At 35.7% G+C, this 122,503-nt stretch overlaps 1 protein-coding gene across 2 annotated transcripts; it reads left to right on the top strand.

Moving 5' to 3' along the window:
* Positions 1 to 10,595: 10,595 nt before the first annotated feature.
* On the top strand, positions 10,596 to 107,755 carry LOC138321810 (E3 ubiquitin-protein ligase UBR4-like). Of its 2 annotated transcripts, none has more exons than XM_069265792.1 (114): positions 10,596 to 10,740; positions 11,539 to 11,636; positions 12,230 to 12,333; positions 13,046 to 13,175; positions 14,657 to 15,035; positions 16,315 to 16,558; positions 17,086 to 17,145; positions 17,661 to 17,960; positions 18,497 to 18,637; positions 19,053 to 19,179; positions 20,071 to 20,258; positions 20,640 to 20,725; positions 21,623 to 21,705; positions 22,596 to 22,681; positions 23,305 to 23,545; positions 24,094 to 24,217; positions 25,024 to 25,126; positions 25,512 to 25,656; positions 25,873 to 25,949; positions 26,517 to 26,639; positions 27,202 to 27,384; positions 30,051 to 30,164; positions 30,678 to 30,815; positions 31,573 to 31,664; positions 32,315 to 32,543; positions 32,851 to 32,932; positions 33,510 to 33,588; positions 33,910 to 34,000; positions 34,329 to 34,557; positions 35,840 to 35,935; positions 36,751 to 36,845; positions 37,181 to 37,260; positions 38,163 to 38,357; positions 38,770 to 38,836; positions 39,419 to 39,495; positions 39,897 to 39,945; positions 40,457 to 40,522; positions 40,921 to 40,991; positions 41,555 to 41,702; positions 42,202 to 42,435; positions 43,013 to 43,183; positions 43,757 to 44,008; positions 44,578 to 44,667; positions 45,479 to 45,571; positions 46,111 to 46,170; positions 46,658 to 46,882; positions 47,092 to 47,176; positions 48,136 to 48,196; positions 48,453 to 48,630; positions 49,132 to 49,179; positions 49,479 to 49,638; positions 50,045 to 50,115; positions 50,544 to 50,633; positions 51,268 to 51,399; positions 52,902 to 52,989; positions 53,367 to 53,577; positions 55,078 to 55,141; positions 55,803 to 55,937; positions 56,440 to 56,611; positions 57,223 to 57,408; positions 57,847 to 57,968; positions 58,573 to 58,827; positions 59,163 to 59,336; positions 60,040 to 60,096; positions 60,819 to 60,972; positions 61,540 to 61,693; positions 62,158 to 62,362; positions 62,708 to 62,821; positions 66,413 to 66,538; positions 66,825 to 66,992; positions 67,374 to 67,451; positions 67,857 to 67,904; positions 68,666 to 68,836; positions 69,286 to 69,364; positions 69,889 to 70,086; positions 70,605 to 70,776; positions 71,203 to 71,350; positions 71,804 to 71,889; positions 72,140 to 72,227; positions 72,662 to 72,790; positions 73,292 to 73,356; positions 73,678 to 73,917; positions 74,311 to 74,449; positions 74,955 to 75,080; positions 75,519 to 75,665; positions 76,257 to 76,411; positions 76,639 to 76,750; positions 77,232 to 77,414; positions 77,732 to 77,816; positions 80,567 to 80,712; positions 80,973 to 81,114; positions 81,400 to 81,667; positions 82,502 to 82,643; positions 83,276 to 83,531; positions 84,318 to 84,439; positions 85,321 to 85,474; positions 86,182 to 86,309; positions 86,461 to 86,548; positions 87,202 to 87,283; positions 91,026 to 91,179; positions 91,369 to 91,488; positions 92,051 to 92,241; positions 92,520 to 92,592; positions 92,852 to 92,961; positions 93,329 to 93,557; positions 94,052 to 94,141; positions 94,391 to 94,513; positions 94,760 to 95,019; positions 95,410 to 95,604; positions 96,167 to 96,251; positions 96,688 to 96,827; positions 97,375 to 97,468; positions 103,142 to 103,301; positions 104,971 to 107,755. In XM_069265792.1, the coding sequence occupies exons 1-114, from the start codon at positions 10,625 to 10,627 to the stop codon at positions 105,033 to 105,035; spliced, it is 15,537 nt and encodes a 5,178-aa protein (XP_069121893.1). In that variant the 5' UTR covers positions 10,596 to 10,624; the 3' UTR covers positions 105,036 to 107,755. The 2 variants fall into 2 exon arrangements, with proteins under 2 accessions (XP_069121893.1, XP_069121892.1); XM_069265791.1 differs by having other exon boundaries at positions 36,751 to 36,857.
* Positions 107,756 to 122,503: the final 14,748 nt, after the last annotated feature.

Genomic DNA, 122,503 nt, shown 5'->3' with positions numbered 1-122,503 from the left:
ATTTTTCGGGTCGATCCGAAATCCAAGATGGCCGCCACAGCCGCCATCTTGAAAACACATTTTGAACTTCTTCTCAAGTTCTACTGGTGCGATTTGGCTGAAACTTGCATGAAATGATCCTGACATGGTCCAAACAAAGTGTTGTTATTTTTCGGGTTGATCCGAAATCCAAGATGGCCGCCACAGCCGCCATCTTGAAAACACATTTTGAACTTCTTCTCAAGTTCTACCAGTGCGATTTGGCTGAAAATTGCATGAAATGATCCTGACATGGTCCTGACAAAGTGTTGTTATTTTTCGGGTCGATCCGAAATCCAAGATGGCCGCCACAACCGCCATCTTGAAAACACATTTTGAACTTCTTCTCAAGTTCTACTGGTGCGATTTGACTGAAACTTGCATGAAATGATCCTGACATGATCCTGACAAAGTGTTGTTATTTTTCGGGTCGATCCGAAATCCAAGATGGCCGCCACAGCCGCCATCTTGAAAACACATTTTGAACTTCTTCTCAAGTTCTACTTGTGCAATTTGGCTGAAACTTGCATGAAATGATCCTGACATGGTACCGACAAAGTGTTGTTATTTTTCGGGTCGATACGAAATCCAAGATGGCCACCACAGCCGCCATCTTGAAAACACATTTTGAACTTCTTCTCAAGTTCTACCGGTGCGATTTGACTGAAACTTGCATGAAATGATCCTGACATGGCCCCGACAAAGTGTTGTTATTTTTCGGGTCGATCCGAAATCAAAGATGGCCGCCACAGCCGCCATCTTGAAAACACATTTTGAACTTCTTCTCAAGTTCTACTGGTGCGATTTGGCTGAAACTTGCATGAAATGATCCTGACATGGTCCAAACAAAGTGTTGTTATTTTTCGGGTTGATCCGAAATCCAAGATGGCCACCACAGCCGCCATCTTGAAAACACATTTTGAACTTCTTCTCAAGTTCTACTGGTGCGATTTGGCTGAAAATTGCATGAAATGATCCTGACATGGTCCTGACAAAGTGTTGTTATTTTTCGGGTTGATCCGAAATCCAAGATGGCCGCCACAGCCGCCATCTTGAAAACACATTTTGAACTTCTTCTCAAGTTCTACCAGTGCGATTTGGCTGAAAATTGCATGAAATGATCCTGACATGGTCCCGACAAAGTGTTGTTATTTTTCGGGTCGATCCGAAATCCAAGATGGCCACCACAGCCGCCATCTTGAAAAACACATTTTGAACTTCTTCTCAAGTTCTACCGGTGCGATTTGACTGAAACTTGCATGAAATGATCCTGACATGGCCCCGACAAAGTGTTGTTATTTTCGGGTCGATCCGAAATCCAAGATGGCCGCCACAGCCGCCATCTTGAAAACACATTTTGAACTTCTTCTCAAGTTCTACTGGTGCGATTTGGCTGAAACTTGCATGAAATGATCCTGACATGGTCCAAACAAAGTGTTGTTATTTTTCGGGTTGATCCGAAATCCAAGATGGCCACCACAGCCGCCATCTTGAAAACACATTTTGAACTTCTTCTCAAGTTCTACCAGTGCGATTTGGCTGAAAATTGCATGAAATGATCCTGACATGGTCCTGACAAAGTGTTGTTATTTTTCGGGTCGATCCGAAATCCAAGATGGCCGCCACAGCCGCCATCTTGAAAACACATTTTGAACTTCTTCTCAAGTTCTACTGGTGCGATTTGACTGAAACTTGCATGAAATGATCCTGACCATGGTCCCGACAAAGTGTTGTTATTTTTCGGGTCGATCCGAAATCCAAGATGGCCGCCACAGCCGCCATCTTGAAAACACATTTTGAACTTCTTCTCAAGTTCTACTGGTGCAATTTGGCTGAAACTTGCATGAAATGATCCTGACATGGTACCGACAAAGTGTTGTTATTTTTCGGGTCGATACGAAATCCAAGATGGCCACCACAGCCGCCATCTTGAAAACACATTTTGAACTTCTTCTCAAGTTCTACCGGTGCGATTTGACTGAAACTTGCATGAAATGATCCTGACATGGCCCCGACAAAGTGTTGTTATTTTTCGGGTCGATCCGAAATCCAAGATGGCCGCAACAGCCGCCATCTTGAAAACACAATTTGAACTTCTTCTCAAGTTCTACTGGTGCGATTTGGCTGAAACTTGCATGAAATGATCCTGACATGGTCCCGCCAAAGTGTTGTTATTTTTCGGGTCGATCCGAAATCCAAGATGGCCGCCATAGCCGCCATCTTGAAAACACATTTTGAACTTCTTCTCAAGTTCTACCAGTGCGATTTGGCTGAAACTTGCATGAAATGATCCTGACATGGTCCTGACAAAGTGTTGTTATTTTTCGGGTCGATCCGAAATCCAAGATGGCCGCCACAGCCGCCATCTTGAAAACACATTTTGAACTTCTTCTCAAGTTCTACCAGTGCGATTTGACTGAAACTTGCATGAAATGATCCTGACATGGTCCTGACAAAGTGTTGTTATTTTTTAGGTTGATCCAAAATCCAAGATGGCCGCCACAGCCGCCATCTTGAAAACACATTTTGAACTTCTTCTCAAGTTCTACCGGTGCGATTTGACTGAAACTTGCATGAAATGATCCTGACATGGTCCAAACAAAGTGTTGTTATTTTTCGGGTTGATCCGAAATCCAAGATGGCCGCCACAGCCGCCATCTTGAAAACACATTTTGAACTTCTTCTCAAGTTCTACCGGTGTGATTTGACTGAAACTTGCATGAAATGATCCTGGCATGGTCCCGCCAAAGTGTTGTTATTTTTCGGGTCGATCCGAAATCCAAGATGGCCACCACAGCCGCCATCTTGAAAACACATTTTGAACTTCTTCTCAAGTTCTACCGGTGCGATTTGACTGAAACTTGCATGAAATGATCCAAACATGGTCCTGACAAAGTGTTGTTATTTTTTAGGTTGATACGAAACCCAAGATGGCCGCCACAGCCGCCATCTTGAAAACACATTTTGAACTTCTTCTCAAGTTCTACCGGTGCGATTTGACTGAAACTTGCATGAAATGATCCTGACATGGTCCTGACAAAGTGTTGTTATTTTTTAGGTTGATCCGAAACCCAAGATGGCCGCCACAGCCGCCATCTTGAAAACACATTTTGAACTTCTTCTCAAGTTCTACCGGTGCGATTTGACTGAAGCTTGCATGAAATGATCCTGATATGGTCCTTACAAAGTGTTGTTATTTTTCGGGTTGATCCGAAATCCAAGATGGCAGCCACAGCCGCCATCTTGAAAACATATTTCGAACTTCTTCTCAAGTTCTTCCGGTGCGATTTGGCTGAAACTTGCATGAAATGATCCTGACATGGGCCCGACAAAGTATTGTTACATTTCTGGTTGATCACAAATTGAAGATGGCTACCATGACACTATATCTAATTAATTTCCTATATGCTAAGGCCCTTGGGCCTCTTGTTTGAAATAAAATTTGTTGAAAGAAATTGAAAATGATCCTGACATGGTCCTGACAAAGTGACACCATATATAATTAATGTTACTATTGCCAAGGTAGTCAGATGACCGTTAAGGCCCTTTGGGCCTCTTGTTTCATATATATATTCCCATTACATTTAACCAAATACACGTAATAATACATAGTTATTCAAGAATATTTATATGTTTCAGCATGTAGATTTCTATGAGAAGTTACATTTATTTAAATGTACAGCAAGTCATTAATAAATTTCGAACCAACGATACTGGAATATTGAAATACGTTAATAATATATATATGTACAAAAAACGAAATGGTTTTGGTAAATACATCACGTTGAAGGGAGAGAACTCTGTTTTAAGTATTACACATATAGCTAGATGATACCTTTTAAAAGCGCTATTTCAAAGAAAGCACTAGATATAATAAACTACATGTTGTTATATTGGATGCGCTTATCAATTACAAATGTTGCGCATTTGTGAAAAATAAATATATCTGATAATAATAATTGATATGGGAAATCGGCTTCATAACAATTAATACGGCCGTTAATTCAACTTCTGTAGCGAATATGTGATACTGAACTTGCATGTCGCCTAATTATGCCAATGACGTATATGAGACTTTAACTTATAAATCCTTGATTCAACTAATGGAAATTTAATTTTTATATAAGGCATATCATTTTTTTCTCAGATGAAGACCCGTTTGTCATCAACTTTGGATTACATCGTTTGACTGTAAGTGGCTATATCATCTCTGTGTCCACCACCTCCATATTCCCCAAACTTCATCCTCGCCCGCCTCCAGGGAGAAGACGATCCACGTCCTAGTGCCTTGTTGTAGTGGCGCTAGCACCACTACACAGTGGTGGCAACAGAATAATTGTTATTCAACTGGCCAGGAGCCATATGATTGTTTGTGCGATTTATCTCCCCTTATACGCGATAAAATGGATAGAAGATCTAGAGGTAAGTAGCAGGTTAGAAAGTAAAACGCTTTTCGTTTGTAATTCCTCTCTTAGTAATCACTTTGCATGGTATAATATATCCTAGCTGTATGTAATGGGTATATGTGTATGACTAGTCTGGATTACAAACGCACAGATAACACGTAATTAGATTATTTCCATACAACCAAGTCTGTTTTTGTTATACACAAAAACAAACGCCTATAATATATAACCAAATATGCTAATCAGCATACTTTAAGTTTATATTCCACGTTACTGTTATCGTTTATATTCAAGGAAAGAACGCTTAATTGGCAAAATCAAACCATTTTAATTATGGAACTATATCACTGTGACATAGCGATGTGAATGCGTATCTAAATTGAAACATAAAAGAACTTTCCAAATACTTTAGCTCCTACAAAAAGACCAGTCGAATAGGGAATCTACACATATTTCTAAAACACTATTTATAATATAGGAATAAAATAGCCTTACATCACCACTTCGTTACACATTGAAATAATCAACTAAAGAGTAATATTTATGTAAAATAGTTGATATTTTAACATTTAGGTTTCGATGACCAGAATGTTAACATTGTCTTCTGATACACATATCAATGCATATTGATCTTAACAATATTATCAAATTGTTTTCTTGATATGATTACAAAAAAAAAATATTTCAGCAATCTATCGTTCGAGCACTATGAATATAAGGAAAAGCAATATATGTTTTAAAAAGATATTGTGAGTTAGTTCGTATAATTTATTATGCAATGTAGGCTTGTGACATGTACAAACTGTAGGTGAAATTATCCTGAAAAAGAGCAGGTTTTGGGACACTTTCTAACTCGACTCCGGCTTCACCATAAATAACTCAGTCTCAGTTGAATGGAATGTTTTGCAAAAATTTTAAAATATGTCATTTTCTTTAGAAAAACATATGGTGAAAGTAATTGTGGTCGGGTTCCACTTACTGTACGGTGGACTTCGCCACTTTTCACAACGTTAATGAAAAATGAGTTATCAAATCCTAAAAATAACCGAACTATTTATCATATTTAAGAAACTGAACCTATTCTATTGTAAAGGGGGAAATGGTGAAATGTATGAAACCATCGGAAAGAATTGATAAATTGTTTTTATAACGAGTACGACTTCTTCTCTGAAACTAAGCATGGGATAGCACTCATAATGCAATAGTAGTATCCTTATAGGGCGGATTTTCAAAATTATACAAATGATGGGGCTGACCAACGGGGCATGAGGCGCGGGGTCAAAAGGGGTCGATTTGGCTATTTCCATATAAACAACTTCTTTTCTGAAACTAAGCATAGGATAGCACTCATATTGCAATGGTGGCATCCTTATAAAGCGGGAATAAAAATTGTATAAATGATGGGGCTGACTCCCCGGGGGCCTGAGGCGCGGGGTCAAAAGGGGTCAATTTGGCTATTTCCATATAAACTTATAGACTGGGGATTCAAAATCAACAAATGACGTGGATGATCCCCCGGGTCCCTGAGGGGTGGAGTTAAAAGGGGCAAACTTGTTTTGCTGTTTTTCATATGAACGACTTCTTCTCTGAAACTAAACATGGGGTAGCACACATAATGTAATATTAGCATCCTTATAGGGATTAAAAACTATGCAAATGATGGGGCTGACCCCCGGGGGCCTGAGGCGCGGGGTCAAAAGGGGTCATTTTGGGTATTTCCATATAAACGACTTCTTCTCTGAAACTAAACTTAACATATGTTTAAAAAACAATTAATACGGCCGTTAATTCAACTTCTGCAGCGAATATGTGATACAAATATGTCGCTTGATTAATCCAATGGAAATTTAATTTCTTATTTTATTTTTTCTTCAGATGAAGACCCGTTTGTCCACCACTTTGGATTACATCGTTTGACTGTAAGTGGCCATCCATCTGTGTCCACACCTCCATATTCCCCAAAATTCATCCTCGCCCGCCTCCGGGGAGTAGCAATCGACCCCCGTCCTGGGTCCTTGTCCAGTTTTCAATGGTGGCAGCTACTGGAGGAAAATCCGGAGTTATTCCGGAGGCTGTTTAAGGGCATTCCTATACAGGAAGGCATGGAGTGTCCGCACCGGATTACGTCAAACTGAACTGGAGGTAGATCGTGAAAAAAATATATATCATTATACGGGAAGACATTGAAATTCGTTTATTTGTTTAAAAAACAAAATACAGTGGGACATTGAAATTCATGTATTTTTTTAAGAAACAGGATACGAAGGAACATTGAAATTCGTGTATTTGTAAGAAAAATCAAGATACGATGGAACATTGTAATTCGTGTATTTGTTTGAAAAAAAAAATAAATATGACTTTCATCTCCGGTGATTTATTTCTATATTTGTGGATGAAGCTTCTCCTGGAACTTTCCTTCCTTGCTTCTTTGACACTCTAGATATTGAGGACCATACATGGAATGGTTATAAACTGACAAACAAGCTATTGTTATTTTATATTATGTGTGCGTGTTATCATAATTCAGTCTATCGATTCTATTGTGATTTTATAACATTGTTATACACAGAACTTAAACGTCATTTCGTGCTTACAAATATATACAATCAATGTATGTGCGTGTATTTATAGTTGACTATTACATTCCAACTGCAGAACTACCGGCTTTTGACTCTATAAAGATATTTTCTATATATATATATATATATACCGTATAGGTTTTAGTTTTACTATGTAATGTGAATGTGTAGAGAGAAATGGCCCTAGGCATAAAAATTGTACCAGCTGCCCCAATTGAATGATCGTAAAAGGCGACTAAATTTAGGATCCTGACTGTTAATAAGACGTAAATTAAATCAAACAAAGTAGTGAGAAAAATAAAAAATAAATATCTTTACAATCATTTGTTTGTTTGTTTGTTTGATTAATTAACGTCCTATTAACAGCTATGGTCATGTAAGGACGGCCTCCCATGTATGCGTAGTGTTGCGTGTATGTTGTGCGAGGTGCGTGTTTCGGGAGACTGCGGTATATTCATGTTGTGTCTTCTTGTATAGTGAAACTCCTGCCCTTTTTTATAGTGCTATATCACTGGAGCATGCCGCCGAAGACACCAAGCAACACACCCCACCCGGTCACATTATACTGACAACGGGCGAACCAGTCGTCCCACTCCCTTTTTGCTGAGCGCTAAGCAGGAGCAGAAACTACCACTTTTATAGACTTTGGTGTGTCTCTGCCAGGGGACAGAACCCAGAGCCTACCTCACAGGGGCGAACGCTCAACTAAAGGCCAAAAGTGAGGCGGTGCCAAGGGAGGCGTTAGGAAGGATAAAGTCAGTTAGGAAGAATAGAAAAGATAAGATCCTAAATTTAGTCGCCTTTTACGATCATGCAATAGGGGCAGCAGGTACAATTCTAACGCCCTACCTGCAGGGCTGCTTTACTATCAAAAACCTGTGGTAGAACGATAGAATTAAAAAGAACTAATACTGTTACATTGTTTAATCTTTTATATTAGTTGTTTAATTTTATAAATAAATAATTGTTTATAAATTATGTATTAGATGTTTTGCTTTCGATACATGCATACTTCATGCTTCATTTCATGGTTTTGGGTTTATTCTAATGGGGTGGGGGATAGTGGTGGGTTGATAGAGGCGGGAAAATGACATCTAATAAATGGCCTTGATGATGTTAGATCCTATATAGAACGGAGCAAGAAGACTCTTTCATATATAGATATGAGGGATAGGGATATTGTACCCGAGGTTACGATCGAAATATAGTTATACCATTGGGCTTTACAACATTTTGAGTTCTCGAGGGTAGAAAAAAAAGAGTCTCACCTTCATTTCAGCCAGGCACCGTTAGAGGTCGCGTTCTGGCATTGCAAAATACCAACCAAATTATTGATGCTAGAATCTTGGAATATGTAAAGTTTAAGGGACAAAAATGGGAAAATGGTTTATTGTCATGCTTGCATATTAATCGGTCTCAAATATCATACTTAGATTTATATTTATAAAGCCGTATACTTGAAAGTAGCCTAGTTATAGCCAAGAAAAACACTGTCTATAAACAAGAGGTCCCTGAAGGAGTTTCTAAGGATATTAAACGAATTATGTTAATTTCATACAAGATGTTCATCCTCGATACTCCAGGGTTCCCCTGGACTACATCATTATGTTCATTTCATACAAGATATTCATCCTCGATACTCCAGGGGTTATTATCACTGACTTTATATATCAGCCAATCGCAGAAGATAATTAAAGATTACAAAGAGAGCGACGCTCAACTTCAAAGCCACGCAGTCAACCACAGTGTACCGTTATTTAATTATTTTGAACCACATTCCCTGTGTCTTCTGTTGCCTTCAGTTTTGCAATGATATAGTCCATGTATGGATACTATATTATAGTATACCGCTAGAGTATCGAGGATGAGGAGATTGTATGAATCGAATCTTTATTTTTGCGAGCCTCGGCGAAAATATATATTTTTCCCCTTATTCGTATACAAAAATCGAAAGACCACTTCTTTGTATCCCTCAATTCTGTATGCTCTCTCATAAAGCAGCAAGCTCTCTTTACTCAAAATGAATAATCAAGAATAAACAACGCAACAAGGATTTTTGGCAGAAAACTGGCTCACCTTTTATGAAAGCGGCCGAAAATATTTATTTTTACTTAACCCAAATTATTTATCAAAAAGAATTTTGAGTGAAGGTGCGGCCTAAAGAGCGCGAAGGTGCGGCCTAAAGAGCGTCATCACCATAAGATAACAACAACAATTAACACTCTGATAATAATAATTGCAGATGGTACATATGTTTACATAACATATTGAGCAAGGAAGGACAATAATGTAAAAAAGATACTAAGAAACACAAATTCATATGGCTATCAGTAGAACATTATGTATTGGCACATAACATAATGAGCAAGGATGGACAATAATGCAAAAAAGATACTTTAAAGTTGGCACACATTCAACTGGCTAACAGTAGAACATATTTTATTGGTACATAACATATTGAGCAACAGGGAAGTGGATTAGGGTGGGAAATTCCAAAATTTCTTGTCTTACAGAATGGCGTCTTACAATTTTTTCTGTCAGCGAAGAATGACATATGCGCATGTGCGTTACGTATATGACGATCACATGATAAAAACTGACCAATCAAAGAACAAAAACATAAAGCCTAAAGCGGGAAATACGAATTGTGAAAAAAGTCGTCTATTGCATAGACTTTTTATTTTTCCCCTTATTCGTATACAAAAATCGAAAGACCACTTCTTTGTATCCCTCAATTCTGTATGCTCTCTCATAAAGCAGCAAGCTCTGTTTACTCATATATATATAACAAAAAAAGATATACTTCGAAACGACTTTCATAAAATCACTTTTGAAATATACACACATTTAAGATACTTTTTATCACACGACTACAACAACCTACATTTCAAAGAACTTCAACACCGTAATATGCACGATGAACGAAAAATACAGACATGTTTCAGATAGAAAGTGTAAGTAAAACGTCCTCTCAACTTCGCTAGCCATGATCAGTTGATACTGAAACTACCCTTGGCTAGCGAAGTTGATGTTATCTTGCACGGAGTGGGAATATAAAGGTATGTTTGTTTTAATGAAAACACATTAGCTAACCTTGTTCAACGATTTAAAAAGTAAATATGTAACAGCCTAAATGTACAAGTTGGTTTTCTTGATTTTTATCGAATTCTCGCGAATTCAAAAAAAGTTCCAACATTTCAAATCTATACAGTAGGCATATTTTGTTATTATAAAAAAACACATGATTATCATTTGTTTTTAATGTAAAAAGAAGGAGAAGTAAACTATAATTAAGTTTACTCTATTTATCTAAACTTGTTTCCGCCTCCATAGCAATCATCTACTAGTATGGATGGTGGTAAAGGGGCAGTAACTCATACCCGGTATAATAATTGCGGGCATATACTTTGTTGATCACCGGTTCCGTCAGTGCATCATGTGCGTTTCGATAAGATGATTTCAATTTGTTTGAGAATTAAATTTTCTTGTCAATGAAATCCATACTTTAACGAATTATAAGACTTATAATTTATCAAATGATAAATCTTATCCTGCGTATTTCCTCATGTCGGAACCATTATGGGGGGACATATTTGTGGTTAAACCGGAAGTTACAGAAAAATGGCTGCGAGTCCAGGGATGAAATGGTCAGTAAGCGTAAAACCGCTGCTGACCGCATCCTACTCGTCGTTCAACAAAGATGACCTGCCTGGATTTGCAAAAGCTTTAAGTAAAAGGTTCGAACATGTTTTTATTTATATAACTCGCCTTGTTTGGCATAAATGTTCATAGATACGCTAAGTGCCCTTTGATTTGGTTGTCGATTTTGTAAGGGATAAATTTAGATTCGCTTCATCACTTCCACGAAAATTTTTTGGAACTTTCGTTTTGTTTAAAACATTTTTGTCATTTCTCCTGATCGTATTTGTATTGTTACCGCTCAAGATTATAACTCAATATTATAACTGAGAAAGATGTTAAATTTTATCAAGTCAAGGAGAAATCTAGCTATCTACTGTTGTAGCGGAAAAGATATCACTGACTGTCAGAAGGTGATATCATTTCCGCTACAAAAGTAGTTAGGAGAAGTCATGATTTGGCTATTACAATACTGTATTATTAGTTTAACACAAATATATAATACAATGTTAAAAGAAATGAAATCTGTATGTAGTATAATGTTAGACAGCTGGTATATTTCTTTAAAAGTATCACTATATGTATCTGTATCATTTTGTTGATACCTGTATGGTATTGTACGTACCATATTTTTTACGTTATCCGCCCTATTAAGCATGCTGGTTATTAGGGCCAACCTATTAAGTATGCTGGTTATTAGGGCCATGATATAGAAATATGGAACTCCTCCATGATGCAAAATTCAGAAGATACATGTGAAAATTACATATGATACCAAGAAGTCATTTAAAAGTTGTCCGTGGAAGGGAAGGGGGCACATTTTTTTAAAGTCATACAGACATATCTAGTATTTAATTTATTTATATTAATACTGTTATAATATGTTGTATTTGTAGTGAAAAAGACATTCTTGAACATGAAGCTCAGCATGAAAAGTTCTACTCAGCATTTGTGGCTTTAGCTTCACACTACATGAGTGCAAGCGCACGATCAGGTATATGATTCCATTCTATATATAATAGATTTATCATGATACGTTAATATCACAATAATTTCTTACAATACAATTTTAATATCACAATAAGCGCCCAGGGCGTTTAAAAAATTGAAAAGGTGCTAATAAGACAAAATTATTAGAAATCTATAAAGTTTTGTGTATCTTTGGTCTTTATTTATGCCTGGGCACATTGGAATGAAGGCCTCATAAATGGGGAGGGGCGCTTATAGGGACATGGGTGCTTAATGGGTCGAATACGGTAATAGAAATAGCTTCAGTTTTGACTTAAGTCAGTGCATTTTGTTTCGAGAAATCTGGGTCAGAATACCACTCCATCCTGAAGAACTGTTGTATAAGTAACACAGTCTACTCATAATTACTGTTGAATCTGGTTTCATAAAATATCCTGATTTTAAATTTCAAGTAGACGGTAGGTCAGCTGGTACAATAGTACATTGTGCAAGTGTAATTCAGTGAAACATTCCACATGTCTTGATTTGTAGTTATTGTCAATTAGCAATTTGTATTTGATGAATGTACATGTCCTCATCCAAATGTTATTGCTATAAGTTTTTGGACTCTGTTTGCAGTTCCCTCAGCCCACCTGTCAACTGTATCAAGTGCGTGTCGTGTATTGCTGAAGTTCTTACTGACAAAATTACAGACCTACCATGAGGAATGCTGTATCACGCAGGTATTCAGCTAGACACACTGCTCATTTTTAGCCTTCATCATTACTTTTTTAGGGACCTTTAATTTCAGCTTCCCTTGAGCCCTACTTGTGCCATTCTCATTTTTGGGACACATCAGAAGACAACCTGGCTGACCGCTGGCAGTCATTTCTCTCTATGTCTCATAGAAACTAGTTCTTGGTTGTCCAGGTTCTGTATTTTAACACTGATTGAAAGTAAAGCCAATTTGAGTTTCATGCCTGGTTTCCCTCATTATCAAATTACAATACAAAAAAAGAAAAGAAGAGAAAAACAGATATATGATCTATCTTTCATTTCTTCTCATTATCATTTGTTTCAATAGAAAAAGGAAAGAAGAGAAAAACATATATTTATATGAATAATTCCATGGCAGGTGCTAAGATTCTTTAATTTCTTGTATGATATTGAAATGACCATGTCTTTGTAGTTGTTATTCGGTATTTGCATATAACAGAGTTATCTGTCCTTGCAGGTAGGTATTGATTGTGACGTCATGTGTTTGCGAGCATAACCTCATACTTTTCTGGGAAAAAAAGATGTAAATTTCGCTCACAAATAATAAAGTCATAATCAATATCTACCCGCAAGGGAGATAACTGCAAAATATGCTAAGACAGAATAATCAATGATAAGTTAACCCTGTACATCTGTTCTGAGTGATTAATGCCTAAATTGTTGATTCTGTTTTGTCAGAAACACCTGATGATGTTGATCAAGGCCCTGTGTACAGGAAGCAGTGGCCTAAACAAGGCAGATGTAACGTCGTACGTCGCCGTCCTCCGACAGGCCCAGGCTCCGCCAGCCGTACGGGAAACAGACACAGGTAAGATGCACAGATTGTTTAACTTTTTTTTTCTCAAGAAGAGACAGACACAGGTAAGGGATATATACACAGATTCTTTAACTTTTTTTTCTAGAAGAGACAGACACAGGTAAGGATATATACACAGATTCTTTAACTTTTTTTCTAGAGAGACAGACACAGTAGAACAAGATTCCTTTTTTTTAGAGAAGAGACAGACACAGGTAAGGGATATATACACAGATTCTTTAACTTTTTTTTCTAGAAGAGACAGACACAGGTAAGGGATATATACACAGATTCTTTAACTTTTTTTTTCTAGAAGAGACAGACACAGGTAAGGGATATATACACAGATTCTTTAACTTTTTTTTCTAGAAGAGACAGACACAGGTAAGGGATATATACACAGATTCTTTAACTTTTTTTTTCTAGAAGAGACAGACACAGGTAAGGGATATATACACAGATTCTTTAACTTTTTTTTTCTAGAAGAGACAGACACAGGTTAGAGATATAAACACAGATTCTTTAATTATTTTTTCAATTAGATTTTACAATACCATAAGCATACATGACTTAAAATCTTTATTAAAGCTTTCTAAACTGACATTAATTGTTGTGCTAAGTCACATTTTCAATATACCAGGTAATGTTGATTTAAAGCAATTACTGGATTAAGCTTTTGTATTCATCATTGTTCTACTTTGTTTGAATTATTTTTGCCAGAAGCATATTTACAACATGTATATATAGGATACACAGGTGCAATCTTGGACATACTACGATACGTGTATACTTTCAGATACGCATGTATAAACTATCATCATTTGTTCTTATTTTGGATTGACAAGCACCCCTCAACTATGGGAGTGAGTCCATACATATGATATATCTTCTTCACATGTCTTATAAATTTGGTATCACTAATGCTTGTTAAACACACATGTTAACATGTTATATATGTCATGTACAAAATGAAGTTTAAAAAAAACGAAGATGAGATCGAGATTAGGTCTGTATTGAAACTGTATTCAAGGATTTTGTTTTAGTCAATTGTAACAAATCTATACTCCTTGTATTGGCATTGGATATTGTGATGTAAAATTTGTTTGACTTTCGTGTCTAGTAGTGTCTGTTTGTTGAAACTTCTACGGACAGCGTTTCGATAAAGAATGTGATGTGAGTTATAGGTACTGTTCCAATCTGATGACTTTTTATTTAGTGGTCAGGTGGTTAAGATGTTTCTAATATTAATGTGTGTACATAATCCATATCAGAAAAAGACCTCTACATTTTCCAGAGTTATGCCCCTTTGTTACAAATTGATTAAAACTGCTCCTAAACTACTGGAGTGATTTCAATGAAACTTGATGGCAAAAATTCTTGTACAGTGAAGGTGACCTCTAGTTCCTTGTCAACAGTTCTAAGTTGTATTCACAGTACTATAGACTCCACACTGCCTGGTATAATGAATACCCTCCATCTGTTTGTTTTTGCAGATTCAGTTGAAGTGCAACCAAAAGAAATTGCCCGTTCAAGACTAGACACAGGAAGTGACATATTTGACCAGCTGACCTCCGTGTTTGAGGAGGTAAGCATTGCCAGTCCACAGAAAACGGAGCCAGTGGTCGAGCCTGTGGTCAACGACGATGACACGCCCCATAATCGCCACAGTCGCGAGACAGAAGACTTAAAAGCTGCGTTTGGAAAGAGGAACTTAGCTCACCTTCTGCAGCTGGATGGAGCTGATATATTAGTGAACGTCTGCTCCAGTCTGACATTCCTGGGGCGGTACTCTCAGCGATACAAAGAGGCCGTGGCCGGCTCATCATTCATCATGCCTAATACCCTGGTGGATGCACTAACATCCAGGACAAGGTAACACAAACAAGTTGTGATAACACACTTGAAAGTCATGACTTCATTATTAGCTTACCTGGTCCGAAGGACCGAGGTGAGCTTATGGGATACCGCAGCGTCCGTCGTCTGGCGTCCGTCGTCCGGCGTCCGTCAACAATCGACTTCTTCTCCATAACCGCTGGTCGGATTTCAACAAAATTTGACTGGTAGCATCCTTATGGGCTACTAACGGAAAATTGTACAAATGATGGGGCTGATCCCCCGGGGGCCTGAGGGGCAGGGCCAAAAGGGGTCAATTTGGCTATTTCCATATAAACGACTTCTTCTCTGAAACCAAGCATGGGATAGCACCCATAATGCAATGGTAACATCCTTATAGGGTGGGGATTTAAAATTGTACAAATGATGGGGCTGACCCCCGGGGGGCCTGAGGGGCGGGGTCAAAAGGGGTCAATTTGGCTATTTCCATATAAACGACTTCGTCTCTGAAACCAAGCATGGGATAGCACCCATAATGCAATGGTAGCATCCTTATAGGGTGGGGATTCAAAATTGTACAAATGATGGGGCTGACCTCCCGGGGGCCTGAGGGGCTACTACATGTACTTTCATATAAATTACTTTGTCTCTGAACCTATGTATTGGATAGCATATTTGTATGGTATTAATAGCATCATTGTATGGTTGTGATTCAAAATTAAACTTTGGGAGTCAATTTTGCTTATTTTTCTAATTGTCAGAGTCTTGTGGTAATTACTAACAAAAAACCAGGTGAGCGATACAGGCCCTCTGGGCCTCTTGTTTCCCATTTCAAAATCGATATAAAATGCTGAAAGATAAGAAAAATTTTGTATGGACTGTGAAGATATTTTAAACCAAATATTTTTCATGGCTACTATATTTCCCAATTTCGGTTTTAAAACATTTTTCGCTGAGATTTGCAGATTTGAAATTGAATGGAAATACCTTTGAATCTAATTGTGCAAGAATTGTGGAAGATATGAATTCGCAGAGATTTACATTAGCAAATTTACTTTGATCACAAAATTTGTGAAAATAAATGGCATGAGAAAGAAAGTTTGTTTACAGTAAATAAGTCCTATGTCCCTCTGATAAGAATAGCGATTTTATATTTGTATATGTACAGCATTGAAGCTCTTATAAGGCTTTGCCTAAATTCATAATATTCGTTATCAGCCTATAAGTGCCAATTGATTTGCTAGTAATGACCTTTATATTTACTTTCGATATATTGTTTTGGTCACTTGGGTCAGAGAACATTTGTATCTTGTTTCAGTTACCAGTGTTTGCTGAGTGATATCTCAGTCGTCTGGCGAGCCTTCAGTTTACCTATACTGGAGCCGCTGTCACCGAAACGGATGGAGAAAATTGTTAACATCACCATGAGCTGTCTGTATGCCTCTCTATCTGTTGCCATGGCAAACAACGTTGTGGCCCTAACCAGTACCACTCCAGCAAAGTCCACCTCCAGTAAAGATGAGGAAATTGACAATTATGGATCAACTGTAATTCAGAGAAGTGTAAGCTTTCATTTAAGTTTTATTAAGTTTAACCTATTCACCCCTGAAATTTCATAGTGAACTATCCCATTCTTTGACTCAGAAGAGTCCAAATGTGTCTTCAGGGGGATAGACTTGACATTGTCAATTGCCAACTAGGGTACTGCTGTCATCCAAAGAAGTGTAAGATTTGTGAAGTTCAATGCCCCAAAACATCAGATTTTAATTCAGAGAAAAATAGTTTTAAGGATTAAGCAGACATTATTAATTGACTGACTTATACTTCATAATCTTTGCATATAAGGTTTGTGACTGGCAATTACATTCCCTTTTTGCCAACAGAAATTATTGTGTATTACTTAAAGGTTTGCATATCCATGCAACATTCATTTAGCAAAAAGTCATTCCTTAATGATAATGGAAAATATTCTCAGATATTTCTTGTTTCTCAATTTGGTATACAGATATATCTTTTCTAGTATTCTGTAGACTTAAGAATTGAAGTTCTATGAATAGGAATGTAAGGAATTTTTACATTATAATTTTAGCTGGAGATATTTAACACAGTGTCTGCTGTTATGAGAACATCCACAAGAGCAGGAGGAAATGTGAGTAAGACATTAAAACCAGAAAAAAATCTTCCTAGTAGAGTCTAAACTTGTCTAAAAAGACCACTCAAAGGACACATAAAAATGGTCTTCATAGCCAATGATCTCAAATTTGGCTAATTGTAGTGCCAAAAAAGTAGTCTTATTAGGCAGGTGGTCGCTATGACAGGTTTTACTTCTGTCTATCTTCGGCATGAGGTTTGACCTTTAGTGGGGAGAATAATGTAGATCTACACACTTCATTCCCCTTTTTGTGTAGCTCTATGAATAATGATCAGTATATAGATTATAATCAGCTAAACAAAAAAAAAAAAAACGTGTATCTGCCATCATTGTGAAAACACTCGAACAATAAAAATGTTATTGAACCTTTAATAGGTTTCAGACTTGATTAGTCAAGTCCTCGGAAGAATAAAAAAAAAGCCTAAATTGTAGAAATGCTAATTGAACCTTAATTAGACAAATCCCGAACTAATCATGAATACAAAACAAAATATGTATGTATATGATTGTAGAAAGCCCAGAACTTAAACCTGATGGCAGCTTGGCTGCTACTGAAGGGCCTGCAGAACATTGTAGCCCTCACCCCTTCCGCTGTTCTGGAAAGGAAAGAGCCAAATAAACCAAAGACCTCCACACAGTCCTCTGATAGTTCTGCTAAACCAAAGGAAACACAGTCCTTCAGTCGGAGTAGCATCTGGAAAAGTTCCTTCCATGGATTCGGAGCTTTATCTGTAGCTCTGGCTTCCAAAGCTGAGCGCCTGGTCCAGGAGCTGTTGGACGATTTACAAGTGGAGGGCGTGGTACAAGAACATGTAAGTTCTGATCAGGCCCCGATTTCTCGAAACAAACTTAAGTCAAAAACTGACTTAAGTCAATTGTATTCACATAGGTTACATAAGGAGAAAAACTTAAGTTTTGACTTAAGTCTGTACTTTTGTTTTGAGAAATCGAGCCAGGACTTCTCTGGTCAAAGGTTCACAGAGGTCAAAGTTGAGGTAAAGGGTTGGATAGGGCAAAGTTGAACTAATGCAGTAGTATGCACTGATGGATTGGAGTATGAAATACATTCAACATGACGTGTGATGCTAATCCTCTCATTTGTTTGATAATTTATGTTTGAGGTGTTAAATCACTTTACTGTTTTATGAGTAGAATTCTTCTTTGGGGTTCTCAGAGGTCAACAGAGGTCAATATTTTAAAAAAAAAACAACAGAATTTCCTTATCATTATTTTTCATGTAAATTCAGTTACTATTTTGTTGCAATATTAATGTTTCTTAGCATTGTTTATATGATATTTTTATTTTATTAAGAATATATTTCCATCAAATTGTGTTTATGTTGTATAGGAGACAACACCTCCACCAGAGCAAGGCCTTGACTTTACCATCATGACATACCAGACTGCATGGAAACGGGTCAAAATGCTGCTGAGTGCGATTAACCTGACAGACCTTATGCTGAACCTATTGGAAAATGCCTTCAGAAAGGTACAGTCATGTCACTTGAATGCTTTTAGTGATGAGAAACACATGGAAATTGTTAAAGATGCTCCACCGCCGACAGAGCATAAATGATACTCATCATTTGAACAATAATTGGTGTTAAGTCATATTTATATATGTCTTATTAACACAAAAAATGATATGAAATAATTTGTTTTGCTTTTTGTGCATACACAATTAGTACTTCAATCAATATATGACATAGTGCCACAGAATTTATCAGGATGTGAAATTATTTTTAATATTTTAATCTTGAAATAAAATTAGAAGCTCAAACTTTTCTATGGTGGTTATGATGTAAAGTAAGTAACTTTTGTTTTAAAGCTTTTTCCACTGTATATATGAATTGGCCTCCATTGGTTTGTGCAGTATGATTTACATTTATGTCGACCATTTGTAGGCCTCACTCCTTCGTAGACTGAAGCAGGGAAATGAATCATCTGAAACAAGCAGTAGCAGTGCTTCAGATTCCAACACTTTCTATGAAGATGACTTTAGCTGTTCTGAAGAAAGCAGCGATGATGATGGTAAGTCAGACATTCTCGTAATCCAAGTATTTTCGCGAAAGTTTTTCTCCACGAAATCATATCTACAACATTTATTTTGATATGAATTTCAATTCAATTTTAAATTTGTGAATACTGATATTCGCAAACTTGTTTTGAAATGGATATTGTAAAAATTTGTAGATTTACAGTACTTTATTAAAAAAATATTTGATTTCGTTAAATTTAAGGAGGGGCGACATTTTGTCCAGACTGTATTCTTCAGTGTTAACTCAAAGTGGACAGGGATGCGATAACACTTCAGTTACTTTGAATATCTAGTGAAATTTTTAGTCAGACAGTATTTGAAAGTAAATTCTGAATACTCTTAGACTGGGTCTATATCAATAAAATTATAGATTGCATATAACAAACAAGAGTTTTTAATATCAAAGATTTTTTAATATATAGAAGAAAATAATATAATTAATGATTTTGCTGACTATCATTTATTTGATTTCTTAGTCCAAATGTATTATAAAAATCAAAATCACTAGAGAGTTATGAATGTAAGTGATAGGTGAAGAATTTTGGCTAATAATGGAATAATCGATAACTATTTTTACTGGGATCTACCAAAAGACAAATGGAAATATGAATAACTATTGAATGGAAATATGATTGAATATTAAAATTGGAAATATGATAGAATATTAAAATTGGAAATATGATGGAATATTAAAATTGGAAATAGGATAGAATATTAAAATTGGAAATATGATAGAATATTAATAATGGAAATAGAATTTAATAATGGATATAGAATATTAATAATGGAAATATTATAGAATATTAACAATGGAAATATGATAGAATATTAATAATGGAAATATGAAAGTATTACATGTCATGATTTCCTATAAATGCATTTAGATGACGATTCAGAAAACATCCTTGGGGGCCTGTTTGAGGAACCAGCCCCACCCACAGAAACAGTTGAGCCATCCGCTCCACCCCCAGTTCCCGCCCGTGTCGATGTGCCTAGTGAAGGAAAACGTTCCCGCAAAATCAGCAGTGGGGACAGTCCCAACTTTGTCCCAGATAAACGCGAGCCAGAAGGGGTAAGTTCCAACTTTGTTCCTTATAAACACGAACCAGAACGCGAACCAGAAGGGTTAAGTCCCAACTTTGTTCTTTATAAAGAGAAATTAGAATGGGTAAGATATGAAACTTTGCCTCCTACTTAAATCTTCAAAAATATTTTTCCATTCAATATCTATCAAGAAATTGTTCTTGATTCTAGACATTTAATTTTAATGACCCCATTTTACTTAGATGATTGTTTGGATATAATCTCAAATAACTGGGAAAGGAAGGACATTTGCATTACTTCAAAATATACTCTCGATTACTCTCTGGATAACTAGTTTTTATGTTGTCAATTGACTTTAAACTTTTAAAATTTTTGAATTTTTTCTGACCCTGATGTTCCTTTTTTTCAGTTTGCTCAGCTGGGTGCCGACATCCTGAACTTCTTAACTCAGTCATTCCTCAACTCTACAGACCCAGAAATACAGCTGATATTCAGGTCAACACCATTTACTGATAATTTTTTTTATTTTTTTTATTTAACTGACAACTTTACTAATGATGATATTCTGTCTATACGTTTAGGTTCAAAGATGAGTGTTATTTGGGTATATTTTCGTTTTCTTGATAGAGTGGGACATTTTACTTTGGCTTTCCTTCAAAAGTTGGTACAGCCATTCAATGACTAGCTATTTTGAATCTGTAATGAGACCTGAAATACTTAAAAACTTAATCAAGTACTCCACATACTATATTCTACTAGCAGTAACCCCCTCCCTTTACCATATTCTACCAGCAATAAGCCACCCACACCCTACACCCCACCCGAGAAATAAATATTTGTATTTGAAGTAGAAAAGTCTTATCACCGAATTTAGGCCTTAGTGTTTTCATACCTCAATATTTACATTGCCATTTTAGTCCCACTATGTAACCTTACCAAGCGTAGTTAGCATTCATCAGCTTATGAATTGCCATCCACTTATTATGACGTCACAAATGTCATGCCAGCAATTGCGGAAAATAGCTGTTCAAATGGCTGTTCTGTCCTTGACGTTAAAGAATTGTTAATTCATTATAGATGCAAAATCTCTTGAGATTTCATCATAAAATTGTTATCAAATGTAAATATAAGCTTTGAATGTCTGGCGAGCTGAATATAATTTGCTACTGTCCAGTTGGCATTCAAATTTGCTCTGAATGCCAACTGAAGATCTTCATTGCTTAAAAAAAAAAAATTCTGGCAAACTGAAATGAAGAAGTGGCACTATATATTGGAAGTAGTTCATTGTGATGTTTATTCATTGTTAAGACAGTTTAAAATAAAAGTTCTGCTTTTGAATTTAATTTAATTGAAATTTTAATTTTAATTTCACTACTCCACACTATGTTTTAGATCTTCTCTCACCGAGGACCATATGGGAAGTCTGGCCACACTTATACGTGAACTTGACCGGGAGTGTATTAAATACGCATCTGGTAAGTCGAGAGAGATGGAGGAATATTGTCCTTGATTTCAAGGGGTTACGATCAATTAACGATCTCCACACCCCTGGAATATGTTATAGCAAAATTGAAGACTCTGTATGCAATATCGGATGAGCAGGCATTTTGGTCCTTTTAAAAGTAATCAAATGACGGTACATTGTATAGCTTTGGAGTTGAACTTTGCTCTCTGTAAATCTTCAAAGGAAGCTTATGTAGGCCTGTTTTTATCTTGCCTCTTGAAGAGAGAGGGGGAGCTCATGAAATCATTCTGGCGTTGACGTTAGAAATGACCTAATTAAGGTTTTGGTACATGATGTGAAATGCTGTTATCTAAGAACTGATATGGATTTCTGCATAGATATTGTTTTTGGTATAGACAAATATTTGAAGGATACAAATGTTGAATTTTGAGAATTTCAAGGAGCCAGTTTATAATTTACCTTTCCTTTAGTTTACAACTGACATTGATTTTGCCTTGATATAGGGGCTTAATGATTACATATTGTTATAGACATGGAGAGTCATTTTAGTGATAATTATAGAATTTTCAGAATTTCGACAGGCCCAATGGACAAAAATGTGCTCCCTTGAGTCGGCTCTGATCTAACTCTGTGTAGGCTTGCCGAAGGTAAACTTTGTCGTTCTCAGACAGCTCTTGCATTCTCCTGAACTGCCTTCAAATTATAGACAGGTTTGACTGTATCAAATAAATTCTAGATGACCCTGCTTCCTGCCTGTTGAAATTGTCTCTTTTAGAATATAGTTTGCTCTACAATTTGAATCCTCTGAGTATCCAGGCGACAGGCGAGGGACTATTCACTCCCTATTTGAAGTGACGAAGAAGTTTGCTCTGTAAAAAATTCAATTTGTGTGTGTTTCAGACAAAGTCTTCGATGGATTGTCGAAGTCGCTGGCCAAATTTAATCACAGTCTCATCTCCAAGGGATGTTTGACGGAGACCCTTGAGGTATGTATAGTCTATGCAATAATCAAATAATCAGTCAACAATCAGCACATAAGATGGAAACAAAATTCTTGAAAATCTGAACCAAACCAAACCAGGTTTCAGGAGCATGAAACAGACTTATGTCCAAACTTAACTTAATTTTAGACTTAGCCAATCAAAGATGACGTTACAAAAAGTTTCATCTTTTATGATTGGCTAAGTTAAATCTAAGATTCTTTCATGATCCTGGAGCCTGATCTTTTTTTGCATGTATAAAATTCTGGAGAAGAAAAGAATGAAAAGTTTGGGCTGAGACTAAGAAAGTTATATCCATGAAAATAGTTAGCATGAAGTTTCTATCATGTAGTATATAGTGTACAGTATTATAACATGAAATATTCTTTGGATAAATTTTTCCTGGTTTGCACATAAATCATTTCTCGTGTAGAAATATTTCTGCTTTACATATTATGGTATAGTGATTTCAGCAATATACAAAATAGATTTTTTTGCGTTTATTTTCATGCTTTGAAAATATGAAAGTTTATAATACATGAATATTTTCAGTCATAAATTATCTGGTATATAGAACTATCGGTTGAAAGCCATACGGTAATGATAACATTGAACCATTTTACTTTTAGAATGTCCTACTGAGTCAGCTAGGTATAAACCCTAGTGCTGTGGAGCCATGGCCGATGACAGTACATACCCGCACTCTGGCCATCCTAGCCGAAGTCATTCTCCTCAAACAGCAGCGCGAACGTGAGGCCAAGCTCATGAAAAGTCAAAGTGAGGCTGCCGTTATCAGTATTTGGGTGAACTTCATCACAACTCTGAAGAGTAATATTATTTGGCTCGATCCACAGGTAGACTCATGTGATGGTAAGTTATCCACAGGTGTCATTATACTGATACTATACTGATATGGAAATTAGAAGGGGAATACTTACTCATATCTTGTTCCTATACTGATATGGAAAAATTAGAAGGGGGATATTTACTCATATCTTATTACATTCTATTTCATACGGAGATGGTGGTTAGGGATATTGGTCAATATTGAATATGTAAATAACGTTGTTAGCAAGGTAGTTTATCTCTTTTATGACCTCATGATAACGTCAGGTTTTCGCACCATTTTCAGATTTTATCTTCATAGCAGTATGAAGAGAAAAAGAATGTGCAAATCAGAAAGTCAAATTTAGTATGAAAACAAATCAAAATTGATTATAATCAAATCAAACTGAAAATTATTCCATCTCTGCATATCAAAAGTTTTTAAGCACCCTGTGCACTAATTATTGTGGATATGGTACATATTGTAGCTGTATATTAAAGCTAATGTATCATGATTTTGTTTTAGATATCAACGTGGAACATATATTGTAGCTGTATATAAAGCTAATGTATCATGTATGATTTTGTTTTAGATATCAACGTAGAACATCTACAGTTGCTGATCTTCCTGTTCCACAGTCTGCCTCTGATGAAGAAGAAGTCCCTCCTGTTACAGATGGCCCAGAATTTGATCGCTATCAACGAGATGGATCTGGTGTATGTACCATGTGGTTTCCTGATATCATCAGCCAAAGAAAAAAATAGATAGATATAGTTGTGTCATGTACACTCTGATTTCATCATAACATTCAGCCAAAGAAAAACAAATGTGCTTATCAATATTTCAAGGTTTATATTTCAGAATGAAGTTTTTCTTTTAAGATAAGTGATAACAACGCTTTGGAGAAAAAAAACCACTTCAAAATTCTGTAATTGAATATTAATGTTTAGCTTTATAGGAATTAAGATGCAACATGCAAAAAGTTGAACTTTGTTCATTTGAACTTGTTTAACTTAATTGCCCTGTTTAACTTTTTTTTTCTTTTTTTTTTTTTACAATGAGATATTTATTAACTATTTATCAAATATGATAACTCAGTGACTGCATACAACATATTGTCATTTTCATGTCATACCATTTCATGTCTAACCACATTTTCATGTCAATTATATTCGCGATTTAAATTTCAATGGCTATGCTGTACCTCTGCTGAGTCTGCTCAGAACAATTTTGCAGATTTTAATCATGAAATATGTCAAATTGAATGGCATGTGAAACTTAGTTGGTGTACATACAGTACTTTGATTACTCCTGGTTTAATCTTGGTCACACTTACTTCTAGTTACAACGTTTGACTGTATAGACTTTGTAGAATTTTGTATGAATGATGAAAGTTTGTATTTAAATTTTGTAGAATTTTGTATGAATGATGAAAGTTTGTATTTGAATCAGACTATTTTATAGCCTGAGCATGTCTAGAAGCTGTTACAGTAATTATCATGACGTTGGGTATAATTAACAGTAAACAGGAGACGACGGTGCCTCTACCCCTGACTCGACTACTACTGGTGTTTGAGTACCTGTTACATTACTTCTATGACCCTCCAACTGAGCTCATGGAACAGGTAAGTCTTTGTACAGAATACTGAGGGAAGTAAGGTTATAACGAGGTCACACAATATTCTGAGAGTTAGCTTTCAGCAAATTTTGACATTCAGATGTTTATGAGCACATGCATACCTAACCACCAAGCATCTTTCTAACAATCAAAAGTGACATTGGTTTGGATTTACAGTCCGGACATTAAAATACATGTCTGAATAATGTCTTTTCACAACATTAAACTGAATATTATTTTTCTTTCAAATACCTTTATTGTGGAAATGGCGATTTGCAGTGTAAGACTGCAATTTATGTGGCCACTTAGATCTATTGGAAGAGTTAATGGTTTTGATAGATTTGGCTAGTGTGTGGGTAATCTTTAGTTTTATGATTTTGATACACTTCAAGGTGAGATGGAACCTGTTTGCGGTGCATGCCCAAGCAGCTTCCTCCGAGGAGGATGGCCTTGCCTGTAGACAGACAGAATTCTTCTCCTGTAGGGAGGTGGAAGAGAATTATCGAAGGAATCTCACAGCTCAGGAAATATCTGATGGTAAGTCTAATTTCCAATGATAGTTATTTCCAAGATAGTGATTTAATAGTGTCACCTATCTTGTCAAATTTTAACTGCTTATATGATGCAATAATATATTGCTGCTTGAAAATTTCTGGAGTTTTCTTTGATAAGTGAACCACTCTCACGGTAATTTTGCAAATAAGATCCAATGAATTTGGTTGGTGTTTAAAAAAGTTCTTATTCTTTTCACAGGCATACAAAGACCGAGATTCTACAATCTAGGGCCAATCAATGTCAACTCCCAGGAGACCCCCAAGGTGGATGGACTGGTTAGTAACTAATGATGGAAAATTAACTTATAGCCAGTTCTTTTACTGGGATTACATGTTCACGAATTCGTAGGACATTGCTATCATCGTGAAAATTTGATCCACCAAAATACTGAGAAATGACTGAATTATTTAAAACCTGATAACCAGATTGTGGTAATTTATAACTGCTAAGATTTAGTTTCCTTGATTTTAGTTTAATTGCATATGAATTTCCTTGTAAAGAGATAAAATCATGAAATTTCTTATCTGCGTAAATACCAAATTATACAGTATCACATTAATCACTATGTGGTTGTACCATCCTGTTATGTAAAAAATATTGTGCATGGAAAAAAGAAGACAAAACATGTATTAGAACCTGAAGTTTGTAGTGTGAAGTGAGGAGTCACATTTAAATTCCTCTTATTTGGATATGGAAATTTGCTGTGTGTTGTAGATGCGTTGGCATATCCATAGTCACGCAGTTTTAAAATAATACTATGTTGATGAAATTTCATTCTTTAGTTAAAGATTGTGAAAAGCTGAAAATGTTAGAAATGTTACTATATACGATTTTGTTTGTAGGCGTGCAGTTTCCTGCTATCCAGTGCGGACGTGGTCAACTATAACCAACTGTACAATGCCTGTATCTCACTATTGATGGTTGGCTCAAAGTGTGACAAAGTCAAGGGGAAGCTTTCCATACTGGTCTGTATTGTTGATGATAGTTATCTAAAGAAAATTAGTTATTAAAAATTCAATTTTAGAAGGAATGTTTTAATTCTCCTCCCTATATGTATTGTGACTTTATGTTCTCTCAAACCTTTCTGTAACTGAAACATTCATTTCAAAATCAGCCATTAAGCATAGGTTCTGACCCACCATCCATTAAAGATTAATACACAAAGAATGCTGTAATTAAAAATAATTGTATCATACCCTTGAAAGTATTATGAAATTGTTGCATATTACCAGAATTTTGTTTTTTTAAAATCTACTATTTAACCAACTTTCTTTGGCAAGCAATTTACTTGAGCAAATAACGCAATCAAAATAATTTAAAAAAAAGGAAATCTTCACTAATTGACATCTACATCATTAAGATTGATATAAATTTCCATTCAAGTTTTAAATCAATGAATGTTAATCTTCCCTAACTCATTTTGAAATAAAAATTGTGAAATGTAATAGCTGCAAAAGAAATTTGGTTTATAGTGAATGGACACAAAATAGGCAACAATAGATTTGTTTACTGTAATCCTGTTTACAGGATGCGTCAGCACTACACTATCACTTCCTAGTCAGCTGGAGGCTACTAGCCTGTCTGCCCCCCTCCATACAGTATCTCCGCATGCTCGAGAGCGGCGAGCTCGACATGTCCAACGGTCATATTCTACACACCCTACGATGGGTTTCAAGGCTTGGGCACAAGGTCTTCAGCGGTTGGATGAAGGTAGCTAATACAGTTTTATCTTACTTTTCATTTGCTTATAAACTGTTAGCATGTTATCGTCTCATTGCATGAAGGTTTATTGAACAATTATTTTGTAACATCACTTTTGAATGGCTAAAACATTGGCGTTAAAGTTTATTTTCCATTTTTCCATATATATATTTAAAAAAAATGCAGGGATTGTGTTATGAAGAGATTAAAAGATATTACTGGGGTTAATTCTATGTATATAACATAGTCAATCTTTTGTGTAAAGAAGATGAAAGGGAAGCCATTAGCCATTTTTGTGGTGTTTAATTGTTTAAAAGAGATTTCATTGTTTTCATAAAAAAAAGTTTAAATTTAGACAAAATGTTTATTTTTCTGAGGCCATAAAGATCTAAAGACTAAGGATGACCTATTGTCATCATGCACCGTCCGTCGTCGTGCGCCGTCCGCCGTCCGCCGTCCGCCGTCCGCCGTCCGTAAACTTTTCATTCAAACGACTTCTTCTCAATAACCGGAAGGCCCAGGGTACTCATATTTGGCCTGTAGGTTGCTGGGATGGAGGGCTACCAAGTTTGTTCAAATAAATGACCTTGACCTTCATTCAAGGTCACAGGGGTCAAATAGGCTAAAATCCTTTAAAAAAAACTTCTTGTGAATAACTAAGAGGCCTAGAGACCTGATATTAGGCCTGTGACATGCTGGGATGAAGGGCTGCCAAGTTTGTTCAAATAAATGACCTTGACCTTCATTCAAGGTCACGGGGGTCAAATAGGCTAAAATCTTTAAACGACTTCTTTTCAAGAACCAGAAGGCCCAGGGTACTGATATTGGGCCTGTAGGATGCTGGGATGAAGGGCTACCAAGTTTGTTCAAATAAATGACCTTGACCTTCATTCAAGGTCACAGGGGTCAAATAGGCTAAAATCCTTTAAAAAAAACTTCTTGTGAATAACTAAGAGGCCTAGAGACCTGATATTAGGCCTGTGACATGCTGGGATGAAGGGCTGCCAAGTTTGTTCAAATAAATGACCTTGACCTTCATTCAAGGTCACGGGGGTCAAATAGGCTAAAATCTTTAAACGACTTCTTCTCAAGAACCAGAAGGCCCAGGGTACTGATATTGGGCCTGTGACATGCTGGGATGAAGGGCTACCAAGTTTGTTCAAATGAATGACCTTGACCTTCATTCAAGGTCACAGGGGTCAAATAGGCTAAAATCCTTTAAAAAAAACTTCTTGTGAATAACTAAGAGGCCTAGAGACCTGATATTAGGCCTGTGACATGCTGGGATGAAGGGCTGCCAAGTTTGTTCAAATAAATGACCTTGACCTTCATTCAAGGTCACGGGGGTCAAATAGGCTAAAATCTTTAAACGACTTCTTCTCAAGAACCAGAAGGCCCAGGGTACTGATATTGGGCCTGTGACATGCTGGGATGAAGGGCTACCAAGTTTGTTCAAATAAATGACCTTGACCTTCATTCAAGGTCACAGGGGTCAAATAGGCTAAAAATCCTTTAAAAAACTTCTTGTGAATAACTAAGAGGCCTGGAGACCTGATATTAGGCCTGTGGCATGCTGGGATGAAGGGCTACCAAGTTTGTTCAAATAGATGACCTTGACCTTCATTCAAGGTCACGAGGGTCAAATAGGCTAAAATCTTTAAACGACTTCTTCTCAAGAACCAGAAGGCCCAGGGTACTGATATTAGGCCTGTGACATGCTGGGATGAATGGCTACCAAGTTTGTTCAAATAAATGACCTTGACCTTCATTCAAGGTCACAGGGGTCAAATAGGCTAAAATCCTTTAAAAAACTTCTTGTGAATAACTAAGAGGCCTGGAGACCTGATATTAGGCCTGTGGCATGCTGGGATGAAGGGCTACCAAGTTTGTTCAAATAGATGACCTTGACCTTCATTCAAGGTCACGAGGGTCAAATAGGCTAAAATCTTTAAACGACTTCTTTTCAAGAACCAGAAGGCCCAGGGTACTGATATTGGGCCTGTGACATGCTGGGATGAAGGGCTACCAAGTTTGTTCAAATAAATGACCTTGACCTTCATTCAAGGTCACAGGGGTCAAATAGGCTAAAATCCTTTAAAAAACTTCTTGTGAATAACTAAGAGGCCTGGAGACCTGATATTAGGCCTGTGGCATGCTGGGATGAAGGGCTACCAAGTTTGTTCAAATAGATGACCTTGACCTTCATTCAAGGTCACGAGGGTCAAATAGGCTAAATCTTTAAACGACTTCTTTTCAAGAACCAGAAGGCCCAGGGTACTGATATTGGGCCTGTGACATGCTGGGATGAATGGCTACCAAGTTTGTTCAAATGAATGACCTTGATCTTCATTCAAGGTACCGGGGTCAAATAGGCTAAAGTCTTTAAATGACTTCTTCTCAAGAACCAGAAGGCCCAGGGTACTGATATTGGGCATGTAGCATGCTGGGATGAAGGGCTACCAAGTTTGTTCAAATGAATTACCTTGACCTTCAATCAAGGTCACGGGTCAAATAGGCTAAAATCTTTAAACGACTATGTTGTATTGTACTAATAGTCAGATGACCGTTAAGGCCCATGGGCCTCTTGTTATTTTTCTGAGGCCATAAAGATCTAAAGACTAATATTTTGTAGAAGTGAGTTTTGAGTAATAGTGTATCTGGTCTATATATTACAGGATTACCTAGTGAAGCAGGGACTGACCACTCAACAGTCCGAGGCTCTACTGACCAGTGCTAACAAAGTCGCCAACAATGTGAATTATGATATCCGGCTGGCGATGAACTTCAACGTGAGTCACCTTACATATAACTGCTTGTTGAATGATTCAAAGTCATATCTGTAATGCAACTCTCGTAAAAATCAAAAGAAAACTGGCCCAGAGTTGATCGGCCTTTAAGACGTACCTTGGAACCTAAACTCAAACTTGAAGTCCATGTTCAATTTGATGTGGTTTGTAACTCTTTAAACTCCTATAGCTTGTAGATCATGTCATCAGGGGAGATTTTATATAGGCTGATGATAGGGGTCACAGGACGAGGCAGGTTGGTTAAGATGTCCCGAAATATTACCTCAAACTCTCCACATCTGGGGCATGAGTTTGAATCCCATGTGGGACAGTTGCCAGGTACTGCAATGACCACTGGTCATTAGTTTTTCTTCGGGTACTCTGGCTTTCCTCCACCATCTAAACCTAGCATGTCCTGAAATGGTCCTGGTTGTTAATAGGATGTTAAGCTAATCAAACCAAAATACTGATGATACTGGTTAGAGATATACTGATGATAATTTTTCTGTGTGACAGGTGAACGCAATGCTACTGATCAACCAGAAGGAGATAATCGGACCCACTGACCTACCAGGCTTGACCGCCGTGATGTTGCTGGACGCAGTCATAGCAAAGATACAAGTGTCGCTAGAGGAAACCTTCACTAAGGCGATGGTATGTCTTTACTATAGAAATAGAATCAATGCAGTAACTGTAGAATGATCTCAAGTTGTTCAATTTTTGTGGAAGATAATTGATTTATGACAAAATATGTTGTACATCCTTCATCAAAATGTGATAATGATTTTCTTAACCTGATGGCAGTGTTCGCAATAATTGAAGAAATTTTAATCTCAATTTTTAATTTTTTATTTACCCTACAGTTGTAATACATTCAGTTGCACACATTTTTCAGAAATAATGAATACAGGATTTGTGTCTCAGTAAATTGATGTTACTATAACAATTTTAATGCATACAATGTCATACTGTAAACAAATTTTCTTTCGCAACTACTAAATTTCGTGATTTCAATTTCAAAACAATTCTGCGAAAATTAACTTAAGCAGATTAAAAAATCGAATTTTCGCGAATTCGCTTGAATCATAAAATTCGCGAAAGTAAATTGAACATGAACAAAGTAGGTTAATAGTAATTAACAATAAATACTGTATAGCTGGTTATGTTCGGGGGAATTTTATTTTTGCATTTTAATGAAACATTACTATAATCACGAAAATTTGATCTGCAAAATATTAAGAAATGATTGAGTCATATAGGCATTGATAGCCAGATTGTGAAAATTTGAAATCGCAGAAATTTAATGTGATTGTTTTGATATGATCGTTTTTTGGTAAAATTGCGAATTTTTTTTTCCGATATTAATAACCTTCTATATGGTACATTGTAAGATTTGTTTACCCTCTTCCAGGGAGATATTGACCCCCGTAAGGCTATGGAGGTTGCACTGGACCTGATCCCGGCCACACTGTTACAACTGGAGACCTATAGTGTGTATGTCAGGTCAGTACTCTACTTACACATTGTATGATTTAAATTCAATTAGCGTATTAGACCCAATTAACACCGATGTCCCCATAAACCCCCTCCCCCTTTTGAGGACTCAATTTCAATTGCTTAAGCATAATAAAGACCAAAACTGTATAGGTTGGCAATAATTTCATTTTTCATTTTCTATATTTTAAATGCCTTGGGCACTTATTGGGTGGAATACAATAAGCATTATAATATTACAGTGGCATATATGAAAGCCTAGTATTGATCCTTATTTCGAAGGAAACTACTGTAACAGTACCACAGAAACCCCACCAGATGGAACAGATGACTTCATAAAGGCTCACCATATTAGGGTCATCTGACAAATCATGCTTCATCTGTCGTCGTCCTCTGTCAGTCAATTTTTCACATTTTAAACTTTTCAAGTTCCACCAGTGGGAGCTAAAGCTTGCTTGATATAATCCTTTGCCAAAAGATGTCAAAAATATTTTCAAACTATGTTTTGCCTCAGAAGTAGATTAGCTATTTTCCATTGGGTCCAAATACAGCAAAAATATATGTTCATGTCTGATTTGTGAGTCTGCATGGTGGTATAAATGATAAACCAGTCAGCTGTATGTAAAATGTCCTCATTGTTATGTTTTTTCCTTTTCCAGGTCCTGTATCCTACACCAGCTGAAGCTAGACGAGGACAGCGAAATGGTGCTGACTCCATGTCAACTGAAAGCATATGGCACGGTTATGAGTCTAGGATCGAGCTCTCCTTCCAAAGTTTCCCCCCTGGGCGCCGAGATCATGGGTACACTGCCACGTCCAATCTCACTAGCCATTGACGTGAAGTGGTCATCAAGCACTCATAACGAGTTTCCTAGTACAGGGGCCTGGGTAGGGAATTTCATGTATTCTCACAACATATTAATGTGTACTTAGGGAACATTCATATGTCAAGTGATTATAAATAATTTGTTTGTTAAGATAATCGACCTTATAAACCTGTAGAATTTGTTCAAAGAAAATTTCAGACAAAAATGAATTTATAAATTTTTTGGCACAAAGTATTCTACCAAAATGTCAAATAGACAAGATTTTTTAACAACAATCTGTCATAGGGACAATGAAACTGAAACGTGTCTCTTGGTAATGTGTACACTCACTACAAAGATTTGACTCATGAAAAAATGTCTTTTTTCAGAAAAGTGACTTTTCCAATGACATATTGCCAGCCGAGAGCTACATTGACTCTATACTAACAGCTCACACTGGCACGCTATCTAGTAAGTAACTTGTTATATATTTTAAAAGTACATGTACTGCAAACTAGTAATACTTGTTATATATTTTAAAAGTACATGTACTGCAAACCAACAGAATTTTCGTGTCAGTATGGTTCACGTTTTCATGCCCAACAGCATTTTCACAGTGATTTACTTTCGCGATATAGAAATAAAACACTTTATTTTACTTGAAGTTAAATCTTTTTGGTGGTGATTTATAAATGCGAATTTTAGTCACGTGAGAAATGCACCAAATAAAATGTTTGCAAAAATATGTTATTTTACAGTATCAGTCTTTGTGTTAAGACTTATATTGATCACGAAATTCCATAAGACAAAAAACTGCACTTTTACAGAAATCTATATCTGATGAAAGTTAGCAGAGGTTTTGTTCTGTCATTTTCAATTTCTGGCATCACATCATACTAGTCCATATCAGGATGTCACAGTGGTCCTTTTCCTTTAGTGACATATATACTTAGAAATAATAAAACAAGTTAATTGATCATTGGATCAAATATTTGACTGATGATGGGATCAAATATTATCACAATGATAAAAAATTTATCTGTTCTAGTGGAGCCAGTATTCAGCATCAACGCCTCCCTGAAGCATGTCCTCATGGCGTTGGTCAAGTTTGCCTCTGATCTAGTAGTGTAAGTATTACTGGTAGTGAATAGATCCTTATCACTAATTCCTTGAAGATGAGACCTCGGTTCTGTCAGTATTGTTACTGTTGGAGAAGTTTGAGAATTTATGAAGTTATTGTTTTCATGTCCCTCTCATGAAATGTCCGCTGTGTCCATTAACAGACACTGTTAGTTTACATTACAGATAATGAAATTTAAAAATATACATTGAGGTTATTTAAGAATCAACCATTGAAAGTTTTAAAGACTTCATGACCCGCCTATATGAATTATGATGCCTTGTGTGATTGTCAGTAATATTCTAGTCATGTTGTAATTTTTGTACAGATGGTGCCCAGACACGACCAGTAGTAAGGAGATGGTTCGAGTCATGTTCCCCTTCACCCTTGACGCATCAACAGCCTATCTGTCAGACGTGGTAAGTATCTACTTTAAAGTTATCATATCTCAATGCTGTAGTTTTAAGATTCCAAAATAATGACGTTACAAAATTCACATCAAAAGATGATGTCACAATCACTAGATGGTGGGACTAATCGACAGGAAATTAGGATCTTGAAACCCAGAAATTACTTAGATCACTGACCTGAACTTCAGAGATGACGTTAGACTCCGCTGGCATGTTTAGCAGATTATTTCTTGAAAAAATAATACTAAAATGTACAACAAAGCAATCTGACATATTCTATACTTGTGTTCTGATAATGTACATATTGACATTCGTATTTCCTTTTTCCGTTACGAAGGTTTCCCAGGCCCTGGAGAGGTTCCTCGGACCAGTAGATGGCGACGAGTTCATGGAGAAGATATTCCATTACGTTTTCTCAGTGTGCCATGATCTGTGTGTGAACTTGTCCGAGCCGGAAACGGGCCTGGAAGAGAAGGTCTTCCTGGATTGTCTTAAGTTCATGGAGAACCACCTAGAGAAGGAACCTGAACGCAAGGCCTTCTACAAATTCTACACTGAATCAGCTGGTAAATACTGAAAACATAATAATTTTAGTGAAGGTTTTGTAAAAGGGTATTTCCGGTATTGAACCATCCAATTACGCCAATTTATATCTTTGCTAATAAATCATCGTTTACTTTTTTAAGAATTTGCACTAAAATTGACTGCTCTGATATAAGCATGTTACTGTACTGACAAATTTAGGCATCAACATAATCAGTTAGAAATAATACACATGTCGTCTAAGATATTGATGAGTTCATTGAATTTTATGAACAGTTTATAATACACATGTCGTCTAAGATATTGATGAATTCATTGAATTTTATGAACAGTTTATAATGCACATGTCGTCTAAGATATTGATGAATTCATTGAATTTTATGAACAGTTTATAATGCACATGTCGTCTAAGATATTGATGAATTCATTGAATTTTATGAACAGTTTATAATGCACATGTCGTCTAAGATATTGATGAATTCATTGAATTTTATGAACAGTTTATAATGCACATGTCGTCTAAGATATTGATGAATTCATTGAATTTTATGAACAGTTTATAATGCACATGTCGTCTAAGATATTGATGAATTCATTGAATTTTATGAACAGTTTATAATGCACATGTCGTCTAAGATATTGATGAATTCATTGAATTTTATGAACAGTTTATAATGCACATGTCGTCTAAGATATTGATGAATTCATTGAATTTTATGAACAGTTTATAATGCACATGTCGTCTAAGATATTGATGAATTCATTGAATTTTATGAACAGTTTGTAATGCACATGTCGTCTGAGATATTGATGAATTCATTGAATTTTATGAACAGTTTGTAATGCACATGTCGTCTGAGATATTGATGAATTCATTGAATTTTATGAACAGTTTATAATGCACATGTCGTCTAAGATATTGATGAATTCATTGAATTTTATGAACAGTTTATAATGCACATGTCGTCTAAGATATTGATGAATTCATTGAATTTTATGAATAGTTTATAATACACATGTTGTCTAAGATATTGATGAATTCATTGAATTTTATGAACAGTTTGCTGTTTAGTGTCTTTGGTGACATGCTTCAGTGAGATAGCGCTATAAAAAGGGCGAGAGTCGTACTATTACAAGGTTACACTATACAAAATTATATACCACAGCCTCCCAAAACATATACAGATGTTAACACACACAACACATAGCGTACAGAGGATGACTAGCTGTTAATCGTATGTTTAGCCCAACCAACCAACCAATTAGTTTAGGAGTTCTAAGTTTTAACTTTTTATTTTTCTACAGATTTAACCCAGTTGGTGTTATCTGCAGCCAAGAAAAATCTGACGTCTCAATACTCCACTAGGATTCTACGGCTACTGAGCAAGATGTTTCAGCTGGGTAAGATATTTCATACTCCTATGATAAGTAAGTAGTGTGTTAACAATATCCTTTTATTTGATCAAAAAGTATTATAAGTATACTTTAATTTTACCCTGGGAAGAGGTGGGATACTGGAGGAATTTTTCAACAAAATTTGGTGAAAATAATTCTTAGAAATTAGGGACTTGTTTCACCAAGCTGATAGGGAAGAAATTTCATTCATTTGAATTCATTTCATTTTTACATTCAAACTATTTATTTTATGTCCTTGGGAAATAGAAAACATCATTCCATGAATTTCCTTTCCTTGTTTTACACCTTAGTGTACTTATGCAGCCTGATCATTTGTCTGAATAGATGACAGTGTACACATTGTACTTGTCATCGAAACTTCACACCAAAACTTCTATTGGTTGTCACAATGTGTATCAAATATTTAAGGATTAGCGTATCTTTCTAATGGTTCTATCGAAGGATAACACTAGTACAGCGTTGCTGACACATGTAAACATTGCGACGTCATCGGTATGTGAACAACTGTACATTGTAAAACATTGTATATTTATCCTACGCACCAAAGAGAGACGGTGGTAACATTAACAAAGTAATTTTTCTACATTTGTATGTACAAGCCAACATGTAAATATGTGTTCAAACCTATTTTGATAGGCCTACATGTTCCTCGACCGTATGATCGGTACTGTAAAACACTAACAGTTTCTGATGGGGATCATCATAATTTCATTTGAAACAGCATTTCAGTATATATCTCTGTGGAAATTAGATAAACAAAAATGCATATTTGATGGGTACTTTTGATTACTGTTTTCCAGCTGACAAAAGTGGTGACAAGAGCTATGAGGTTCTCTGTGGTTCACTGTCAAGTCTGGCACAAATGGACCTGTCCAAGATGATACTACCCTCCGAGGTAGAGTTCATGGTATTCCTATTTTGTTGTAGAAACTTTCTCATACAGTATCAGAATATTCTCAGGATAGAATTCATGGTACTGTATGTATAAGTCAACTGTCTTTTGCATCTACTAAATTCTCCAATTTCAGTTTCATGTCAAGTTTGCGGAGATTAATTTTCGTGGATTTCAGAACAGAGTTGAAACATTTTTCGAAATTGTTAAATGAAGTTAATAATTAACTTTTTCTGTTCATATGTGATATTTGTAATTTCTGGAAAAACCTATTTTTGCTGCTGGAAAAACCTATTTTTGCTGCATGGAGATATTAAGTAGCTATTTGTTTGTTGTAGGATCAGGAAGATGAAAATACCCTGAGAGAAAACAGGATGTTGCTGAGGACCGTGACTATGTACCTGGTCAAGCCTAACAGGTAAATATACAAAATCCTTTGGGAATTTGATGTAAGTTAACGTGGAAGTACTGTGAAAATCTAGTTGGGAGAAAAAAATGCTTTGAAAGATGTTCAAATTAGGTGGATATACTCTGAAAATCTAGTAGGGACTTTGGTACAATTTTATAAATCAAAAGACTTCTAGACAGAAAATGGTGTCATCTTAAGAGTTACAATAGGTGCCTATTCCGTAGTTTCACATTACAGAGTTATCTGCCCTTGTGGGTATTGATTGTGACGTCATGTGTGTTTGCGAGTGTAACGTCATGGGTTTCGGTGAAAACGACGTGAATTGCGCTCATAAAATAATGACGTAACAATCGAATACCTACCCGCAAGGGAGCTAACTCTGTAATATGCAAAGACGGAATTACTGCTAGAGGAGCAAAGTAAAACAAATGAAAAAGGCTATTTATACCTTTCTGTTTATGTTTTTGAGCCAGTTTTATATCTCTTATCTACTAAGCAAGGTATAAACAATTTTAAGTTACAGTCAAATATCATTTGCTTTCATATATTTATGGCAGTCTCTTCAAAGAAAAAATGTACAGTTACACTACAGATTGTGTAATTGACGTCCTGTGAGAGGTAACATAGATACTGTTAATGATTGTTATGTTAGCTTTATGGAAAAATGATATTTACATGCATCTGTACGCATAAATTTTTGCCAAGCAATTCACCGCAGCAGTGCTCTACTAGCATACTTAGGGACCATTTCGTAACTGGTTAGAAAGTATAGTAAGCAGGGTATGTATATTCGTTCTAGTCAGGACTAAGAAAGCACTCTGAATTATACAAGATCTTCAAGTAAGACAATATGCTTCTGACCGACTCCTAGGTATACCTTTTAACAATGAATATTTTGTTTCTGTTGATAGCCTGGTCAGTGAGAAGGTGCCCTTGTCCATCCTCTCTTCTCTCATCCCCCTCGGCGAGATGCTGCTGACCGGCTCCGATAGGGAGATGGCCGGGTTCCCAGAGCTAATGATGGTCATGCATACTCTGGCCGGTGCCGGTCAAGGTAGTGGACACAGCATGTTGTTTCAAGCTGCAACGGGATGGCTTGATCAATGGTAGGTTTATTTTTAGAAATCTTTACAGTTGTGATTCAAATGTCTGAATCTCACATTTAGAAAAAGATCAGCTAAAGACAAAAAGGAAAAATATGTTGTTAAAATGAAAAGAAAAAACAACCCATGCTTTTTTTCAGTAAATTAAAAAGTATTTTCAGAGCTAAAAACCAAATCCTTTTTGACAAATTAAAAAGTATTTCTGGAATTCAGTCGACATACAAACAAAATGGAGGAAAAAAGTAAGGTTTAGGTTTACTTTTAAACTTTGGTTAATAGAATTATGTTAATTTTTAATCAGGACAGGCTATATAGATTCTGGTACATTAACAATTTGTTAAAAAAACAACCTGTTTTAGTGTTTACATTCAATTTGGTGTCTTTTCACTGATTCTATCATTTGTTTCAATTTCAGTACTGTCCTCCTGAACAAAAAGGAAATCTTAGAGAAGATGACTTCAGAGAATGGCAACACCAGTAAGGTAAGACAAAATTGATGGTTATATATTGTTACTCCAACTTTTGAGTTAAGTTTGAGTTTATTTTCTGTTTCCTCTAAATGGCTCATGAAAATATATCAATTCTAATAGTAAAGAAGGACAAAAAAGTGAAGGGAAAAAATTACTCTTATACAATTTAGGTTTTACTACTTCCTAAAAGAGCTTGGATATTTGTCAAATAAAAAAGGGTGCTAAATTTTATTGTTATTCTGTATAGCGCTTTAAATTCACCGAGTCCATATTTCGCAGCTTTGTTAATGGAACATATTCACAACGGTTTAATTTGGTGGTACACTGATGATTCCAGTAATTGCAATATTCTTCATTTAAATTTTAAAGAACAGGTGTCAAATGTTATTAATATTTTCTTTGCAATTAATTTTGAAAACTGTAAACAAATTCCTGATAATGGTACGATAATGTAGCAATTATTTCGCTTGGTTTTGAATTCACAGATTTCTTTAAAACCATGAATATAGCAAAAATAAATCATTTGCAAAAGTATTTGTGTGTGTATAAATTTATTGTATGACTTACCTAGTATATTGTACATTGTATTTACAGCCTATTCTAGATACGTTGTGTTGTCTTTTGTCCTACGTTGGAGAAATCCTTGGGGCTCTAAAGAGAAGTTCAGAGAAGTATTTATTAATTTATTATCTTTATTTATTTAAATTTATTATTTTTAACATAATTTTATCATTTTTAAGAATCCTGAGAAAAGAAAATTAAAGTAAATTGGAAATTATACTAAGAAAAGTATCATTAAATCTCACCACAGAAATAAGCACAGAATACATTTTATCACATGACTAAAAATGTTTGCGATGAGAAAATTAAATTTTAACAGTGAAAGAGAGATGGACAAAGAGAGAAAGGAATATGATAAATTGTTTGGTATAAAATTTTAAACCCTTCTTATTATAAAGCCCTTGGAAAGAGCTTAATAACAATGTGTTGCATTAATGTTGAATTTGTTAATATCTGAATTAGAAACTGGCCATGTAAAAGTATTCATTCTTGTAAATCTTTGTTTTTCCAGAAGTGGCGTACTCTCACCTCCAATGGATACTGAGGTCAATGTACCACAGGTAAGATTTCTTCTACTTGTTTATGTTTTCCTCATTTGTAAAAAAAAAAAAAAACAAACGCTGTCCTATTCCTATTTTGGAAAATTATATTACATGCATTTATTAAGAATTGGAAAGTTTGAGTTTCTTATTTTACTGCTGAATAAAAGTATTTTAAATCATTGATTGCCTCAAAGATGTCCTATATGGATTGACATACTAATTGTGTAGACAACTAAAGCAAAACAAATGATTTCATATGTATTTTTTGTGTTAATTAGGCTCACATATATACATGATTAACATTAATCATTGGCCAAATAATAAATGTTTTTGTGCTCTGTTGGCCATGGAGCATCGTAAAGACTTCATTTTTGTTTTGTCAAGTAATCTGAAAAAATCAATTATAAGCGGAATCAGAGTTTCGAAACCAAAATGTTTTCCTACCGAAATGAAATTAAAAAAGGATAGTGACATCAATGCTTAAGAGTTAAGCTTTTACCATGTTTCACACGATGTTAACTTTTTACAGGAGGGTGACATGGATTGGATGGAAGAACTAACACAGGAGGAAGAAGATTCTGGTGGAGAGGACTCGGTAAGTTAGGGACAAAGATTGAACTCGATATGTAAAAAATACAAATATTTTGTCAACAAATTAACGTAATGATTGCATACTGTAAACCAACTTTTTTTCATGTGCGATTTATTTATGTGAATTATGCAATCAAGGTAAATTCATTAATTGATATCTTCCACTATTCTTAAATTCAAAAATATTTCCATCCAATTTTAGTCCGCAAAACCTAATTTCTGTGGAAATATTTTTAATGGAAATCTTGAAATTTACATGCTGCGAAAGAAAGTTGATGTACGGTATAAGATTTATCAGTTGATAAAAATCAATTTGAAGCAGGATATACTTTTGTTAATTTTTGTGGGGGTTAGGAGACTTTCTGTGGGGACTGACTGACATGCTTGTTCTTTTCTGTTTAGGATGAAGAGTCTCTCAACAACAAGCTTTGTACCTTCACTGTAACACAGAAGGAATTCATGAACCAGCATTGGTGAGTTCTCTTTGTAATAGAGGATAAAAATCACGAGATACATGTGTTTGTTAAATAATTATAACCCGCGGCCAACTCACACACACCCATCCCCCTCCACAACAAATTGGGGGTAGGAGTATATTGGATTCTGGTTATCCTTTTTTCGTCTGTGGGCAAAACGATCAACAGACTACTCCTCCTTAACTACTGCAGGGATTTCAATGAAACTTAGTGCCTATAATCTTTTATGATAGACAGTGTAGATGTTTCTTAGATTGGATATACTGATTGAAAGACAGAGACTATCAAAGTCCTCTCCAAAGAATTTCTGACATTAAAACATTTGTTACTGTATAGTCCGTAATATTACGGGGGTCAATATTTTTGCAATATCGTGAGACACTGGTGTGGTCATCAAAATTTGATATAAGTATGAAATATTGATGATATTATACTGTAATGGTATATAGCCATATCACCAAATTGTAATTCATTAAAATTTAGAAATCATGAGAAAAAAAAAAAAAAATTGTCTGTTATGTTGTGTTGTAAAAAAAAACAAAAAACTTCTGACGTTGTAGGTACCACTGTCACACCTGTAAGATGGTAGATGGAGTAGGTGTATGTACAGTCTGTGCTAAAGTCTGTCATAAAGAGCATGACCTGACCTACGCTAAGTTTGGATCATTCTTCTGTGACTGCGGCGCTAAGGAAGACGGATCCTGTAAGGTAGGTTGTTAGTACGATGAACACCTGTCGTCATGTTAATTTATTACACCTCAATTAGTCAGATAACATTAAAATCATTAAGTACTTGCATAAAATTTCTTGGATTTGTTCGTAAAACTGAATGGGTCCAACTTTATCCCAAATTTTATATGGTATGGTTAACTAGACCGACTGAAATACTCTGGTTTTAGATTGCTTCTCTTAAAAATTATTAATCCAATTTTAACCAAGACATTATCAGTATTTAACATATTACCCTTGCGGAGCAGGATTTGTCCCTGGGTGTAGAATTAAGGGGCTGGTGAGTCAGGCTGATTTGTTTTTGTTTATAGATTGTTAAAAAACCTATTAGTCTGATATTCACCAAACATGGTTTACTTGCATTTACAGGAAATCATAAAGATCCGAATTCATCCATGTTTTGATAATTTATAATCTTTAAATTTATTGATATTACAATCATTGCACATACTGATATTCTTGTCTGTTATTTGTCCAGTCTCTGGTCAAGCGTTCAGCCCAGAGTGGACTGGATAGTTTGGATAACCTAGCCGGAGCTTCCCCCTTCTCCATGGAAACCATGCTTCCTAGCAGTCTGAGGCGACGTATGTCCTCACCTAGTCCACTGGAGAAACAGACAGATGTAAACAAAATGGCTGAACAAGTTAACAAAGCCCGAGAGGCTCTCAGCCGTCAAGTTGAGGGAAGCAGGGAGGCCCTCCTACTGTATATGGTGAGTGTTTTAGTCCCTTCTACTGTGTATGGTATCTGAGGCCCTTCCAATGTATATTGTATATATGTGAGGCCATCCTGCTGTATATGATAGTAGTCCTTCTGCTGTATATGGTATATGATGCCTTTCCAATGTATATTGTATATATGCCCATCCTGCTGTATAATATAAGTGTTTTAGTCCCTTCTTGTGAGATGGTGTATCTGAGGCCCTTCCAATGTATGTGGTATACATATGAGAGGCCCTCCTACTGTACATGGTAGTAATTTAGTCCCTTCTGCCGTATATGGTATATCTGAGGCCCTTCCAATGTATATGATGACCATTTGAGGTAAGTCTTTTAGTCCCTGGTGTATATTACTTACTTAATAAAGCCTGAGTGTGGAGAAGAACAAAAAATACACATTCCTATCACAGGTTGCTCGACCAGGAATCATATATATGTTTCTCTGCCGTGAAAACTGATGGCTCTACCGACTGATCCGAAATCAGATATGCTGACTGAGATTGTTACAGAGAAAAACTGGTAGTTTATAGTAGAGCTTTCCCTTACAACCAAGTCTATTGTTTTTACCAGGAATCGTCGAACACCGTGAAGACAATCCTGAACATGCTACAGACGATCCTTCCCACACTGACAGAAAGCTACCAGAAAGTGTCTCCCATGGGCAGTACACAGAGGGCTCAGAATGCACTCTACGAACTTCACACACAACCCAAAACTACGGAGACCACCGAACAGTTAATGGTAGGTACTCTGTAGAATTTGTACTAGTTAAAAAAGATTACTGTACAACAGTTAATGTTCGGTATTAAAAGACCATGAATCTAGACTTTACATATATATTTTGGAAGTTGCAATATATTACTGTTCAAACAGGCATGATATTACAAATGTTTGTGCAACAGCCTTCTTAAGTATATACAAAATTAGGAACTGCTTATTGTGTGGGATGCTGCATGATATATATGTTTTGAACCACATAGCGAATATATATAATTTACATTAATGATTATGCAATGGTGAATCTGTAAACGATACCTATCTTGGAGATCCCATTCATATTTATACAGTAATAAGGATATAAAATTAATAAAAAAAATATTTATATTTACCTACAAAACAATATACCATGAAACAGTAGAAATTTGGAGAGATGATATTCTATAAGAGTGCACAATTCATCTATTTCTCAATATTCTATGGTTCAAAATTCCCGCGACCATGAAAATGTCTTGTGAAATTGCGAACATATCAGCTGGATGAAAATAACTGTCTACTGAATTTTGTTTTAATGCAAACCGAACATCATATTTACAGACGGTTACCCTAGGATCCCAGGAAGGAGCGTTCGAGAATGTACGTATGAACTACAGCGGTGACCAGGGACAACAGATACGCCAGCTCATCTCGGCACACATGCTACGTCGTGTGGCGATGTGTGTGCTGGCCTCCCCTCACGGCAAGCGACAACACCTGGCCGTTAGTCATGAGAAAGGAAAAATCACAATCCTACAACTGTCCGCTCTACTGAAACAGGCAGACTCGAGTAAGAAGAAGCTGACACTCACGGTATGTTGAACTTTATGTAGTTCATTTCTAAATTCCCGGTTGTGATACAGGTGGTACACAATAATATTCCAACTGGTATTAAAAACTTCCATTAATTTCAAAGCAAAATTAAAATACTTAAAGGCAAATACTTATATGATTTTGGATAAAACATTGCAGTAATAACACTTGCCTTTGTTTTATATTAGGTGATTCTGATAAATTTGAAATACAGTATAACCCCTGTAACTCAAACTGGCATTTCTCAAATACCTTTCCTATTGTTGAATTGATGGCATGGTCCCAACATTGCCTTTGTATATTTTATGTAATAAAAACCTGGATAGCTCAAACCACCATTTATTGAATACCTGTTATTCCTTAAACAGAAATATATTCTCTTTCCTTCAAATTAATTTATAGTATTTAAACAACCAATTCATGGAACAGTTCAAGTGAAAGAGATTAATTTAAAGAATTTTCTCAGTTTTTGGATATATGGAATGGCATGATATAAATCTGCAGTGTAGTTACAGTGATACCCAAACGAATGTTATTTGATATGATAATTTAATATCTCTATATTACAGAGACTGGCCTCAGCACCGATCCCCTTCACTGTCCTCTCCATCACAGGTAACCCCTGTAATGAAGATTTCCTGGCTGTCTGTGGACTCAAGGTAACTACTACTGTATTCGGCTCTATAAGTGCCCTGTGTGCTTCAAAAAATGAAAAAAGGCACTGAATAGAAACGAATGTAGACGAGTCATTCATAAAGTTATTGTACAAAGTGAGCCATAAATCATTTTGCAAAAGAAATCAAGTAAAGGAACTTAAGTTTTCATATTTTCAGTCTGCATTTGAATCAATGTAAATGAAATTGAGGCCTCAATATAACGGGAGGGGCACTTATAGGCATAGAGGTGCTTAGTGAGAATACGATATGTCAGGATTTAGAATAACAATGCTAGAGAGAGCAGCAGGTGTAACCAAAGGGCCATGGTGGCCAAGTGGTTAAATGTCCCTCTGGCTCTTGAGTTTGAATCCCATGTAGGGCAGTTGCCAGACAATGACTGTTGGTCAATGGTTTTCTCCTGGTAGTCCAGTTTTTCTCCACCCTATAAACCTGGAACATCCTTAAATGACCTTAGACTGTTAATAGGATGTAAAATCAATCAAACCTAACCAAATGAAATAATCAAAGGACCTTGGACTACTTTAAATGTTACATTAAATTTTTTTCTAAATTTCTGTAGTACTTCTTATGAAACAATACAACAATAAGTACTGTTATAACAAACTTCTGGGGACAAACCAAATTACTTCATTATAAGCATATTTTGTTATACACATATTACAAATCTCTTACAAGAACTTTAACTGGGAATTGAAACAACCAGGTTTATAATTTTGAATTTAGTGTAATCGTGTTCAGTACATGATCTCTTTTTTTACATGTTTTACTGTATGATGGATTGTTGACTTTGTAGGACTGTCACGTACTGACCTTCAACAGTTCTGGGTCAGTAGCCGACCACCTTGTGTTACACCCGACACTTCCCACGGGCAACTTCATCATCAAGGTAAAGTCATATATTAACTATTGGTCATTTTCAATAATCTATTAACTATTGATAATTTCATCATAAAAGCTTGAATAAAGGCGATAAAAAATATCAATGTAAGTTTTAAGCAAATTTCGCCATTTATGTACCAGTGCCACTACTGTTAACATCCTTTTATTAGCATGCTATTTACTTTTGGGAATTTTGTATTCTTTGCGAAAATTTGCGAAAGCTAATCTCCGAGAATTATTATCAATATGACTTAGTATGACAGTATTAAATGAAAGTAGAACTATATGTACGTAGTCTGTTCTGCGAAAGTTAATCTCCATGAACTTGTATTGAAAAGGAATTTACGAAATTTAAAAGCCGCAAATAAAAGTTGGTTAACAGTATACCAGCTATGTAAACTTTGTCGCAAAATGAACAAACAGTGGTAAAAACTATAGGTGAAAGTGAAAAACTGAAAACTATGATAGTATTATGCTATTTTGACAGCACTGTTTGAATGATTTATTTGTAGGCGATACTTAACTGTACAAATTCATTACTTGTAGGTGGTGTGGTTACCAGGGACACAGACTGAGCTGGCTATTGTCACTGCAGACTTTGTCAAGGTAATGGCAGTTAGGATTCAAAACCCTTCAATAAACTTCATCAAGTTACATTATGTAATGATTCGGGCCCAATGATCTGTTACTGTTTTTGAACAAAATGTTTTAAAGATATCATATGACCTTGAACTGTAAATGTTTCCTTGACCTTTATTATTAATTCTTAGATTTGTAATTTTGGATCTTGAAATACATGATGTAGAACAGATGATTTAATTTGAGTTATGACCTTGACTTGTAAATGTCATGGATTTACGACCTTGAACTATGAATATCTCTTGACTTTGTCTTTGGCCTTGAACCGTAATTATTTCAGATTTTGACCTTCTCTTGTAAATGATTTAATTTATCAACTTTTATGTGTTCTAGCTTTATTTCCTTACCTTGTGAATATTTTAGATTTCAATCCTTGACCTTGGTCTTATCAGATTTATGTCATGTAACTGTTTCTTGTCTTTGACTGACTAACCTTGACCTTAAACCTTTTCAGATTTATGACCTTGGAAGTGATGCCCTCAGTCCACAGTATTTCTTCCTCTTACCAAGTGGTAAGATTCGTGATGCGACATTCGTCTTCTTTGAGGAAGGCTGTCAGATCGTCCTGATGTCGTCCACAGGCTATATCTACACCCAACAGATGGAGGACAGTAGTAGTGCTAAACACGGCCCCTTCTACATCACTAATGTACTGGAAATCCAGCATCCGGACCTCAAGGTACACATATATCTTATATAATGGTACACAATAGGGAAAATTATACGTTATTATAAATTCTATTAACTTGCCCGTTTCATAATGACTTGGCATTGTATTTGATACCTATTTATTTAATTTGATCTTTGAATCCAGATTCACAATTATAGAAAGCTGAAACATTGTGTCATTTGTTTCTTTTCATCAGTGATGACCTGTTTATTTTACAGGAGAGTAACGGTCAGATAGCAGGTGGAGGTGTGTCAGTCTACTACTCCCACCCACTACAGCTTCTCTTCTTCAGCTACACCCAAGGTACGTAGGGTCAATATGTAGGTCATACAGGGTCAATATATAGGTCATACAGGGTCAATATATAGGTCATTACATCCAAGATAACTAGGGTCAATATGTAGATCATACAGGGTCAATATGTAGGTCATACAGGGCCAATATATAGGTCATTACACTCAAGGTAACTAGGGTCAATATAAAGGTCATAAAGGGTCGATATATATAGGTCATACAGGGTCAATATATAGGTCATACAGGGTCAATATATAGGTCATTACAACCAAGGTAACTAGGGTCAATATAAAGGTCATATAGGGTCAATATATAGCTCATACAGGGTCAATATATAGGTCAAACAGGGTCAATATATAGGTCATTACATCCAAGGTAACTAGGCTCAATATAAAGGTCATACAGGGTCAATATATAGGTCAAACAGGGTCAATATGTAGGTCATGTAGTGCCAATATATAGGTCATTACATCCTATGTAACTAGGGTCAATATATATGTCATACAGGGTTAATATGAAGGTCATACAGGGTCAAATATAGGTCATACAGGGTCAATATATAGTTTATTACATCCAATTTAACTAGGGTCAATATATATGTCATACAGGGTCAATATTTAGGTCATACAGGGTCAATATATAGGTCATTATATCCAAGGTAACTGGTCAATATAAAGGTCATTATACCTAAGGTAACTTAGGTCAATATATATGTCTTACAGGGTCAATATATAGGTCATACAGGACTAACACATGGATGGTTAGCCAGTTACACCCAGGGTGGTTAGGGAATATATTGGTCATTAGCTACACATCTGCAGCTGATCTAATTCAGCTATACACCCAAATTAGGGCCAACTAGGTATTATATTTTTAAAAATAATACTAGATAAAGAATTTTCAAACAATTACTACTGACTCATCATTATTATCATTTAGTATGTAATTCATCATTTTTTTCTCTGTAGGGAAGAGTTTTGCTACCTATATAACTGAGGATCCTCTTCTGTTCCCTATTGCCCTTAAAAGGTAAGTACTTGTAGCTTGTGTCATTAACCATCAGAGATTTGATATACCACTGCCATGCATAGAGTGAACTAATTCATATTCATTATAATACACTAGAAACCATATGGAGGGCAGTTTGTATATTTATCTTGAGTGGTTGGATTCTCCTCAGACAAGGCACAAATGGTCTAAAATTTAAAATCATGCTACCTATACCATTTAGTTAAGTTGCATATCATTTAAGCTATATATACAAATTAGAAATTGCTATTTGCAGCAATGGTGGTGGAAAGGGAAGCAGCAACGGTCAGCCCTTGGTCCAGTGGTCCGAGATTCCTGGACACACGGGACTCCTGTACTGTATGACGCAGACTTCTAACAACCCTGTGGTCCTCATGATCAAACCAGACATCATACAGGCACAGGAGATCAAGGTCGTCCCCGCTAAGGCCAAGGTCAGTAATGTTATGAACCGATATAATCATCAAGATTTCACTTAAAAATTGGAGCATTGTACTTAAGGGATCCTTATATAATGATAAACTCAGTAATTTAGCTTTGTAAAATTTGCTTGTTGTCAATTATTCCATCCAAGTGTTATCGATACTAGGAACTGTACAGAAGGTTCACTGCAAAACTAGTCAAAAAAAGACAAAAATGCTTCAGGACGTGTAAACCCTTTTTTTTTTTTTTTCGCAGCGATTAAATTTCTCAATTTTTTATTACAAAACCAATTTGGCAAGATAAACTTTCGCAAGTTTATCAATAGATTAAAATACCTTCAAATTTGCCTAAGGTATATGTTTATTTGCGGAGGTAAACGTTCACATATTTAATATGATTGGGTAAACTGAAAATTCCACACGAAAGAAAGTCAGTTTATTGGTAGATTAGATAAGTTGGTTTATTGTAGATTATATTATCCAATGTTTTTTCCACGATTCTCTCTTTTTCAGATCCAAGATGTGGTAGCCATCAGGCATTCTGCATCCAATTCAGATCAGGTGAGTTTAGTTACTGAATCACTTAATGTATAGATAGCACTTAACACAACTGTACCATATCTGTAACTATACATATCAATTATCTTCTATTATCAGATCATGCTGTAACACGCTTTAAAGGATTTGTGGTGTCCAAATTCCGTAGTGCGCCAATCCTTCTAAATGCAATATTCACAGATCGATAGAGTTTAAATGGTGTTAATGTTTCGATGGTAATCTTGAGAGCTGTACTATTTTGGATAGGGTTCACATTAAAACCTCGTCAGTGGTACAATAATGTAATGGTGTCTGTGTTACAGCAACAACGTACCACGATGATCCTGTTGTGTGAGGATGGCTCCCTAAGGATCTACATGGCTAATGTAGACAGTACCAGTTTCTGGCTGTCCCCTTATCTTCAGCCCCAGTCACCCATCGCCGTACTCAAACCGGCCAAGAAAAGGAAGAGCAGCAGGACAGGTATATAACATATGCATTAGTAAATAATGTTAATAACTATCTCAATACTCCATGGGTTACTATCACTGATGTTATATCGACCTCAGTACTCTAGGGGTTACTATCACTGTCGTCTTATCCAAACCAAGACAGGTATAGAACATGTGCATTTATGAATAATGTTAATAACAATCTCGAAACTCCAGGGGTTACTATCACTGCCATTATATCGACCTTGGTACTCCAGGGGTTACTATCACTGCCATTATATCGATCTTGGTACTCCAGCGGTTACTATCACTGCTGTCTTATCCAACCCTGGACTTTGTCATAGTGAAATGAAGTAATTTCATAGCAAGAAATGGTTCTAATTCTATCTATGTTCATGATATTGATTATTTAGTAGTGTTTTTGTCTCATGTTACAGGAAGACCCGTTGGTTCTGTTTCCTTCCCCATAGACTTCTTCGAGCACTGCCAACAAACCACTGACATAGAGGTATATTACCTTAATAATTTCTCATAATATAAAAAACTTTGGAAACATGAGAAGAAAAGTTGTAGTATGTAAGAGGAAAATGATGGAAACATTAAAAGTCGTGAATGGATCATTTGCAACATTTATGATAAAAAAGTGATGAAAGTCACACAAATTTCAAAATTTGGGAGAAAAAACAGAGTAGTAATATAGACGTATAGCTTCATAATCTTTCAAATTATTGAAAATTTTGGAACCATAGGAAAAACAGTTTCGGCATGTATGGGGTAAATGATAGAAGTGTAATTGAACGTCATTATATAGATTGATTATCTGAAAAAGATGACAGAAAAAAGGGTACAAAATTTCTGTGAAAAGCCGTGTGATTAGTTAATATTCAGTGTAAACTTTTATGGATGTTTATGATGTGTGTATTATTTTCCTTACAGTTCGGAGGCAATGATCTCCTACAGGTGTATAACACCCAGCAGGTAAAACACCGACTCAACACCACTGGCATGTATGTGGCTAGCACCAAGGTAAGTCACCATTAGCAGTAATAACTGGCTAACTAACTCATTCACCCCTGAAATTTCATAATGAGCTGTTCCACCTTTAGTTCTAGAAAAGTTCAAATATGTCTTCAAGGGCGAATGAGTTCAGCTCCCACCAGGAGGTAGGGGGAAGAGGAAACATATAGTGTTACTCTTATCCATCATGTCATGAAACAAGGGCATTAAATGGTGAAGATTTGGTAGTTTTTTCTGCATTTGCATATTACAGAGTTGTTACGTCATGTTTGTGTTAGCGTAACATCACCATTTTCAGCGAAAACAACATTATTTTTACTCACAAAATGATGATGTCACCTACACATACGCATAATTTACTGTATCCTGAATATGATTATTCAGTAAAACCTGTCTATAGCGACACCTAAGGTACCAAGAAAAAAGTTGTCTTTATAGCCAAGTAGTCTTTATACACAGGTCAAATTGTGTTGAAATTGATCATTTGTGGACTCTTGAGAAAGTGGTCTTATGAAGCAGGTGGTCTTTATACAGAGGTAGTCACTAAGTCTGATTGTACTGTATCTGTAATAGATAGCCATGTTATCAAATCTCTTGTTTTCACCATTCTTATTAAAGAGGTTGAAATTGACATCTTTTCCAGCCGGGTGGATTTAACATTGAGATAAATAATACCAATGCGGCCAATGTAATGGTGGGCTGTCGTGTCCTGGCTGGTAGTCAGAATGTACAGAGGGCGCCCTCATATCTGGAGGTGTTTGGTAGAACAACACAGGTATAGTCTTAGATGAAACCTTTCATCACTTAAAATTCTAAGTTTTATAATGCTTTTGGTAACACTTCTCATAATTCAAAAATTTCGCAAATGATTGTATAACTCATATTTACATCTTAAATATAAATATACTTAAAAGTTCATTTTTTAAATTGATGTCAAATGTATATACAGTTTTGAAGAATTCTGTGATAAATATAGTATTCGGACTAACTTTTTAAAATACCAAAGCTTGAAAAATGACATTCAACATTTTGTTAGAAACAATAATCAAAATTACGACACAGAAAAGAATGTAATATTACCCAATATACCTATAAATCTCAAAGTCATTCTAAATTCTAAAAAAGGAGCTCAATACATATACAATATTTTAATTCAAAACCAAGTTAAACCTACAGCTCAAAATAAATGGAATCAAACTTTTAATATAAATGAAGAAGATTGGGAAAAGATTTATAAACACCCTTTTAACACATGTACAAGTTCAAAACTTCAGTGGCTACAATATAGAATAAATCATAGAATCCTGACTACTAAGACATTTTTACTAAGAATAGGTAAAGCGGATAATAACATATGTATATTTTGTAAAACTTCTCCCGAAACCATAACACACATACTATGGGACTGTGATAAAACATCAAATCTGATAGAACAACTGAGAATAGCAATTATTACAAAAAATCTAGGACTTAGATTCAGTAAACAAGAATTTATATTTGGCAAGAAAGTTAACAATAAACATTCATTAGACAACTTAATCTTACTTTTAACCAAACAATATATTTATAACTGTAAATGTCTTGAAGCAGATCTTTGCCTAATTGGTTTAAAAAACCACATCAAATTTGAACTAAAAGCTCATAAAATTTTAATAACCAATAGTAACATAAAAAATAAACAACAGGTCTTAACAGAAATACAACTTTGGCTCCAATTTTGAATTTTAAAACATTAAAAACATACACAAAAACCAATAAAAACTTGTAAAATAAATATTTGACCTAGGTTTGACAGAGGTACCTTGTATGTATGTGTGTTCTGCATCTCTCTGATACTTAACAATGTATATTACCTTAAAATATCAATGTTTGAGAACTTATCCTCTATAAATTATCAGTGAGTTTGTTAGTGTAAATGTGTTGTCCATTGATCGATGATTGATGTATATTATGAGTATATATGACTACTTTTGTATTAACTTAATTAATTCCAACATACATCGTTCATATATGTTGTATTGTATTTGTATGTACAAAACTTTTGAAAATGAATAAAAGATAAATTTAAAAAAAAAATGTATATACAGCATAAGTACATATTCATTTACTAATTTATTGAATTAAAAGTATTTTTCTTTAAAACTAACTTAAAGTTATAAAAGATAGCTTACTTTAAATTGGATAAGTTTGAAATGAGTTTCTTTTTAGTATAGATTTGATCTGTTGTTATCTGCAATACTTTGTCACATAGTAATCTTATTTTGTTTTTTATTTCAGGTGAACCTGACAAACAGATACCGCTGGTTTGACCTTCCCTTCACCAGGGAAGAATCCCTAATGGCTGACAAGAAGTTTACTCTGTTTGGTAAGTAAAATATCAAATCAGCATGTGTGATTCGAGAAAGACTATCTCTGATAAAGGCAGGCCGTATTTGATGGTGTCCATCGTAAATTAACTTAATATACCGTAAACTGCTGTTTTTTTGTGGGTCAACTAAAAACCTCTAAAAACAAGAAAATTAAGTTTAAGAGGTTTTAAATTTTTACAATCTAGATTTAAAGGGATATAGGAATCCGCTATTTTCGCAATATTTTTGGGATTAATTCTATTACGATTATAGCAATGCAATAGAAATCGTGGAAATATTATTCCCACAAAAATAATCTGCTATTTATATATATATATATATATATATAACGTAAAGGACGTTGACTGACAAAATTCCTTTGTTTGTTGTTTAGTGGGAGCAAGTTCTGATTCGGCAGGAGTGACCATGGTTGACTCCATCAAAGTGTTCGTGAAGACCAAAGAGGCCTTTGGTTGGCCGGAGGAAGTGGACGAATTTCCAGAATCCCAAGCAGTGGTCAAGCCTGCTACATCCGCCTCGACCATGACCAATAATGACAGTGACTCGGTGCCCTCTGCACCATTACCTCTGACCTCTGCTGATAGGTATAGTGATATGTCCTTCAAAAGCCAACATCTTACCAAATACAGTCAAACCTCGATGTATCGAAGTTCAAGGGACCGTCAGAAAAACTTCGAAACATCGAGACTTCGAATTATTCGTGGTTGAAATTAGACCGATGTTTTTTTTTACCATGACCAACTGTGGTAGTTGTGTACATGTCGTCTCTGTTCCGTAAACTTTATAATCATTGTATTTACCACAAGCAAAACAAAATAAAAACGAAGTATGCAATTAATCACATGTATTGCTATCGTTAGCAATACATACGTATATTATAAACAAGACTTACGTGTACTAGGCCTAACCCATGTACAAGTGTTCGTTTGGTGACTATTTAAGCGATGGTTGATATTACGGAATGAATATAAAAACGAAAACACGTTGTAAAAACGAAACTAAAAAGGAGGAACCGAAAGCGCTACACCACCTACAAAATACTTCGATTTAGAATGATCGATTTGCTCCAGTATTTATGCCAAAGTTGTGCAATGTAACAGTTTTGAGTATGAGTTACTAATAATGTGGCTCGCTGTTTACCATTCTGTAAAATTCTACAAACCGCTACCAATGGCGGCGGCGAACATCAAAAACGACTAACTGTATCTTTGCCGTACTAATGATTTAATAACGCAGCTTGTAAAAACAAAGCACCGGGTATCGGTCTGATTAGTGATATTAACTATCTTGATGATATTAAGCAAGCAACACAAGCTGTCATAATCCCTATTATCCGGCGAAGGGCCGTCGCGAGACAGCTAGGTGTGACAGCATGCCGCGGGGTATCGGCGAACACCTGATCTGTACAGGTAAATTTTTATTCGAATCATCGAGTGTCAGTTACCTATGATTCTATAACAAATGGTCCATGAAAAAAGTTCGATTCATCGAGAACTTCGATTCATAAAACTTCGATTCATACATGGGTTAGTTAGTAATGTTATATAGTGAAGAAATTCGGGACCAGACAAAAAGTTCGATACAAGCGAGAAATTCGATTCATAAAACTTCGATTCATACATGGGTTAGTTAGTAATGTTATATATTGAAGAAATTCGGGACCAGACAAAAAGTTCGATACAGCGAGAAATTTGATTCATCGGAGTTCGAATCATCGAGGTTTGACTGTGTTATACTGTAATGTGCTTTAAAATTTCTTTCACAAGGAATTTATCTTTCACAATATTTGTGGTTTGTTTCAAAGCACAAATTCAAAACTCAAAAATGATAATTGATAATACCCGGTAAGCATTTATTATTTTTGAAAAAAATGGTTTTGACCCTAAAAAAAGTTCAGGATTCAAAAATGCGAAATTTAGACTCCAGTAAATCAAAGCACTTTAATTTACAGTACCATCAAAATTCTGAAATATTTGTAACCAATTTTTTAACCTATCCATCCCCAATGTTGGAAAAATATTTCAAGAGCATAAATTCAGTTACCACTATGAATTGTGTTTAAAATCTGTTGTTTATATTTTCAGATTGTTAGGGAGTGCCTTGGAAGTTCTGGATGGAGCATTTGCTTCGTCACTGTGTGAAGAAAAGGTAGGGGCAATATGTACAATATTTACTCTTAACTATTTCTATAATTTGATTGATAAGTTATTTCCGTGAAAATTTCTCTGTCTTAAAGAAGCAAAGATATTATTGGATTTTTAGATGAAGGAGACTTTTAAAATCAATGAGACCAATGATCCTTGGTAATCATAGTTTTTGGGCATCCTTGAAGCTCCAGGGGTTACTATCACTGATGTAATATTCACCCCAGGACTATCTCATAGTAAAACTTGAGGCAGTTCAGGAGAAAACAACGGACCAATCACAGGCACCCACAGACTTTCTTTGAAGAATATAGAAAGAGCGATGCCCAGCTTCAAAGCTATGCAGTCCATAGTGTACCGTTATTTGATTCTTTTGCCTCCAGTTTTACTATGAGATAGTCCAGGGGTGGACATAACATCCGTAATAGTAACCCCTGGAGTATCAAGGATGGTATTTGGGTTGACATGTTTTAGTCAGGGCTGAATGGTTAAAGGTCTTGACACATTACTACTAGTTCTTCACCTCTGGGTATTGAGTTGAAATCTAGGTGTTGCCAGGTACTGGCTGTTGGTCAGACTAGACCAGTCCATTATGAAATTACAGGGGTGAATAAGATAAAGATACTAAGATTAGTCTGACTATAAATGCTGGTTCTCTCCTCCAGGATCCCCTACATCAGTTGACCCTGGATATAGCCACCAGTCTGCTGACCCTGCCAACACCCAACAGTGTACAACAACACACCAAATCTCTGCTGGCCTCTCTGTTCCCCAACAGATTGTCCTACTACAACCACAAGGTAGGTATAGAATTATGATAAAATTGTCTATTATTATGTAAGAATTGTCTAGTATTATGTTATAATTGTCTATTATTATGTTTGTATTTATCTATTATAAATGAAAAAATTGTCTATCAATATGATGAAATTGTCAATTATTATGTTAAAATTGTTTATTAAAATGGGGGAATTGTCCATTATTAATGATGAAATTGTCTATTATTATGTCAAAATTGTTTATTATAACGGGGAAATTGTCTAATATTATAAGGATATTGTCTATTATAATGGTGAATTGTCCATTATTAATGATGAAATTGTCTATTATAATGGGGATATTGTCAATTGTTATGTTAAAATTGTCTATTACAATGGGGAAATTGTCTATTATTATTAGGAAATTGTCTATTATTATGATTATTATATGATAACTATATACATGATTCTGAGTCTAATATTTTCTGGAGTTTAATGTCAATATTTTATCATCAAACTAATTGGTATTTACTTTTGATTTAAGGATCAGGCCGAGCTTGTACATGTGATGACGGTGCTATCGCGCGAGGAATGCGACATGGACGTTGAGGCGTACCAGCGACTGTTGGTCACTGCCAGGTCAGTGGCTGTAGCCAGACCACATAATCTGGTCAAGTTTGCTGAGAAGAGCTCCATGACGGCCAACACTGAGGAAGGTTAGTTTAAACTGCATCAGAATCTTAGGTCAAAGGCATGAATAATTAGGTCAAGGTCATTCAGGGGCGGGACAACGATAGCTTAAGTTACATCAATATCTGAGGTTCAGGCAAGTATTAATTAGGTCAAGGTAATTCAGGGGTAGGTAGTGATAGCTTAGTCTAAATCAGTATCTGAGGTCATGGCATGAATTAATGAGGTCAAGGTCAAGCAGCGGCAGGCATTAATATAGATAAATTAGGTTACATCAGTATCTGATGTTCAGGGATAAATGAATTAGGTCAAGGTCATTAAGGGCAAGGTCAGAGATATTGCCAGTCTGAGGTCAAGGCATGAACTAATGAGGCCAAGGCTATTCAGGTCAAATATAGAATATAGTTCAGACTGCATTTTAGTCAAATATCAGCAAATAGATTTTCCTAGTAATAAGAATATTACGTTAACATCATTGTTTATATAGAAAATCTTTTTAAAAACTTATTTCTTGTCTTCCCTGGCAAAAGTGTTAGAAATTGTTTTGAGATATATTACATATTCTGAGGAATAATGAAATCCACGGATTGTATATAATTCAGACGTATGTTCTTATATATGTTGTTCATTTTTGCAGTATTGGAAGTGACTGACTTAGAGCAGGAGGAAGGAGAGGAGAAGTCAGGTGGTCAGTCTGCGTCCAGTCTGTCTCAACTGGACAGTAAGGAGACCGGTCACTTTGTGACACACTTGATGGAGGCCTTCTGGAAACTACACAGTCTGAAGCCGCCCAATGTAATGTTGGCCCCGGTGTGTCTGCCAGGTAAACTGAATATAAGTCCCTTGACATCATGGGAAATGAAGGGCCATGTTGTTTCCCATGTCTGTCGTATCCTGTCCACCTTGTCCTGTCATGTCCCATTTCGTCCCATCCCTGTCCCTATCCCATTTGCTCCTGTTCAGACTTTGAGGCAAAGGTATTTATGACCCAGACATTTCTTGTCTATTGAATTGAAGTGATTCACAAAATATTTATTGTGATCTGCTTGATCCACAAGCTTCTTTTAAATTCTGATTTTCCCTTTTTTGTCCCAACTTATTAAATTAAGAAGTCATATATGTATATTATGCTGTCTAATATGATAACTTTTTGGATAACAATGCGATTTAATATTGAAATGATTTGGATGTTTTTGAATTGGTCTTGCACCAATCTGTCAATATTGATGAGGTTCTAATATAAGTGTTTGTATATGCACAGGTCTCAGTCATGTTGATGCGACGGTAGGAGCCATAGTAGAAATCATCCACGCCTTCACAGTATGCGAGTTTGATAACATCGCTCTGGCCACCAAGATGTACGTCCGTCTGCTTCTCTGTCAGGTAAGTTCAAACAAAACTCATTAAAATGTTAAGCTGCATAATGGTATTGGGTATAAGGTGGCCATGTGTTTTAACTCTTTCACCCCTGAAAGTTTAAAATGAACTCTTCTAGCTTTTGAATCAGAAGAGTTAAAATGTGTCTTTAGCGGTGAATGAGTTCATGTGATTACATTTCCGACTTAACCACCAAATCTAGGCCCTCCATCTCTGGATTTCTAGTTCTAATCCCACATGGAGCAGTGCCTGGTACTTACCCCGTAGGTCGGTGGTTTTTCTCTGGGTTTCCCCCAGCTTCTTTACCTTCTAAACCAAGCCATCCTTAGATGACCTTGACTGTTAATAGGATGTTAAACAAAAATAAACAAATCAAACAAGTATAAGTTTCATTATGTAGTTGTGAACTTTTGTTATTTCTTTTTTCAAGACATTATCTTCTTTTGCTGTCTGTTATTTATCATTTGTCTATATATACATGTTGTATCTTATATTTGTCAGTGATATTATGACAATAGGTAAGCAGATCATCATTAAACTTTACCTCAAAACTGATAGCAAATATCCATTTTGAGTTTTAATAATTCTGGAAATTCCAATACACCCACAGGACCAGACCGTGAGCTTTGCCTGTAAGCAGGCCATGATACGATGTCTTCGTCCCCGACACCGACGTCGCCGCGTTTGTATCCCGTCCCCTCCTAGATGTAGCTCACCGGGAGGAGGAGACGACGACGATGACGATGATGAAGACGATGATGATGACAAGGGAGATAAATCTGCCCAGCCAGCTCAGCCTCCGATTCAGGAGGTGGTACCAGAACAACAGGAGCAAGAGGAGGGAGATGAACACTTCGAAGTTGTGGTGAGTCTCTCAACCATAACATATTACTTCTCTGTTTAATGTGATAACAGTTTTGAAAATTGTTCCATTCAAAATCAATTCTGTTAAGGCATATCAGAAAACTAGCATTAATCCTTGACAGAATCTAAGCTGAAAGTTTTATCATTTTGTATTGCCTAACAAGAAAACGTCAAGAAAAAAAAAGTTTAGCACAAATAGCAACCTTTTGCATTATCAGTGTTTTGTATGACTTAATTATCTATTTTGGATAAAGCTAGCCACCGATATTTTCCTACAAATTGATTCCTAATATAATGAACCTATATTACTGATATTTCGTCGTGATTGTTTCCCAGGAGAACAATGAACCTATGGTTATGGAGCCTGGAGAGCAGGGACACGGGGGACCTATCCCATTGGAAGCGCTGTTTGCAGGCGGTGTTAACTTCCCTCCGATGGTTGACATCCCTCCTGATGCCGACGATGAGACCATGGTAGAGCTGGCTATTGCTCTCAGCCTCCAGGATCAGGTTGGTTCTACACAACTGTCTTCACCCCTGAAGACACATTTTAACTCTTCTGATTCAAAGGCTAGAACAGTTCATTATGAATTTTCAGGGATGAATGAATTGAAACAATATTTCAGTGTTTGTGAATACAGTATCTCAAACTCATATTACTTGAAGATCCAATTTATTTCAAAGTATTATTTTTAATCCAGAGCAAAGTTTTCACTTCATTTTAACTCATTCACCCCTGAAAATTCATAATGAACTGTTCCAAACGTTGAATTAGATGAATTCAAATGTGTCTACAGGGGTGAATGTGTTAAGTACCCCAATCAAGAATATTCTGTAAAGATTTATGATGATCATGCAGACTTTTGAGTTTAACGGTTTTTACTTTATTTATAAAATTGTCGGAATCGCAGGGGTATCAGTTGTTCCCCTACATGCACTTGCAGGCATACACATTTGATGTCAGTGCATGAACAATGCAAAGTGTTATGTCATATATAGTGTCAGAGGAATTTCATTGATAATTGTCAATTTCTTTAAAAATTATATTTTTACGATTATGGAAATTCAAGTCTTGATTTTTATGAAGGAAAAGAAAAGATTCATTCTTGAGTTGTAAAGGGTTGATATTAAAGAAATTCATTATTTGGCCATGTTATTTTAAATATGTTAGAAACCAATTCTTGTGAGTTAACTTTTGGTTTGTTTGTTACAGCCTGGCCACAGCGGTGGACTTGGACTACAAGGCCTAGGTATAAACAGATCACAACAGGTAAGTCTTCACACTTCATCCCAGCTAACTGAAAATATCCAAGATAATTACTGTAAAACAACTGATTTTTGCATGCGATTAATTAAGATGCTCCACCGCTGACAAATGGTATTTTTCACTATATAAAACAAGAAATACTTACTTTACACCATTACCACCATTGAAAAGTTTGAGCTTCTGATTTTACTTCAAGTTAAAAGTATGAAAAATAATTAATTGCATCCGGGAAAATATCCGTGGCATTATATCCTATATGGAATGATCACTGATTGACTTATTTTATATTATTATCTGTGATAATTAGACATATATGTATATATATACGATTAACACCAATTATTGTTCAAATGATGAATATCATTTATGCTCTGTCAGCGGTGGAGCATCTTTAAATTTCCCATATTTTGCAAATAATTAAAAATCACAAGTTTAGGTGACAGCTGGGGATCCATCAATTCTTAAAGTTTAAAAATTTGCTATAAGGTTAAGTCCATCTTAAATTTCCAACATCAAATTTTCATCATCAAATTTCCAAGATAGTTAGTGTAAAACAACTGTTTTTGCATGCGATTATTGAATTTCACATATTTTGCAAATAATTAAAAATCACAAATTTAGTTGACAGCTGTGGATCCATCAATTCTTAAAGTTTGAAAATTTGCTATAAGGTTAGTCCATCTTAAATTTCCAACATCAAATTTAAGTGTTTATATGTATTTTAGAGTGCCATGTCCTTAGAAGAGGGCCCATTATCAGACACGACAGCTTCGGCCCCTGGTAGTGACGATGAGATCGGTAGTAATGCAGCTACAGATGGGTCCACTCTCCGGACATCTCCAGCGGAACATGCAGGCAGTGGTGGCTCCGAAAGTGGAGGTAAGTTTTTCCAGTAATTCCAGAAAACGATACTGTCAAACCTGTCTATAAAGACATCTAGGGATAGAGGAAAAAGGTCTTTATAGCCAAGAGGTCTTTATACACAGGTTGATTGTGTTGAGGTGGTCGTATTAAGCTTGTGGTTGTTATATAGAGTTGGTCGCTAAGGCAGGATTGACTGTGTTGTATAAATTGAGAATTGTATAAGATTTGACTTTTCAACAAACATCTTAGGTCTGCACATCCAAATGCCATTCAAAATTGTTGAGGAAACCAGATACGTTGAATGAGAAAAACAAAAGAAGACGAAAAGTCTTTATATCCCGTGATGAAATTGGAGGAGAAAGCAGCCCCACCTCACTTTATCATTTGGAGGTGGGGTTATTTATATAAATGTCTTACAAACAAGTTTTTGTTATTTTCTGCACTTGTTCACGATGAATTTACCATCATGATTAAACTCTTGTTTGTTATTTACCGTGTACGGTCTGTTTTAGTAGGGTTGACATGCTATGAAATGTTTGGTTTATACAACCGAGTTAATTTTACCCTATCTTGATATTTTAGCCAGTGGACGTAGTAGCGCCTATGGAGAGAGAGACAGAGAGAGCACCATGTTTAGTGCCAGAAGTGAGACGAGCAGTGTGGGCATGCACAGCGGCTCACTTCCTCAGGAAACGGAGGGGTCAGAAATGGACGCCGACTACGATACCAGCGTCAGGTAGGTACCAGTTAATTCAATTAAAACAAAACAAAATCAGTAAGAAAAAGTCTACGTAAAATATATTTGGATAGTTGGATTGTGGTCATTACAAAGAAAAGTTACTAGGTACTGACCACTGGTTGGTTTTTCTCCAGGCACTCTGGCTTTCATCAATTTCCTAAATCTGGCATGTGAAAATATGATATAGAGACTTAACATCAATACCTAAGAGATATAGCGAAACTTTGTTTTCACAGTGTTTAACTTCGTGTTTTCATGACGAAAGATTTTTTCGTTTTTGCTATGATTTAATGTTTGTGATTTACAGTTTGAAAGCCCTGTAATTGCCCTTGTAGTTAAAATGTTTTCTTTGCGGTTTCAGTTCTTGTCGCTCCTGAAATAAAAATTTTTAGTTTTTAATTACTTAAAAATTTTAAATGTGCTTGATATAAGCTGTTTATTCGTTAAATATATGTTAATAGGTTACACAATCTGCGCCTAATCCAACTGGAGCGACTTCTACAATACATACCCGAAGTACGAGAAGTGGGCGGGGTCAGGGCCATACCCTTCATGCAGGTCCTCCTTATGTTGACCTCTGACCTAGATAGTGATGACGAGAAGGATAAGGCGGCGCTGGACAGCGTACTGACCGCTCTTATCAAGGAACTGGACCTCTCTGGACAGGTACGGAATATCATTATTACTAAAAGGGCAAGGAGTGGTTATTTATATATTGTAAGTTTGAGGGATAGTTTCTCACATACAAAGGCTGGCAAATATTTGCATGGGCCAAAAATGTGAAATTATTATTTATCTATTAAAGTACCAGGGATTGTAATTTGGCTTAATATGTATGGCTCACAGACATCTTTAGAACAATTTTCTAAGTGAGGGAAGATTTTTCTTAAATTACAATAATGTGAATTAAGAAATATTTTTTTGATGAAAGTTTTATAGCATTACAATATAACTAATGAGAACTAATGATATTACAGACAGACATTCTTTATCATGATCTGTGTGTTTCAGGGTCTGGAGAATGTGGCATGTAGGAGTAAAAAGTATGAGGTCAAGTTGGTGTTGCTAAGACTACTGAGTGTGTTGTTGTCCAGAACCAAGGCTGGAACTAAACCTTCCTCTGAGGTAAGTCTGTTGAAGACAACGCTTGTCCAGAAAATCATATGCCGTATGTAATAATTTCTTAATCTGCGTTTGTAGCGTAAGAACTTACTTACTTGAGAGTAATCACAAATGTAATACATAATAAGTAATATCTAAAGTGTTAGGGAATCACAAATGTAATAATAAGTAATATCTAAAGTGTTGGGGAATCACAAATGTAATAATAAGTAATATCTAAAGTGTTGGGGAATCACAAATGTAATAATAAGTAATATCTAAAGTAATGGGGAATCACAAATGTAATAATAAGTAATATCTAAAGTAATGGGGAATCACAAATGTAATAATAATAAGTAATATGAATCACAAATGTAATAATAAGTAATATCTAAAGTGTTGATGAATCACAAATGTAATAATAAGTAATATCTGAAGTGTTGGGGAATCACAAATGTAATAATAAGTAATATCTAAAGTAATGGGGTCACAAATGTAATCACACAATGTAATAATAAGTAATATCTAAAGTAATGGGGAATCACAAATGTAAATAAGTATATCTAAGTAAGGAATCACAATGTAAAAAAGTAATCTAAAGTGTTGGGGAATCACAAATGTAATAATAAGTAATATCTAAAGTAATGGGGAATCACAAATGTAATAATAAGTAATATCTAAAGTGTTGGGGAATCACAAATGTAATAATAAGTAATATCTAAAGTAATGGGGAATCACAAATGTAATAATAAGTAATATCTAAAGTAATGGGGAATCACAAATGTAATAATAAGTAATATCTAAAGTGTTAGGGGAATCACAAATGTAATAATAAGTAATATCTAAAGTAATGGGGAATCACAAATGTAATAATAAGTAATATCTAAAGTGTTGGGGAATCACAAATGTAATAATAAGTAATATCTAAAGTAATGGGGAATCACAAATGTAATAATAAGTAATATCTAAAGTGTTGGGGAATCACAAATGTAATAATAAGTAATATCTAAAGTGTTGGGGAATCACAAATGTAATAATAAGTAATATCTAAAGTGTTGGGGAATCACAAATGTAATAATAAGTAATATCTAAAGTGTGGGGGAATCACAAATGTAATAATAAGTAATATCTAATGTTGGGGAATCACAAATGTAATAATAAGTAATATCTAAAGTGTTGGGAATCACAAATGTAATAATAAGTAATATCTAAAGTGTTGGGGAATCACAAATGTAATAATAAGTAATATCTAAAGTGTTGGGGAATCACAAATGTAATAATAAGTAATATCTAAAGTGTTGGGGAATCACAAATGTAATAATAAGTAATATCTAAAGTAATGGGGAATCACAAATGTAATAATAAGTAATATCTAAAGTGTTGGGGAATCACAAATGTAATAATAAGTAATATCTAAAGTAATGGGGAATCACAAATGTAATAATAAGTAATATCTAAAGTGTTGGGGAATCACAAATGTAATAATAAGTAATATCTAAAGTGTTGGGGAATCACAAATGTAATAATAAGTAATATCTAAAGTGTTGGGGAATCACAAATGTAATAATAAGTAATATCTAAAGTGTTGGGGAATCACAAATGTAATAATAAGTAATATCTAAAGTGTTGGGGAATCACAAATGTAATAATAAGTAATATCTAAAGTGTTGGGGAATCACAAATGTAATAATAAGTAATATCTAAAGTGTTGGGGAATCACAAATGTAATAATAAGTAATATCTAAAGTGTTGGGGAATCACAAATGTAATAATAAGTAATATCTAAAGTGTTGGGGAATCACAAAATGTAATAATAAGTAATATCTAAAGTAATGGGGAATCACAAATGTAATAATAAGTAATATCTAAAGTGTTGGGGAATCACAAATGTAATAATAAGTAATATCTAAAGTGTTGGGGAATCACAAATGTAATAATAAGTAATATCTAAAGTGTTGGGGAATCACAAATGTAATAATAAGTAATATCTAAAGTAATGGGGAATCACAAATGTAATAATAAGTAATATCTAAAGTAATGGGGAATCACAAATGTAATAATAAGTAATATCTAAAGTGTTGGGGAATCACAAATGTAATAATAAGTAATATCTAAAGTAATGGGGAATCACAAATGTAATAATAAGTAATATCTAAAGTAATGGGGAATCACAAATGTAATAATAAGTAATATCTAAAGTAATGGGGAATCACAAATGTAATAATAAGTAATATCTAAAGTAATGGGGAATCACAAATGTAATAATAAGTAATATCTAAAGTAATGGGGAATCACAAATGTAATAATAAGTAATATCTAAAGTGTTGGGGAATCACAAATGTAATAATAAGTAATATCTAAAGTGTTGGGGAATCACAAATGTAATAATAAGTAATATCTAAAGTGTTGGGGAATCACAAATGTAATAATAAGTAATATCTAAAAGTGTAATGGGGAATCACAAATGTAATAATAAGTAATATCTAAAGTAATGGGGAATCACAAATGTAATAATAAGTAATATCTAAAGTAATGGGGAATCACAAATGTAATAATAAGTAATATCTAAAGTGTTAGGGAATCACAAATGTAATAATAAGTAATATCTAAAGTGTTGGGGAATCACAAATGTAATAATAAGTAATATCTAAAGTGTTGGGGAATCACAAATGTAATAATAAGTAATATCTAAAGTGTTGGGGAATCACAAATGTAATAATAAGTAATATCTAAAGTGTTGGGGAATCACAAATGTAATAATAAGTAATATCTAAAGTGTTGGGGAATCACAAATGTAATAATAAGTAATATCTAAAGTGTTGGGGGAATCACAAATGTAATAATAAGTAATATCTAAAGTGTTGGGGAATCACAAATGTAATAATAAGTAATATCTAAAGTAATTGGGGGGAATCACAAATGTAATAATAAGTAATATCTAAAGTAATGGGGGAATCACAAATGTAATAATAAGTAATATCTAAAGTAATGGGGAATCACAAATGTAATAATAAGTAATATCTAAAGTAATGGGGAATCACAAATGTAATAATAAGTAATATCTAAAGTGTTGGGGAATCACAAATGTAATAATAAGTAATATCTAAAGTAATGGGGAATCACAAATGTAATAATAAGTAATATCTAAAGTGTTGGGGAATCACAAATGTAATAATAAGTAATATCTAAAGTGTTGGGGAATCACAAATGTAATAATAAGTAATATCTAAAGTGTTGGGGAATCACAAATGTAATAATAAGTAATATCTAAAGTAATGGGGAATCACAAATGTAATAATAAGTAATATCTAAAGTAATGGGGAATCACAAATGTAATAATAAGTAATATCTGAAGTAATGGGGATGTTGTACTACTCGGTATGTTGTAGATATGACTTTGCTGTAAGCATGTTTATAATATAAATTTTGTATATATAAACTATAACCTTTCTTGAGATTAAAACATTACAGCATATCACGCATGTCTTCACTTTCAATACACAGCAACTTTTCTTCATGTGAATTTTGCATAGAATTTTCTCTAATGAATTTGACGTGAAGAAATATTGCCTTTGTATCATTATGGTAATTAATTGAGTTGTTTTATATTTCCAGTCATCCTCGTCCTCCTTCATCAGTAACACATCGGCCTCGGCTCTGATTTCCAGTGATGGGATTACATACTGTCTCAAGATCCTGTGTAGCTTACTGCCCTACTGGAAACAGTTCTCCACTCAGGAGGTAGGTACAACTTATAGGTAATAATTATAATTATACCCTCACAACGAAATAAAGGAGGGGGGTTATACTGGATTTGGGTCGTTTGTCTGTCTGTCTGTAGACACAACAAACAAACAACTCCTCCTCCTAAAGTACTGGAGGGATTTCAAAGAAATAATACTTACACATTGTAGATCTATATATTGATGGGGCTAAGTTTCCTTATTCTGGTTATAACCAAGCTTAGGACACCAAAAGATCATGTCCATTTCAGTATGTTGTATTTATGGCTGTATCTCATTTGTAGGAGGACGGTAGTGCTGTGACAGGACAGTTACTGAAGCCACACCCCACACACCCACCCCCAGATATGTCGCCCTTCTTCTTACGTCAGTATGTCAAAGGCCACGCGAGTGACGTGTTTGAGGACTACCCACAACTTCTCACAGAGATGGTTCTCCGACTCCCATATCAGGTAATATTACAGAGTTACCGCCCTTTGAGACTGGTGTTCATTGTGACGTCATTATTTTCTTATCAATTTCTTTAAAAAAAGATCTAATGTTCTTCCCGCTAGGGCAGATAACTCTGTAATTTGCAAATAGAAAATATATAATACTGGAATAGCTGTTATAGATAAGCTATAGGTGAGCAAAAAGGTCAAGGGTCATTGAGTAATGTTGATAAGAAGCATTCTGAAATAATTTTGTTAATTTTCTATAACTATTCACCATGATGATGTATCGAATGTGTTAAAATCTAAACTGAGGAGGGGGTTACCACATGTGGTTGCTAATGTTCTTTTATTCTCTTTGAAATTGTCATCAATATACATTGTCAATGATCTTTTCCACAGTTGAAGAAGATTTCCGACAGTGTTGCCAATGTGCCAGCTGCCAGCTTTGACTACGTCTGGAACACCACTCTAGCTGAGGTTTGTTATCATCGTTCATCAGAATGTTTGATTTACCTGTATGAGCAGCTTATCAATTTTGTCTTGCTTTCATGGCCAGTATATACTAGGTTTTGGAAATTAATGAGGTTATTTTGTGTAATATGTTGATTTAAAGAAACCAATATGGGATGTGGGTAAAGTACAATTTACAATTGATTAGTCCTAACTTCCGGTGATTATGACCTCTTATTTTGACATGATTTTTGTAACATCACAATCACCAGAAGGCTTCACCCATGTCATTTTGGTGTCTCAAAACCTCCATATTGATTTGTTTGAAGACTAGCTGACTAATGTTGGTATTCTCACATTATTTTTGGAAAGTGAAAATCGTTCTCTGTTTTAGCCTATGAATACCACATCAGGATTTTATTTCTTTTGTAGTACATGATGACACAGCAGACACCCTTCGTCAAAAGACAAGTGCGCAAAGTAAGTCAAGTGCTATGTACTTGAACACTGATTATATACCAAAAGAATGTTTTATAAACTAGCTGGTACATATTTAATTTTAAATTCTATGATGTCGTTTAAAATATCATATTCTAACTTAAGATTGTATAGCTTAATGCATAATTCTCAAACATTCTTTAAATACCAAAAAAAAAAAAAAAAAAAAAAATGATTTTCAAATAGTATTAAATTGATGTAAATAGGGAATCTTACATGAGTAGCTACCAGTATATTTATCACATAACTTTTATTTATAGAAATATAAGCAAAACTTTAGATTTCATCTCTTTATAAAACAGTAGAAATCCGACTTGGATGTGACGTTTCCGTCTACTGAGACAATCATACAACGTCATGTATAGATTATGACGTCAAAACTACCTGTGACGTCACAATAGTGTTATTTGACATGTGTCTTACGATATTTCTGACGTGACCATATGACATTGCTAGACAGTCTAGTTATGTGATAAAAGGTTTTCCCTTCCCATCTATAAAGATTTCCATAAATGTTTCAAACTTCATATTCCTTATGTCTGTTTGATTGTGTTTGATGTCTTTTCTTTGAAATTGAAAGCAAGGGAAGCCTACAGTGTTTCCTTTGTCCATCTAGGGGACATTTATGTCTTACAGATATTGCTAATTAAACAAACGATAAAAAGTATCTAAGACCCATTCTTAATGATTACTCAGATAGAGAGTGTTATTTTACATTACTGATATATGGTTCATCGTTACAGTTACTGCTGTTTATCTGTGGGACAAAAGATAAGTACCGCCAGTTGAGGGATCTGTACGCCGTCGAGTCCCACCTTCATACAGTAATGGACCAGTGTAGGGAAGGAGGACTCACCGTGAACGACAGTACACCCACTCCAATTATACTGTCATACGACACTCTACTTAACATTGTAAGGACATGATGACACTCTTCTCGAAAGTTAACATTGTCATCTAAACACTTGAGAATAATTGGTAAAACCCACATGGATTCTTGCATTCTTATACCTATAATGAAAATTTTAGCAAATTTAAATTTTTAATGACGCTACGTATCATAATCATTATCATCTCAATGTTGTAAGAAAATAGTTGGTGCAACACTTTCCTTTACCTAGTATGAAATCAAATATAATTGAATTTAAGGTTATAGTTTTTAATCATATAGTTGCTAATATTCGCTGGTGCTTTAATGACACTTTAAAAGACTACAAATATACTTCTCAAAAATAAACCCCCGTAAGGAAGTTCTAAACAGTAAATCACGAAAATTTACACCCACAAAATGTAAAAAACTATACAGTAATATAAAGATTGGATGATAATTTTTCCAATGTAACTGTGACGTGTATGTCGGTAGGTGGAGCATCTGAAGATCTGTGCTGAGATTGCCAGTGAACGCCCGGTCAATTGGCAGTTGTATTGTAAAGACAATCAAGGTATGTGACAATATTAACATATATATATATCAATGTTTTTCTGAGCAAAATTACAAAAAATCAGAAAATACTCGGGGGGGGGGGGGGGGCAGGCTTATTGCTGGACATGGTTTTAGGGTTTAATTAGTTTAACATCGTATTAAAAGCCAGGGTCATGTAAGTGCCAGGTTTGTTTGAGGAGAGCCGGAGTACCTGGAGAAAAACTACCAACCAGCATTCAGTACATGGCAAGTCCCCCACATGGGATTCAAACTCCCGCTTCAGAGATGCTTGTGGTAATATGTTGAGACATGTTTACCACTCATCTAGCGCGACCCTATGCTGGACGTGACCCTAGTTCAAAAAGACTTCATGAAAATGGAAAGGGACATATTCCTGGTAAAAATACAATAGAGAAATAGCAAACATATCCAATAACAATTTTATCACAACAGTATACTTTTTATATCTAAGCTAAGTTTACAATGGTGTTGGTCTATTCTGTACAAATTTTCTACCATTAAGTTCTGTTGATTGTGTTACAGGAGTGTTGGCATTCCTAGTAAGGGCCAGTATTGTATTAGACGAGGGAGTGGCCCCGACTGTCCTCCAGCTGCTACAGTGTGCCCTGTGTGGGTCAAAGGGCCCTGGCACAGGTCACACAGGGTCAGGGGGTGGGGCTGCCACCAGCTCACCGGCCAAACACAAGAAAGACAAGGACAAAGACAAAGATAAAAACGAGGGTAGGTGTTCAAACGCCAAACACAAAGATGAGGAAAAGTGTACAGCAAGCAATACATCAGAGTCTCAGATTTTCGGGGAATATGACAACAATAGGGAAAACACAAATTGAATATTTTCGCATTAAAGACATCTAGATAGAAAATAGTCACCTCTTTAGAAAGTGTATTCTAGATTCGGGCAATAAGTTATTTCGTATGTATTTCCAGTACTTACACTTACATACGTTGCTATTTCCAGAGACTAATTATTACTTATTACTGTTTACCCTGTAAAAGAACAAAATACACCATACCCAGATGTGAAAATCATTCTTATAACCCTGACTTGTAATAATGGGCATAGTTTTAACCAACATTAATTCTGTCCTGTCCTATCTGAACATGTCCTGTCATGTCCCACCTTGTCACATCTCATCCTGTCTTATTTTGATATATGGAGTCTGGGGAATTCTTGTTTCACTGATATTTCTAGTTGATGAAATGGTAATTGATAGAAACTTTATTTTCTATTTGTCCAGATTCAGATGATGGTCAGCGCCATGATGAAGCATTGTGTGTCAACCTGGTACAGTTGTTGAACCGTGTCTTGGATAAAGACCTGATGGTTCGCTTTCTCCGTACTTTCCTCCTCGAGTCGAACGCCACGAGCATACGCTGGCAAGCTCACAGTCTCCTCTACAACATCTACAAGTAAGTCCACAATCCTTTTGTTAAAGTTTTATAAAGAAATGTGATATATCGTGTAGCAATTTATTTTCACAGTTCAAAATTTTAGCAACTTTATCTTCAAACGAGAAAATTTAATTTCAGTGGTTCTAAATTTTCGGGATCTTGTTTTATGCCTGAGGGTATCTATGATTCAAGCATTTGTTAATAGTTAGCATATAGAATTTTTGAGAGCATAGAAATGTCCCGCGAAATTGCAAAAATTTTACCCAGCGAAAATAATCGACTATGCAGTGTAACACATGCACAGAAGAGGTGGAGGGTTACTATTTGAATGACGACTCCTTAACCACTGAACCGCTATGATCATCATTATTTGATATGTTTTTGTATTAGGAATTCAAGGTTTTCAATAAATATAAAAAAATGATGAATATGTGTTTGTTCCAGGAACTCGAGCCTGTCCGAGCAGGAACATCTCCTGGAACTGATGTGGGGACTTTGGAAGGAGCTTCCGCTGTACGGACGGAAAGCTGCTCAGTTTGTGGACCTCCTCGGATACTTTGTACTCAAGACACCACAAACATCAGAGAAAAAGGTATTCCACAGGAAAAAGACTGGAATACTTAGGGTTCCAAAAAAATTAGGGAGAAGATCAATCTAAAAGGGATATACAATGTCCTTTAGCTTTCTTTATGCAATTCAATTCAGTGATCAAATATCAATTGTAATTTGTAATGATGTTGCAGGGGTTTCTATTATTGTCAAGAGTGATATTAATTGACTTCATCATTCTAACTAGATCAGTTCCTTGCCGAATCCATGCCTAGTAAATAAAATACTAAATGTTCCAGGGGAGATAACCCACTCTTACAACTAATAAATATTTATTTTTGAATATTGATGGTCAAACTAATTTGCTGCCGATTGTCTTTATAAAGAATGTATTCATTTATGACATCATTTCCATAGTTTTTGCAGAAATTTATAAAATTAAAAAAGATCAAGACATTTTCCATGATTTATGCATTAATATTATGTTTACTTTCAGACCAAGCAATATCTAGAGAAGGCTATCTCAGTGCTGAAGGAGGAGAACCAGATACTATCAAACCACCCTAACGCCCAGATCTACAAGTGAGTATTGACAAAAATCTCTTCAAGACATATGATATTTATGTGGGGGCTATTTAGCAGACATCTGTAATAGTTCCCATTAATACTTGTACCAATGGAATCAACATTCTGGACAAAAATTTCTCTCTAACAACGAAAAAATTTTTTTGCTAGTTTTTGGTTCAAATCGCAAAAATTTTTAATTGCAAAAATAACTGACTCTATGAATAAGTTATGCATAGATAATTACTGATATGTGGTTTTTGTACAGTATGCTACAGGGACTGGTAGACTTTGACGGTTACTATCTGGAGAGTGACCCTTGTCTTGTGTGTAACAACCCCGAGGAGGAATCCACGGTAAGGATCGACCATTCTAGATTTACCCTGATTTATAGTCTTCATTGACTGTACACAAGATACGCGAAGCAGAGCATGTTACTTGTAAATAGTACATTTGGAGATATCATAATATTGAATACTGTGTAAAATCTTTCTCTCATGCGATAAAAATAAATAATCATGAAAACTAATATCCACAAGTACAAAGCACAAAAATTATATTAAGTTGACTTGAAACACTTTTTTAATATGAAAATTACGTAAGGGTGTAAGTTCTGCTAATTATGCTAAGGACACTTGATCACGAAAATTTTCAATGCAAGTACTATTTTGTGAATGTATATGAACTATGCTGCTAAAATTCTGAAGGTATATCTCGCAAAATCTTATGCTAGAGAATGATATTGACGACATGTAAGAATTCAAATCTAATTGCTTGTGGATTTTTTCAGAACCTGAAGCTATCTGCCATTAAAGTAGATTCAAAGTTCACCACCACCACACAGATTGTGAAACTGGTCGGAAGTCATACCATCTCCAAGATATCTCTCCGCATTAGTGACCTTAAACGCACCAAGATGGTAAGCTCTGTTTGGAAAACGTTATCGTCCATGATACCGATATAGCTGATAAACATTTGATAAGCAATGCAGGATCTTTTCTAGGAGTTGACAAATATTTTTAGAATATTTCTCTACATACAACAAAAAAAAAGAAAATTTTGCTAAAAATGCCTTTAAATTTGTAATAGGACATAAGTAATATTACTAGGTCAATAATTAAGGTGAAGCAAACTCTAAGGTTGTTTCACAGTCTAGAAACTCATTATAAAAGAAGTACAGTAAAACCTGCCTTAACAGCTACCTCTATATAAAGACCACCTGCTTAATAAGACCACTATTCTGGTGTCCTAAATGACTGATTTTAACACAATTCAACCAGTGTATAAAGACCACCTGGCTATAAAAAGACCAGTTTTTCTCTGTCTACTGAGCCATCTTTCTAGACAGATGTCCATTGTGTGGTCTTTATAGACAAGTTTGAGCGTATTCTGATTGTGATGATTTGTCTACTTGCCACAGGTACGCGTGCTGAACATCTACTACAACAACCGGACAGTACAGGCTGTGGTGGAGCTTAAAAACAAGTGAGTATAACAAAATTAATACACTTACTTTAATAATAAATAAACATAAACAAAATTTTGTGTCTGGAATTTGGCGAATTTTAAGTCTTGTAGAATCATTAAAATATTGTATAGCTGATAACTATTTGGGGAAAGTATATTTACAATTTTGCGGAATATAGTAGTTTTTAAGTCCTAATTGTTAAGTCTGGTATTCATATAATGGAATTTTTCTTATGCATGGACATTTTTTTATATCCAAAACTCAAAATTTTTTTATCTGCAAAAATGACAGTATTAATAAACTTTACTTTTACAAACTTTTTTGTTGTTATTTTACAGACCAGGACTTTGGCACAAGGCGAGGAAGGTGACATTGTCCGCGGGGCAGACTGATGTCAAGGTGGACTTCCCAATCCCAATAGTGGCCTGTAACCTGATGATAGAGTACGCCGACTTCTACGACAACCTACAGGCCACGGCCGAGACACTCCAGTGTCCACGCTGTAGCGCCTCCGTACCTGCCAACCCAGGCGTGTGTGGTAACTGTGGAGAGAACGTTTTCCAGTGTCATAAGTGCAGGTACTAATGATGAGAACAGTACAAAATCTGAAAATTTCACATGTTTGGATTAATTATGATTTAGTTTTTAATAAGTAAGGGGTTATATAGTTTTAACCATGTTCATTTTGCCGTGTCCGCTTTGATATGTGGAGACGGGCATTTTTGTCTTGTAGACATGTAAGTCATGTCTTTCCAATTACACAATATCAAGACATCTTTTATAAAACTGCTGTATAAGATGCCAATATCTACATAATCATAATAAAATATAAAAAAAATGTTAAAGAGTTATCCTTCTATGAAATTTTAAATAGCTTTTGTGAAATTCTTTCTTATTTTTGTGAAATCTTACTCCTGCAAAATCTGACTTACGTGAAAGTTTGACTTACTTCTGTGTTTGAATGTTACCAGGGCGATTAATTACGATGAGAAGGATCCGTTCCTGTGTAACGCCTGTGGCTTCTGTAAATATGCCAAATTTGACTTCACCCTGACAGCCAAAACATGCTGTGCTGTCGACCCCATAGAGAATGAAGAGGACCGTAAAAAGGTAGGGGTAATAAATGTTTGTTATAGCAGATATGAAGGATGTGATTCCTCCTCTTTTTAGAGAATTCCCTCTGATTGTTTCTGTCAGAGAAGCAAATCATGTCAGATGTTGTCTAACATCATAAAATGACCTATTTAAACATCAGGGGAAGGGTTTCCTTTCATTTGTCGAGACATTTCCTCGATTTGCTGATAGGATCAATCACATCCCTGGACAATATCACGAAAGAAAATAATCTTAAGAAAGTATAACATCCAAATTATATTGTGTCAAACTCTGACTTTGACAGTTTTGTGCAAAGAATGTAAAACTTTCTTTTTATGTGTCAGTATTGATTTTGAAAAAAAGTCAAATATTTTCTTTGATCTCAAAGACTTTGCTTAAATTGTTAGGGTATTTCTTTGGCTGTTGATCGTTAAAAATGTTTCTCTATCCTGGGAATGAAATGGAGAAGGGATCATTTTGTCTGTTTCTAATACACTAATTTCTGATTTCTCTCCTCTAGACTATCTCCACCATCAACAGTCTGTTAGAGAAGGCGGACAGGATCTACAAACAGTTACAACACCATCGTCCACTGTTGGAGCAGCTTTTAGTCCAGGTCACGGAGCACAGCTCAGAGAAACTGCCGGTATGACACTCCGAGTTTAGTTATCACTTGAACTCTGTGTTTTTTTTAAAAAAACTGTCATTATTAATAATACTTATATTTTCATTTAAATAATAAAGAAGGAAAGTAAATTTTAAATAATTTAAAAAAAATATGCTTGAAATTGTTAAGGAAAAAAAAAAGTTCAAATTCATTAGTAGGATCTGTAAATTTCTTATCTTCTCATCTTCATCTTTAGCATTTGGCTTTAATATTTAAGTATCAGTTATTTTCTACCATAAAAATTCCCTTAAAGAGAATTTAAAGGTTTGGTTTTGATATGATATCAAAGAACTATTAGGCCAAGCCTAGGCCTAATGAAGAACAGTTAAAAATCATATCAAGGGTACCAAAATCAGTGGCCAATAGATAAAAATGTGTGTTTGTGGAATGAAACCAAAGTTAATGTTTCCCTGACAGGATGAGACTGTTACCGTAGGAGGAGGAGGAGGTGGAGCCGGGGCGGCCATTACCAACAGTAATGTCAACAAATCTATACAGCAACTCGCCATCAAGTACTGTAGCGAATGTAAATCTTCCTTCGATGATCTGAGCAAGACTATTCAGGTAATTCTCAAAATATGGTCAAATTTTATTATCAAACTTTATAAATCCCACTTTAACCTAATAAGACACTCGGTTCTTACCTGTGAAAATGTATAAGATGTACTTTATGCTTTATCAAAAGTGTGTAGAAAAAAAGCAGTCTACAGTATAGATCGAGTTTTCAATTCGCATCATCCATACTTTGCAATTTTTATAACAGAATATATTCACGGGGTTTTAATTTAGCGGTACATCGATTCCTCTATATGCAATATTAGCTCTTTTGCATAACAGTTATATTTCACTATCCTGATATTTTGAATTTAATAGCAAATTTCAGAAAAATTGTGAATATAGCAAAAATGAAGCCCCTGCAAAATTTACGTGCTTTACAGTATTTGAGAGTAATAATTGATTCTTGCATTATTAGTTTGTGTGCGAGAATTACATTTTGTTGCACTCATAAACATATGATGTATTACAATCAATACTTACTCACATTAGCAGAATTTGCATTCTATAATCAATATGTAATAATTAAGAAAGATATTAGCAAACTCTACTACATAGTAATTGAAAAGCATCTGACGGTGTTTTTTTTATAATTAACAGAAAGTGTTGGCCTGTCGTAAAGAATTGGTTGAATACGACTGTCAGCAGAGAGAGGCAGTGGCCGCAGCTAGTCGTGCCTCCCCACTGTCATCTCCCCGCGACATGGCAGACAAGGTCAAGGAGGTTGCCTGTAAACCCAAGGCCACCAAAAACATGTAAGTTAAACCCGAGACCACCAAAAATATGTAAGTTGCACACAATCACCCAGCAATGGTAAATTGTTCAAGGTAGTTTGTCAATTTACATCCACTAAAAGGAATAAAATCCTTATCCTAATTTTCATGTTAACGAAATCATTCAGTGAAGCACATGTTGATTAAGGAATAAAGTATGTTTTCTAAGTTTTTGATCAACTGAATTTATCAAATTTAATTATTTTCAGTGGACGTCCCAGTAACTGTTACGGCTGTGCCAGCTCTGCTGTTGAACATTGTATCACACTACTTAGGGCCCTGGTCACCAATACTAACCTTCGTCAGATCCTCTGTAGTCAGGTAAGCCCTCGACCCTAAGGTCAGGTAGGCTCTCCAATAATCTTTAGTCAGATTCAAAGCTCAGGTAATTTCACAAGGGTCATCTAACTTCTTAAGTCAAAGGTCATGTAACTTTGTAACTAAAAGGTCATGTAATTCAAAGGTCATATAACTTTGTAAATCAGAGGTCATATAATTCAAAGGTCATGCAAGGTCTTAAATCAAAGGTCTTTTTACTCAATGGTCTTGTAACTTTGTAACTCTATGGACATGAAACTTTGTAACTCAAAGGACATGTAAATTGTAACTTCGTAACTCAAAGGACATGTAACTTGTAACTTTGTAACTCAAAGGACATGCAGGTCCTTCATTCAAAGGTCATTGAAGCTTTCAGGTAAATTTTGTAAGAAAATCTGTTTTCAGGCAAGGTCTCACAAAAATTAAAAGAAAAATGAATGTGTTGTGTAATTTGTATTACAGTGTATGATTTGATGTTTTGTAGGGGATGATCAAAGAGTTGATTGACTTTAACTTAAGACACGGAACTCTTCATGTGAGGACGGAAGTCCGTCAGCTTCTCTGCCTCCTGACCAAGGACAGTCGGCGAGGTACAGAGGAGATGAATAACCTCATCATGACTCGCATCGCGGCCGCCCTCAAGGGTCATTTCTCAAATCCTGACCTGGTAAGTTCCATATAGAATAAACTTGCATCGCGGCCGCCCTCAAGAGTCAATACATGAAATAAATTGATTTTGATATTATTTTTTTGAGAAAGTTAAAAGTTATGTCATCAGTTTGTGATATTCTTTTACAAATAATTTTAAAATCTATACCTACAAAGATGTATAGATGCAGAGAAAGCTTAGCTTAGAGAAATGATCAACTTGATCTCCAATATTTTGCTTGTAAAGCATTGATTTCCTTTGTGTTTAAATAGTCTTGCAAGGAAAATCATCAGCATGTAATGTAAAATATTTGATAGCTGATATTTGTGTTGTAGGGATCCTCTGTGAGACATGAGATCCTCCTATTAGCTCGGTCACTTCAGGAACAGGATAGCTGTTGGGAACAGAGGGTCCGCTGTGGTAAGTAGATAAATGTGTAGGCTTATTGATATCACTTATAAAAAAAAAAAAAAAAAACGGAAAATTATTTACCTGATATTTAAGAATCTTAAACTTTAGGTTAATAAGTTTGAACAATCTAATGTTAGATTATTAAGGCAGCAGACCTTTACCTTGTAGTAATGAGCTACATTAATTTTATCATTTTAGTAATAAGACTATTTTAATGGACTTTCATCGTTTTAGTAATGAGACTATTTTAATGGACTTTCATCATTTTAGTAATGAGACTATTTTAATGGACTTTCATCATTTTAGTAATGAGACTATTTTAATGGACTTTCATCATTTTAGTCATAAGACTATTTTAATGGACTTTCATCATTTTAGTCATAAGACTATTTTAATGGACTTTCATCATTTTAGTAATGAGACTATTTTAATGGACTTTCATCGTTTTAGTAATGAGACTATTTTAATGGACTTTCATCGTTTTAGTAATGAGACTATTTTAATGGACTTTCATCGTTTTAGTAATGAGACTATTTTAATGGACTTTCATCGTTTTAGTAATGAGATTATTTTAATGGACTTTCATCGTTTTAGTAATGAGACTATTTTAATGGACTTTCATCATTTTAGTAATGAGATTATTTTAATAGACTTTCATCATTTTAGAAATGAGACTATTTTAATGGACTTTCATCGTTTTAGTAATGAGACTATTTTAATGGACTTTCATTATTTTAGTAATGAGACTATTTTAATGGACTTTCATCGTTTTAGTAATGAGACTATTTTAATGGACTTTCATTATTTTAGTAATGAGACTATTTTAATGGACTTTCATCATTTTAGTAATGAGACTATTTTAATATTCCTTCATTATTTTAGTAATAAGACTATTTTTATTGACTTTCATTATTTTTAGTAATGAGACTATTTTAATGGACTTTCATTATTTTAGTCATAAGACCATTTTAATGGACTTTCATCATTTTAGTAATGAGACTATTTTAATGGACTTTCATTATTTTAGTCATAAGACTATTTTAATGAACTTTCATCATTTTAGTAATAAGACTATTTTAATGGACTTTCATCGTTTTAGTAATGAGACTATTTTAATGGACTTTCATCATTTTAGTAATGAGACTATTTTTAATGGACTTTCATTATTTTAGTAATGATACTATTTTAATGGACTTTCATCATTTTAGTCATAAGACTATTTTAATGGACTTCCATCATTTTAGTAATGAGCCTATTTTAATAGACTTTCAATATTTTAGAAATGAACTATTTTAATGGACTTTCATCATTTTAGTAATGAGACTATTTTAATGGACTTTCATCATTGGACTTTTTAATGGACTTTCCTTCATTTTAGTGAGACTATTTTAATGGACTTCATATTTTAAATGGAGCTTTTATGACTATTTTAGAATGAGACTTTTATGACTTATTTTTAGTAATGAGACTATTTTAATGGACTTTCATTATTTTAGTCATAAGACCATTTTAATGGACTTTCATCATTTTAGTAATGAGACTATTTTAATGGACTTTCATTATTTTAGTCATAAGACTATTTTAATGGACTTTCATCATTTTAGTAATAAGACTATTTTAATGGACTTTCATCATTTTAGTAATGAGACTATTTTAATGGACTTTCATTATTTTAGAAATGAGACTATTTTAATGGACTTTCATCATTTTAGTAATGAGACTATTTTAATGGACTTCCATCATTTTAGTCTTAAGACTATTTTAATGGACTTTCATTATTTTAGAAATGAGACTATTTTAATGGACTTTCATCATTTTAGTAATGAGACTATTTTAATGGACTTCCATCATTTTAGTCTTAAGACTATTTTAATGGACTTTCATTATTTTAGAAATGAGACTATTTTAATGGACTTTCATCGATTTTAGTAATAAGACTATTTTAATGGACTTTCATCATTTTAGTAATAAGACTATTTTAATGGACTTTCATTATTTTAGTAATGAGACTATTTTAATGGACTTTCATCTTTTAGTATGGACTATTTTAATGACTTTCATCTATTTTAGTAATATGAGAGACTATTTTAATGGACTTTCATCATTTTAGTATGACTATTTATGGACTTCTATTTTAGTATAAGACTATTTTAATGGACTTTCATATTTTAGTAATGAGACTATTTTAATGGACTTCCATCATTTTAGTCATAAGACTATTTTAATGGACTTTCATATTTTAGAATGAGACATGGACTTTCATTTTTAGTAATGAGACTATTTTAATGGACTTCATCATTTTAGTCATTTTTTAATGTTCATCATTTTAAGAGACTATTTTAATGGACTTTCATTATTTTAGAAATGAGACTATTTTAATGGACTTTCATTATTTTAGTAAATGAGACTATTTTAATGGACTTTCATCATTTTAGTAATGAGACTATTTTAATGGACTTTCATCATTTTAGTAATGAGACTATTTTAATGGACTTTCATCATTTTAGTAATGAGACTATTTTAATGGACTTTCATCATTTTAGTAATAAGACTATTTTAATGGACTTTCATCATTTTAGTAATAAGACTATTTTAATGGACTTTCATCATTTTAGTAATGAGACTATTTTAATGGACTTTCATCGTTTTAGTAGTGAGACTATTTTAATGGACTTTCATCATTTTAGTAATGAGACTATTTTAATGGACTTTCATCATTTTAGTAATAAGACTATTTTGATTGACTTTTATCATTCTAGTAATGAGACTGTTTCTGATGGGGATGCAGCTGAAACAGCCTGTAATCATGGACAGTATTACTCTGCCGTGTCTCCGAATCCTACAACATCTCATAGAGCCGTTTAGAGCCACTGTAAACGCCACTGTAACCATGGTAAATGAGAAGGTAATTGAAACTTATGCTTAACCAAACAACTTTCCAAGTATTCTATATGTGATAGCAAGTCCTTACATGACCTGGCTGTTAATAGGACGTAAATTTAATAAAACATAATAACATGGAATTACAGCATGCTTACAAGACTCCCAATTTTGCTTTTTATGCCTTCAAATTCCTAATTCAAAAAGCCATTAAGAATAGGCCCTCAAACCTTCAAACAATGTCCCTCTGGATTTGCTTTTGAGAAGTTTTACTCTGTTTTACAGGATAACAGAGGGGCGGAGGTACAAACAGCGTCATCGAGTGTCGCACAGCTACCTCCCGAACTCCATGTCAACAGTAAAGCATGGCTGGCTGGAGACCCGCGGAACTCTTTCCAGACATGGCGTAAACGTCTTCCCAAGAAAGGTATGTTCGCTTTGATTTACCTGTAAATGTACATGAATAGGCACCTTCTTTGTAAACTTTTTACAGACCATCAAGTAGATTATTTTGTCACTAATTTATTCTACATCATAGCAGACACAATTTTTTCAGCTGAATTTTAGAATACAAAAAAAAAAATGAGGTCATAAATTGCCTTGAATCGTTTAAAAATATATAACTGTTGGAGAATTTAGCCATTTTCATTGAAAATTCAACTTTTTTCTCGATTAAATAATGTTATGTCCAATACTGCCATGCATTTTCCAGTGTCCATTGAATCTGGAGATAAACCAAAGGAGAAGCTAAACAGGAAGGAGGTACGAGCACGCTATCTAATGGAGAAGTATGCCACTCGGTGGCGCCAAAAGATGTGGAAGACGCCTGCTGTCCCGCTGAAGTTGACACAGACAACATGGCTGAGACAGGCTATGTTCTCTCCATCGTCCAGATCAGCCCGACAGACAGCTTGTAGCATCGTGGAATCCATAGCTCAAATTCCAACTCGAAAGAAAGAGATCATCGACATGCTGACTCTGTAAGTCTATTTACTTAAACCTCGGATAAAGAAAACTTGGTTGAAACAAATTTCCGTGTATTAAGAAATATAAACTACTAATCATTGATTGCAGGCCTATATAATATTCATGATATTACTATCTGGTAATATAACAGTACTGCAAATGTTTTATGTGACAATTTTGTAAAGAAATTGTGCTCCAAAGATTCACTGTACGTGTTATAGACTTTAGTAATGTGTACCATCATCCTGATATGAACCTGTTGAGAAAGTGAAGGCAGATAATAGCTTAACATATATGTATACATGCATATGTATTAGTTATAGAAAATATATTTCTTTGAAAGATTAAAGATGCTCCACCGCCGACAGAGCATAAATGATGTTAATCATTTGAACAATAATTGGTGTTTAATCGTGTATATATATGCCTAATTAACACAAAAAGTAATACAAAATAATTTATTTCGCCTTTGGTGCATGCGCAATCAGTACTTCATTCCATATAGGATATAGTGTCACAGATTTTTTTCGGGATGCAATTAATTATTTTTCATATATTTAACTTTAAGTAAAATTAGAAGCTCAGACTTTTCAATGGTGGTAAAGGTGTAAATTAATTAACTTTTATAACTGAAGAAAAATACTAAATCGTCTGCTCCTGTTTTTTATAGTGAAAAAATACCATTTGTCAGCGGTGGAGCATCTTTAACAAAATGGAAAATAAAAGTAATTCATATATTGAGTTCAGCTTTAGCCTCAATAGGAGTGTGACACATCTAAGCATTTATTGATAAAATACCTAGGTTGTTCACTTAATTTTTATAGCCAAACCTTCATATCATCTTTCAGTTGCCTGGATGATATTGGACAGAGTGGCGAGAATGCTACCAATTTCCTGGTGCTCTATAAACGCCTTATATCTCAGAGCTCGTGGAAGTTTTATCTCGCATCAAAGGGTCTGCTATTCCATATAGGCGAACTCATCACCAAGGCAAGTTCTGGTCACTGTTAGTGTAACATGGTCATGTTTTTATCTCTCTGAGGAAATTTTTTTGTCTTTATGAAATATTGTATGCACCAATAATCTAATGTAAAAGTGGAAATGTACGCTAATTATGCGAAAGTCGCTTGATTGCGAAAATTCCTTCCCGAGCGTAATATTTTATACATGTATGAACTTTAATGTTAGAAGTCTAAAAGTAATATCTATCATGAAAATAGCAACACTGCAAAAGTGGTTTTATGCAAAAGGTCTTTATACAGAGGTAATCTCTAAGGCAGGTTGTAGTTACATAATTTATGTATGTAATGTAAGATAATTTTTGTATTGATAGTAATGGTTTTACTATGAAACATTTAAGTTTAAATATAAAGTATCATATTCTACTCCTCGCAAATATTGTTCGTTTTAAGCTGCTACATAAAATCATGTTTTTTGCCATATTAGTCCAACTTTGTTAACATATATTAGATATCAAACATCATCAATTTCCATGTTCCATGAAAGTTGAAAGAATTCTCCCTCATGTAGCTAGATGAAGTATTGTTATGTAAGAGGGTATTAATTTGATAATAGACTGTACATATTTACTCAGTGTACTAAATTCCACCATATCCATGCAGGAGGTAGAACAGCTCCAGCATTTAGAAGAGACGACCTTGACCTCTGACCTCGCCCAAGGATTTGCCCTGAAGGCCTTGATAGAGTTACTGGCCTTGTTTGTGGAGGAGGAAGTGATCAAACTGTTGTATAAGAACAGATTAGTGGGGTACGTTCTAAACGGCTACCTGTCGCTACGGAAACTGGTCGTACAGAGGACGAAGCTCATCGATGATACGCAGGATAAACTGCTCGAGCTACTTGAGGAGCTCACTACAGGTAAGGCTCACTCGGTGTGAATTATGAATAGAATCTTAAGTTCACTATTGTGGTCTTTGTATTGGATAGGAAGCCCATTATGATGTCTTTATATAATTAATAATATGATGTCAGGAAACAGTGACATTACGTCGTCAGGGTCCAGGTTTTCAAAGGGTGCATGGTTCGATTAATCACTTGATAATGAAATTTTTCATTTTTTTCTTTTGTCCCGTCGTCGTGTGTCGTCTCCGTCGTATTTAAACAATTTACATTTTTTCAAACTTCTTCTCCACCAAAACTGTTGCAAAACTTTTTATTATATCTTCACTTAAATGGATAATTAGATAAAGAGTAGAGTTCTTAAGAAGCTTGTAAAATTTTGTTAAGTAAGTTTTACAAGAAATGATTTTATCTTGATTTGAAAATTGTCGATAAACTGTGATAAAGCTAATCAGCTAAAGAGGATTCAAGGATGAAATGGCTACATTCTCTGGATGTCTGTAAGGCCCAGCATCAAAGATGTGAGATCCGTATAATAATCACAATATTTGTCTGTCAGTCCATCTGTTTTATCCACAATTTTTTTTTACAAAAAAATTTTTTTGCAAAATTAATATTGATCCACAGCATAAATCACTAGCCCCATAAATTATGTCTGATAATATACTTTTGCTGCCTGTCGACATAGCTTTATCATTGATTTCACAAGCATCTTTTTAATATGAAACCCGGAACTCCCTAAATTGAAGTATAGGCTTTACATGATGGGAATAGGTCTGAAACTAACAATTGTTTTATACACAGGTACTGAGGAGGAGACTAAAGGCTTTATGCAGGTGTGTGTACAGACTGTGAAGAAATACCCAGAAGATGACTATCGTTCACCTGTATTCATCTTTGAAAGACTGTGTAGCATTATCTTCCCCGTAAGTTTGAACACATTTTCATTGCTTTATTGTTTATCAGACAATCTTCCAGAGTCACGTTTTCACTATTTTGATTTAAAAGGTAGATTATTGCTTTGATAACAGTATTTACAATCAACTGATATTCTTCTGAAGAGTTCTTCAGGGCAATGTTCTTTGTATAAATTTTCAAGTAAAGACGCTGCAATCGGATTGAACTAGATAGTTTAGCAATGAAGTTTTAATTGACTTATAAATGCTTAAACATGTTGCAGTTTGTATTCCTTTTGTAAATATTGTTTTGAAGTCCCATTTTACAAGGGTGTATTTGGTATCTAGCTCTTGAAGCCCATTTTACAAGGGTGTATTTGGTATCTAGCTCTTGAAGCCCATTTTACAAGGGTGTATTTGGTATCTAGCTCTTGAAGCCCATTTTACAAGGGTGTATTTGGTATCTAGCTCTTGAAGCCCATTTTACAAGGGTGTATTTGGTATCTAGCTCTTGAAGCCCATTTTACAAGGTGTATTTGGTATCTAGCTCTTGAAGCCCATTTTACAAGGATGTAATTGTTAATTAGTTCTTGATGTCCATTTTACAAGAATGTAATTGGTCATTAGTTCTTGAAGCCCATTTTACAAGAATGTAATTGGTAATTAGTTCTTGAAGCCCATTTTACAAGAATGTAATTGGTAATTAGTTCTTGAAGCCCATTTTACAAGAATGTAATTGGTAACTAGTTCTTGAAGCCCATTTTACAAGGATGTAATTGGTAATTAGTTCTTGAAGCCCATTTTACAAGAATGTAATTGGTAACTAGTTCTTGAAGCCCATTTTACAAGAATGTTAATGGTAACTAGAATTTGAATTTGAAATTCAATCATATTTTGGAATTATTTTCCAGGAGGAAAGTGATACCGGAGAGTTCTTAATGATCCTCGAGAAAGACCCACAACAGGAGGACTTCCTACAGGGGAGAATGCTGGGTAATCCCTACAGTTCCAACGAACCAGGACTTGGACCGCTGATGAGGGATGTCAAAAACAAAATCTGTCTAGGTTGGTCATTTTGATGTGTTTAATTTGTGGTGAGAGGAGGCACTAGAGAATATCAAAAACAGGAGCAGACAAATAAGGATTTTTCTTTAGTTGCAAAAGTTACTTACTTTACACCATTACCACCATGGAAAACTTTGAGCTTCTAATTTTTAATTTTATTTCAAGATTAAAATGTCAAAAATCCATGGCACTATGTCCTATATGGAATGACGTGCTGATTGCACATACACCAAAAGCAAAATAGATCATTTCATGTTATTTTTCTGTTAATGATACATGTATATACATGATTAAACACCAATTATTGTTCAAATTATGACTACCGTTTTTGCCCTGTCGGCAGTGGAGCATCTTTAATGGAATATTTACGCTCAAACCTGTCTTTATAAACCACATAAGAGACAAAATTGGTCTTTATAAATAATTGGTCAAAATGAAATTGACCTTTTGGGACCCCAAGAAAGTGGTCTGTTAAGCTGATGGTCATTATACAGAGGTGGCCGCTAAGGCAGGTTTTACTATACCCATAGGTAAAATATTATAAAAACATGTCTGCTTAAGATGGAAACTTTCGATTGTGTATCAATCTTAAAAACTTGGTCAAATGGGTCTTGTCATGAAAATTAATATGGATTATATCCAATATTTTATCAAGCATGTGTGAAGTCAAAACCTTGGAATATTTACTGAACATTTGTACTATACAGACTGTGAGTTGGTGGCACTACTGGAGGATGACACGGGGATGGAGTTACTGGTCAATAAAAAGATCATCAGTCTAGATTTACCTGTACGCGAGGTGTATAAGAAAGTTTGGGCAGCGGAACATGGCGAGGTAAAACAGTACACCCTCTTTACTCCTGTTTATAGTCATTTCGTTCGGTAATAAACGTCTTTGAAAATGTTTGTTATACGGATATGTTTCAAACACAAATTGAAAATTAAAAAATTTATATACTGATTATGTGTGTTGATATTATTTTCAGGGAGAACCGATGCCAATTATCTACAGGATGCGTGGATTGCTAGGGGATGCCACAGAGGACATGGTGAACTCCTTGGATACCAGTACTGGTATGTGTTAATCCTACACTTACATGGGTTATTTGAATTGTGATTTTGATGCTTATGGGGTACAGTCTGAAAATTGTACAAATGGTCGGGCTGACCTCTTGGGGAGCCTGAGGGGCAGGGCCAAAAGAGGTCAATTTGACTGTTTTCATATTTAATAGCATCTTCTTCTCATAAACCAAAGTATTGGATAACACTCAAATTGCATTGGTAGCATCCGTATGGGGTGGGGATTCAAAATTGTACAAATTTTTGGGCGACCCCACAAGGCTTGAGGTGCAAGGCTAAAAGAGGTCAATCTGGTGATTTCCTTATAAACAATTTCTTCTCTGAAACAAAGCATTGAATAAGTCTCATACCGGTAGTCATATGGTTTTAAGCATGGGGCCAATTTTGCTCTTTATAATTAAAAGAGTTTTTGTGTTAAAATAACTAAAAACCAGGTGAGTGATACAGGCCCTCTGGGCCACTTGTTTTTCTTTTTGTGGATTAAGTTTTTATACATCCTGCATAATTGCAGAACTATCATCCCCACAGAAATTATTGGCTGCCCACTATTAGTCTGTCCACTAAATGTTATTCATGTTTAAGTTGTTTAATATAAGTAATTATCTAAACAACTTGATAATATTGCTTTGGATATATGTGTGTTACAGAGGAAGATATAGACAAGGAAGAGGTGTACAAAATGACAAATGTACTGAATGAAGGGGAAGGTCTCAAAGTCATGTTACAGAGGTAAGCAGAGTTATTTCAAAGTCTTGTTACAGAAATGTCCTGTTACAGAAGTAAAGGGGTGGTCTCAAAAACATGTTATAGAAATGAGAGGTGATCACAAAGTCCTGTTACAGAGGTAAGGGAGTGGTCTCAAAAACATGTTACAGAAATGAGAGGTGATCACAAAGTCCTGTTACAGAGGTAAGGGGTCGGTCTCACAAATTTCTGTTACAGAAGTAAGAGGGTGGTTTCAAAATTATTTTACGGGGTAAGGGGGAAAAACTATTTTAAAAATTAGGGGATGATCCAAAAAGCTAAATTTTACAGGGGAAAGGGGGATGTCTCAAAGCAATTTTATAGAGAAAAGGGGTTGTCTCAAAAGCTATTTTACAGAGTAAGGGGAAAAAATATTTTACAGATTAGGGGGGGGGGTGATCTAAAAAGCTATTTTACAGGGGAAAGGGGATGTCTCAAAAGCTATTTTACAGAATAAGGGGGTGATCTCAAAAGCTATTTATAGGGGATAGGGGTTATCTCAAAATATAATTCACAGTGGAAAGGGGAATGTTTCAAAATAAATTTTACAGAGGATAAGGGGTGATCTCAAAAATTATTTATAGGGGATGGGGGTGATCTCAAAAGCTATTTTACAGAGTAAGGGGACATCTCAAAAGTTATTTATAGAGGATAGGGGTGATCTCAAAAGCTATTTTACAGATTAAGGGGACGTCTCAAAAGCTATTTAACAGAGTAGGGGGGACTTCTCAAAATCTATTTTTCAGGGGATCGGGGATGATCTCAAAAGCTATTTCACAGGGAAAGGGGGTGATCTCAAAAGATATTTTACAGAGTAAGGGGGACTTCTCAAAAGCCATTTCTCAGGGGATAGGGGTGATCTCAAAAGCAGAGTAAGGGAGATGATCTCAAAAGCTATTTCACAGGGATCGGGGATGATCTCAAAAGGTATTTTACTGATAAGGGGGATGTTTCGAAAGTTATTTAACAGGGGATAGGGGACGTCTCAAAAGCTATTTCTCAGGGGATCCGGGGTGATCTCAAAAGATATTTTACAGAGTAAGGGGGATGTCTCAAAAAGCTATTTCACAGGGAAAGGGGGTGATCTCAAAAGGTATTTAACAGTGTAAGGGGGACGTCTCAAAAGCTATTTCTCAGGGGATCGGGGATGATCTCAAAAGGTATTTTACTGAATAAGTGGGATGTTTCAAAAGCTATTTTACAGGGGATAGGGGACGTCTCAAAAGCTATTTCTCAGGGGATCCGGGATGATCTCAAAAGATATTTTACAGAGTAAGGGGGATGTCTCAAAAAGCTATTTCACAGGGAAAGGGGGTGATCTCAAAAGGTATTTTACTGATAAGGGGGATGTTTCAAAAGTTATTTTACAGGGGATAGGGGACGTCTCAAAAGCTATTTCTCAGGGGATCGGGGATGATCTCAAAAGGTATTTTACTGAATAAGTGGGATGTTTCAAAGATATTTTACAGGGGATAGGGGACGTCTCAAAAGCTATTTCTCAGGGAAAGGGGGTGATCTCAAAAGGTATTTAACAGTGTAAGGGGGACGTCTCAAAAGCTATTTCTCAGGGGATAGGGTGATCTCAAAAGCAGAGTAAGGGAGATGATCTCAAAAGCTATTTCACAGGGGATCGGGGATGATCTCAAAAGGTATTTTACTGATAGGGGATGTTTCGAAAGTTATTTAACAGGGGATAGGGGACGTCTCAAAAGCTATTTCTCAGGGGATCCGGGGTGATCTCAAAAAGATATTTTACAGAGTAAGGGGGATGTCTCAAAAGCTATTTCACAGGGAAAGGGGGTGATCTCAAAAGATATTTTACAGTGTAAGGGGGACGTCTCAAAAGCTATTTCTCAGGGGATCGGGGATGATCTCAAAAGGTATTTTACTGAATAAGTGGGATGTTTCAAAAGTTATTTTACAGGGGATAGGGGACGTCTCAAAAGCTATTTCTCAGGGGATCCGGGATGATCTCAAAAGATATTTTACAGAGTAAGGGGGATGTCTCAAAAAGCTATTTCACAGGGAAAGGGGGTGATCTCAAAAGGTATTTTACTGATAAGTGGGATGTTTCAAAAGCTATTTTACAGGGATAGGGGGACGTCTCAAAAGCTATTTCTCAGGGGATCGGGGATGATCTCAAAAGGTATTTTACTGATAAGGGGGATGTTTCAAAAGTTATTTTACAGGGGATAGGGGACGTCTCAAAAGCTATTTCTCAGGGGATCCGGGGATGATCTCAAAAGGTATTTTACTGAATAAGTGGGATGTTTCAAAAGTTATTTTACAGGGGATAGGGGACGTCTCAAAAGCTATTTCTCAGGGGATCCGGGATGATCTCAAAAGATATTTTACAGAGTAAGGGGGATGTCTCAAAAAGCTATTTCACAGGGAAAGGGGGATGATCTCAAAAGGTATTTAACAGTGTAAGGGGGACGTCTCAAAAGCTATTTATCAGGAGATCGGGGATGATGATCTCAAAAGGTATTTTACTGAATAAGTAGGATGTTTCAAAAGTTATTTTACAGGGGATAGGGGACGTCTCAAAAGCTATTTCTCAGGGGATCCGGGGTGATCTCAAAAGATATTTTACAGAGTAAGGGGGATGTCTCAAAAAGCTATTTCACAGGGAAAGGGGGTGATCTCAAAAGATATTTTACAGAGTAAGGGGGACGTCTCAAAAGCTATTTCTCAGGGGATCGGGGATGATCTCAAAAGGTATTTTACTGATAAGGGGGATGTTTCAAAAGTTATTTTACAGGGGATAGGGGACGTCTCAAAAGCTATTTCTCAGGGGATCCGGGGTGATCTCAAAAGATATTTTACAGAGTAAGGGGGATGTCTCAAAAAGCTATTTCACAGGGAAAGGGGGTGATCTCAAAAGGTATTTAACATTGTAAGGGGGCCGTCTCAAAAGCTATTTAACAGAGGCTAGGGATGATCTCAAAAGTTATTTATAGAGTAAGAGGGACTTCTCAAAAGCTTTTTCACAGGGAATAAAGGGTGATCTCAAAAGCTATTTCACAGAAAAAGGGGATGATCTAAAATCTAAAAAGATATTTTACAGAGTAAGGGGGATGTTTCAAAAGTTATTTTACAGAGGCTAGGGATGATCTCAAAAGTTATTTATAGAGGATAGGGGTGATCTCAAAAGCTATTTAACAGAGTAAGAGGGACTTCTCAAAAGCTTTTTCACAGGGAATAAAGGGTGATCTCAAAAGCTATTTCACAGGGAAAGGGGATGATCTAAAATGATATTTTACAGAGTAAGGGGGATGTTTCAAAAGTTATTTTACAGAGGATAGTGGTGATCTCAAAAGCTGTTTTACAGGGAAAGGGGATGATCTAAAATCTAAAAAGATATTTTACAGAGTAAGGGGACATCTCAAAAGCTATTTTACAGAGTAAGGGGGACGTCTCAAAAGCTTTTTATAGGGGATAGGGGGTGATCTCAAAAGCTATTTTTTTAAATTTACAGGGGAAAGGAGATGTCTCAAAAGCTATTTTTAGGGGAAAGGGAGTGATCTTAAAAGCTATTTTACAGGGAAAGGGAGTAGTTACAAAAGTCATTTTATAGAGGAAATGGGATGATCTCAAAAATTTGTTACAAATGTAAATTCTAGTTACCTTGATAATAGTTTTAATAATAGCCATTTCATGTATTTTTCATGAATTTGAATAACATAACCTTCAGTATTTAAAGTATTTTGATTACCTTACGCTACAGGTTACCGGCCATCAAAGACTTGGTGTTAGGTAAACAACTGATGACTGTCCTGCTGAAGCTGTTCGGGTATGCTGTCAACGTCAAGGCCAACCGCCAGGAGCTCATCAAACCAGAGATGAACACCATTAACATCATGCTTGGAGCCCTCAATATGGTAGGTCTATAGTTTTACATAGATAGAGAGGATCTTATATAAGTGGTTGTGTTATATGATTATCAAACATGTTAAAAATCATAAAGTCATAAAAGAATTTCTTTCGGTAGAAATTCAGCGATAATGTTGAAATGTTCCATATAAGATTGTAATGATATCATTGTCGAAATTTATAACCCTTTATCTTAGGCACTCTGGGCGGAACAGGAGAGTTCATCAACCAAGGGGCAGACAATCTCTGAACAAATTCTCCAGATCATGGAAGTGATCCTGTTAGAGGCGAGCTCCCAACCACCTGAGCAGTACAGGGTCAGTATGATAGACCCCTAGTGTCGTTTGTGTAGTCGTTATAGTCCAATGTCATAAAGTTTGAAATGCAAGTGGAAAATTCAAGCTACTTATGTTTGAAAAATAATGAAAAAGTCCATGTTTCATAGTGTAAATTGAAGTAGCTACAATATTCGGTGAAAAATTTAGCTAAAATTTGGTCTTATTTATACTTATATATAAATGAAACAGCTACGTGTGTCATCCTATGTGAAGAGTAGGGTATAGTTTGTGCAATTGTTATTATCGCTTGTTGATCAAATTAACTGTAATATCCGATGAAAAATAGTGTTAAAAATTTGATCATAATTCTAAACTTTCACACTTAAAGGACACAGTAGGGTGAAATTCAAGCAACTTTTGTTACCAATTAAGAAAAAATCTTAGGTTAATGTAGATTGAAGTGGCTGCAATATTCATCGAAAATTGTGCTAAAAATTTAAGTCGTAATTCAAAACTTTCACACTTCAATCACATAATTGAAATTAGAGTTATATTCAGCAACAGTTACTATAAAACTCATTAGCTACTCTTGTCTTTGTAGGAATTTTCAAAGCTTTGCGGTGATAAGGACCAGCTGATGTTGTTACTGGACCGTATCAACAGTCCGTTCGTCCGCTCAAACGCGAACGTGCTACAGGGCCTGATGAGGTTGATCCCCTTCCTGGCCTTCGGCGAGGAAGATAAGATGTTGGCCCTTATTAACCACTTTAAGCCCTACCTTGACTTCGCCAAGTAAGGAATATTTCTGCTATATTCTTATCGCATCTATACATCCTTCAGAAAAAGCATGTATAAATTCATTGTCACTGACCCTTCTTACTGTCATGAGCCAAATATTAGTGTTTCTGTACATCACTACATCTTCTTTTAATCAAAAAATTCTTGGAAGATCCTGGCCCAGAATTATCAAAACCTCAGACTTTTGAAAAAAAAAAAAAAAAAAAAAAATAATAATTTTGTCTATCATGAAATAGATATTTCATTTTGGGTCAAATATATTTATGTTGTAGATTTGACCTAGAACACAGTCAAGATGAGCTAGTCCACCTGGATTGTTTCTGTGCTGTGGCCTGTAGTATAGAGGTGAGTACTAGGCCTACAGGCAGTTGCCAGTGAGTGACCACCGGTTTTTCTCTGAGTACTCTGGCTTTCCTTCACTATCAATAAATCTGACACATCCTAAAATGACCCCGGCTGTGAATAGGACGTTCAACTAATCCAACCAAACAAAAGCCTACAAATCAAGTGATGGGTCTAAAAACAGGCAATTAATTTACACATGGTTAGTATTAAATTTATAATTGTATCTATAAATTCAATATTTAACGCCTATTTCTTACAGAGTAATGCTAATGGTATCAAGCTGAAGGATATGATCGTGGAACATGGCATTTGTAAAATGGCCGTCGACTACATCCTGAAGAACACTCCTATGTTCAAAACATTGTTGGCGTAAGTACTAAATATCTAGAAAAATGACTGGACCTGAATGTTTAAAGTAAAATCTTGGAAATATAAGATTCGGCTTAAATTGTTGTCTAATAAATTCAATATTACATAATATGTGACATTCAGACTTATTTATATTGGTAAATTAAAATAATCCTTAAACCATTTACTCCTGAAGAAGCATTTAGACCCTCCTAAATCAAGGACTAGAACAGTCGATTATGAAATTTCAGGGGTGAATGATGTTCTCAATGGTTTTCAAGGATTCAGAATATTTCATACTTCATGTGCTGCTGGTCCCTTTGATTATGATATGTGTGATATCGTTTTACAACATGTGTAATTTGATAATTAATTGCTTTAATTTTAGGACCGACGCGGAGAATTGGAAGGACTTCCTCGGTAAGCAGGCCCTCAGTTATGTGCTGCGTCTATTGACCGGTCTATGTAGCGGTCATCCACCCTCACAGCTACTGATCGGTGCTGAGTGTATCCCAATCCTACACAAGCTGGAGCAGGCCTCATCCGATCAACACATTGGTACGATGGCTGAGAACCTACTGGAGGCTCTGAGGTCACACGAGGAGGTCGCAGCCAAGGTAACTCATTTTATAAACTATTGATTTAATCCCCACCTAAAAGAAAGGAAGAAGATTTTTGTATATTTTGGAACAAAAATGTTGACAATATTATTCTTGTTTATGTATCTGCTGTGAAATCAGGCCCCAATTTCTTGAAACTTAAGAGCAGACTTAAGTCAAAACTTAAGTTTTTCTCCTTATGAACTTATATGAAAATTTATGACTTAAGTCAGTTTTTGACTTAAGTTTGTTTCGAGAAATCGGAGCCAGGAGTATATTATGTCACCCATTGCCATATCTATCCCATTCCATTGTCTTTTAGGATCGCGTTCAGTTCCTTCTTACTTTGATGTATAGATTCTGGGCCACTGACATTTCTTGTATCAATCTTTCTTTTGTTTTTAAATGCATTTTACTATCAAATAAAAGGAAATACAGTATTTAAGAATGATTTCCATTCTTTTCTTTTCATAACTTTTTAATTAAAATGAATTCAAATATCTTGTTTGTAGATTGAAGATTTCCGACACCAAACCAAAGCAGAGAAGAAACGCCTGGCTATGGCAAAGAGGAAGAAACAGCTGGGAGCACTGGGCATGATGGTAAGGCTCAACAGATATCTTAAGTTTTACTTATTCACCCCTGAAAATTAATAGTAAACTGTTCCAGCCCTTGAATCAGAAGGGTTCAATTGTGTCTTCAGGGGTCAATGAGTTAAGAGTAAAACTTCCCAACTCTGACTTTGAGATAAGAATGTATGTCACTCTTCAATTATCATGTCTTCTGCAAATTTTGAAGCAGACGTATTTCTGATAGCTTGTGTCTGTTAGGTATTTGTTTGTTTTTTTCAGACAAATGATAAAGGTCAGGTGACCGTGAAGAGCTCAGTACTGAAACAGATGGAGGACCTGAAAGAGGAGACCGGTCTGACATGCTGTATTTGTAGGGAAGGATACCGCTACCAACCACAAAAGGTACAGCTGCATTTGCCTGTAGAATATTTAGATAGGGTATCATATACATAGTTGAGAGAAAAAAATGATAAATTCACTTGTACCAACATATCTGGTATTAATTGTTTCTTTTGATCTAAATATCAAATTTGTGGCAATTAATTTTGCCATATTTTCCTCTGGCCGCATTGTCGTTTATTGATGCATATTAAGATACAAAAAATGAAATTGTAATTTTGAAAATGAAATTGTAATTTTGATTGGCAGGTACTTGGAGTGTATACATTTACCAAACGTGTGAACTTGGATGACTTTGAGTGTAAGCTGCGTAAAACGCCTGGCTACAGTACAGTATCACACTTTAATGTCATCCACGTAGACTGCCACACGGCCGCCGTACGACATGCACGTGGTCGTGAGGAATGGGAAAGTGCGGCGCTGCAAAATGCCAACACCAAATGTAACGGTCTTCTACCACTGTGGGGACCTCAGGTTCAGGAGTCTGCCTTCGCTACCTGTCTCGCTCGGTAAGACTCAATCGACTCGTGTAGTTATTGAACTGTTGGCGCATATCCTGAAAAAGAATTAAATTGTAATGTATCTGTAGGCAGTATTAAATTTAATATCTAAGTTATTAAAATTTTTCTATACCTTACCATTTTGAAGGATAAAATGCTTTACGATATTATGTTAAATGATTGCCATTTAATTGATGGTTTGGAAAATTTGAAAAAAAGTTTATCAATTGCAAAAGCAACTTTTAGATTAGATAATCGTCTAATTAACTTGTATCTTTAAAATTGTCAAGAAAAAAAAATATTTTAATGAAGTTCCTAAATAGAGCCTTAAGTATAAAAAAATGTTGATATTTTAATTGTCAATCAAAAATTTGATTATATATATTTTCTGTAATTCAGCCACAACTCGTACCTACAAGAGTGTACAGGTGTGAGAGATCCCACCTATCTCTACACGATCCATGACCTTAAGATACTCCTACTGCGATTCTCACAGGAGCGCTCCTTCAGTGACGACAGTGGCGGTGGGGGACGGCAGAGCAATGTCCATCTTATACCACACATGATGCATATGGCTCTCTATGTGATAAACACGTAAGTTGTACACCCCTGAACACACATTTGAACTCTTTTAATTCAAAAACTAGAAGAGTTCATTATGAATTTGTAGGGTCAACAACTTAACTAATTCACACCTGAAATTTCATTAAGGACTGTTCCAGTCTTTGATTTAGAAGATTCCAAATGTGTGTTCAGGAGTGAAAGAGTTTAGGTTGTTGACAGCCATTAGTAAATTGATGAGGAAAGAAATCTTTTCATTTACAATAGAAATTTTCCATCTACAGTGCAACTTTATGTCTAAATTGGATGTCACTGAGACCAGTTGTATTTGGTCAGTACAGACCAGATTTTTTGATTACACAGGTTTTAATTACTTAAATTAAGAAGGAAAGTTGCTGTACACTGATGCTGAAATACACAGGGATCTGGGATTAGGCAAGGGCCAGTTTTGACAAGTTATATATACTGTTCATATAAATTATATTAATTATTTGATTGAAATTCTGATGATCTCTGAAATAGATTGATATTGTCTCCTGGAGTTACTCCCCTTCCCATATAAAAATTTTGGTGAAATGTCGTTTTGCTTTTTCAGAACTCGGTCGTTTAGCCGTGAAGAAAAGAATCTAACAACATTTTTAGATCAGCCGAAAGAGAAATGGATAGAAAACAGTTATGAGGTGAGAGGAAATCTTATTAATATCATGATTGTAGGTACATTACAGACATCCAGAGATGGAGATCAATTTCATTTGATGAATAAATAATGATTATGACTGGATTAATGATGATAATGTAAACATGCTTAGATTTGCACAATTGATTTTAAAGGCATATTCGGTTTTGAACCAGCTAGCCGAATGATAGATTCATATATTTGCATGAGTTTCCATATTAACATCATTGAAAAAACAAAAAACAAAATTGTATTCATATTTTAGCGCTGATCACTGCTAAAATATGCATGTTTTCTGTATACAGATTCTATATAACACAATATTATTTTCACTTCTTCATCTCACTGCTATAAAAAATTTTACCATTAATTTATAGGACAAAGTTTTGAATGGATGAGTGACTTATCTATGTATCATCTTTACTCTTTGTTCGTTACAGACGGAGGGTGCCCTGTACTGGACAGTCATGGCCCTACATGTCATGTCGTACGAGAAATGGAAACAACATCGTCTCAAGTTCCTCGAGAGAGTACTTGTTCTAGCTCATACACGTACTGTCAGCCCTGGTGGGGCCAAGAGGTAGGGAATCTTTAAAGTTCATGATAAATTAATGTAGTTACTTTCTTAAATATGTTTTTTTTTTTTAAATAAAAAATAAGTTTAGATTCTATTTCCATGGCGCCTATAATAAGCGGGCACCAGATAGCTATTACAGTACCATAGCTTGTGTCGGACGCTTTGAAGTTCTTGCTTGGGAATGCATTTCAGGTCTCAAGGTCAAGGGTCAAGGTCATGACCAAAATTAGTTGTTATTTCAATGTGATAATACAAATTGCCTTAAAAGACTGATTTAGCTCAATTTTCATCTACATCTTTCTTACGAAAATGGCTGGCTTTGGGATTTCTTTTCAGGTCTTAATGTCAAAGATCAAGATGAAAAATTAGACACATTTTCATGCATTAGCTCAATTTTATTAACTTCTTCTACATCTTCAGGTTCAAATGCCAAAAGTTAAGATTATTGTCACTAGAAATGAAAAATTTGTTTCCATGCAATGACTTATACCTTGCTTCTTATTTCCATTTTCATGATCATTTTTTACAAACTTGTGTTTGTTTCTTTCAGTTTATCCAGCAAAACCGCAAAGGAGTACAGCGCGTACAAGCCCTACATGGTATTCTATGGCCTGGTCATAGCTCTCTACGACAAAGTATACAAAGTAAGTTATCAATGTATCTATACTGTAATTTAAACTCAGTGTACTTATATGGATTATCAGTTAATAAGGCATTCATATTTTACTTATGTGGCTGCAGTGGCCAAGTGATTGAGATGTTACGAAATATTATCGCTAGGCCTCAACTTCTGGGTTTCGAGTTTGAATCCTATGTAGGGAAGTTTCGAGGGTGAACCGTTGCCAGGTAATGATCATAGTGGGTGTTTTTTCTCTGTTTCTCTGGGTACTCCGGCTTTTCTCCACCAACAAAACCTTGACCCTGGCTTTTGATAGAACGTCTAGCATAACAAGCACTCGTGTACAAGTCCTGATTGGTGTAATATCTTTATCAAACTTTAGGGTTGATAAAACAGTCTGCTTTGTAATTTCTTTGTCAGGCAAAGATGTTGATGATGAAATTTATTGTCAAATTCACAATAAAATAGTGATAGTGTAATGATGAAATGTTGTGGAGCTATTGGTACTAAATGGCAGCTCCGCATGTCAGGTTGGAAAAAAGATGATGGCAAAAATTCACCTAGGGGTGTTTAGGGTTGAAAAACAAAGGTTACAATATGTAAAATGCAAGGAGATGGATTGATGTGAGGAATTTGGAATTGGACAGAATTTTGTTTTATATCAAAAGAATGTTGATTTTACCTTTTTTTTTACGATTTTTCGATTACAGAAAGTTATATTTCATGTAATTTCACCCTAAAAAACTGTTGTAAAGCATACACTGTGTGAATATGGATGCATTTATATAATGCTTCAGATTCATAAAAGCACCAACATAACATCAAAATAAAGGGAATTGTTTAATGAAGTATGTGTTTTGAAAATTGCGACAAAAAATCAAGGTCATGTATTAAATTTTCTGGTAATATTGGAAACCTGAGTTGCTTCATGTGACCAATATCAGCAATACCCGTACAGATCGGAAGAGGTCAGAACAGCTTCTGAGCTATTTTCAATGTATTCACAAGAAATTAATAGATATACTGAATTTTAATAACTTTGTGGTACAAACTTTACAAAAGTTGGTACCTGGTAAATATGAAAAGTTTAAAACAAAGAAAAATATGTAGAACATTTAAAATGTTTTTTTCTATGACAAAAAAGAAAACAAGTATACAACTTTTAGAGTGCTAATTTGATCAGATAAATAGCCATCTTCATTCAGAATTTTTTAAAGTGCGTAAGAGTATTCTTTGAGCAGTTGATGTCAAAGAAAAAATGTCAAGCTCTAAACCAAATTTGACATGACATCACCTACGAACCCCAAGTGCATTAATGCAGTGTATCACCGACAAACCCATAGTTACATAAACCAGTATTATAACTTTATTCACAAAATTTAATAAAGACCACATGACATTAAGTAAGAGCGTATATGGAGGTGGCAATAGATTAGCGGCGAAACGTGTTGTGTGCGGAATTGTACCATGTGACAATCACCAATATGATCCCGCTCTCCCTTACACAAAGCGGCCCAACATTTATCATGTCATCTCTAATCCTCTAACCCCTGTTTTGATTGGTTGATGCAGATGTAATGCAGAGGTAAATCTTTTTAAATAGAATTGTGAATGGCTGTGTTAACTAACTCCACACATTGGGCATGCCATTGAAATGGGTGGATCAGTGAGCCCCTAAAACCTGTAGTGGTGATAATCTCCTACGGTAAATATCTGACATTTTTGCCGATTCATAAAATTTTCTAACAAATTTTTCTCTTTTATTTTCTTTTGCATTCATCTCCAATCACCTAAAATATCTCTAAAGAAGTAGTTTGACCGTAAAACATGAAAGTACACAAAATATTTTAGAAAGTTTCAAAAAAATATGCATTGATAGCAGTTATGAAAAGATATTTTTAGATCGGAAATTGTGGTATGTTACTGTAGTGCGGACATAGTGCGTGGAGGATGGCTCTGCCAGGGAAAATGTGTATTTAGAGGAGAAGTCACCAAAGCAGGATTTACAGATAATTTTTTGCTACAAAGAAATCATTCAGATGTCACAAAATTCCTCAGTTGTGACACACAGATCTTTAAATTGTTGTATTGTGTTCAGACAACGCTGGGTATGTTTACATAATCACCACGGCCTAAAAGGGTCAATAGGGAAAGGTCAGGTGCAATTAAAATGTGTCAATAATTTATGATTGTTCATGTTGATGTTTTAACTTGTGCCGGAATATATTTGAAAAAAAATTATCTGGTGATAATTTATATAGGAATTAATAAGCTTTATTTTCTCAGATCTGCAGATAAGCACAGTCAAACCTGTCTTAAATGACCACCCAAGGGACAGCTGGGAGCAAAAAAGGTCTTATAAAAATTGTGTTTAAATTGGTCATTTGGTACCCTGAGAAAGTGATCTTACTGAGTAGGTGGTCTTTATACAGAGGTGGTCTCTAAGACAGTTTTTACAGCAGGATAAATTGCCTTTTAAAGTTTAAAGCATTAAAAAAAAAGCAAACAAACAAACAAACAACCCCCATCCCACTTCAAAAAAGAAAAAACCAAATTATGATCCATTTCACTGAAGGAAGTTTGTGCCCTTCTCATCATGAAAAGTAACATCCGTGTCTGTCTTATTGTGTCTTGTCCTGTCCCAATATGGGAGGGGGGTGGGGATGTCATGTCTAGTCTAATCTCCGATTGCCACATTGTTAAATTTGATCATAAATCCATTAGTTTACACCCTGTTTGTATTCTGACATCTTAACTAATGTACCTGCATCCTCAGGTTTAGTATTCTTTGATTCGCTAATTTAACATCTTATTAAAAGCCAGGGTCATTTAAGGACGTACCAGGTTCAGGACGTGGAGGATAGCCGGAGTACCTGGAGATTAAACAGGGATGAAAATGTTCAGCCGATTGGCTGATTTCAGCCTTTTTGACTTTCAGAAAATAGGTTCCTGGTACATGTAATATCATAATTTTCCACCAAAACATAAAGTTCAGCCTTTTTCAGATTTTTCCATTTTCATCTCTGGGAGAAAAACAACAGACTTATGCATACCTGGCAACTGTGTATGAGTATGTTTGATTTTCAGGGTTGTCAGCTAGAATATTTAAAGATCAATTTGTTGTTAAAAGATATTATACATCATCTCAACAGTCCAATTGGTTCTTGTTTTCAATGCTTTTCTTCATTGTTTACAAATGTATCAATAAATTGTATACCTTACTGCTGTCTAATGTATATGATGAATCATAAGCTAGGACATTAGTTGGGTCTGCAAAGATATATTTTAATTTCCTCATTTTTTGGGACCTACTGTTTTGTTTATATAAAGATGAAGTCACTGTGAAAATTGTTCATGAAACTTTTGAAATGAAGGCCCATTATGATAGCTCAAACATGTTACAAGTCATAAAACTTAAGACTGCAGATATAAACAAATGTTTACGAGGCCAGGGTAGACGGTGGGGATTTTCTGTAGATTGTATGTGGATTTTGGTATGAAGGAGAGGAGGGAATGCAGGTGAGAGGAACGGCCATATACCAGTCGGGCTACCTGTTGTACCAGCGAGATCGTGGATTAGCGGGGCACAATGGGGGATTCACACAACGTTAATACCGTAATCCCTGTGTCAGCAGCCAGTAAGCCCGGGTGAGGGGGAGCTGAGCTATTTATCGGTAGCTTTAGTACAACAAGGGCCGTTTATCGGTACTTATCTCTACCCACAGGTGTTTAACATGACTGTGGCTAGATATGGCGTAGTTAGTGCAGTATATCTAATGGACTAAATTATTCCAGGTTTTGTTATAGCGATAAAATTTCATTTAGAATCATAAATTTTACATCTTAAAAGCCAGCTATTAACCATAGGTTATTATTCGGGAGATTTTTGTAGAAAAATTAACTGAAAACTTAAAAGCTAAATTTTTGAGGATAAGTAAGGAAAACCCATTCTTAGAGGAGAATAAGTCAATTTTATAAGTTGTGTACATACAATTGTATTCCATTTTTCCTCCTGCAAAAAAATATAAGATTCTATGATTCGACCCGTACAATTTCTTTTTATTCAGACTATCTAAGGAAAACAAATTGGTAAGGTTTTCAGAACCTAAAAATGGAATTTTGGAGTAAAAATTTCAAAAAATTCAGTTAAAATTAAAAAAAAAAATTATAAAAAAAAAAAAAAAAAAAAAAAAAAATAGTCGTTTCTGTGAGTGGGCTATCAGGATAATTCCATATTCCTTAATTTGATGACCGATACCATTTCTCTGCCAATCTGATGAAGGAGATATCAAGGCCTGAAGTGTGAGCTGAGCTGCGGGCCAGCGTTGTCAATGGAGTGGGATACCTGTAGGATTTACAGGTGTTTGTATAGAGTGTCTGGCAGAGATTAATACACGCGGTGTTGGAGGATGTGATGTCATTGCACCAAGCATTTCCTGCTGGCCCCTAATTTATCACCAACCGGCCCCTATCTCGGTTAAGAAGATCATGTCCGCGCCGCATTCTTAGGGGTTTTCTTTTTATTGCAGGAATTGTGGACATGACAATATATATTCGAATAAATGTGACATGTGTACTTTACTTTTAGATTTGACCGACTACAGGTACAGTTCAGGGCGTAGACCTGTGCAGAAGTTCTGGAATTTGTCAATATTTTCAGATATAAATATGAATATAATAGTTTGTTTTTAAAACATTTTCAAGTTATTCTGCAATGTGCAGTCTTATGTTTGGCCTTCATCAAAAAGTGTTGACCCTAACTGCAGACTGTAGAAAAAAGCAGGAATTTTGATCACAGTTTCATTATAGGGTGTTTTGCTAGTTAACTAATCATGTATGTGGTATTTGCTGCTAGCTGATGAACAAACACCATTCTAGCCATGAATATCTGGTCTTAATTCATGACTTTCTATACAAACAGACATCGCGAAAGTTGAAAAAAATGGACGACATTTGGACCAGCAAGGACTGTGAGTAAGCCGGACCGAACAAGATTTTGCTAGACCAAACATTAATGTGAAGTTTTGAAGTAAACATAACTTCAAACTTATCTTATGCGGTTTACATATTTGCCAGGTTCTGCACCTGCATAATACTTCAGAGACACCATTACTATCAACTTCCAGTACACGTACTCAATAATTTGCGGACGGTCAGTCCGGACCGGATTTCAAATAGGTGGTCCGAGTCAAATTTTGCCGGACATGTCAGTCGGACCGGCAAATTTCGCGATGTCTACAAAAGTGTTTAGAAATACAGTTATCATAATTATAATGTAGCAGAAGTCTATAAGCATTGCTTTCCACTTCTCAATCACTCTTTCTCAGACTTTTTTTTTCATTTAGATTTCCTACCTTTTACTTTCAGTTATCATTACAGTTGTATTCCATTTTGTCTTTCTTTCCTTTGTCACAGTTGAATCATATTTGTCTTACACTGTCATCCTTATGTTAAGCTATCTCCCCTTATGATAGTTATCTCCCCTTGTGGTAGTTATCTCCCCATTTGTTAGTTATCCCCCTTATATTACAGTTATCTATCCTTTTGATATAGTTATTTCCCCCTTGTCTCCCTGTCCTATCTTACAAATATTTGAGTTAATTGTCATCCTGTTCTGGTATCTTACAAATATTAGAGTTGTCTCCCTGTCCTGGTATCTAACAAATATTAGAGTTGTCTCCCTGTTCGTGTGTTACAGAAGGTGACTGTTACCCCTGACGGAGTTTGGAGTAATCAGGCTGCTGACTACATCAGGAATAACGACCGCCTGCTAGTGGAGTCATGTGACCGCGTCATGTCGGCATTCGAGGAGGAGATGCTGCCCTGCGAATCCTTGGCAGAATTCATAGACGTCATCGGTAAGATATAGATTCAGCAAAAACTTCATTTTTCTATCCTAGGCCATATAATGGGGAGAAGTGGTGGGGTGGGAGTCACATAGTGTGACCGAAAAGGGGGTGAGGTTTTAGTCATATAGTGTGACCAAAAAAGGGGTGAGGTGGGAGTCATATAGTGTGACCAAAAAAGGGGTGAGGTGGGAGTCATATAGTGTGACCAAAAAGGGGGTGAGGTGGGAGTCATATAGTGTGACCAAAAAGGGGGTGAGGTGGGAGTCATATAGTGTGACCAAAAAGGGGTGAGGTGGGAGTCATATAGTGTGCCAAAAAAGGGGGTGAGGTGGGAGTCATATAGTGTGACCAAAAAGGGGGAGGTGGAGTCATATAGTGTGACCAAAAAGGGTGGGTGGGAGTCATATAGTGTGACCAAAAAAGGGGTGAGGTGGGAGTCATATAGTGTGACCAAAAAGGGTGAGGTGGGAGTCATATAGTGTGACCAAAAAGGGGGTGAGGTGGGAGTCATATAGTGTGACCAAAAAAGGGGTGAGGTGGGAGTCATATAGTGTGACCAAAAAGGGGGTGAGGTGGGAGTCATATAGTGTGACCAAAAAGGGGGTGAGGTGGGAGTCATATAGTGTGACCAAAAAAAGGGGTGAGGTGGTAGTCATATAGTGTGACCAAAAAAAGGGGTGAGGTGGGAGTCATATAGTGTGACCAAAAAAGGGGTGAGGTGGGAGTCATATAGTGTGACCAAAAAGGGGGTGAGGTGGGAGTCATATAGTGTGACCAAAAAGGGGGTGAGGTGGGAGTCATATAGTGTGACCAAAAAAGGGGTGAGGTGGGAGTCATATAGTGTGACCAAAAAGGGGGTGAGGTGGTAGTCATATAGTGTGACCAAAATGGGGGTGAGGTGGGAGTCATATAGTGTGACCAAAATGGGGGTGAGGTGGTAGTCATATAGTGTAACCAAAAAAGGGGTGAGGTGGGAGTCATATAGTGTGACCAAAAAAGGGGTGAGGTGGGAGTCATATAGTGTGACCAAAAAGGGGGTGAGGTGGGAGTCATATAGTGTGACCAAAAAAGGGGTGAGGTGGGAGTCATATAGTGTGACCAAAAAGGGGGTGAGGTGGGAGTCATATAGTGTGACCAAAAAGGGGGTGAGGTGGGAGTCATATAGTGTGACCAAAATGGGGGTGAGGTGGGAGGCATATGGTGTGACCAAAATGGGGGTGAGGTGGTAGTCATATAGTGTGACCAAAAAAGGGGTGAGGTGGGAGTCATATAGTGTGACCAAAACGGGGGTGAGGTGGGAGTCATATAGTGTGACCAAAAAGGGGGTGAGGTGGGAGTCATATAGTGTGACCAAAAAGGGAATGAGGTATGAGTCATTTAGAAGTTGTAATAAGGGTGAGGGCTCATGTGGTGTAACCAATGTCTATGAGGTCATTTTCGTTCTGATCTTAGACTTTTTCAAAAAAAAAATTTAAAATATATGTCAAATTTTTCATTGACCAGAACTTCACATGAACTTCAAAAGAACATAAGCTTAAAGGTGGGATTAATTTATTTTTCATTATTAATAAGTTAAATCTATATCTATTAAAGTAGATTTTGCAATTCTATGTATTTTATATTTGTAGTCTTGATTTTTATAGCTGTATATTATCTAAGGGTGATTTTTGTATTTTAGGTATGTTGGAAGATGTACCAGACCCTGACGCTTTCCTGTCGTCCCTCCTTCAGTCCATACCATAGAGACACCACCGATCCCCACATGTGGCGCCACACCTTACAAACTTGGCTTTCTTGTTCTTTCCTTCCGTAGTTGCAAAATGTAACTGAACACTATATCAGTTTTCCCAGTGATGTTGTAAATGTTTTCGCAGTCTTAAACAACAGTGTCTAATGCAAGTTTTGGTGCAGATCAACAACCTAAATGGAGTTAATATATTCAGCGGATAAAACATATCTTTTTTCTGAGTTGGAGCAATGAGAAGACAATTTGGTGTCATTTCTGGAATTGGAAATACACAAAGGTGTGCTTGAGGAAGAAAATCCTACCATTTTTGGAGCGATATTTTGGTCTATGGAGAAGAGTTTTTCTGTGTGGTGTTGTTTTTCTGTTGTTCTTTTTGTGCTATTTAATTATCTCAAAAAATGCTGCTGTTGACAATTTTCTTATTTTCTACATTGTTAATGGCTAATTCATGAGTTTAATTGTGTATTCAACTGAATAAATCTTGTGTTTTCCTCAAACCAGTAGAAGATATGGTGAAAAAAGTTACAGTGTAGTATTATTTCTTATTTAACTTCATGATTATAATTGAAATACAGAAGAGATAAAAATTCATAAACAAAATGAAACAGCAAAATTTAAGTGATATTTGAAAAATATTAAAAATGCTCCACCGCCAACTGAGCAAAAACGATACTCATCATTTCAACAATAATTGGTGTTTAATCGTGTGTATATATGTCTAATTAACACAAAAAATAATATAAAATAATTTATTTTGGGTTTGGTACATGCGCAATCAGCACTTCATTCCATATAGAACATAGTGCCAGGGATTTTTTTTGGGATGCAATTAATTATTTTTAATATTTTTATCTTGAAGTAAAATTAGAAGCTCAGACTTTTCAATGGTGGTAATGGTGTAAAGTAAGTAACTTTTGTAACTGAAGAAAAATACAAAATCATATGCTCCTATTTTCAATGTAGAAAAATTACCTCTCAGCGGTGGAGCATCTTTAAATACATGTATAGCTCATTATCTTATTAATGCATATTTTTAAATGCTTGAGATAAGCATCTTAAGATATTGCAGGTGTTTAAATATAAGGAAACTACTTCGGTTTAGACTCCATTATGTAGATGCAAGGAAGATTTGAATAATTAAATATTTAGATAATCAGGAAGTAGTATATACCAATTAAACAAATAAGTAATAATATGTGGTTTTATGTACCAGTTTATTTCTGCATTAAAACTTTTTATGCACCAAAAAAAATATCCCATGAATAATAAAATAATCTTGATTACCACAAATTAAAAATTTAAAACCATCCAAACCGGACATGAAATGTAGGTTATGAGAATTCATAATCAGTTAAAGGTGCTCCACCGCCGACAGAGCATAAACGATGTTCATCATTTGAACAATAATTGGTGTTTAATCGTGTATATATATATGTATAATTAACACAAAAAATAATATAAAATAATTTACTTCGCCTTTGGTGCATGCGCAATCAGGACTTCATTCCATATAGGATATAGTGGCACGGAATTTTTTTCGGGATGCAATTAATTATTTTTTTATATTTTTAACTTGAAGTAAAATTAGAAGCTCAAACATTTCAATGGTGGTAATGGTGTAAAGTAAGTAACTTTTGTAAAAGAAGAAAAATACTAAATCGTCTGCTCCTGTTTTTAATAGTGAAAAAATACCATTTGTCAGCGGTGGAGCATCTTTAATGAATTAGTACAAACATTATGAAAATATTGTATTTCTGTATCCCTATACAGTCGGGGCATGTCAGCTGGTCAGGTTAATCTTCAGAATTAAATTCAATAATTATTAACAATTTGATATTTTCAAATACATTTTATTAAAAAAAAAATTGACCGACATCCAGATATCAAGACATCACATTAAATTATCATACCAGTAAACTTGTGGCTACTATATACAATATTAAGTGATTTTGAATTCTTTGGACTACTTAAATTCAAACACAAATTAAAATTAAATTTTTTTAGAAAAATATGATATTGAAAATGCCTGTTTTAATGTAATTCATAAAATAACAAAAAAACATTTTAATAACTTTCAAACTATCATTGATAAGCTTCTGTACACATTGCTTTATTTATCTTATCCTGATGTGCTTTTAGTACTCAAGTTCAAAAGTGAAACCAACTTTTAATGTAAATGTTGTATGCAGTTCTCTGAAATAAAAATTGTTGTTTCTTTAGAACTTAACAGTTTCACCCAATATAAGGGGAAGTAATAGTTGTCAAATTTCATATCTCAAGATTAAAGGAATGATCAAAGATTTTGGTTACCTACTTTCAATCTATCAATTTAAAACTTGTAATTACCACTAACGAAACATTTTCTATTCTCAAATTTGGAGGTGTGATTTCATGATAGGATAGTGTCCCATAATTTCAGGAGAAGTATTTTCATTCTTTCAGAAAACAAGTATATTTACTAATAATATTTTCACATTTTGTTAAGATTGGGGAAAGTTTTATCAACTAATTACAGTTGCCCCTATGCAACCATGCAAATCATTATATGATTAGGATATAATTGGGTATTAAAATAATAACATTATTCAGATTTAAATCTGATGGAATCTGATCCTGTTTTATACAGCGATGCCAATGAACTATGAGCTTATGTCGTCATGATAATTTATTGTAGTTCAGTATTTTCTGACGTATATCAATACAAGCTTTCTGTGTTCATCAGAGTTTTTGTTTTTTTGTTTTTTGTCAAAATATATCCCCCCCCCCCCCTGAAATCACATTGAATTATTCTAATTCAAAAGGATGGAACAGTTCATTATGAAATTTCAGAGGTGAATGAGTTTAAGGTGGCTGTTAAATCGTCCACCCCTGCAAATACCTTTGAAATCTTCTAAACCAAAGGCTGGAACAGTTCATTATCGAAATTAAGGGGTGAATGAGTTTAAAGTGGAAAAAACTTCCAACACAGTCAAGATAACCATTTTCTGACGTGCATGCAAATGCACATGCATGCTGCAATAGCCTCCTGGAGAATGAGAACGCGGTTCTATCTGAACATGCTGGCAGTGTTGTGTTGACTAAAGGCAAAGCAAAATATGCAAACTAACTTAATTCACACTTCTGCATTAATTAACTTTGTTCTGTCCCCTGGTTGGGACACACCAAAGACTGTAAAAGCGGTAGTCTCTGCACTTGTTCGTGCTCAACAAAGGGAGTGGGACGATTGGTTTGTTGTTGTCAGTATTATATGACTGTGTGTGGTGAGCTTCCTTGGTGTCATTGGCGACATGCTTCAGTGAGATAGTACTATAAAAAGGACAACAGTTTCCACTAGCGCAAAGAGACACAACACGACATACCGCAGCCTCCCAACACATATACACACAACACATCGCATACAGGGGAGACAGTGTTTAAAGTACCCATTTATCGGGTCAATGACCGGGACAGACGTCCATACTCCCATAATATGTACACGCATCGTGAACGCATTTTTGAAACTTTATGAAATCCTTTATTTTCTCTAATTTGCCTTTTTAATGGACGTATACATATTCCAATTGCATGACAAGTCGTGAAAGGCCTGATAAAATCCCTTGTTTTTATGTTTAATAGACATACATGAACACAATGTGAATGCATTTCTATAGTGGACTGATGAATATCGACAAAACAAAGATACATATTCCCAAACCATGGGAACATTCGGTACCTTTGTCATAGACGTCTTCAGTTTTGTCTTGCATTGTATATTGGCAGAAACGCTAAGAATATTATTCAAGATATATCAATGAAGTGTACATTTTATCACTGTGCTAACAATTCAATTTCTCTGACTAGTTTTGCAATCTCAAAATTACGTACAATTCGCGACAATATGAATCGGTATAAGGTCGATTGTTCCTTCGCCTGACTCATCCTATATTAAGATGCACATGTGTGGGGCTTTATATTGTTTTATTTGTATATCTTAAGATCATGATTTCTCCAAAAATCCCACCGTAGTACTATACCGAAGTCTATTATTTATATCACAATTTCACCCAAATTGTTTACCATACTACATGTAAATAATAATGGAAGTTTAAAAAGCAGTGTCATGTTCACTACAATGTACACAAAAAGATGCCCTTTTTACTGGTAATACAACCGCATATGATTTATTATAGGCGGGTGAAAACTCAGCTATAGTGCAATATTGATAATAATCGGAATGTGTAGGCGGGCTATATAGACTGTTTTGTATACCACCTATTTATGTATACGCCACCTCCACACCAAGACGGACCTTAATTTGGACGGATAGGACTAAATGACGTGGTTTGTGATCTCCGATCGTCAGTGTGATGGACTGAGGCGGCAAGGTTTGGAAACACCTGTTAGGAGCCAATTTGTTGCCTCATTAGCGACCGAAGGCGCTAACGTTGTACCATTGCCCCCGATAGCCTGTGGAACTCGGTGCCAGTACTTAAAGTTGCATTTCTCTTGTTATCGGGGCCCGTCCCTTAGATCCCCTGGGTTTCGTCCAAGACCCAGAGGGACCTTATCGACATTAATTGGACGGTCACATGTAAGGGTCGTCCACCTGTCGGAGAACACGGCCGCAGATGTACGGGACTTTACCCTCAAGTCGAGGACATCTTTTGATATCCGACTTTAAAAAATAAAAACACGGCAGTGTCCCAATAGATACACTATAATGGACGTGGGATAGTCAAAACCTTTGGTATTTCTGACGTGTTCTATCTGGGAACACCGACACCAATGTCGGTCTCGGAAAGAAAATAACAAATTCACACCCCCCCCCCCCCCCTAAAAAAACAATAATAAAAAAACACCAAACAAACAATAAATCAATCATGTTAGTAAGACTTTATTTCCCCTTCGGAATAGGGCTCTCATACCATTCCCATATTTGATTATTTTGATTTTAATCACAAATTTACACCATTCTTGATTGTTCATTTCATTATTCTGGTAACTTAAAAAGAAATGTGAAATTTGGAATTCAAGCGAGCCTGAAATATAAATATATGGTCATGAACTTCAAACAAACAGCTATTCCAAAGACAAATACAGATCTAATGAATATTGCATATGAGGTTGCTAGCAAGGCTGACGATCTTGAAATTCCTGTTCAATTGTAGTATTATCATAATCAAAGCTGATGAACTATGGCTCTATTATTTGAGAATCTGTGAGATGAAACCACATTACGTAGAAACACTTGTTATTAGAACTCCATAGTCCTACATGATTAACATTATCAATAGTCAATTTCCGTTCATTTTGATTAAGGATGACGCTCACATCCAGGTGTGCATGGCTGTCAATCATAAAAAACCCGCCCATTTCACTCTCCCGTGATACTGGCCACGCCCCTTCATTAGACAATATCTACAGAAGCAAGCATTGTCTGCTTGTCGTGTTTTACAAAAATCAAATCATTTAATAAATATATATGGAAAGATCAAACTATCGGAGGGACTAACGGAAGTTTTAACATTTGGCTGACGTTTTGTAAGTAGACTGTTTGAGAGGACACACACACGTCGACTTGTCAGTTATCGGAGAATCCGGAATGTTTCACTGATAACGAGGAGGAATTAGGTACTCGAGAAATTTTCGATCGTCCTCAGAATATCTGTCGGGGTTATCGAGGTGTATTGACAAAGACTAACAATATGAATTGCTTCAAACGGACGACCAAATGTTAACAGTGATACGATATCTTAAGCACGCAGAGACACTCCAGATAAGTCCCGATTGTGGGTTGTCACTCGGGATACCCTTTGGAGTTATCGGCCTTTCATATTGTCGTGAAACAAAGAGAAATGGTCATTCTCTATTTTTCAAGCTGTTTTGATTATGTTTTTATTTGCTGTACATGTAAATTGGTATCAGAAATACACTAACCTTTCTTTTTTACCTGTATACAGGCGTACTCCAACTCGCGACAGATGAACACTTTGCTATTTCGACCTCTGATAACTTGAATATCTTTCTTGCATTGTTCAAAATGAAAATTAATTCAATTTCACGGAAATCATTCACTTTGAGGCGAAGTTTGTTTTAAAAAACCGAAAACGGCCGAATACAGTGTGATTAGAACTAGTTTCAACGGTGCAGTTTTTATAAATAATGTATATTTTGAGTATTTCGAAGTATTTTCACGACCACATTGGGTTCGAGATAACGGGTAGACACTAGCGTTAGTTACCTTGTCATTTCATAACACCGTTAATTTACCACGGTTAAAGAGCTCATTGATTAGCAAGCGATGCTAATTATCTGGTACCGTCATGAATATTTAATTTTATATAAAAACAATACCCATAAAATAACAATAACATTATATTCAATTAAGAACAGACAATCGTTTAGGGTGAATGGTTACGGTATAAATGAAATATTGTATGGTTTTATCCCCAGAAGATCATAGATAACATCGCTAATGTGGCGCCATTACACATTCTCATTATAAATATTTACGTCTGTTTCAGACTCCAGAGCGTTCAATTTTATTGGTACACCCGTGTCGAATGAATACATCTCCTTCATCAAATGATGGAATACATTGTACAAAATCATAGTATGAGGTTATGCCAGTTCTTATGAGTTTTGTTGTCGCTTTTTCAACATTAAGAAATCTTAACGTAACTTGCAGTACAATTGCATTACCCGCATCATCACAGCTGTACATACTTCTACATATGCATATTTTCTTAAAATCACTATCGCCCTTTCTCGGAACTAAAGGTCACACAGGTGCATTTAAAGCTTTAAGTATACCATTCTCGACACTCCAGGGGTTACTATCACTGGCGTTAGAAATGACAAGAGTGATAGCAACCCCTAGAATATTGGGGATGGGAGTATACTCGAATAGCCCGAATACAATATAATGTTCACTGCATATGTGTAATTTTTACCATAGTTACGTGGTTGTCGTTGTGCACTACGTGTGTACTCTCCTTCAGGCGGCATTGTTCGATCCGCTAATTCGATTATGACATCGAGATCGATTTATCACCCCGGAAATGTGGCATGGCAAATGAAAAAGGGGTTCCGAATTCGTCAAAACAAGCAAAAAAAAGGGGGGGTTCAATAAATATTGTTTAAAAAATATTATTTCAAAAGTCTTTTTATAGAAATGAAGTTGATACATCATCTTTTTACAACTATTCCGCCATCTTTAACGGTACATAGCTCAACATAGACTGGTTTTATTTATCGGCTTTGCAGTTAACTTAATATTACACTTATCATCACCTTCTGTACAATTAAATTATAGACTTAGATTTTAAATAAACTGATTAAGTTTAATCAATTTATGTTAATTTACATAACGCGAGTCGTCTTATGATTCCCGCCATCACGCGCGTTAGTTGACTATCAGTGAGCCAGACGACAAAACTGAGCCTAAATAATTTTCTGTTTTATCAGAGTAATGTCCCTTTTTTGCACTCCGGCAGTACTGACGGAGTGAAATCAAAGGCAAGTAACTCTGGTAAAACAGAATGTCCGATGGCTACTTCAACAAACATGGTGTCAGTACTTAAAGACGTTTGGGTATCAGGTCCTCTCGTTTACATTCATAATTATCAAATCTTGGAAACAGCTATTGAATATGTTACTACTTTGTGTGAAAAGTACGTCTTTTTTAAGCTCACATGGTCCTTAAGGTGAGCTTATGTCATACCGTGGCGTCCGTCGTCCGTCCATACGTCCGTCCGTCAACAATCGACTTCTTCTCCATAACCGCTGGTCGGAATTCAACAAAATTTGACTAGTAGCATCCTTATGGGTTACTGATTGTACAATTGTACAAATGGTGGAGCTGACCCCCAGGGGCCTAAGGAGCGGGGTAAAAGGGGTCAATTTGGCTATTTCCATATAAACAACGTCTTCTCTGACACAAAGCATGGGATAGCACCCATAAAATTGTACAAATGATGGGGCTATCCCCTGGGGGTCTGAGGGGCGGGGTCAAAAGAGGTCAATTTGGCTACTTCCATATAAACGACTTCTTCTATGAAACTAAGCATGGGATAGCACTCATAATGCAATGGTAGCATCCATAATAGGGTGAGGATTTAAAATTATACAAATGATGGGGCTAACCCCCTGGGGCCTGAAGGGCGGGGTCAAAAGGGGTCAGTCAATTTGGCTATTTCCACATAAACGACTTCTTCTCTGAAACCAAATATGAGAGAGCACCCATAATGCAATGGTAGCATCCTTATAGGGTGGGGATTCAAAATTGTACAAATGATGGGGCTGACCCTTCGGGGGCCTGAAGGGCGGGGTCAAAAGGGGTCAATTTGGCTATATCTATATAAATGACTTCTTTTCTGCAACTGAGCATGGGAGAGCACTCATAATACAATGGTAACATCCTTATAGTGTTGGGATTCAAAATTGTACAAATGATGGGGTTACCCCGCCAGGGGGCAGAGGGGTGGAGTCAAAAGGGGTTAATTTGGCTGTTACCATATTAACAACTTCTTTGCAACTAAGCATGGGATAGCACTCATAATGCAACGGTAACAGCCTTTTAGGACAGGGATTCAAAATTGTAAAAATGATAGGACTGACCCACTGGGGCCTTAGGCGCGGGGTCAAAAGGTTAATCAGGCTACTATTTTCATATAAATTACTTCCTCTCGAAAACTATGTATTGGATAGCATATTCGCATGGTATCTATAGCATAATTATATGGTCGGGATTCAAAATTAAGCAAATCATTGGGTCAATTTGTCTTTGTGATTTTTGAATCACTAATTACAGAATTACTCCAAAAAAAACAACAGGTGAGCGAAACAGGCCCTTTTGGGCCTCTCGTTTCTAAAAAATAGCGATGTAACGCGCACAAGCCAATTTCATAACTGGAATAGACAACTCTGCATTAATATTTGTTAATGATATGTAATTTTCATTATGACTTTATCGGTTTCATAATGTCATGAAAGTGCATTGTGGTTTTGGAGGAGCCAAACCCACACACTTCCCATACAACATATCATTTTAACTTTGTCTTCCCTGAAACGGCTTTCCCACAAAGGGCAGGTGTGACACTCATTGGGTCAGTTTAGGGCCCGCCTAGTGCCCTTATAAAAGTACGGTGTTGACACCAAGCTTCAAAGGGACTAGCTTTTCGTAGATTTACCCGTCAATGTAGACAGACCCCCGTGACGACTGTCGTAATTCATCGTATCCTACTCAAAAGACAAAATATATCACATGTATAACCGTATACAAACACAAATACAAGATCGGTAAGCAACCTCAATAGGAAGGGTCAAGTTTTATTTTCTCTGTCATTTCAATCTCACTCGTATATCACCGAGAATCTTCAGTCGCAAAAGCTGTGAAACCTAGAAACGTTCCGAATGTAAACACAAAATACCTATTTGGCTGTATTAAACGCTGATCCTCGCTCTAAACAACCCTGTTGGTGACTTTGATGTTCAAGTATCGGTGATAGGGTACTTTTGATCGCAGATCAGAGAAACGTCCGACATTGTTGTCGCCCGATTACTCACTCCATCCGGGACCCATTACGCCCTCATCGCAACCTATAAATATCAGGCGTAGTAATTTATGACGTAGCGAGGGATGAGTTACGGCGAAGATAAAGAAAACTCGCCACAAACATCCTGGATACCCAGAAACAGCTATCTAAGTATCTACTGTCCTTCAAAATAATTGTAAGTCACGCTTATACAGTACAAGCATAATATTATATCAGAGCGTCAACAAGCATGCGACTTAAGCAAACGATTCCTTCTTTCAATATGCTGTCCTATTTATGAAATTAATATTCTAAATTAAAAAGCATTGCTAGTTTGGAGTTGTTCTATTTATGAAATTAATACATGTATTCTAAATTAAAAAGCATTGCTGGTTTGGAGTTATTTTGTTCATTATGTGATGCGGTTATTGTATATTATATGTTGTATCTCATTGTGATAGCAAAATCGCCTACAGGACTATAACACTGAAGCATGTTGTCTCTGACAGACAGTCCATAGAACATTTATTCACTCATACCTCATAAAATCCTTAAAACTAATCAAGAACTAATTATCACTTATTTCTGCAGCATTTGATCTGTGCTAAAGATAGAATCTTCCATAGAATTTTAGCAGGGATTAGAAGAACGTTCATGACCAAACAGAGCGATTGAAAACGAATAACGTCGTTAACGAACAGAAAAGTTAAGACCTTTGCAATTGGTCGTCTCTTTATAGATTATGCAATGCTGCCAACAAATGCTATCCTTGAGCACTACTCTAGTACCATAGAAATTGGTCGCCTTTTTCTAGATCATGCAATGATGCCAACAAAAGCTATCCTTGAGCACTACTCTAGTACCATAGAAATTGGTCGCCTTTTTCTAGATCATGCAATGATACCAACAAAAGCTATCCTTGAGCACTACTCTAGTACCATAGAAATTGGTCGCCTTTTACTTGGTCATGCAATGATGCCAACAAATGCTACACTTGAGTATAATTCTAGTACCATAGCAATTGGTCGCCTTTTTCAATGATGCCAACAAATGCTATCCTTGAGCACTACTCTAGTACCATAGAAATTGGTCGCTTTTTTTCCTAGGTCATGCAATGATGCCAACAAATGCTACACTTGAGTATAATTCTAGTACCATAGCAATTGGTCGCCTTTTTCAATGATGCCAACAAATGCTATCCTTGAGCACTACTCTAGTACCATAGCAATTGGTCGCCTTTTTCTTGATTGTGCAATGATGCCAACAAATACTATGTTTGAGCACCATTCTAGTACCATAATACAAAAGTTCTCTAATTTTTGTTATGGTAATACTCTTAATTTTACATTAATTCTATAACTTATTTATACAGAAAAGTACAGGTATTTGTTTGGTTTCCTTTTCATATCCCATTGAATGATTATCAGTATTGCATAAAGATTACCAGATTTTCTGATGCTAGTGCATGCACCTTTCTCTAAACATTGTAGAGGTGAATGCACTTTTAAAATTTATATTACAGGCAAATGAAATGAGCTAATGAGGTTATTTCATATGTTGGGTGGCGATCTTAATCAACACGCTTCCTTGCATGTCCAGTACGAGACTAGCCTGGGAAACTTGACCAGTAATTGACAGCGCAAAATCTCGTCACCCGACAACAATAGCGATGGGACAGTGTCAAACTTTGGATGATAGCATCATTTTCAAATTACTTGAATAAATCGATTAAGATTAAACTGCATCATCATAGCGGTGTATATTGGAGTTTAAAACCCGCGTCTTTTGTGAGGGGAGTAATTAAATCTTCATTCTTCATATTACATTAACGACATTTCACCTCTCAATGTGCGAGTCTAAAAGCCGCTGATTGGTTCATCTCGATGAATGGCGAGATGTCAGGATATTACAGAACGCGGTGTGAGATTACCTGACAGAAAATAGTCCCTCTTGTGTGAGCTGTCCTAATGATAAATGATCGATAATAAAAACTCGACGATTTGTTTGGCGTGTGTGTGATTGTCTCCCCTAGTTGTCTCAACTGTCATGACTTCGTTTGATTTGAAATTATGCATTTTATATATTCTCACTATGTATACTGTGTATATTAAATCATAACATTCTAAGTTATCAAATACAGTCATCATTGACCCGGCTAACCTAAGTTAACGTCTTCAGGATTTATTATTAATTAACGCCGGACCGTTTTTTAATTTCTCATTATATACACATCCTTGTAGCTTTGGAGAAGTCTGTCACACTTTTGATGGGGTGACTGCCCACTTCATTCTAAACTTGAGCGGCGTCTCCCCCGGGGAGGAGATCTCCTGCCTGTCTCGGACGGAAACGATTTCTCCGGTGACAGCGACTTTTTACCGACTATAGCCATCAATTTCTGGTGTGACACCTAAATAGCAGATACATGAGTATCTTATGACATAACGCCTCGAACAGAAAGTCACGTTTCTCGCATTTCAACTCAGCTGACCTGCGCGACACCTGGTAGCATTATTAGTTTGTACGTTTGGTCCCCGACAGTTATTCGATACCCCGCCTCACCGTTTTCGGAGGGGAAGGAGGGGGATGAGGGGGTCTCAAACACATACCCATTATCACAGAAATTATTGTTACTTTTTTTACCCGGATTTTAAACTTAATTTGATTTATCTAGAATTATCGCATTGTAATTAGAAGGCCCAGTGCTCCATATTCATAATTAGAAATAAAAACCGCTTAAAATGTATTCACGAGGAAAATCCTGAATACCCGTAAAACCGACAACAACGGCAAACCTGCCCAGATCTTCTTAAGTGATAGAACACTTTATCCTAATTGAATATATCACTTGGAAGTCAAACGACAGGGTATCGGATGGCTAATAATTTACTGTCGCTCGACCTATCATTTCCACAAATTACGGCAAATTAACGGAACTGCCCGCGAAAGTCAAATGACCCGTGTAAACTTAGCGTCAAGGTTCAGTAGAGGTTCACGACCTTTTTATTCACTACGATCAGGATAAGTATCTGTCAGAGTGACATATCTACCAGGTACTGCGCAGGTCACGACAGTGATAGTCACCTCGAGGGTGTGGAGGAGGGAGAACTATATCACAAACACTTCACATCAATGGGGTGTATAGACAAATAACGTTTTATATGCTAATGTACCCTAATTTTAATCTGTTGCTTCACGGATCTTGATTCGGGTTATTTGGCTTAAGGAAATATCTTTAAGAAACGTCACTTATCTTGGAAAAGCCCTATTAGGTTGAAACGTAGTGAACAAGTCGATTATGTACAACTGAATGTTATCATTCGTGAAGGTGCTTTTGCTATGAACACTTGGATAGGATTTAATTGATGATGTTAGACAAATGGTGCAAAAGAGTACATCGTATCAAAATTTACGGTTAATTTAGTTTTATTGTACTTTAAATTATGTTTACGGAAATGTGAGAAAGAACTTGTTGTAGGAGTAAACAATTGGTGTAAGTTGTTAGGCCATGGGTACACAAAGGTTGAGTTGTTAAGGTCATGGTGTAAAAAGGTTGTGTTGTTAAGGGCATGGTGTACAAAAGGTTGTGTTGTTAAGGCCATGGTGTAAAAAGGTTGTGTTGTTAAGGTCATGGTGTAAAAAGGTTGTGTTGTTAAGGTCATGGTGTAAAAAGGTTTGTGTTGTTAAGGGCATGGTGCAAAAAAGGTTGTGTTGTTGGTGTGAAAAGGTCAAGGTCAATGTGTGAAAAAGGTTGTGTTGTTAAGGTCATGGTGTAAAAAGGTTGTGTTGTTAAGGTCATGGTGCAAAAAGGTTGTGTTGTTAAGGTCATGGTGCAAAAGGTTGTGCTGTTAAGGTCATGGTGTAAAAAGGGTTGTGTTGTTAAGGTCAATGTGTAAAAAGGTTGTGTTGTTAAGGTCATGGTGTAAAAAGGTTGTGTTGTTAAGGTCATGGTGTAAAAAGGTTGTGTTGTTAAGGTCATGGTGCAAAAAGGTTGTGTTGTTAAGGTCGTGGTAAAAAGGTTGTGTTGTTAAGGTCAATGTGTAAAAAGGTTGTGTTGTTAAGGTCATGGTGTAAAAAGGTTGTTGTGTTGTTAAGGCATGGTGAAAAAGGTTGTGTTGTTAAGGTCATGGTGCAAAAAGGTTGTGTTGTTAAGGTCATGGTGCAAAAAGGTTGTGTTGTTAAGGTTGTAAGTCATGGTGCAAAAAGGTTGTGTTGTTAAGGTCATGGTGTAAAAAGGTTGTGTTGTTAAGGTCATGGTGTAAAAAGGTTGTGTTGTTAAGGTCATGGTGTAAAAAGGTTGTGTTGTTAAGGTCATGGTGTAAAAAGGTTGTGTTGTTAAGGTCATGGTGTAAAAAGGTTGTTAAGGTCAATGTGTAAAAAGGTTGTGTTGTTAAGGTTATGGTGCAAAAAGGTTGTGTTGTTAAGGTCAATGTGTAAAAAGGTTGTGTTGTTAAGGTCATGGTGCAAAAAGGTTGTGTTGTTAAGGTCATGGTGTAAAAAGGTTGTGTTGTTAAGGTCATGGTGCAAAAAGTTTGTGTTGTTAAGGTCATGTGCAAAAAGGTTGTGTTGTTAAGGTCATGGTGTAAAAAGGTTGTGTTGTTAAGGTCATGGTGCAAAAAGGTTGTGTTGTTAAGGTTATGGTGCAAAAAGGTTGTGTTGTTAAGGTCATGGTGCAAAAAGGTTGTGTTGTTAAGGTCATGGTGTAAAAAGGTTGTGTTGTTAAGGTTATGGGCAAAAAGGTGTTAAGTTAGGTTGTGTGTAAGGTAGGCAAAAGGTTGTGTTGTTAAGGTCATGGGCAAAAAGGTTGTGTTGTTAAGGTCATGGGCAAAAGGTTGTGTTGTTAAGGTCAGGTGCAAAAAGGTTGTGTTGTTAAGGTCATGGTGCAAAAGGTTGTGTGTTAAGGTCATGGTGCAAAAAGGTTGTGTTGTTAAGGTCATGGTGTAAAAAGGTTGTGTTGTTAAGGTCATGGTGCAAAAAGGTTGTGTTGTTAAGGTCATGGTGTAAAAAGGTTGTGTTGTTAAGGTCATGGTGTAAAAAGGTTGTGTTGTTAAGGGCATGGTGCAAAAAGGTTGTGTTGTTAAGGTCAATGTGTAAAAAGGTTGTGTTGTTAAGGTCATGGTGTCAAAAAGGTTGTGTTGTTAAGGTCATGGTGCAAAAAGGTTGTGTTGTTTAAGGTCAAGGTGTAAAAAGGTTGTGTTGTTAAGGTCATGGTGTAAAAAGGTTGTGTTGTTAAGGTCATGGTGTAAAAAGGTTGTGTTGTTAAGGTCATGGTGTAAAAAGGTTGTGTTGTTAAGGTCATGGTGTAAAAAGGTTGTGTTGTTAAGGTCATGGTGTAAAAAGGTTGTGTTGTTAAGGTCATGGTGTAAAAAGGTTGTGTTGTTAAGGTCATGGTGCAAAAAGGTTGTGTTGTTAAGGTCATGGTGCAAAAAGGTTGTGTTGTTAAGGCAAGGTTGTGTTGTTAAGGCATGGTGTAAAAAGGTTGTGTTGTTAAGGTCAATGGTTGTTGTAAAAAAAGGTTGTGTTGTTAAGGTCATGGTGTAAAAAGGTTGTGTTGTTAAGGTCATGGTGTAAAAAGGTTGTGTTGTTAAGGTCATGGTGTAAAAAGGTTGTGTTGTTAAGGTCAATGGTTGTAAAAAGGTTGTGTTGTTAAGGTCATGGTGTAAAAAGGTTGTGTTGTTAAGGTCATGGTGCAAAAAGGTTGTGTTGTTAAGGTCATGGTGTAAAAAGGTTGTGTTGTTAAGGTCATGGTGTAAAAAGGTTGTGTTGTTAAGGTCATGGTGCAAAAAGGTTGTGTTTGTTAAGTCATGGTGTAAAAAGGTTGTGTTGTTAAGGTCATGTGTAAAAAGGTTGTGTTGTTAAGGTCATGGTGCAAAAAGGTTGTGTTGTTAAGGTCATGGTGCAAAAAGGTTGTGTTGTTAAGGTCATGGTGTAAAAAGGTTGTGTTGTTAAGGTCATGTGCAAAAAGGTTGTGTTGTTAAGGTCATGGTGCAAAAAGGTTGTGCTGTTAAGGTCATGGTGCAAAAAGTTGTGTTGTTAAGGTCATGGTGCAAAAAGGTTGTGTTGTTAAGGTCATGGTGTAAAAAGGTTGTGTTGTTAAGGTCATGGTGCAAAAAGGTTGTGCTGTTAAGGTCATGGTGCAAAAAGGTTGTGTTGTTAAGGGCATGGTGCAAAAAGGTTGTGTTGTTAAGGTCATGTGCAAAAAGGTTGTGTTGTTAAGGTCAATGTGCAAAAAGGTTGTGTTGTTAAGTTAAGGGCATGGTGCAAAAAGGTTGTGTTGTTAAGGTCAATGTGCAAAAAGGTTGTGTTGTTAAGGTCATGGTTGTCAAAAAGGTTGTGTTGTTAAGGTCATGGTGCAAAAAGGTTGTGTTGTTAGGTAAGGTCATGGTCTGTGCAAAAAGGTTGTGTTGTTAAGGTCATGGTGCAAAAAGGTTGTGTTGTTAAGGTCATGGTGCAAAAAGGTTGTGTTGTTAAGGTCATGGTGTGCAAAAAGGTTGTGTTGTTAAGGTCATGGTGTAAAAAAAAGGTTGTGCTGTTAAGGTCATGGTGCAAAAGGTTGTGTTGTTAAGGTCATGGTGTAAAAAGGTTGTGTTGTTAAGGTCATGGTGCAAAAGGTTGTGTTGTTAAGGTCATGGTGTAAAAAGGTTGTGTTGTTAAGGTCATGGTGCAAAAAGGTTGTGTTGTTAAGGTCATGGTGCAAAAAGGTTGTGTTGTTAAGGTCATGGTGCAAAAAGGTTTGTGTTGTGTTGTGTAAAAAGTTTAGTTGTTAAGGTCATGTGTGCAAAAAGGTTGTGTTGTTAAGGTCATGGTGCAAAAAGGTTGTGTTTAAGGCATGTGTAAAAAAGGTTGTGTTGTTAAGGCCATGGTGTAAAAAGTTGTGTTGTTAAGGTCATGGTGCAAAAAGGTTGTGTTGTTTAGGCCATGGTGTAAAAAGGTTGTGTTGTTAAGGCCATGTGTAAAAAGGTTGTGTTGTTAAGGTCATGGTGCAAAAATGTTGTGTTGTTAAGGTCATGGTGTAAAAAGGTTGTGTTGTTAAGGCCATGTGTAAAAAGGTTGTGTTGTTTAAGGTCATGGTGTAAAAATGTTGTGTTGTTAAGGCCATGGTGCAAAAAGGTTGTGTTGTAAGGGCCATGGTGTAAAAAGGTTGTGTTGTTAAGGCCATGGTGTAAAAAGGTTGTGTTGTTAAGGCCATTGTGTAAAAAGGTTGTGTTGTTAAGGCATGGTGCAAAAAGGTTGTGTTGTTAAGGCCATTGTTGTAAAGTTAAGGCCATGGTGTAAAAAGGTTGTGTTGTTAAGACCATGGTGTAAAAAGGTTGTGTTGTTAAGGGCATGGTGTAAAAAAGGTTGTGTTGTTGAGGTCATGGTGTAAAAAGGTTGTGTTGTTAAGGTCATGGTGCAAAAAGGTTGTGTTGTTAAGGCCATGGTGTCAAAAAGGTTGTGTTGTTAAGGTCATGGTGTAAAAAGGTTGTGTGTGTTAAGGTCATGGTGTAAAAAAGGTTGTGTTCTTAAGGTCATGGTGCAAAAAGGTTTGTGGTGTTAAGGTCATTGTAGGCCATGTGTAAAAAGGTTGTGTTGTTAAGGTCATGGTGTAAAAAGGTTGTGTTGTTAAGGTCATGGTCTAAAAAGGATTGTGTTATTCAGGTCATGGTGCAAAAAGGTTAGTTGTTAAGGCCATGGTCAAAAAGGTTGTGTTGTTAAGGTCATGGTGCAAAAAGGCTGTGTTGTTAAGGTCATGGTGCAAAAAGGTTGTGTTGTTAAGGTTATGGGTAAAATGGCTGTGTTGTTAAGGTCAAGGTGCAAAAAGATGTGTTGTTAAGGTCATGTGAAAAAAGGTGTGTTATTGTTAAGGTCATGGTGTAAAAAGGTTGTGTTTGTTCAGGCCATGGTGCAAAAGGTTGTGTTGTTAAGGTCATGGTGCAAAAGGTTGTGTTGTTAAGGTCATGGTGCAAAAGGTT

Source organism: Argopecten irradians, chromosome 4 (genome assembly GCF_041381155.1).
Source record: "Argopecten irradians isolate NY chromosome 4, Ai_NY, whole genome shotgun sequence".
NCBI classification, from domain to species: Eukaryota; Metazoa; Mollusca; class Bivalvia; order Pectinida; family Pectinidae; genus Argopecten; species Argopecten irradians.
This window is presented reverse-complemented; position numbering and strand designations above follow the sequence as displayed.

Coding starts and splice junctions, on each gene's coding strand:
- LOC138321810 (XM_069265791.1), top strand. CDS start 10,625: ATGGCTGCGAGTCCAGGGATGAAATGGTCAGTAAGCGTAAAACCGCTG. Junction 38,358..38,769: donor ACGGGATGGCTTGATCAATG/GTAGGTTTATTT, acceptor TTTCAATTTCAG/TACTGTCCTCCTGAACAAAA. Junction 55,938..56,439: donor TGTCCTACTACAACCACAAG/GTAGGTATAGAA, acceptor TTTTGATTTAAG/GATCAGGCCGAGCTTGTACA.